The following is a 108,810-nucleotide window of genomic DNA, read 5'->3' on the forward strand; positions in this document are numbered from 1 at the left end:
TCCAGAGATATACAAGTGGCCAACAAATACAGGAAAAGATGCTTAACATCCCTCAAGTGATATAAGTCAAAACCACGATGAGACACCACTTCATACCCATTAGGATGGTTATTTTTAAAAAGCTTAAAAAACAGAAATTATATAAACATTGCTGATAGGCTTGGCACCTGTAAAACAGCGGCTAGGGTGCCAGCCACATATACCAGGGCTGGCAGGTTTGAACCCAGCCTGGGGCCAGCTAAAACAACGAGAACTGCAACAAAAAAAAAGCTGGGCATTGTGGTGGACACCTGTAATTCCAGCTACTTGGGAGGCTGAGGCAAGAGAATTGCTTAAGTCCAAGAGTTTGAGGTTGCTGTGAGCTGTGATGCCACAGTACTTGATACAGAGGGTGACATAGTGAGACTCTCTCAAAAAATAAATAAAAATAAAACAAACATTGCTGATAGAAATATAAAATGCTGCAGCCACTGTGGAAAACTATATCATGGTTCTTCAAATGGTAAACACAGGATTACATATGATTTAAGAGTTCCACTTCTGGTATACACCCAAAGGATTTAAATGCAGGGATTCAAACCAATATTCGTATACCCATGTTCATAACAACATTATTCATAATAGCCAAAAGGAGGAAACTACCTTGTCCACAAAAGGACCAATGGATCAAAAAAATGTGGAATATATTTACAATGTGTGATGGTTAATGATAGATGTCAACTTGACTGGATTAAGGAATACCTGGTGAAGCATGATTTTAAAATGGGTGTGCCCATGAAGGTGCTTTCATAGGAGATCAGCAAGTGAGTCTGAATGGACTAGACAGGATCTGCGCATCCATTCTGCTGAGGGCTCAGGAGAAACAAACACAGAGAAACAGTAAATATGTCATATTAGTGCTACTTCTCCAGTTTTAGTCCCTAGTTGTTTAAAAACAAGTTACGGATAGCTGAGAACAAACTGTTGACCAATATTGTTGGAAGTGTCTGTTGCGACAATTTTAAAATTGAGTAAGGCCACTCAATACAACTAAACTGATTAGTATACTGGATTATAATTTTAAAAATCAGACATCTCAATTTTATAGAAACAGAAAGTAGAAAGGTGGTTTCTAGGGGCTCAGGGAGATTAAGTAGTTAACGCATACAGAGATTGTTTCGCAAGATGGAAAAATTTTAGAGATCATTGCACAACAATGTGAATATACTTAAAACTACTGAACTCTACACTTAAAAGTGGTTCTGCTGATTAAAAAAAAGACAAACAAAAAACCAGACATCTTACATTGAACTGACATGAGGAATTTATTTTGTAAAAAAGAAACATCTAGAGAATGCCACAGACAGCCCTAATCTGTCCACCATACTGTACATAAAATGACAACTGCTCACAATGACAAACTGGAGCACTGACAGACACGAAAGTACTTTCTGAATCTAAGAAATCAAATTACACTCAAGTAGTTTTAATGTCTTCATATACAACAAAGATGTACTACTCTGACACTTGGCAAACCAGATAACCAGAATGTCCAATCATATAACTTTTGGTGATACATAATTTGGCAATAACCAATTCTTCTGGTTTTATGTAAGATTACTCACTACATTCATCTGGTATATCTCTGCACAAATATTTAAAAATCCAATTTCTTGGTCAAGTGATATGTTGCCTGAATTCATTAAATATATTTAGACTTATGTATTATACAAAGTTAAATGTACAACTAAATTAGTACATGAAAAGTGCTTTTTACAGGAACATTAATACTCTGATGAAAAATGTCTATGAAGGTACTCTATACTAATTCTGCCTTTTAAAATTTACATCTAAATTTTCCTTCTCTAACTTATAATGAACTTTGTGATTTTATAAGAAATCTACGTCTCCTCAATTCTCAGATTCTTCTCTTTTCCCCCTTGTTCCTTAGCTTTATGGGTATCTTAGGCTTCGTGGATATTCTCATATTTTTACTTCTAAACACCAGCAGTTCTTCAGCTGCTTACAGTCCAGCATAAGAATTACTGCATTAAATTAATTCTAGGAAAAGTATTAAGGACATTTTTCTTGACATATATAGAACATGTCATGCCAAATCCCTTGTTTATGTAATAGACTGGTAATAGTGGGTAAATTGCACATATAGCTTACACTTCCAAAATACAATAACTTAAACATTAAAAAGTACCTTTACAATACCATCATAATTGACCTTATAACAGATGGCAATATTCAATACAAAAATCACAAAATCCACTAACTTTAAATGCTGCATATCACAGCATACAAACTCAACTCCCTATGACCTATTCAAACTATGACAGCAATTTTAAAATCTACTCTAGCATTTATATCCTAACTAGAAATTTATACGAAACACAATCTTATGTTCAAATACAGAAATAAGTAACATAATTCCAAAACCTAAAAGTATTCCAGCATTCTGTAAAAAGAAATATCCCCAGCGGCTGCATCCGTGGTCACTAGCATCATTGTGCAGCATTTCAGGTACCTTAAAGAAAAAAAAAAATAAGGTGTGTGTGGGCGGGTAAAGAGTAACATTAAAGTTTTCAGAATTAGATTAGTTTTTAGAAGAATTTGGAGGTAGTATATACTAGCTTTTTTGTAGCTGGGTATACTACGGGCCAATTCCTTAATAATGTCACACAGCCTTTCCTAGCAGTTTAACCATGATTATTCATGATGTTCTGAGCAAGTAAAAATTTGTGTTGGTTCAGTTTGTTCCACTGTAAAATAAAACTTATATTGATTTTTCTGCTTTATTGCCTGCATGTTTGAATTAAATATAACAGGGGGCTCACTTTTAGTTCGGAAATAGGAAACCTTACACTATAAAATATACTTTTAATGGTAAGATTGGCTGGGATTTTTTGAGGACTTTGCTGACAAAAGGAGAAGAGAAGTAAACTTAGCATTCCAAAGTACAGAGCATGCCAACAACATGTATGGTCAATTTTCTATAGCTATGTTGCAGTGTTGTATCTATCTATCTATATATATCTAACAGTTTAAAATGTTTTACATATACATTTATTATATATACATATATATGCATAAAACCTTATGCTAGGTTTTCTACAGCTCTACAGACAATTTGATGCCTAATTACTGAGATTCTACTAAAAAAAAAATAATAAAGAGATATATCAGAAGGTTTTAGGTTAAATGTAGTAGTGATGAGACACGTGAGTCTATATTCAAAAAGGTGGCATATAAGGTACACAGCTCCCTTTGTGGAGTCCTTAGAGTTTTCTTTTTTAGATTGTTAATTACAAGAATACCTATGTCCTAATATATAACGGGATGCACAGATACATCTTATCCCTTCTGATATATCGCTTTATTATTTTATTTTTTTGTAGAGACAGAGTCTCACTGTACCACCCTCAGGTAGAGTGCCGTGGCGTCACACGGCTCACAGCAACCTTTAACTCTTGGGCTTAAGCGATTCTCTTGCCTCAGCCTCCCGAGCAGCTGGGACTACAGGCGCCCGCCACAACGCCCGGCTATTTTTTGGTTGCAGTTCAGCCGGGGCTGGGTTTGAACCCGCAACCCTCAGTATATGGGGCCGGTGCCCTACTCACCGAGCCACAGGCACCACCACCCCCACCCTTTTATTTATTATTTTTTTTACAGAGTCTCACTATGTAGCCCCGGGTAGAGTGCCATAGCATCACAGCTCACAGCAACCTCCAACTCTTGGGCTTAAGCGATTCTCTTGCCTCAGCCTCCCTTATAGCTGGGACTATAGGTGCTTGCCACAACGCCCCGCTATTTTTATTTGTTGCAGTCGTCACTGTTGTTTTAGCAGGCCTGGGCTGGGTTCGAACTCACCAGCCTTGGTGTATGTAGCCCACACCCTACCCACTGAGCTACCAGTGCCGCACAGTTATTGACTTCTTAAAAACTTACCATATCAACTAGAGCGACATACATAAATAAGCCAGCAGTAAGTGCAAATATCCACATAGAAACATTTTCAGCATAATGACCAATGAAGATTCCTGTTGCCATTCCAAGATATGCCAGCATGGCTGACAAAGCATTATAAAGGACAGCCTGCTTAACAGTCATGCCAGCCTTTAGTAAAACAGCAAAGTCACCTTTAACAGAAAACAAAAAAAGGAGGGAAAACTAATTAATTGAAATTCAGCTTTAGGACACATACATATCCAAAAGAATTTCCAGATTTAAGAAAATTCTCCAGGCTCGGTGCCGGTGGCTCAAGCGGCTAAGGCACCAGCCACATACACCTGAGCTGGTGGGTTCGAATCCAGCCTGGGATTCGCCAAACAACAATGATGGCTAAAACCAAAAAAATAGCCAGGCATTGTGGCAGGCGCCTGTGGCCCCAGCTACTTGGGAGGCTGAGGCAAGAGAATCGCTTAAGCCCAGGAGTTGGAGGTTGCTGTGAGCTGTGATGCCACAGCACTTTACCCAGGGCGACAGCTTGAGGCTCTGTCTCAAAAAAAATAAAAAATAAATTAAAAAAAAAAAAAAAGAAAATTCTCCAACGTTTTTCTTAGAGAGGGAACAAAAAAACAACAAAAAAATTACCCAGGGCTAAAGCAATTTTAATCAGTAAAGTACCCTAATAGCTCGATAAACTAAGGTATCTTTTATTCAAAGTTTTCTTTTCTTCTTTTTTTTTTTTTTAGAGACAGAGTCTCACTTTATTGCCCTCGGTAAAATGCTGTGGCATCACAGCTCACAGCAACCTTCAACTGCTGGGCTTACGCAATTCTCTTGCCTCAGCCTCTGGAGTAGCTGGGACTACAAGCGCCCTCCACAATGCCTGGCTATTTTTTTGTTGCAGTTTGGCCAGGGCTGAGTTTGAACTCACCACCCTTGGTATATGGGGCTGGTCCCCTACCCACTGAGCCACAGGCGCTGCCCTATTCAATGTTTTCTTAAGGTGGGCAGTGCCCATGGCTCGAAGGAGTAGGGCCCTGGCCCCATATACTGGAGGTGGTGGGTTCAAACCCGGCCCTGGCCCAAAACTGAAAAAAAAAAAAAAAGAGAGAAAGATAGAACACATATGAAATTATTTTAGTAAATTTAAAGGTGATACAGAATGAAGAGCTAAAGAGTCTAATGTTACATAATAAAAGGAAAAAAGAGATACATGAAGATGAAAATACTAGTTGAGAGAGGATTCATGTGGCATGAAGGATCTAGAATGAGGAATATAAATTAGATGTTGAGAATTATAATCATTGAAGGCAGATGTGATGGTTTTTAAGTGGCTGAACACATGGTAAGTGAAAATGGTGTTGAGGTTTATGTGAATGTCTCCTTAAGAAGAAAAATGGATGTGAACTGGGATCCAGAACAACTAGGGAAAGTCTTAAGTCCTAGCGACAAAGAAAAACAATATTCAAAACGCAATTCATCAACTTCCCTTTTTTTCAGGCTCCAATGAGAGTTTTCCTCAACTTCTGTTAATGGAAGATGTTTCCTTTGCATCCTGTAATCTCACCTACAATGTCTATATGAAGATGGTTACTCATGTTACCAGTATGCTGGTACAGAATGATATTTGGTAGAGGGGAGATGACACAGGAGGCCCAGGTATTTCTTTGGCAAACCCATACAGGGAACTGTGTATGTACTCATACCTGTGGCATTAGAATTCTTGCTGGAAACAAATTTGTGCTCAGATAAGAAAAGAAAGTGATCTAGGTTAGCAGACTTATGACAAGGTATGGAAGTTACCTGTGAAAAAGCTTGCTCCAACTATTATTACCAAAGGCAGTAACCCTAGGATATTCCACCCACCTGGCAAATACAGTTTATGTGTTTCTCTTACCTAATTCGTGAGGTAACTCGTGACAAAACACAGCAACAGAAGTACTTAAACCACTTGATAAACCCTCAGTAAAAGCAGCACCTGTGTAAAAATCAATCAGAAATATCTGGCTACATGATTTTGTGTATTTTAAAATCTTATTAATATACAAAATAAGTTCAAAGAAATAAACTGTACTTTGAACATATAAAATTTTCCCAATCCAACTCTGTGTGTTCTTTGTAAGAAATCTTAGATGACATTCCTTTAGGTCTAAATTTCCCAAAGGAGCATAGCAGGTATGCCTTAGAGTGGGTAGATCATCTTATACAAACCTGAGAAGTAACTGCCACCATATAAACACTTAAGAAATTAACTGTTTGAAAGATTTAGGAAAGAAAAACTCAGCTATCTAGAGGAAAAAAATGTTTCATTTGCCTCGTTGGAATTCACTATGTAATTAATTAGACTTGTTTACATTCATTCTCTATCTTAGAAGAAGATTCTAAGACAAATAGCTCCTCCCCTTTTAAAAAGCTAATATAAAACAAGTCAATTACAAACCATGACTGTGCATCTCCTCATAATATAGCATAGGAGGAGAGCACCTGACTCCCAGCGACCAACGCTGTGGCTGCTCTCAGCCTGGCTATAAAACAACACTGCCTCCTTGGGCAAGTGGCTGTACCTTTTCATTCCTCAGTTGCCTCATTTGTAATCACTTCCATGGTTCTTGCATTAAATTACTAAAATTTGTAAGGTACAACAATAGCAAAAACCCTATAATTCTTCTTTGGGTAAAGATAGGTAACTGGTATTATCAGATGTATGAAGATTTCTTTAGCACAAAAGGAAAGATCATGAAAAACTAATTTTACCTTAAAAAAGTATTTGTATCACTGATAAAAAACTTTCAATGTATAGAGAGGAAAAAAATCTCACAGATTCATAGATGCTTCATAAAAGTTAAAGCCTTATCTTAAAACCTTACAAGTAAAAATAACTTTGGATAGGTACAACTTTGATAACAGGCTAGGCACAGTTCCTAGCATTTAATTGTATTTAACATTTATTGAGTACTTCCTTGTCAGAATAGTAAAAGAAGAAATAACAATTTGAAGGCCGGAAGCAATGGCTCTTGCCTATAATCCTAGCACTCTGGGAAGCTGACTGGGGGAGGAATGCTTGAGGACAGGAGTTCAAGACCAGCCTGAGCAAGAGTAAGACCCCCTTTCTACCAAAAATGGAAAAAATTAGCTGGGTGTTGTGGTGTGGGTCTATAGTCCCAGCTACTTAGGAGGCTGAGGCAAGAAGATTACTTGAGCCCAGCAACTTGAGTTTGAGGTTGCTATGAGCTATGATAATGCCACTACATTCTAGACTGGAGATCAGACCCAGACTCTATCTCAAAGAAAAAAACAAAACAAAACAAAACTCTGATAATCTTCAACATCAAAAATACCCTTTTCTAAAGTAATTCTTTGTTAAAATATGACTGGATGTTTAATGCAACATTTTCAGGGTCAACTAATAAGAAACAAATATATAGATGTATACCAATTGCAAGGCCATCACTGAAATTATGCAGGCCATCACCCATTATCACCATCCAGGCCAATGTGGCAATGCCGGCATCTTTCAGCTCCTCCCGAGAGTAGCGCTGACTGTGACTGTGAGGGTGGTGGTTTTGGTGGTGGTGGTGATGGAGAATATGATGGTAGTCATGATGGTGGTGGATGAGATCATCTGACTGGCCGAGTGTGTCATGGAAATGTGAATGGCATTTATTCTTGCACCCTCGAGGTACATATTCATTGTAGACGTCTTGTGGATGAGCATGAGCTATCATGACTTCTTCTTCTTCCAAGACTGCCGGCTGCTGAGAATCAAAGTGGGAGGATTCTTGTAAGTCTGCTCGTAAATACCCTTCAGGTCCTAGGGATAAACATAAAAGACATTGCGACAAAGAAGCCTTCATTAGTGTACATGAACACATTTCAAACATTCTCATTGACAAAGTCAATAGAAGATGGTAAAACATGGTAGCTCTTTCACTCCTGCAGAACTAAACATTCGAACATTTATTGACAAAAACTATTAATAGGCTGTAATGGATTTTAGAAAATGCCTATCTTCAAATATTAAGAATGAATCTTATTATTTATTGGTTTAGGGACAGGGTCTTGCTCTGTCACCAAGGCTGGAGTGCTGTGGCACAATCATAGCTCACTGTAACCATGAATTCCTGGGCTCAAGCAATCCTTCTGCCTCAGCTTCCTGAGTCTCTGGGATTACAGACATGAGTCACTGTGCCTGGCTAAGAATGGATTTTAAACATCAACCTTCAATAACTACCTCCTAGATTCAATTTCTAATTCTTCTGCCTCCTTGTTTTTTTAAAGATAACTTTTTCCTCATCATAAAAGCAGTACATGTTTGTTTTTAGAGAATGTGTTAGCTATTTCAAATATTTATTTAGAAAAATACTGAGAACTAGAAATAAAAAATATGTGTAGTCCTGCCCTCTGATGTTCTCTTTTTTGGAAGATAAAATTCAAGGGGAAAAAAAAGAATTTGAATTGTTTCATCAGCAAGAAGGTTTTTTTTTTTTTTTTTTGAGACAGAGCCTTAAGCTGTCGCCCTGGGTAGAGTGCTATGGCATCACAGCTCACCTCCAATTCCGGGGCTCAAGCGATTCTCCTGCCTCTGCCTCCCAAGTAGCTGGGACTATAGGCGCCCGCCACAACACCTGGCTATTTTTTGGTTGCAGCTGTCATTGTCGTTTGGTGGGTCCGGGCTGGATTCGAACCCACCAGCTCTGGTGTATGTGGCTGGTGCCTTAGCGGCTTGAGCCAAGGCACCGAACCAGATTTTTTTTTTTTTTTTTTTTTGAGATAGAATCTCAAGCTATCGCCCTGGGTAGAGTGCCATGGCATCACAGTTCACAGCAACCTCCAGCTCCTGGGCACAAGCGATTCTCCTGTCTCCGCCTACCAAGTAGCTGGGACGACAGGCACCTGCCACAATGCCCAGCTATTTTTTGGTTGCAGCCATCATTGTTGTTTGGTGGGCCCCGACTGGATTCGAACTTGCCAGCTAAGGTGTATGTGGCTGACGCCTTAGCCACTTGAGCCACAGGCGCCAAGCCAAGAAGCATTTATTATCTATTTGTACAAAGAAAAGTAAATAGCAATGAAGAGTTTTTTTTTTCCTGTCCTATATACTGTTATCTATTTTTTCTTTCTTTTTTTAGAGACGGAGTTTTTACTTCATAGCACTGGGTAGAGTGCCTTAGTGTCACAGCTCACAGCAACCTCCAGCTCTTGGGTTTAGGCAATTCTCTTGTCTCAGCCTTCCAAGTAGCTGGGACTACAGGCACCCACCACAATGCCCGGCTATTTTTTGTTGCAGTTTGGCCGGGGCTGGGTTTGAACCCGCCACCCTCGATATATGGGGCTGGTGCCCTGCTTGCTGAGCCACAGGTGTTACCCAACTGTTATCTATTTTGGGGGGGGCATTCCTGAAACTGTGGTTAGAGCAGTTATTTCCTTCCATCATTATATACTTGAGTCCATTAAAAATGTTGAAGAGGAAATATATGCAGGAAGAGCAAGACCATCTTACTTGTTCTTTAAAGAAAAACAGCAAGTTGCAGAATACAGGGTGGATAGGAAGCCTTATAAGGAAGCAGCAACAACAATACAGTTTTTCTCTACCCTCAGTTAGTAACCCTCTGTTGAGCCCTTATACTGTGCCAGGCACTGGGGGATAGAGAGGAGCATGACAAAGAATCTACTTTCAAGAAGCTTATGTTCTTGTGGGGAGACAGCTACTTAGTAAGGAAACAAACATGTAAATAAGGTAGTCTGAGGCACTGGTAAGTAGAAACTAGAAAAGGGTACACGCGGGAAAGTGACTAGGAGACCCACTGCATTTGCATGATCAGGCCTCTGAGGAAGAGACAGGGGAGCTGGAAGCTGAATGGCAAGAGAGGAATTTAGGTGAAGTTCTGGGAGAAGAGTATTCCAAAGCATAAGGAACAGGGACTGTGAGGTCTGGAAACAAACCTTGTGCGCTCACAGGGTGCAAAGAGGACCAGTGGGGCTGGGCCAGAGTGAAGGGTGGAGGAGAATGGAGGATAAGGTAGGACCTTGAAAGACATAGCAAGAAGTGCAGTTGAAAATTTGAATCTTGGGTGGCGCCTGTGGCCCAGTGAGTAGGGCGCCGGCCCCATATACCAAGGGTGGAGGGTTTGAACCCAGCCCCAGCCAAACTGCCAACAATAAAAAAAAAAAGAAAATGTGAACCTTATGCAAAGAAAGAAAATCTAGTAGTATAAAATGATTTCACATAGAATTTAGAAGTATCAGAAAGGTTGCTAGAACTAACTAGGCTAACCACATTATTTCCTCCAAGGACACCTTAGGGGACCCTGTTTTAATGAATAAATAAAAATGATGTGTAATTATCATATCAATGGCTTGCAAAAAAAATCTGAATCTTAACTGAGTCTGTCCAATAAGAAATGCCAAGCTAAGAATCAAATAACAGTAAAAATAGGAGAAACATGGTATATACAATCTTAGCTAAGTGATGAAAATTAATGCCACCAATTAAGTGACAGTGCATTGTATTTGGGCCACTAAAAGAATACAGTACCACTTTCTGGAATTCCTGCCAATCTGATTATCTTATCATGAAAAAATATTAAACACATCCAAAGAGGCAACTAAATGCAACATTTGATCCTGGATTGTACTCTGGACCAATTTTTTTTTCTTTTTGAGACAGAGTCTCACTTTGTCACCCTCAGTAGAGTGCCAACGTGTCATAGCAACCTCAGGCTCTTGGGCTTAATCAATCCTCTTGCCTCAGCCTCCAGAACAGATGGGACTACAGGCGCCTGCCACAATGCCCAATTATTTTTTCAGAGACAGGGTCTCACTCTTGCTCAAACTTGCTCTCAAACCCACAAGCTCAGGGCAATCCACATGCCTCAGCCTCCCAAGTGCCGGGATTACCAGCATGAGCCACAGTGCTTGGCATGCTTGGCTATTTTTAGAGATAGGGTCTTGCTCTTGCTCAGGCTAGTCTCGAACCTGTGAGCTCAGGCAATCTACCCACTTTGACCTCCCAGAATGCTAGGATTATAGATGTGAGCCATCATGCCCAGCCTTTTTTTTTTTTGGTGAGACAGTCTCACTTTGTTGCTCAGGCTAGAGGGCCATGGGATCAGCCGAGCTCACAGCAACCTCAAACTCCTGGGTTCAAGTCATCTTCCTGCTTCAGCCTCCCTAGAAGCCGGGACTATAGAAGGTAGCCACCAAACCTGGCTAAGTTTTCTATTCTTAGTAGAGAGGGGCTCTTGTTCTTGCTCAGGCTGGTCTCCAACTCCTACCTCAAGGTATCCTCCTGCCTTGGCCTCCCAGAGTGCTAAGATTAAAGGCATGAGCTACCACACCTGGCCTTGGACCATTTTTTTCTTGACTTAGAATGGTGGGGATAGTAAAAAGGTATTTTTTAAAAAAGAATAAGGTCTATAGACTAGAGAATAGCATTATATCAGTGTAAACTTTTTGATTTTGACAATTTAACTGTGTTTAGATAAGAGAATGTCTTTTCTCCTAAGAAACATACATTGAAGTATTTAGGGGTAACGAGGCTTATCTATAACTTACTTTTAAAATGGTTTAGAAAAACTGTGTGGGCCAGGTGTGGTGACTCATGCCTATGATCCTAGCACTCTGGGAGGCTAAGGAGGGAGGATCCCTGAAGCCCAGGAGTTCAAAATCAGCCTGAGCTGAGACTCCATCTCCATTAAAAATAGAAAAAAGTAGCCAGGCACGGTGGCAGATGCCTATAGTCTCAGCTGCTTCGAAGGCTGAGGCAAGAACATCACTTGAACTCAGGAGACTGAGGTTGCTATGAGCTAGGCTGATGCCATGGTACTCTAGCTTGAGTGACAGAGTAAGACTCTGTCTCAAAAAGAAAAAAGAAGAAAAAACTGTGTATGTGTGTAGAGAAAGAGAGAATGACAGATGTGTGGTAAATAAGGACTCTGAATGGATAGAATACAGGAATTTTTTGTACTGTTCTTGAACTTTTCTATTAAGTATGAATTTATCGAGATAAAAAGAAAATCACAGAAAAAAACAAATGTAAATAGATATAAAAACAACCTACTCACTGGAAAGTTAAAAAGTGAGATAGGCTGGGCGCGGTGGCTAACGCTTGTAATCCTAGCACTCTGGGAGGTCAAGGCGGGTGGATTGCCTGAGCTTGTGAGTCACAGACCAGCCTGAGCTAGAGCAAGACCCTGTCTCTAAAAATAGGCAGACATTGTGGTGGCATCTGTAGTTCCCACTACTTGGGAGGCTGAGGCAAGGGGATCACTTGAGCCCGGCACTCTACGGGGGGCGAAAAAGTGAGACTCTGTCTCAAAAAAAATAAAAAAGTGAGATAGTTAAAAAAAAATAAAAGCAAAAACCAAGGACATGGTCCCATCTCTTCTAGATACTTCTAGGTGCTACAAATCACAGAGCAACCAACTCCCTCCAGCCCTCCGATTTACTCATAAGGACTTACGATCATCTGTATCTACTTTCTCCTCATTTGTTGAAAGTTGAGAGTCATACTTGGACAATTGCTTCTTAATCTCCACCTCATCATCATTTTCAGGTTTTTTTTGATTCTAAAATAGCAAGGGAAATTAATGATTTCAAACAATCTGCTATGTGTACAACTTTAAATAAACACGTAAGCAAGTGATACAGAAAAAGAAAACAGAGTAACAGCCTTCTACTAGAATAAAAGCCATGTAAGGGCAAAGCACCTAGTTTATATATACATATATATATATATTTTTTTTTTGAGACAGAATCTCACTATGTCACCCTCAGTAGAGTACCGTGGCATCACAGCTCACAGCAACCTCTAAATCCTCAGCTTAAGTGATTATCTTGCCTCAGCCTCCCAAGTAGCTGGGAATACAGGAGCCTGCCACAACGCCTGGCTATTTTTTGGTTGCAGCCGTCATTGTTGTTTGGCGGGCCCAGGCTAGATTCCAACCTGCTAGCTCAGGTGTATGTGGCTGGCGCCTTGGCCGCTTGAGCCAGAATCTTAGTTTTTAATGGGAAATAGACAGATCAGAGAAAGTACTAAAATATTTATGAAAATACATGAATTCAGGATATTTTATATCATTTTTGCTGATGCTTTATTTGTCTTTGGGTAATGAGTCTAGAACTTACAATTTAGCCAGTTGTTTCATTCCAAAAGTAGTAAGCACCTATAATATTCCATGCTGGCAGATATATTCATACATTAAAAATGAATAATAATCGTTTCAACACAGCCTTTCTTGAAAAAAAAAAAGGTAACATTTACACCAAGAAGTACAGATAAGTAGGGGTTTGGTAAGAAAGGAGGGGAGAGGCAGCACCTACGGCAGGAAGAAGACCTTGTGGGAGGCTCTCGAAACAAGAAAAGGCCAGCATTGTCCTGGAACTGAAAGAAGCACAAGGTGGTAGGGGCCAAGTAGGTCAGAGAGGGTGGCTAGCGATGAGACTGGGGCAGTTAGAGGAGAACAGACAATGCAAACTGTGTTAAGAAGAGCAGACTTTGTCCCCAAACCAATGGAAGTCACTGAAGAAACGATTTTTTTTTTTTTTTTGCAGTTTTTGGCTGGGGCTGAGTTTGAACCCGCCACCTATTGCATATGGGGCCAGCGCCCTACTATGTTGAGCCACAGGCATCGCCCTGAAGAAAAGATTTTAAGGCTTGGCGCCTGTAGCACAGTGGTTATGGCACCAGCCACATACACCAAGGGTGGCGGGTTCGAACCTGGCCCGGGCCAACTAAACAACCACAACAAAAAAATAGCTGGGCATTTTGGTGGGAGCCTGTAGTCCCAGCTACCTGGGAGGCTGAGGCAAGACAATCGCTTAAGCCCAACAGTTTGAGGTTGCTGTGAGCTGTGACGCCATAGCACTCTACTGAGGGTGACATAGTGACACTGTCTTTAAAAAAAAGAAAAAAAGAAAAAATTTTAAGTACTAGTGTGCAATTTCATCAGGTTTTTGCTTAAAAAAATCACCGCCTCCTCTATGAAAACCAGATTGGGAAAAAAGGAAAACAAAATAACATGAATAGGCCAGTTAGGAGGTGACTGCTGTCACCAAGGCATAAGATCACCATGCCTGGCTTGGAGACACCAGAATGGAAAAACCATGGACATACTTAATAAAACTTGGTTGGATACAGGATGGGGGATGTCACAGATGATTCTCCAGTTTCCAGAATGAGCAATAATCTTCACTGGAAAATTTAAAGTCAAACTATTATAAGAGTTTCACTCTATTTATCAAGTATGAGATATAACCTTAATTTGAATGTAGAGATTTCAGCGTGACATATAGGACAGTGATCTAAAACTATGACATATACAATCTCCCAGGGGTGTAGGATGGATCCTTTTAAGGAAAAGCCTAAAATGTGCTGTCACAGGCCTAAAGAACTCCCAATACTCAGCATATGATGAATAGTTTTTTCTCTTTTTGAGAGAACAAAGTGAGATTAAAAACTATTAAGCAAGTAACAACAAGATCTGGATGCCCCAGACAAAAGATTAACTCAACATAACTCTATAAAGGGATAGAACATGCAGTATTTGGAAAACTCTTGTGAAGTCTTTGTCTAGAAATTATGTTTACTTGTTGTTCCATGTTCTTCATATATTCAATATTTATCATCTATTATGTACCAGACACTACTGCAATTCTTCAATTGTGATTTCTGTCGCCCTGGGTAGAGTGCTGTGGCATCACAGCTCACAGCAACCTCCACAACTCCTAGGCTTAAGTGATTCTCTTGCCTCAGCCTTCCAAGTAGCTGGGACTACAGGCCCCCGCCACAACGCCCAGCTATTTTTTTGGTCACAGTTGTCATTGTGTCATTGTTGTTTGGCGGCCCATGCTGGATTCAAACCTGCCAGCTCAGGTGTATGTGGCTGGCGCCTTAGCCGCTTGAGCTACAGGCACCGAGCCTGATTGTGATTTTTCAATACACAGAGTGCTATTAGAGTATATAACAATAAGACCTAAGTAAATTTCAGGACAGGTTCCTTTGAAAAAAATGTAACACTTATACCAAGACCTGGGCAGCGCTCTAGGCAAGAACAGAGCTCGTGGGAGGGCCCTGAAGTAGGAAGGAGCCAGCACTCTTCTAAAAGTGAAAGAAGGAGAGTATCTCTAGGCATTAAAGATAAAAGCTGTAAACAAGAGAGTGAGGTCCTGGCTCTTTAGAGCCGATATTCTAGTAGATATTAATAGTATTTTAAAGTAGAGATCATCAAATCTCTCTGACTATATCCCATAGTAATACACTATAAAATGATTATTGCATTTAAAAATATTAATCATAGGGTGGCGCCTGTGGCTCAAGGAGTAGGGCACCAGTCCCATATGCCGGAGGTGGCAGGTTCAAACCCAGCCCCGGCCAAAAACCACAAAAAAAAAAAAAAAAAAAATATATTAATCATAACAGAAACTGATTTCACAACTCACTAATAACCTAGAGTTACAAACTGGAGTTTGGAAAAAAAAAAAACAACTGTCCCACATTAGATAATAGCCTCTTAGGGCCCTAAGTTAAAGAGTATCAGGTTAAAGAAAAGCTATTTTTAGGTAAAATTCGAAAATTAATGTGAAATTAAATATTAAATGAATTATGGCATTTTAACTAGAAATACAGGGAAAAAAAAATCCCCAAGGTTCCACCCTCCACAATAATTATTTTTTTTAAAGGTAGGAATAATTCCAGAAGGCAAAGCAGCAAGATGGGCTAGGCATGGGGGCTCACACTTATAATCCTACCACTCTCAGAGGCCAAGGTAAGAAGATCACGTAAGCCCAGGAGTTTGAGGCTACAGTGAGCTATGACCAGGCAACTCACTCCAGTCCAGTCTGGGCAACAGAGTGAGCCTGTGTCTTGTCTCAACAAAAAAAAAAAAAGGAAGAAGAAAAAGTAGGATGTATCTTCAAACCAAGTGAAGCAATAACTGGACAATGTACAATGGGTACACGGAAGATGACCTCCCAGATTAAGAAGGAACAAGCTATTTTTCTTTTTCAAGACAGAGTCTCAAGCTGTCGCCCTGGGTAGAGTGCTGTAGCATCATAGCTCACAGCAACCTTCTACTAGGGCTCCAGCGATCCTCTTGCCTCAGTTTTTCTATTTTTTAGTAGAGATGGGATCTTGCTTTTACTCAGGCTGGTCTTGAACTTATGTGCTCAAGCTATCCACCTGCCTCAGCCTCCCAGAATACTAGGATTACAGGAGTGAGCCGCAGCACCTAGCCTGAACAAGCTATTTTTATCTGACTTCTTCCCTCTAAATTTATGTTAAGGAAAGGTTTCAAAATTTTTAATGTGAGATTTTTTTTAGAGAGTCTTACTTTATCACCCTCGGTAGAGTGCCGTGGTGTCACAGCTCACACCAACCTCCAGCTCTTGGGTTTAGGCGATTCCCTTGCCTCAGTTTCCCGAGTAGCTGGGACTACAGGTGCCCGCCACAACGCCCGGCTATTTTTTGTTGCAGTTTGGCCAGGGCTGGTTCGAACCTGCCACCCTTGGTATATAGGACTGGCGCCCTCCTCACTGAGCCACAGGCGCCACCCCTCAATCTGAGATTTTAGTTAATATAAAGTCTCTAAAGGTAGTTATAGGATGGATAAGGAAGCCACTGTTTACTCATCCATTTCTGTTTCCTACAGTGAACTCTACGCTAAGAACCAACTGTGTAAGTTTTCAAATCTCTTCACACCAGTTACACTTATTACTGTTCCTAATTTAATTAGATACAGCTCAAATTATGAAATGATGGTAATAATACTCTATGAACACAAAAGGTGAACGTTTTAAAGATTCAAAGGCAAGATGCTAAAAAAGCTATCAAATTATGTAAAGCTACCACTGTATAAAATTGTTTAAACTTTTAAAATCTGGATTCTACATTCAGAATAGCTTCACAAGTATGTAACCTCTTGTTCAATTTTAGAGAAACTGAAATTGGAAATTATAGATGAAGCAACATGGCTGTTTAAAAAAAAAAAAAGAAGATATAGAACCCTAACACAAAGAAAATCAAATAAGCAGAATTAGTATACATGTTATACATGTTTTAGACTAAATGAAAATGTAGACATGTGTATGAGACATTTTTAAAAGTCTCTTGATGGTCCTTTGACTGACTTGCCTAAACACATCAGATAAGAAGAGGTACACTCCAAAGGTATTTTTTACCAGAAATAAAGAACCTACTGTTTAACTTTATATTATTTTCTGAACTAATCTGCAAAGGGTAAGGCTGTGAAACAAAATAGAACATTCAGCTACTGGGTGAATAATACCTTACTTGGTTGTTTATATACATGTTTATCCTTGCCTTTCTTATCCTCTCATGAGTTTTAAGGGAAGTGCAGATAGAAAACTCCAGGGTTATTTTATTTATTTATTTATTTTTTTTTTGAGACAAGAGTCTCAAGCTGTTGCCCTGAGTAGAATGCCATGGCATCACAGCTCACAGCAAGCTCCAACTCCTGGGCTCAAGCGATTCTCCTGCCTCCTCCTCCCAAGTAGCTGGGACAACAGGTAACCACCACAACGCCTGGCTATTTTTTGGTTGCAGCCATCATTGTTGTTTGGTAGGCCTGGGCTGGATACGAACCTGCCAGCTCAGGTGTATTTGGCTGGCACCTTAGCCATTTGAGCCACAGGCACCAAGTCAACTCCAGGGTTATTAAGATTAAAAAATGCTCTACATGAATGCCTCTGGGACCAAAAGGTACTTTAAGGGTACTGAACACCCTCTCAAAGATCATACAACCTGGACATGTTACTCTAACAAATTAATTAGAATACTATTATAAATAAACGTCTGGTACATATTAAGTACTTAGTATACTTTTTCTTACCTTTTTCTTCTTATCTTTAAATTGTTTGATCAATGTGAGTAGATGTTCAACAAGAAACATGAAATACAAGCCTCCTAGTGCTGTCAGACCCTTCCAAGTGGAATCAAAATAGGTACTTTCTTCTATGTTTTGAGAAGACAGATGACTGAAGAGTGGTCCTCTTTTCATTTCTATTGCAGGTTCTTCATGGCTATGACTATGATGGTGACTTGCATGAGACTAAAGTCAAAATGATATGTAATTTATAAATTCATTAGTTTCACATGTGTCAGAAGAATTGGCTGAGATAGCAAGGTCAAATTTGAAATCATGCTGAATTAGGCAATTATTCAGATACTTCAGAGTTGAGGGAAACTGCATCACATTAAAAACAAAATGACCAATAAACAGCTAGCTCTCTAGAACTTAATGTATGTGATGTGCTATGGCACTTAACAGAGTGGGTCTCTTCAGTGTACAGATAGACACATTCCCCAGGGGTCCTCATAACAATATATAGGCAGTATTGACAACGTTTGACGTAATACCATGGCCACAAACAACAGGAAACTGCTGGACATAATAGGCACACAGTATCTACTGCTTATATCGTCAGCTGAAAAAGCCCATACCAATGTCATCAGACCGGTCTTGTAAAAATCCTAGTCTGCATGTAGTTTTGGGCCTCGGAAGATGCAGGGGTTGTGATACATTCAAACACTGAGTGCAGAGGTAGCTGCTGCTATGGAGTGTTGGGGAGCTGGTATGAAGCACACTGACAGAGGTGACACCAGGGACCAGGTGGGGTGGGGGGTGTCCACAGAGAACAGCAAGTGCGTGTGCCTCTCTGTGCTGCGGGTATTCCTGAACATCCACTGTCCGGCGGTCAGGGAGCTTTGCACAGCAAAATAGGGTTCTCTCACTACTGAATGGAATATAAGATTTGTAGTGCTCTAGGAACAGAATGACTTTCTTTTTTTTTTTGTAGAGACAGAGTCTCACTGTACTGCCCTCGGTAGAGTGCCGTGGCGTCACACAGCTCACAGCAACCTCTAACTCTTGGGCTTACGCGATTCTCTTGCCTCAGCCTCCCGAGCAGCTGGGACTACAGGCGCCCACCACAACGCCCGGCTATTTTTTTGTTGCAGTTTGGCCAGGGCTGGGTTTGAACCCGCCACCCTCGGCATATGGGGCCAGTGCCCTACTCACTGAGCCACAGGCGCCGCCCACAGAATGACTTTCTTTTCCCACTTACCTGAAAATCTTTAAAAGAAATCTTAAAAATGAGAGCCAAATATTTTCTGCATGAGCACCTATCCCAAATATATAATGGAAAATAACTTCACTTTATTGAACTTTTATTGGGTGTCAAAAAGTATAAATCTCTAAATATAGACATAAATTCAACTCTGAAGAAAACATCTTTAAGTTTCTTGGGTAAAGGGTCACATATTTTATTTCTGTGGTAATTACATTAACAGGTAAGTAAATAATTCACATTGTTGCAAATTGTCACAGTACTAACACATGAGAAGAATTTGTCTCCTTTTATAAAGTAGGTTCCAAAAAGTTAAATTGTCTATATTTAGTAAACTCCCTTAACAAGAAAAGCAAAATACATGAACATGTATTAAGATCTACCACACAAAGGCAGCTTTCAGTTACCAATTAAACATATTTTCCCCCAACAACACATAGTGAGGAATTTGGCATTTAAAAAATTTTTTTTGAGACAGGGTCTTACTCTGTCATCTAGACTGGAGTGCAATGGCACATAGCTCACTGCAAGTTATGAAATATACAGAGGGTACCAAAAAAATGTATACACATTTGAAGAAAGGAAAAGAATTATATATCATTTTAACAGAACATGAATACGAGTCACCTCAGCACCTCTTATAATTCCAAAAGTCAAATGTGACTTGAGTATTACAAATTTGATAGATTTTTCCTTTCTTAAAATGTACACACATTTTTTTGTACTCTCTATATTTTAAAACCAACTTCTCTGAACCAAATTTCTAATGTTTTTACAAATGGATGTAAAGAATTCTAATACAAGCCAAAAAATTTTTTTTCAATGTTCACTAATAAAGCACTAATAGGACAAATTATTATACTTACATGTGGAAGAAGGTGCAAAAAAGCATCGCCGCTTAAAGTCCCAACAGCTAATGCCACAAGGAAACTTAGGAGAAATTTGAAAAACACTCGATTCATGAGAGGCACTAAGATAACTCCCAGCAAAGATAGGAAACTAATGATGGAAATGGCTATGAAGCCACCAACCCAGGCTGTCAAATAAAACAAAGGAAAATCATACAATTAAATAAACTTCAATGAGAGATCTTTGTAGAGTAGTAAGCAACATGTAAAGGCAGAGAAACTAAAGACACACAAGTTCAGTGCAAATAGGACTGTAGGCAATAGCATAATAAGCAAGAAACTTGGTCAAATTAACCAACTCTCCAGCTAAGTCCTGTGGGAAATTCTTCATATGGGGGTGAAAGGAAAAGAAAACCAGGAATTGAATAATTTCTTCAGTAAACAAGCCAGTTATTCCTTTCTCATTATAGCTTTTGAGCAATGTTACCCTACAGGAGAGCTTATCAATAAGAACATACCAGAAATAAGTTCCAAAGCAGAGATGAACCCTGACCCCCTTCTCAGTGACAGGAGATAAAAATCCCAAATTTCAGATGATTTTGATACTTCCTATAGAATGATCCCAGACAAACCGTAACATTAAGTTGTATTTTCTGGGTTTTTAAAGAAGGTAATGCTAACATCCTTGCTTGCTTTCTACCTATCCAGGGCAGAGATTAACTAAGATGACATATTTGGAATTATGCTGAAAAACAAATAGGTTGATGAGAGTATAAGAAAAAGTAGAACACAAATGTATCTACTGGAAATTGTTTTTACATAAAAAAGGCAACTCTACCTATTTGTAAAGAATAGGTCTTTGGAGGGATTTCAGCCTTCTTTTCACTTGTTGTATGAATCAGACAAGATCTGGCATCAATTTGATTGATGATGGCTGGGCAGAGATAGCTGAACTCTGTCGCATTCAGTGGCACCTGGATGCTCATGCCATGAGATGTAAGTAGTTTTGATGCATTGAAACACTGAGGAAACAAAGCAGTGAAAATCACCAAAAGGCATTCCCATTAGAGAATCCAAAATGGTACTTCGATGACACAATACCCTTTCTTGAATGAAGCTACTTCTTTATTTTTTCAAGTGAATGCAGATGATCAACTTTTGTTTTGAGTACTTTGAAACTTGCCTCTGGCTATTTGGAGATACTATGTCTCAGGATGGTATCTCTCCTGTCCACTTCTTGGGAGAAGTAGTTACATCACCAGTGATTTAGGGAGAAAGCCTCAAGTGGAACAAGCTTGAGGATAAATGGATTCACAAGCCTGTTAACTCATTGTATAAACCTATTAAGGAAATGAGCCTTAATTTCGAAATGGAGTTTCATTAGAGATTAAGAAATATGTTTCTTTAGTACTAATGCTATCCTAGTTGGCCTAAACAAGCCCAAGACATGTCACTCTCCCCTGCTTGCAAAAACTTAGCTGAGTTTTGTCTGGGGAAATAATTCTCTACAATGAGGGAATATTAAATTATACAGATTACTCTTGTGGAGGGCAATGCTTGTTAAAAAAACAAACCTGTACTGACAGGCAGATGTTTTCAACAATTTTAATTGGGTGACTAGCTAAGCTTGAAGAAACTCCTCCATGCAATCTAACCTCCCCCATCAAAAAAAAAAACCAACAAAAAAAACCAATTAGCTTTAGTTCCCCATATTCTCAGTACTTAGAGCAAACTTCATCCCAGTGTTGTTACTGCTATGATCATCAATAGCATTCTAGAATTTGTATAGTCATATACTGGTTTGAACGAAGAACTTTAAGTTTTGCTCATTAAAGTATACCAATTCCTTCTTCTTGGTATCTCTCAGCCAACATGAATTATGTATGTGCAGTCTGGAAGTCTACTCTAGAAAAATACCACATGAACTTACAATCTTGCTGCCCAGAGTTTTCACTTGTCCAACATGACATTCTTGGTAGCTTCTCCAATTTCAACCAACCCCTGAGAAGTTATTGTGGTCCTTCTACCAAGGAAGTAGCAGTGCTCTTTTTGGCATTCGTAAGCCCCTTTGGTCACCCCCTTCCCCTAAGACATGGATTCCAATTCCTGCTTTTTCAACCCATTTTCTATTTTTTATTGGTAACACTCACTTTTATAGACTTTCTCTAAAAATAACCCTGATGTCTTCCTATATTTTATGTTTGTTTTTTTTTTTGTGGTTTTTGGCCGGGGCTGGGTTTGAACCCACCACCTCCAGCATATGGGACCGGCGCCCTACTCCTTGAGCCACAGGCGCCACCCATATTTTATGTTCTTATTAGACCAAAATAGCAGGCAGCAATATGCTAACCAAACAGCTGTCCCCCAAGTTGTATATTAGGGATGTTTATAAAACAGCAGGCACACCTTGAGCCAAGTGCCTTGCTGAGAAGATAGAAATTCCCTTTTCAACAATGTTCCCATTTTATTTTTATTTTGAACTCCTTATAATTAGAGATAAAGTAGTAATGACAGGACACACAGGTATATTAAAAGAATGAACAGCACTTATCTTACCTCCTGAGTATTTTCATTTGTGTTTCTGGAATACATAAAGTCTTTGCGGGGCTCACTCACAGATTCATTTGTTTTCCTACCAACTAGCCGGCTTACCCAGCTCTTTTCTGTGATACTGGGTGGAGTGGAATTGCTAATATCTTTGGGGAGTTTTCCAGGTTTTGGAGTCTCAATTGTTTCCAGATAGTGAGTTCCTTCAGAGACAGCAGTGTACACAGTTGAAGTCACTTCACTAGCACTAACACTCTCCTTGGCATTCCTTCTACCACTGGTGTGTTCTGCTCGGTGAGATCCTTTCCCCTGGCTGTTTCTAGGCTCTTTACCTGAACTATCAGACTCATGATCTGGGCAAGGAGTCTTCCGATTATTTTTATTGGATGCAGCATGATTATGGTGAGAGTGACGATCGTGGTCAGAATGATGCTCGTGGTCAAAGTGATGCTCTCGGTCATGGTGTATATGAATTCTTTTGATTTTATCTATGCCTATATTCTGCAGCAATTTTCTGAACCCTTCAACTGACAAGGAATTATTTTCTCCATAGCGGTAGAAAAGCTGTTGTAGATGATGTCGCTGTGTGGTAACTGCCAAGTCAACATTAATGCCAGATTCCCAATTTGGATTAATTTTCTCAGTGGTCTGAGGAAAAGTAGCAGCTGATTCTAGTTCACGAAGGGAATTTGTAACTGAAAGGGTGAAGGTCAGGATTAAGATTACTGACAAATTCCTCGCCATTTCACCTTCCTAAAAAAGAGGGAAAAAAAAAGTTCTTGGCTCACTTCTAAAACAACTTGAATTAAGAAACTTCATACTGAAGATTGATGTCTAATCAAATAATCAAGGTTTCCAGGGTGTCACTTGGTGTGACCAGTGTGGGGCTAGGTACTTACTGCACAGAGAACTAGAATCCCAGAGTCCACTCTTGCATTGCCCAAACATAGGAAACAACTAGAGAACAGCTGAGTGCTAAGAGATTGCAATTATCAGGGTAAAAGCAATAGTGATTCAGAGACAAGAGAGATCCACGTCGTCATAGCCATTCTGACACCTTCTTACTGTGTTGAGGATAGAACGATTAGAAATAAAACCTAACTACCTCCACCATCATCATCATTTCATAAAAGAATCTCTGAACACCCAGAAAGGAGAAATGATAATCTCAAAATTCACATTAAATTTTTTTTTAAAAAAACTAATGCTCTCCTTATAAAAAAGTCCACTTAAGGCCGCTTTCCCCCATCCCATTACCTCAAAGGTGTTCGATTCTACCGGTTTCTCGCGTATCTCTCAGCATATTTTCTATGCATACTCAAGTAGATGTGTACTTTAAACACACAAATGGGATCTTTTCTCCCACTGGACAATGAATCAGACAAGTTGTCATGTCTGTACTGTCATGTACTGATTTACCTAACTCTTTCAGTGACTGCATAATGATGATAGTTCTTTGAGTAAAATGAGATTCAAGAAAAACTCATTATATCGTTTTTTACATTGCTGCAAACCACTGAAAATTTTATCACAGTTACTCATCCCCATAATAGAGCTCGGAACCAAAGGCCTAAGTTCCAAAAGGGAGTTAGGAATCAAGTTGGGGCTTGAAAAGCAGAATTCAGTTAAGCAGAGGAAGGTACAATCAGATAAGCAGATAGCTCAGGATGCAGCAGGTGTCCAGCAACAATGGTGGATGGTGGCCTCCAACGCCCGGAGGACTCCAAACACGGGTCTCCAACAAAAGACGCAGAGGTCAGGATTCCGACAAGTAAGAGCATCAATGGGACAACCAAGCTCTATAACTGTCAGCTGTTCTTCACTTCATCTGCAAAGCCAGTAAGGCCGTGAAGGAAGAAAACGCATGAAGGAACGTATGTGGAAATGCTCCCGAAACTCCATGTGTTGCACGAGTGCGGTTTATCAAACTGGGAGCAGCGGACAATGGAGGCACAGTGTATAGCTAGCTAGAGCAGGACGAGGGTCCTCAAAGAATCTTCAGAACCTGAACTTTTGAAAATTCTTTTGATAGGCAAAAGAGAATCCTTTGGAAATCATTCCCAGGAGATCGACTAGGAGCGGGGTGGGTGGGGACAAGCACCGGGGGCCGCTCCAAGCCTTTCTCCAGGGAAGATGCTGAGGGCGGTCACGACCCCGTCCGCAAATCTCCTTCCCTGCAAGCCGGCGTGTGTTGGAGGAAAAAAGAAAGCAGAATGAAAAGGCCTTGGAAAAAAGGCGAGTGGAGAAAACGAAAAAGAGGTCACAAAGCTTTGCTTCTAAGGGCTTTCTGAACAGTGCCTTTTTCGAATATGGGATGAAAAGTACAAACCGTGTCCTCAAAAGTCCTCTGCTGGACCCCGATGCTTATCTGGCACCCCAACTGGGAAGTCTGGCTCTCCCGGGCGCCTGGGCACCTGCGGGGGCTACCCCCAGACCCCCTCTGCAGTCCCCCGCCCGGTGCTCCGGACCCCGTCTCTGCAGCCCGCCCCGCCTGCCTCCGCCCCTCTCCCGGACCTGCAAGACTCACCTCTCCGCCGTCTCGCCGGCCGCAGCCTGGCCCCGCGCTCAGGTTCGGTTCCCTGCGGATGGTCCGGAGGGCTCGGAACCTGCCCGCGACGGTCTCTCCTACAGGGCGCGGAGAAGCGGAGGTCTCATGGACCCGGCCGCCCCTCGATCCCGGGGTACCACCGTGCAGTCACCCGGCAGCCGCGCCCCTCGCTTCTCAGGAGCCGGAGGACAATCACTAATCACTGCCACGCGCAGCGCGCGCCCGGGAACCACCGCCTCCCTCTGCCATGACTGCGGGGCATGCGCAGTGCGACTCCGGAACCCGGTCTCTCAGACCGATCCGCTTTCCACGTGTTCGCCAACGCCGTGGGGCGCGCCGGGGCGGGAGGTAGTGACGCAGTCCAAGTAGACTGTGAGCGGTTTTGGGGGGAGTCCTTTCCTTGCTTCGCTCCGCGTCCCTGGGGCCTCAGACTGGCTTGCCAAGGCCTGTCCGCTGCCGGGAGCCAGGCCGTAAGGGGCAGCGGGAGGTTCCCAATGTCGCCCTGACACGAGCCCCGGGGTCTTCTCGGGAGTTCCGACTTCCTAGGGCCAGGCTTCACTCGTGGGACAGAGGCCTTGCTGGACACCGCGTGGCGATTAGAGCGTTTCATAGACAACTACACCAGCCGGGGCGGGGCCGCCCGACTCCCGCCCTCGGCCGCCTCGGAAACGCGAGCCGGATGTCACCGGTAGAAGCGGCCACACTAGTAGTTCCGCTGCGAGGGCGGAAGTGCGCGTCTCGGTCAGGACAGCAGACTCACCAGCAACATGGTGGCACCCGTGCTGGAGACTTCTCACGTGTTTTGCTGCCCAAACCGGGTGCGAGGTGTCCTGAGCTGGAGCTCCGGGCCAGGAGGACTTCTGGCCTTTGGCACGTCCTGCTCTGTGGTGCTCTATGACCCTCTGGTAAGAGCAGTATCAGGTGCCAGACCCCCAGTGTATAAGGGGCAGAACCTACGGGGCGCGCTGCCAGCGGGCTGCAGTTGCGGCCCCCGACCTAGGAGGCGTTTTGGGGTTGGGGCAAGGACGTGGGCGCGCGGGACTCGCCCCTAGCCGACTTGCACGCGGCTTCCTCCTAGGTCTTGGTGGCCCTTGTCCTGCCTGTCAGTCGTGCTGTTAGCCCCACACAACGGGGCGTATGATGAGAATCTTATCCGAAGCCTTCCTTGGGAATTTTAGTACTTTCAGGGAATCACTCTGGGTTTTAAAAGAATTGAAATTTAGGTATGGATTAAAGCCATCATCCCATAGATGCTGTCTCATTTTTGTATTTCACTCTGCTGGTTAACGAACTTTCCTTGTGTTGAATTTCAAAGAAACGTTACCTCTATTTAGCATCGAGAATGGACATTTTTTTTTTAAGTACCAATTTGGGGCAGAGGTCATAGGGAAAGGGGATTCTAAGCACTGGTGATAAGGCAGGGCTTCGCTGGACTTTATCCGGTTATTTTCTTGATCCTGTCCCTACTCAAGTGAGCAGTTCTGGCGTTTTTTCCAGAGTTAACTGTGATCGCATGCCCACAAGCTAATTTAGGACGACAGTTTGTGTTGCATCTCAAAAGGAGATTCATTGTAAAAAGTAAAATGCTGAAAATTAAAATGCATACCAAAGGATGGCTATATGTGTTTCTTGTACTGTTTTATCAATTTAATTAAAAATTCCATTATACTCACACCTTTTGCGCATTGAAATTTTTTTTTTTTTTTTGAAACGAGTCTGACTTTGTCACCCTCAGCACCCTCAGAGTATTATGCACAATGTCACAGCTCACAGAAACCTCAAACTCTTGGGCTCAAATGATTCTTTTGCTTCAACCTCTTCAGCCTCCTAAGTAGCTGAGACTGTAGGCGCCCGCCACAACGCCCGTCTATTTTTAGAGACGAGGTCTTGCTGGCTCAGGTTGGTCTTCAACATGTGAGCTCAGGCGATCCATGCGCTTTGGCCTCCCAGAGTGCTGGGATTACAGGTGTGAGCGACCACGCCCTGCCAGCAGATTGAAAATTATATGTGACATATTTTTACTCACTTCCCCCTATCTTGAACTTGCTTGGCTCTTCTGTTTTTGTTTTTTAATTGTCATACGTTCTTGAATGGCAGGAGAAAGCAGTAAAACCAGGGGTAAACTTTACAGTGACCAGTAGGCAAGGACTGAGCTGTAAAAGATCGTCTTTTTGCGTCAGTTTAATGGAATTGTGCCCGTACTTTCCATCATATGCTTAATGATAATCTATCAACAAACAAGCACTGAGCCTAGAAAGTACTTTGTTAAATATTTGCTGGTTGGGCATTTAATTAAATACAGGAGTAAGAGCATGTCAAATACTAAAATAAAATTTTGGGAATGATGCTCATTCAGCAATTTTTTGTTGTGTCATAGTGCACAGCAACCTCAAACTCCTGGGTTCAAGTGATTCTCCTGTCTCAGCCTCCCATGTAGCTGGGACTACAGATTTCCTCCAGCACACTGGATACCATGACCACTAGTTTTTTCTATTTTTAGTAGAGACAGGGTCTTGATCTTGCTCAGGCTGCTCTGGAGCTCCTGAGCTCAAGCAATCCACCCTCCTTGGCCTCCCAGGGTGCTAGGATTACAGGCATGAGCCACAATAGCTGGCTATTCAGGAACATTTTGAGGATCAAACTGTGGCCCGTGGGCCACATGAAGTAGTGTGAATTGTATTTGTTCCTGTTTTGTTTTTTACTTCAAAATAAGATATGTGCAGTGTGCATAGGAATTTGTTCATGGTTGTTTTTTTTAAACTATAGTCCGGCCCTCCAAGGGTCTGAGGGACAGTGAATCGGCCCCCTGTTTAAAAAGTTTGAGTACTCCTGGCCTAGTGTGTCAAGAAACACTGCCCAGGTGAGAAGGATGCGCACACTGGGGGAGGGTGAGCAGAACTAGGCAGATGAAGACCAGAGGGCTGGGTGTGATGAGAGGACAGGATACTGACAGTATGGAGAGTTGAAAAAGGTGGGACTGATTTAGAGTGAATTGATGGCTTAAGCCATGGTTAAAAGTTTCTGAGTTGCTAAGAATTAAAGAAGGCAAATCTGTTCAAGGCTGTAATCTTGATCTTTTTTTAATGTCAAAACACTGAAGTCTGATTTTTACTAACATTCCTCTATAGGATAAATTTTAATTTACTAACTGATATTTTCTTCTCTAAAGAAAAGGGTTGTTATTACCAACCTGAATGGTCACACTGCCCGAGTCAATTGCATACAGTGGATTTGTAAACAGGATGGCTGTAAGTATCGTTTAATCTGATTATTAAAGCTGATCTCAGTTGTTTTTTGATATAGAATGGTTAGCCATGTTTTTCTCATCACTTGTGTTAATTTAGTATTAGCCTTTTCTGATGTTATATAATTGGAAAAGAGAAGAAAGATGGTATGCGTAGTGAAAAATACCTGACTTGTATTTTTACTTTATAGCATTTGAAGCATAGATAACACAGCAGTGCTCAGGGTGAGAGTACAGGCAGCCATTTGGCAAGACACCCTCCTTTCCCCAAATGGCCCATAGCCTTTGTACCTGTAAGCGGGGCCTGGGCTGAGGCTGTGATTCAGAAGACTCAGCTTCTGTTTGTTTTTTGCTTTGTTCACAGTTCTCATTCTCATTCTGTCATAAGTATGTTTTCCACCAGCCACATGATATGTGATATTGCAACAGATTACATACAAAGAAATATGCTGGATATGAAAATACAGCTGTATTATAAACGCAGACATTAAAGAGATTTGTAAAAATGTAAAATAGTTCCTCTCATTAATTTTTTGTTTTGAAATCTATTGGTTTTTCCCCTATGAAAATGTTATTTGTGCCAACATATCGTGGGACTCATTATTTAAGTAAATTACTAATTATTCAAATTTTTCAGTTTTGATTTCTAATATGGTCACTATCAGTACCAGTACTTATCAGCCATATAATCAAAAGCTCTTTGAGGTCTTCAAGAATTTTAAGATGTAAAGGAGTCTTGAGATAAAAAAAAATTTGAAAGTGCATGTACTGGCCATTTCATTGTGGCTCATACCTATAATCCCAGCACTTTGAGAGATTGAGGATGGTGCCTGTGGCTCAAGGAGTAGGGCGCTGGCCCCATATACTGGAGGTGGTAGGTTCAAACCAGGCCCCAGCCAAAAACTGCCAAAAAAAAAAAAAAGAGATTGAGCCAGTAGAGTCCCTTTAGGCCAAAAGTTTGAGACTATCCTGGTGAAGTATCAAGAACCTGACTCTAGCCCCCACGTCCCCATTTTTGCCAGGCCTGGTGGTCTGTGCCTGTAGTCTCAGCTACTCTGGAGGCTAAGGCAGGAGAATCCCTTGAAGCCAGGAGTTTGGAATTTTAATTGACATATGGGTTTCGTTTAGATAGTGCTCCTCAAATCCTGTGTTTCCTCAAGTATCTTAAATACTTCCTCAGGTACCTACTGCAGTGTTGTTACGATTCTGAATTAATTTTACTTTTCATTCCATATACATTTACTGAGAACATCCTGTGCCAGGCACAAGTATAGAATTTCCTGAATTAGTGAGATTTTGCCATGATTTTATGTGTGATTAAAAAAAGTTTTATAAGATAACTTATCTCAGTTGGTAGTATAGAATTCGTTATATATTAGGTCGATAAAAACCATTAAGTGGTACAAAGGGTGGCTGGTAGTGTGGATAATAAAACGTAATTGTAATTATATTAATTGCCACCACAAAATATCAAAGGCTACTTGACTGTTAGTATGGGGATTTGTTATAAAATATTAATCTGGGCTTTTGTATTTTATCTTCCCTTTAAAAGTGAGGTTACATAAAGTGAATTGCTATGTTTTATTGTAATCTGTAACTACTATGATTGATTTCTTCTCAGAATAGGACCCTATTGCCAGATAACTCAGGTAGCTTTTCTAACCCCTTATCCATGATATATAACATTTTAATAATACCATTTCATATATTTTTTTTTTTTTTTTTTTTTTTTGTAGAGACAGAGTCTCACTGTGCCGCCCTCCGGTAGAGTGCCGTGGCGTCACAAGGCTCACAGCAACCTCTAACTCTTGGGCTTAAGCGATTCTCTTGCCTCAGCCTCCCAAGCAGCTGGGACTACAGGCGCCCGCCACAACGCCCGGCTATTTTTTGTTGCAGTTTGGCCGGGGCTGGGTTTGAACCCGCCACCCTCGGCATATGGGGCTGGTGCCCTACTCACTGAGCCACAGGCGCCGCCCCACCATTTCATATTTTTAAGATGTCTGGTTTTTAACAAGTTACTTTTATGAACCTTGCTGTTGTTATTTTTAAAGTCGTATAGTTAGGTAAGTGATTTAATTTCTGACACATGAAGAAATTGGAAGCCCAGGATCACAGTTGGCTGGCGGCAGAGTTAGGAAATAAACCTGAAACTGCTGAGTACAAAATAATGCTCTTTAGACTGTTTCCTACCTGCTCCCTCTAAATATCCCTAGCATATAGGCTGGAGAAGCAAATAAATGGAGTCCAAACCAAACCCAAATTATGTGAAGTTATTTTTACCATTTTTGGTACTACTTTTACTTTCTGGTATCTCCAAGAAGTTGTAAATGTTTAAAAGAACTATTTCAAAGTATGTGTCTTATCTCAAAAATAAATTATATTTGATAGCAATAGCTGACTATAATGTTTTATATAATGTTATACCTGCCATAAGTTATCTTGCGTATAATCATGGGAAAGTAATTGGACAAATCCAGATTAAGGGATATTCTGCAAAACACACCTATCCTGGACAGTCATTGTCTTCAAAAATAGGGGACTAGCAAATGATTCTAGATTGAAGGAAACTAAAATAATGTGACAACTAAATGTACAATGTGTGATCCTTAGATTCTGAATCCCAGACAAACAAAAAAAAATTACAAAAGATAATTCCTAGGACAATTTGGGAAATTTTAATATGGACTATATATTATATAACAGTCTGTCAATGTTAAAATTCTTTATTTATTTGTAGAGATAGGGTCTCACTATGTTGTCCAGGTTGGTCTTGAACTGGCCTCAAATAATCCTCAGTCTCTGTCTCCTAAAGTGTGGGGATTATAGGCTTGAGCCACCATGTCCAGTATAATGTTAAAATTCTTGACTGTATTAATTGTATTGTGATAATGTAGGAGAAGGTTCCATTTCGTAGGAGGTACATGGTCTTTGAGGATCAGAGATTACAAATGTCTATAATGTATTTTTAAATAATTTGATAAAAAAGTTATGTATGCTTATGTAGAGAGCAAGATACTAAACAAATATGACAAAATGTTACTATTTGTGAATCTAGGTAAAGGGTAGAGAGATGTTGTTCTTACATCTTTTATATAGTTTTGTAATTTTTATTTTTTAATTATTTTATTTTACTTTATAGACGGAGTCTCACTATGTTGCCCTTGGTAGAGTGCTGTGGCTTCATAGCTCATAGCAACCTCCAACTCTTGGGCTTAAGCAATTTTCTTACCTCAGCCTCCCAAGTAGCTGGGACTACAGGTGCCTGCCACAATGCCTGGCTATTTTTTAGTTGTAGTTATTGTTGTTAGGCAGGTCCAGGCTGGGTTCAAACCCGTCAGCTCTGGTATATGTGGCTGGCCCCCTAGCCATAGAGCTACAGGTGCTGAGCCTATTTCATTTATTTTATTTTAGAGAGAGGATCTCACTCTGTTGCCCAGACTAGAGTGCAGTGGTGCAGTCAAAGCTCATTGTAGCCTGGAACTCCTGGGCTCAAGGGATCCTCTCACCTTAGCCTCCCAAGTAGCTGTGACATGTACCCATCTAATTTTTTTTTTTAATTCTTTGTAGAGATGGGGTCTTGCTGTGTTGTCCAAGCTGGTCTTGAACTCCTCCCACCTTGGCCTTCCTAAGTGCTAGTATTATAGGCCTAAGTCACTAGGCCTGGCCCTATAGCTTTGAAATTTTTAAAAATAGCTGAGAAAAGGAAATGAACAAAATACTTAAGGAGATATAATTTTTTTCAGCTCCTTCTACTGAATTAGTTTCTGGAGGATCTGATAATCAAGTGATTCACTGGGAAATAGAGAATAATCAGGTGAGTAGACATGTGTATGATTATAAAAAATTACTGTGATATCTACTTTTAGTTTCTATTGATTGATGGGGAGACTGGATTTCATTCTGTTCCCCAGTCTAAAGTGTAGTGGCATCATTTTAGCTCACTGCAATCTTAAACTCCAGGGCTCAATAATCCTGCGTCCTCAGTAATCCTCAATTGCTGGGATTACAGGCGTGAGCCATTGAACTTGACCCTCTACTTTTACATTCATTTTTTTTCTCATTTTGACTATGTTCTCCCTTTATGAAATTCGTAATTCTTGCTTATGAGCAACCCAGATGTTGTGTCTTCTGTACTTTACAGACCCTGTACCCTTTCCTCTGCTCCCTTGTTTGTTTGTTTGTTGCCAACCAGTGAATTCCCTGTCATTTTGGAGTAATTTTCACACTTTTCTCACATGGGCTGATCTGTTTTCAGTGATAGTAAAAATTAATAATATTGTGTTAATAGGGCAGCTTTTGCCACATGAGTATAGATTTACATAATTTTGAGTGATGTTATATGCAATACATGATGTGGATGAGCCTCTGTTGATAGGCATTTATATTGCTTCTAGTTGTAAGCAAAGATTAAAAGTGAAAGGTTAATGCATTAGATATTTGAACATCTGCCATGTAGAAGATATAGATAAGATAGAGTCCTTCTGTTCATGAAGGAAATATGTAGTTTTGAAGGCAAAATGTATTTGAGTAACTAAAAATATAATGGCAGTTCTGTGGGTAGGTGATTTAACTTGCATCACAACTATAGTACTAGAAGAGTTTAGACAAGGATGTACAATCTGCGGCTCGGCTTGTGGGCCTCATGCTGATTTTGTGAGGACTTTCTTTGCTTATCTGTGGTGTTTGTTGTCACAAAAGGTTGTGTGACCCTTTTTTGTTGCTAATCAATTTTCATTAGTGTTTGTGTATGTAGCTCATGACAATTCTTATTCTTCCAATGTGTAACAGAGGGGAAAAAAGGTTGGGTAATACTGTTTAAAAGATATTTTAAGATGTAGCCTTTGAATCGGGTCTTAAAGTATAGGTCGATTGCCATGGAGAAATTAAAGGGGTGAGGATTCCAGTTAGAAAACAGTTCTAGTCTTTCCCAAACTTACTACATGTCTGAACCTTTTTTTCCCTTTTATATCTCTTAGCATCTTTGGAACTCTGAGGAACATAGTTTTGGAAGTGTTACTAGGTCATATGATGTGGGCAGTAAGTCTAGAGAAGTTGAATAGGAGAATATTAGGTTGGAATTGGAATACTCGTTTTATGAGTATTTATTAGCAGGGATTTAGAAGTAATTGATGATTTCTAAGCTCATGAGTATGATTATCAGAAGAAGATGAATCTGACAGCAGTGTGCCAAATTAGAATAGGAAAAAATATGAAGGCGGGATAAAGGATATGGATGTATTTTTTTTTTTTTTTTTTTTTGAGACAGACTCTCACTTTGTTGCCCTTGGTAGAGTACTGTGGCATCATAACTCACAGCAACCTCAAACTCTTGGACTCACGTGATTCTCTTGCCTCAGCCTCCCAAGTAGCTGGGACTACAGGCACCCGTAAAAACGCCTGGCTATTTTTTTAGAGATGCGGTCTTGCTCTGGCTCAGGCTGGTCTGGAACCTGTGAGCTTAGGCAATCCACCCACCTTGGCCTCTCAGGTGCTAGGATTACAGGCGTGAGCCACTGCGCCTGGCCCTAGGGGGTGTATTTTTGAAGGAAAGTGATTTTGACGTTGAGTAGGTGGTTGTCAAAGGAGGGGAGAGCTGGTGGGTAGGGAATCAAACAAGTAGTGGGTAGTACTAAAAAATGATGGGATTCTGTCTTAGGGCCCCAAGAAAGGTGCTTCTTACACAGAAAAATAGCCAAATAGGAGAGATGATATGGAATTCAGCTGTAGACTTGTCATTCAGACTGTTGGCTGGATACCCATACTTGTCCTGAGAAAGAGAGGGCATATGTGGAGGTGGGATTTTGGAGCCACCTACACTTGAACAAGAGCATCAAAGTGAGAGAACATTGGAAACCTGGCTTCTGTTAGGACTGATCTTGGCAGAGGAATCCAGAGGGTATTTGAGCACTCATTTTTGAGACCTTGAGTCTTAAGATAAGACTTGCAAGACTTTTCCTCAGTGTTAACCCAAGCCTCCCCTGTCAGGATTGTAGAGGATTGTAGGCTACGCAAGCATTTAATGACAGCACACTTAGGTAAGAAAAGGAGGATGAAAGGTATAAAAGAGGGAGGAAGGAAATAAGAGGATTTAGGTGAAGGGGCCACATATTATAACTTGCTTAAGGGCTTAACTGTTCCTTCCCCTATCTATTTCTGTGTACACAGGTGCTCAGTGCACCTTGACTGCTGATAAAAGGAAATAATTCAAAGCTGGTATAATGAGACATTTGAGTCTTTGAACAGTGAACATTGTTTCTTAAAAGGCTGGTGAATTTGAGAGATTTTTTTCTGTTTTGTGTTTTTTTTCAAATTATCTGATTCAATTATAACTGTTTAAAAATGTGAAAGGAGTGAGTACTTTCAACGGGTTAAGGTTTTAGGGGATACTAAAGAAGGAAAAAAAGTATAAAATATGAGCGGAGTCCAAGTTTCTAATAAAAGTCAATCCAGAGCTCTGATTGTATATGCATAATTACACATAAAAGAGATTATACTGTATCTGAGGTTTAAAAAAATTTTTTTTAGGCAGGGTCTTGCTGTGTTGCCAAGGCTGGAGTGCAGTGGCTATTCACAGCACAATCGTGCATTACCCAGCCTTGAGCTTCTAGCTCAACTTGTCCTTTGGCCTCAGCCTCTCAGGTGGCTGAGACTACATGTGCCCCTACCATCTCCAACTTCAATGTTTTTTCAAAGAAGTCAAAGGTAAATGATTAAAGGAAATTAGTGTGTGGATCTTTATGTATAAATATTCGCCACCACCGTGAGTGGCAGAATTCTGCTTAAGTAATGGGAAAACAACTGAGGAGACCTTTAAGAAGCACCCTATTTTAGCAAACAATTTATAGAAGACGTTTTTCATTTTTTTTTTTTTTTTTTTCGTAGAGACAGAGTCTCACTTTGTGGCCCTCGATAGAGTGCCATGGCATCACACAGCTCACAGCAACCTCCAACTCCTGGGCTTAAGCGATTCTCTTGCCTCAGCCTCCCGAGTAGCTGGGACGACAGGCGCCCGCCACAACGCCCAGCTATTTTTTGGTTGCAGTTCAGCCGGGGCCGGGTTTGAACCCACCACCCTTGGTATATGGGGCCGGCGCCTTACCAACTGAGCCACAGGCACCGCCCCAGAAGACGTTTTTCAAAAGAAGTGGTGGAGGGTGGCACCCGTAGCACAGTGGTTACAGTGCCAAGGACATGCACCAAGGGTGGTGGGTTCAAACCCGGCCCAGGCCAGCTAAACATCAATGACAACTGCAACACCAAAAAAATAGCTTGGCGTTTGTGGCAGGTGCCTATAGTCCCAACTACGTGGGGAGGCTGAGGCAAGAGAATCGCTGAAGCCAAAGAGTATGAGGTTGCTGTGAGCTGTGAGACTCTGTCTCAAAAAAAAAAAAAAAAAAAAAAAAAGCAGTAGTGGAATCTCACACATTTGCAGTTCTAAAAAATAAACTCAAAACAAGTAGAACAGATGTCAGGGGGAATAATCTTGATGGCAGGAAGATAGATGTGATAAGCAAATAGGATTTTCTACTTTTTCCTATTTCTTAATTTTGCAGCCATACTTGATTTTGGCGAATATCATGGGTGCATACTGAAAGTAGTTGGTAAAAGTTTGATGGGGAATAGAATATTTACTCAATTCCAAAGTATACTCAGATATTATTAAAAAGAAAAAAAGGGAAAGAAAGTTCACAGTGAAAAAACCTGGCATATACTACCTTTACTAAAGATGAGGGTTAATGTCACTAAAATTGAGACAGATTGACATTATGAACTTTTTTTTTTTTTTTTTTTTTAGCTCACAGCAACCTCAAACTCTTGAGCTCAAGTGATTCTCTTGCCTCAGCCTCCCAACTAGCTGCGATTATAGGTGCCCACCACAATGCTTATATATATATATTTTTTTTGGAGATGGTGTCTTGTTCTTGCTCAGGCTGGTCGTGAACACCTGAGCTCAGGCAGTCTACCCACCTTGACCTCCCAAGTGCTGGGATTACAGGCATGAACTGCCAGGCCAGGCCTACATTATGTGCTTCTTGATGTGGTGCACTTAATGTAGTAATGCTGTCAAAATGTATAGCCTGAATCTATTCATGAAGAAGCATCAGACTAATCCAAAAGGAGGAACATTCCACAAAGCTGGCTTATATTCTTCAAAAATGTCAATGCTGTGGACATCTCGGTATGGTAGTAAGCACACAGTTATCTATATTATCCTTTTCATTGGCTATAGTATACATAGTAGAACCTCCATATCTGACTATTTCCCTACATTGACCACCTCCTTAAGTTGACCTAATTTTGTTTTTTGTTTTTTTTTTTTTGAGACAGAGTTTTATTATGTCACCCTTGGTAGAGTGCCATGGTGTCACAGCTCACAGCAACCTCCAACTCTTGGGCTCAAGTGATTCTCTTGCCTCAGCCTCCCCAGTAACTGAGACTACAGGTACCCACCAAAATGCCTGGCTAGTTTTTTTGTTTAGCAGGCCCCAGCTGGCTTAGAACCCACCAGCCCCAGTGTGTGTAGCTGGCTCCCTAACTAGTGAGCTATGGGCGCTGAGTCATATTGCCCTAATTTTAGTAGACCGGGCATGTAACACATGTATTCCATGGAAGACTGATCTCTAGATATTGACCACTCTCTAAGTTGTATCTTGACCTCTTGGACTGTGACACGTAATATTAATTTACTCTCTATAATTTGACCACTTGAGTCCACTTTATAGCAAGGGTAGGAAGTGTGGGCTTTCCCCCTTCATTGTATTATTTTTTCTTTAGTATAAGTTCTTTCTTGTGTGTGTGTTTTTTTTTGTTTTTTTTTGTAGAGACAAAAATCTCACTTTATCGCCCTTGGTAGAGTGCCATGGTGTCACACAGCTCACAGCAACCTCCAGCTCCTGGGCTTAGGTGATTCTCTTGCCTCAGCTTCCCGAGTAGCTGGGACTACAGGCGCCCGCCACAAAGCCCAGCTATTTTTTTGTTGCAGTTCCGCTGGGGCTGGACTTGAACCCGCTACCCTCGGTATATGGGGCCGGCCCCCTATTCACTGAGGCACAGGCGCTGCCCCTTTTTTCGTGTTTTATTAATACCACATGTTGGATTAAGCCTAACTTAACATCCTATAGTTTATCATGTGTCATGGAAAATTTTGAAGGACTGGTCAATTGTAGATACATCCTATCATTACTAAAAAATTTTACAGTTAACGGAGACATCATGGCCTAAAAGAAAGAACTCAGACAGCTGACATTGAAGGAAAAGGATGATCTACATTTTCTGCATAGCAGCAGCCAAAGAAATGGAACATTTTGGTGTTAGTGAGATCACAGAAACATCCAAAAATGTGAACACGAGTACTTGGAGAGATATGATAAGGAAAGCTGAGACCTATAGAAGAAAGGGAGGAAAACTTCCTTAAGGAATGAAGCCACATTAAGGTGGTTCAAACAAATGAGGGCAGAGGATCCAAGAAGTTACTAAAAACTTCACACAGAGGGCGGTGCCTATGGCTCAGTGAGTAGGGCGCCGGCCCCATATGCTGAGGGTGGCAGGTTCAAACCCAGCCCCGGCCAAACTGCAACAAAAAAATAGCCAGGCATTGTGGTGGGCGCCTGTAGTCCCAGCTACTCGGGAGGCTGAGGCAAGAGAATCGCGTAAGCTCAAGAGTTAGAGGTTGCTGTGAGCCGTGTGACGTCCTGGCACTCTACCGAGGGCGGTACAGTGAGACTCTGTCTCTACAAAAAAAAAAAACAAAACTTCACACAGAAAGTGGGGTGGCAGATTTCCAAGCATCAAGTGGTTGACTTGAGAAATTTAAACTGTAACTTGATATCTCCCAGAAAATCTTATGTGGTGAATCCAGTGAAGTTCCTAGGAGAAGTTGTGGAAGAGTTCATTAGGAAGTTCCTGGACTTCACCAGAGGCTTTAAAGATGGCGACATCTTTAACACTGACAAGTGTGGACTCTTTTTCAAGGTGCTGCCTGACAGGAACTTCATCATGAAAGGTGACAAATGTAAGAGTAGAAGACTTTCCAAAGGATATTTCACAGTTCTGCTTTGTGCTAGCTCAACTGGGGAGAAACTAAAACCCTTGATGATTGGTAAATTGGTAAAACCATGGGCATTTGAGAACCTGAATCCGCAAGCACATGATACAGCTGGTGAAGTGGAAGAAACAAGTAAGGTTGACACAATTGCAGAGACTACAAAAGAAGAGGATGTTAGGGATCTAATAATGCAGTTGAAGTCATTTAATGTGGAAGATGCCTAGGTATGCTGAGAGCTGTAGCCAGCATTGAGAGTACTTTTTCCACTTGTGATTGTAATAAGAATACACATAAGAAACAGATCAAGATTGACTCTTTTGAACAGATGATTAGCCAGGCGTGGTGGCTCAGGCCTGTAATCTCAGCACTGTGGGAAACTGAGGAGGGAGAATTGTTTGAGCTCAGGAGTTTGAGACTTGTAAGAGTGAGACCCTGATTCCTAAAAAAGAAAAAGGAAAAACCCAGCTGGGCTTCGTGGCCAGCACTTGTAATCCCAACGGCTTCCAAAGGCTGAGGCAGTGGGATGCCCACAGACTGAGTCTGAGGTTGCAGTGAGCTATGACGCCTTTGCACTCTGCTCAGGGCATAGGGTGGGAGTCAGTCTCAACAATAACAAAAAAAGGCAAAGAAATTTTAAAAAAATGATTAAGAAAACAGTAAATTTATTTATTTTGTATGATACTGTATATGTGATTTTACTGTTTTTTGGTTGTATATGATTTTGAATGATATTTTCTAATAAAAGGTCTACAAGAGACCAGGTGCAGTGGTTCATGCCTGTAGATGGATGTCTTTGAGCTTAGGCGTTCGAGACTAGCCTGAGCCAAGAGTAAGACCCCATCTCTACTAAAAATAGAAAAACTATCCAGGTGTTGTGGCAGATGCCTTTAGTCCCAGCTGCTGGGGAGTCTAAGGCAAGAGGATCTCTCTCTTTTTTTTTTATTGTTTGGGATTCATTGAGGATACAAAGAATTGGGTTACACTGATTGCATTTGTTAGATAAGGTCCCTCCTATAGTTGTGTCCTGCCCCCAAAAGGTGTACCAGACACCGTGACCTTCCTTTCTCCTCCTTCCTTCCCTCTCTTCACTTGCTCATTTCCCTACCCCCCACCTTGTATTAGCTCATCTGCTGCCTTTATATTAGAATTGAGTACAGTGGATTCTTCTCTATTCTTGTGATGTTTTACTAAGAAGAATGTGTTCTACCTCCATCCAGGTTAATACAAACGATGTAAAGTCTCCATGTTTTTTAGTGGCTGAATAGTATTCCAAGGTATACATATACCACAGCTTGTGAATCCGTTCCTGGGTTGGTGGGTATTTAGGTTGTAAGAAGATCTCTTGAGTCCAAGAGTTTGAGGTTGCTGTGAGCTATGATGCTATGGCACTCTACCTGGGGTGACAGAGTGAGACTACGTCTCAAAAACAAATAAAAAAAAAGACTGTACAACAAAGTAAAGTACATGTATGTGTCAGTATAGTGACCCTAGTTCCTTAGTGGTCAACTTACAGAGGTTCAACTGTAATTGTATGTCCATAATAATGTATTTGGTCAGTTCCCCATTAATAATTTTAGGTTGATTGCAGTTTTTCACTGTTATAAACAGTCAGTGGTAAATAATCTTTTTTTGTCTATTAGCCCTTGTTACACTAGGGCTATTACTTCCTTAGATAGATAGATTCTTAGATGTGAGATTGTTGAGTTAAAGGGTTATGCACATTTTATGTGTTGTTAGTATGGTCAGACAGAATTCTTGAAAAGTGTTACTCTCTTCAACTTAGAGGACCTGTTTCTGGATCAGGCATTTTACTGGTAACCTTACTATGATCCCAGTTAAATATAAGTGAAAGAGATCATTCTTTTTTAATCATAATGTGTCTGTCATTCTTTCCAATTCAGCTTTTAAAAGCAGTCCATCTCCAAGGCCATGAAGGACCTGTTTACGCTGTACATGCCGTTTACCAGAGAGGAACATCAGATGCTGTGTTACACACACTGATAGTTTCTGCAGCTTCAGATTCCACTGTTCGACTCTGGTCTAAAAAGAGTTCTGAAGGTAGGTTTGGAGACATTATAATCCAGAGAAATGGAATGGTAATCCTTAAATGATAACTAGAAAAGCATATATATAACTTATTAAAACTTTGAGGTAACTTTAAAAATGCTGTAATCCCGATCTCAATTTTTGTTTTTTTTGCACTTCTTTTTTTTTTTTTTATAGAGACAGAGTCTCACCTTACCGCCCTTGGTAGAGTGCCATGGCGTCACACAGCTCACAGCAACCTCCAAATCCTTGGGCTTAGGCGATTCTCTTGACTCAGCCTCCCAAGTAGCTGGGACTACAAGCACCCGCCACAACGCCCAGCTATTTTTTTGTTGCAGTTTGGCCGGGGCTGGGTTTGAACCCGCCACCCTCAGCATATGGGGCCGGCGCCCTACCCGCTGAGCCACAGGCGCCACCCTCTTTTGCAGTTCTTAAAAATTCCTTTATGGCCAATTGTTTGACAATATAAATTCCTTCCATGCCTTTTCATATAAATCATTTTGTTCTCTGTACCATTGTTAAAATTTGTCCTTGCATAGTCGGGGCTCCGGAGTGACTTTTCTCATTTTCCTGCTGATCCCTGGGCTGTGATGATGCTTCCCAACCTCTCTATACTGATAAGCTGAGAGACAGTTGTTCATAGTGTTTTTTTATTATTTCTTAGTAACATGCCTTCAGACCTTAAACTTTGGAGATGGATTCGCTCTGACTCTCTGCTTATCTTTTTTGCCTAATACCGATGGTGAGTATCCTGTTAATTGTATATTCATATACCTCCATGTACTCAGAACAAAAAGAAATGTATTGGGCCTTATTTTGTTATCTATATTTTGTCACGGAACAAGTTAAGATACGGATGATACACTTTTATTACAATATTCAAATGATCTGACTATAGAACGAAGTTAAGGGAGGTTAATTAGGATTTTGGTACCTATTGAAAATTTAACTTAATGTATGCTCAAGATTGATACTACCAATTATCAAATTTATTATAGATATATGTAGACCTGATTTGGGGCAGGTATCTAATTTTTTAGAAGGTGAACTTCTGGAGTAAGTTGAGAAAGTTACTGTAAATGGACTATGTGAGCATTTCTCTCAAGATGACAGCCCCTTCCCATCCTGCAAAATGACAGTTTGCCTGAGACCACTTAAAATCTCCAAACAGAAAGATTTCCCTTTTGCCATAAAACCTATCTGTACCTCTCTTTGATTATCTACCACCAAGACGATAATCAGTGTGAGTCAGTCTTTTTGCCTCCTTAGTTACCTAGAAGACAGGGCGGGTGGAGAGAGACAGGGCCCTGAAGCCACCAGCCTCTCTTGCTCCCTGCCCTAGGAGCTGTGACTTTATAGTTTCGTGTTATGCTTCCATTTTGGGCAAGGGCTCCCTGAGAGGAGAAGCCAGGAGAAACCATTCTGGTTTCATAATATTGAATTTCATTTTTTCCTGTGAAGAAATGTCACTAGGATTTTTTTTTTTATTGTTGTTTTTTTTGTTTGTTTAATTGATTTAAAGTAGCAGTTCTCAACCTGTGGGTCACGACCCACAGGAACTGTATTAAAGGGCTGCGGCATTAGGAAGTTTGAAAACCACCGATTTAAAGTGACAGAAATCTTTTGAAAAAACACTTTGTAGCAAGGTGTTTCCTTACGAAAAGTCCCTATTTTATCTTGCTGTGAAGTTGGTAGGATTACCCTTTGATGATGCGAGTTAGTTTTGCTCTTACTAAACAAAACTAACTTTATAGTCACATCTTTCATAGCTTTTTAACCACATATTCAATTATATGCGCTTTTATTTTCTGTTAATATTGAATTCTCAAACAGAATGTAAAGTCCTTGAAGTAATAGACATAATCTTTGATCTTTGTATAGTAGCCATGTTCCTGGACTCATAGTAGTAGTATTCATTTGAGCTAAAAAAGCTCTTCTCTTGGTTTTCTGGCTGAAATGAAAATGCTTATTACTGGCTCTTGAGCTTATTTTTCACTGCTCCTCCTATCATAAATGACATAGAATGGAGGGAAGGACTCTCAGTTAACAGTCATTATTTGCTAAGGAACCACTGAATAGAACATTTTAGAGGATCCATTTTATTCCTGTAGACATTTATTGAGCACTTTCTATTATTTGTTCAGTGGTATGGTCTTTCCCTATATAGGGCTTAGAAGACAGCCTAGGTGATAATCATAACGTGTGATAGAGTACTCACAGTGAAGCCTGTTTTTTTCTCCCCAGTACCAATATTAGCATGTGGTGATGATGACTGCAGAATTCACTTATTTGCTCAAGAAAATGATCAGGTAATTAATAATAATTATTAAGAGACTATAATTATGGTCTGCTCAGTTACATATCTTAATACAGACTATTTCCAGATTACAGAGTTTTGGGGATGTTCTAAACCAGAGTAATCCAATGCAAGAATCTTTCTTTGACAGTCCTTTATTGGATGGGTTTTCCCTCTTGTTGGAACACCAAGTAACTACTGCCTTGGCTGTAGGGCCCAGAGTTGTTAGGGGAAACAGGTCATTAAGTGTGGGGAAGAGAGAAGAAAGACGACATGGTAGTGCTTTTTTTCTTAAAATTTTTAAATGAGGTATGACTATCCCCATTTGTGTATACGGTAGTAGTGTAGTCCCTGTAGTGAGCTCACTTTGAGTGATTAAAGAGATGGCGGCCGAGTAACAGCTTCCCTGCAACTGGGAACAGTGAGTCTGGGGAGACAAGACTCCAGGCATCTCTGGCCGGTGGGATCTGCCTATAATCATCCCTTTGAGGATACAGGGAGCCAGCAAGGAACTTCTGGACCCCAAGAGGAGGACAAAAACAGTGGAAAACTGGCAAGTGGTTGCGTGTGTTCGATCGACCTAATCACGCTGGCAACCATAAGTACAAGCAGCAGTGAGACTGTAAACTGGAAAGGCCTTACCTCTGAACTGTTTCGGTGTTCTTGGAGTTGGCACTCAGTTGAACTGCCTTGGGGAGAGCTTGAGCAGGAGTGTGGAGAACTTTGAGCATTGTCTGGGGTCTCGGACTGAGCCACTGAGCTGGGCGCAGGAAGCCATTGTGAAAGAACTGCCCTGGCAAGCTCCGCCCTCAGGGTCTCAGAGCAAGGATTGGGTGGGTCAAAGTAACCTACTGACTGAGCAGCCTAAAGGCAGGGACTGAGCGGCCTCACAGCCTTAATCCTTAGGGGCAGAGTGAGATGGTTTTGGCACACTGGAACCTTGGGCTGTTGCCCTGGGTACAGGGCCGTGACATCACAGCTCATAGCAACTTCAAACTCCTGGGCTTGGCGCCACCCAGACCTCCATAAGAGCTGTGCAGTGATCCCCGACCGGTGACCCGCACCCACTGGGCCTCCACATTCCCTGACCAGTAACTCCGGGAGCCACGCAACCCTGCATCCTCCCTCCTGTATTCTCCCAGCTTCCACACTAGCCCGTTCATCTGGACAGGGACTCTGGTAGCTGCGTGCCCTTTGGAGCCCTCCCTGCCTCTGCGCAGAGCTCTTCTCCTGGCCAGAGACAACTGGAGCCTTGGGCTCTCTGTGCCAAAGTCACTAGGTGCCTGGCACTCCCAGAACCGTGCACACCACCCCCAGCCCTTTTGCTGGATCTGGGTGTGTCACAAACCAGAGCTGCTTCTGCAACCAGAACTCCCTAGCAAAGCAGCCCCAGAGGAACTACACAGGGTCACTCCCTACAAAGATCCAGCAACAATAGAGTGATCCCGCTGTGGTCTAATCTTGGAGAGACACCTCCCCAACTCTGAGGACAGCCAGAGGCAATGGTTAAAAACAATCATGAGATGAAATCAACAGAAAAAGTCTGGCAATATGAATAATCAGAGTAGATCAACTCCCCCAAGGATCAATGGGACAGAAACAGCACAAGACCCCATGCACAAACAAATAGCTGAGATGTCAGAAATTGAATTCAGGATCTGGATAGCAAATAAGATCGAATTAGAATTCCAAAAGTTATCTCCAGAATTCAACAGATTCAAAGACCAAATGACCAAAGATTTCGACACATTGAGACAAGAAGTTGCATTCCTCAAAGATCTGAGAAACACAGTAGAATCCCTTAGTAACAGAACGGAGCAAGCAGAAGAAAGGATTTCTGACATTGAAGACAAAGCTTTCGACTGCTCCCAAACCCTCAAAGAAGAAGAGAAATGGAGAGCAAAAACAGACCACTCTGTCACAGAGCTCTTGGATAATTTGAAGAAAACCAATATTCGTCTTATAGGGATCCCCGGAAGTGATGAAGTGGCTTCACAAGGCACAGAGTCTCTTCTCCATGAGATTATGAAGGAGAACTTTCCAGACAAGCCAAGAGATTTCGAAATTCAGATAGCAGACAGTTTCAGAACTCCAGTACGAGTCAACCCAAATAAGACATCCCCCAGACACATCATAATCAATTTCACTAAAGTTAATATGAAGGAGAAAATTCTGAAAGCTGCCAAACGAAAGAAAACCATTACCTACAAGGGGAAGAATATCAGAATAACTGCAGATCTCTCTGCTGAAACCTTTCAAGCTAGAAGAGGATGGTTATTGACTTCTAATGTCCTAAAACAAAATAACTTTCAACCCAGCATCCTGTACCCAGCTAAACTGAGCTTCATTTATGATGGAGAAATTAAATACTTCAACGACATTCACATGTTGAAGAAATTTGCCACAACTAAACCAGCTCTCCAGGACATTCTGAGACCTATCCTCCATAAAGACCAGCGTAATTCTCCACCACAAAAGTAAACCCACCCAAAAAATTTTTGATCAAATTCCAACTTCCACAGTCGCAAAAGGATTAAAAATGTCCACCAGGCTCTCGAAAGGCTTATCAATACTCTCAATTAATGTGAATGGTTAAAATTGCCCTCTAAAGAGGCATAGGTTGGCAGACTGGATACAAAAACTCAAGCCAGATATCTGCTGCATCCAAGAATTGCATCTTACATTAAAAGACAGATATAGACTCAAGGTGAAGGGATGGTCATCTATATTCCAGGCAAATGGAAAGCAGAAAAAAGCAGGCGTTGCAATCCTGTTCGCAGACACAATAGGCTGTAAACCAACCAAAATAAGAATAAGGATGGACACTTCATATTTGTTAAAGGTAATACTCAATCTGATGAGATCTCAATTATTAATATTTATGCACCCAACCACAATGCACCTCAATTTGTAAGAGAAACTCTAACAGACATGAGCAACTCAATCTCCTCCACTTCCATAGTACTTGGAGATTTTAACACCCCTTTAGCAGTGTTGGATAGATCCTCCAAAAAGAAGCTAAGCAAAGAAATTTTAGATTTAAACTCAACCATTCAACATCTGGACTTAACAGACATCTACAGAACATTTCATCCCAAAAAAACTGAATACACATTCTTCTCATCAGGCCATGGAACATACTCCAAAATCGACCACATCCTAGGCCACAGATCGAACCTCAGCAAATTAAAAAAAAATAGAAATTATTCCTTGCATCTTCTCAGACCATCATGGAATAAAAGTTGAACTCAATAACAACAGGAACGTGCATACGCATAAAAAAACATGGAAGCTAAACAACCTTCTGCTGAAGGATACATGGGTTATAGACGAGATTAAGAAGGAAATCACCATATTCTTGGAATAGAACAACAATCAAGACACGAATTACCAGAACCTGTGGGATACTGCAAAGGCAGTCCTAAGAGGGAAATTTATAGCACTGCAAGCCTTCCTCAAGAAAACGGAAAGAGAGGAAGTCAACAACTTAATGGAACATCTCAAGCAACTGGAGAAAGAAGAACACTTCAACCCTAAATGCAGCAGAAGAAAAGAAATAACCAAAATCAGAGCAGAATTAAATGAAATTGAAAACAACAGAATTATACAACAGATCAATAAATCCAAAAGCTGGTTTTTTTGAAAAGAGCAATAAAATAGATAAACCTTTGGCCAACCTAACCAGAAAAAAAAGAGTAAAATCTCTAATTTCATCAATTAGAAAGGGTAATGATGAAATAACAACAGACCCCTCAGAAATTCAAAAAATTCTTAACGAATACTACAAGAAACTCTACTCTCACAAATATGAAAATCTGAAGGAAATCAACCAATACCTGGAAGCACGCCACCTACCAAGACTTAGCCAGAACGAAATGGAAATGTTGAACAGGACTATATCAAGTTTTGAAATAGCGTCAACTATACAAAATCGCCCTAAAAAGAAAAGCCCAGGACCAGATGGCTTTACGTCAGAATTCTACCAAACATTTAAAGAAGAACTAGTACCTATACTACTAAACCTCTTCCAAAATATAGAAAAAGAAGGAATATTACGCAGCACATTCTACGAAGTAAACATCACCTTGATCCCCAAACCAGGGAAAGACCCAACAAGAAAAGAAAATTATAGACTAATATCACTAATGAATACAGATGCTAAAATACTCAATAAGATCCTAACAAACAGAATCCAACAACACATCAAAAAAATTATACACCATGACCAAGTTGGATTTATCCCAGGGTCTCAAGGCTGGTTCAATATACGTAAATCTATAAATGTAATTCAACACATAAACAAACTTAAAAATAAAGACCATATGATTCTTTCAATTGATGCAGGAAAGGCTTTTGATAATACACAGCATCCCTTCATGATCAGAGCACTTAAGAAAATTGGTATAGAAGGGACATTTCTTAAACTAATAGAGGCCATCTACAGCAAACCCACAGCCAATATCGTATTGAATGGAGTTAAATTGAAATCATTCCCACTTAGATCAGGAACCAGGAAAGGTTGCCCATTCTCTCCATTACTCTTTAACATTGTAATGGAAGTTTTAGCCATTGCAATTAGGGAAGAAAAGGCCTTCAAGGGCATCCACATAGGGTCAGAAGAGATCAAACTTTCACTCTTTGCAGATGATATGATCGTATATCTGGAAAACACTATGGATTCTACTACAAAACTTTTAGAAGTGATCAAGGAATATAGCAATGTCTCAGGCTACAAAATCATCGCCCATAAATCTGTAACCTTTATATATACCAACAATAAATAAGCCAAAAAAACAGTCAAGGACTCTATTCCTTTCACAGTAGTGCCAAAGAAGATGAAATATTTGGGAGTATACCTAACAAAGGACATGAAAGATCTCTACAAAGAGAACTATGAAACTCTAAGAAAAGAAATAGCTGAAGATGTTAACAGATGGAAAAACATACCATGCTCATGGCTGGAAGGAATCAACATTTGTTAAAATGTCCATACTGCCCAAAGCAATATATAACTTTAATGCAATTCCTATTAAAGCTCGATTGTCATACTTTAAAGGTCTTGAAAAAATAATACTTCATTTTATATGGAATCAGAAAAAACCTTGAATAGCCAAGACATTACTCAGAAATAAAAACAATGCAGGAGGAATCACGCTACCAGACCTGAGACAGTATTATAAATCCATAGTGATCAAAACAGCATGGTACTGGCACAAAAGCAGAGAAGTAGATGTCTGGAACAGAATGGAGAACCAAGAGATGGATCCAGCTACTTACTGTTATTTAATCTTTGACAAGCCAATTGAAAACATTCAGTGGGGAAAAGATTCCCTATTTAACAAATGGTGCTGGGAAACTGGCTGGTGACCTGTAGAAGATTGAAACTGGACCCGCACCTTTCCCCATTAACTAAGATAGACTCTCACTGGATAAAAGATTTAAACTTAAGACATGAAACTATAAAAATACTTGAAGGAAGTGCAGGGAAAACTCTTAAAGGAATCGGCCTGGGTGAATATTTTATGAGAAGGACTCCCTAGGCAATTGAAGCAGTATCAAAAATACACTACTGGGACCTGATCAAACTAAAAAGCTTCTGCACAGCCAAGAACATAGTGAGTAAAACAAGCAGACAGCCCTCAGAATGGGAGAAAATATTTGCAGGTTATACCTCCGATAAAGGTCTAATAACCAGAATCCACAGAGAACTCAAACGTATTAACAAGAAAAGAACACGTGACCCCATCTCAGGGTGGGCAAGGGACTTGAAGAGAAACTTCTCTAAAGAAGACCAACGCAAGATCTACAAACATATGAAAAAAAGCTCATTATCCTTAATCATCAGAGAAATGCAAATCAAAACTACTCTGAGATATTACCTAACCCCAGTAAGAGTAGCCCACATAACAAAATCCCAAAACCAGAAATGTTGACGTGGATGTGGAGGAAAGGGCACACTTCTACACTGCTGGTAGGAATGCCCACTATTACGTTCCTTCTGGAAGGATGTTTGGAGAACATTTAGAGACCTAAAAATAGACCTGCCATTCGATCCTATAATTCCTTTACTAGGTTTATACCCAGAAGACCAAAAATCACAATATAACAAAGACATCTGTACCAGAATGTTTATTGCAGCCCAATTCATAATTGCTAAGTCATGGAAGAAGCCCAAGTGCCCATCAACCCACGAATGGACTAGCAAATTGTGGTACATGTATACCATGGAATACTATGCAGCCTTAAAGAAAGATGGAGACTTTACCTCTTTCATGTTTACATGGATGGAGCTGAAACATTCTTCTTAGCAAAGTATCTCAGGAATGGAAGAAAAAGTATCCAACGTACTCAACCCTACTATGAAGCTAAATTATAGCTTTCACATGAAGACTATAACCCATCTATAGCACAGGACTATGGGGAAAGGGCCAAGGAAGGGGAAGGGAGGGTGGAGGGTAACGGGTTGGGCCACATCTATGGTGCATCTTAGAATGGGTACAGGTGATTGCACTCATGTACACAGCTATGATGTAACAATAAAAAAAATAAATAAAAAACAATAAGAGAGTTCCAGAAAGGGGGTTGGTTAACTCTGGACCCATTCATTTAGTAATGAGGATAGTGTCTTTGCATTCTATAAGAAAGTTAAAATGGAAAAACAACATGGCGCCTCCGGCCCCCGGGCCGGTGTCCGGCGGCTCCGGGGAAGTGGATGAGCTGTTCGACGTGAAGAACGCCTTTTACATCGGCAGCTACCAGCAGTGCATCAATGAGGCCCAGCGGGTGAAGCTTTCAAGCCCAGAGAGAGATGTGGAAAGGGACGTTTTCCTGTACAGAGCGTACCTGGCGCAGAGGAAGTACGGGGTGGTCCTAGATGAGATCAAGCCCTCCTCGGCCCCTGAGCTCCAGGCTGTTCGAATGTTTGCAGAGTACCTTGCCAGTGAGAGTCGGAGAGATGCCGTCGTGGCCGAGCTGGACCGGGAGATGAGCAAAAGTGTGGATGTAACCAACACCACCTTCCTGCTCATGGCGGCCTCGGTCTACCTCCACGACCAGAACCCAGATGCTGCCTTGCGTGCCCTGCACCAGGGGGATAGCCTAGAGTGTATGGCCATGACAGTGCAGATTCTGCTGAAGCTGGACCGCCTGGACCTCGCCCGGAAGGAGCTGAAGAGAATGCAGGACCAAGACGAGGACGCCACACTCACGCAGCTTGCCACTGCCTGGGTCAACCTGGCTGTGGGTGGTGAGAAGCTGCAGGATGCCTACTACATCTTTCAGGAGATGGCTGACAAGTGCTTGCCTACACTGCTGCTGCTTAATGGACAGGCGGCTTGCCACATGGCCCAGGGCCGCTGGGAGGCCGCTGAGGGTGTGCTTCAGGAGGCGCTTGACAAGGACAGCGGCCACCCAGAGACACTGATCAACCTCATTGTCCTGTCCCAACACCTGGGCAAGGCCCCCGAGGTGACAAACCGTTACTTGTCCCAGCTGAAGGATGCCCACAGGTCCCACCCTTTCATTAAGGAGTACCAGGCCAAGGAGAATGACTTTGACGGGCTGGTGCTGCAGTACGCTCCCAGTGCCTGAGGCTGACCCCAGGACAGCAAGACCCACCTTTCTGCCCCTCTTGCCTGACATCCGCCCCTAGCCTTCTCAGGGCTGGTTACTTGCATGGAAGGCCTCAGTATCCCTCTCTGTCAATAAACATCTTGGCTCCAAGGCAAAAAAAAAAAAAGAAAGTTAAAATGGTTATGAAAGTCCAACTATTGAACTTTTTTCAATACTGTATTCGTAGTATATATATTTTATCTTGTAAACACTTAACATTTTTGAGGCAACATGTATCTAATCAAGGTTGCTCCAGTAAAGAATGGTTTAGATATTACATTAGGAAATTTTTCGTTGCTAAAGGAGTTCTTTTTCCTTCTCTAATGAGATAATGTGGTAAAAGAGGGATGTCTGTAGGACTAAGGCCAAATGATGTTACTAATGTACATGAAAATGTTAAATTTTACATCAGACCCCATGATTTTTAATATCTTATTAGTTTCAGAAAGTGCTTCTTCTCTGTGGACATGAGGATTGGATAAGAGGCGTGGAATGGGCAGCTTTTGGTCAGTATGAAATGTGGCTAAGCACATATGATGGCGATAAGTATATATAACTTCCAAGAAAGCAGCCTCGTGTGTTTTAATTTTTGTGTGTGTGTGTGTCTGTGTATTTAAATTTTTAAGTTTTCTTTGTATGTTACATTTTTCTGTGGTCCCAATTGGAAAAGAAGACACCTGTCCCTTCCATTAACTATTAATTGAATGGCAGAGAATGACACAAATTGATATTTATAAGATGACACTAGCTGTCTTGCCCACAAACATTTTTGAAAAGTTCTTTGTAGAGCTTATAGACATTATATATAAAAGCACCTCATGTTATAAACATTTATTAGTATTGTATGTGTGTTTGTCAATTATGAACATAGGTCAGATGAGTGAAGGATGTGGAAATGTACACATTGTAGAGTAGAAAAGTGTTATACCTAAATTTAACAATATAATGTTTTAAAAACAGTACAATTTATTTTTTACTTAGGTGGAGATCTCTTTCTGGCAAGCTGTTCACAAGATTGCCTGATAAGAATATGGAAGCTATATGTAAAATCATCATCTATGGAAATTCAGCATGATGATAATATAAGACTGAAGGAAAATACTTTTATTATAGAAAATGAAAGTGAGTGATAATGAAAATATTCAATGTAACAATACTTATGTCTGCTAACTGGTTCATTTGTCTATTTTACCACAGAGTTATGTGAAGATTAGTTCTTCAGAAAGTGTCAGTTTTAGATTCTTTTCTGAAACTGATCTTGTACATTTTTCTGTTTTTATTTTTATGTGAGGATGAGTGTTTTTTTAATATATAAAACATTTTTCTTTTAAACCATATCAGTAAGATTTTTCTAAATTGGTGAAAATGTTTAATGCTTTTCAATAAATTTGTAAAATGTTAACCAAACTTGCAGTTTTAGCATAGGAAGACCTCAAGGAATTGTGTGAATTATTTGTACATTTTTGGGCATGTGTTCATAAGAGATAAGCTAGGTCCCTACATTTGAGTAGTATATGTAATTCTGTTTTCTTATTGTCTGGCATTAGAATAGTATAGGAACTTGTATTTGAAGGAGATATTTTTGGATGTGTATCTAAATTATGAAGTTAGTTTTCGGCATTGTGCACCTAGGTATTCTATTCTTTGTTATTACTCTTCTTGGTTATAAAGCCTGTTAGAGTTAAGATTTTGGTAGACTATGGTTTTATGGGGAGAACCAAGAAATAATATAACAAGCATATTATTAGTAGCTATACACAAATTAAAAAAAATTTCAGGATATTTTTATTAATAATTTAGTTAGAAAGGCCAAAATACTGATTTCCTTTATTTCTGCATTTAAGTTTTTTAAGATGACATTTTATTATGTTCTGCCAATGAGTGAAAGTAACAAACAGGCTGGCATGTCTGTTTTACTTTTTCATTGCAGTATAATAGTAGCTGTCCCAGAAATCTTCAAAAATAGACATATTCCTTAGTATTTATTTCTGACCCAATAGAGAAAGAAATAGAGAAAAATTGTATTTAGATCTTTTTCTTGTGGAATTTTGGACAGTGGATGAGATTAATGAAATTTAGTACAGATGTTCTTTTTGTTAAGTCTCAACTATCATGTTTTGTTCTATTTTTTTTTACATAATTGTATAGCATAGATGACTTGGTTATGAAATGCTCTTTTTAGAAGAGCTTTGAGGAAGTAATACCTTCATTACTTTCGTTATAGGTATTAAAATTGCATTTGCTGTTACACTGGAGACTGTGCTGGCTGGTCATGAAAACTGGGTAAATGCAGTTCATTGGCAACCTTCATTTTTCAAAGGTAGGAAAAAAAACATAGGCTGTATCCCTTATTTTTCATTTCTGGGCTCAAGTGATCCTCCCACCTCACCCTCCTGAGTAGCTAGAATTACAGGTACACCCTCCCATGCCTGCCTCAGATATTTTCAAATTGGCAAAGTTGTAAGACTGCATAACTGTCCTGCTGGACTCTTAATTCTATTATAAATTGAACTGCTGAGTGTGAAAAGTATGTTTTCTGCCACCATGCCGAAACCCCTAGATCCCTATTAACCTTTTCTCTTGGGGATTCTGGGAAGATGGCCGACTGGTAGCAACCTCCAACAGAGGCTTCTGAGCAGAGGAAGAAAAACTGAACGGAATTGGACTTTATGAAGCCAAAGACAAGGAGCTGAGCCAAGAAAGAAGTTTAGCAAGCTGTAACTCCAAGGAAGAGCATTCAAGAAAACAAATTACAGCAGGTATTTTGGAAGAAGACAGATGAAGACTGGACAGACACATGGAGAAAGTGAAAGAATGACCAAGAAGAAGGCTGGCAATTACTCTGTGAATTGTATTCTACCTGGCAGGAAGCTATGACTGATTTACATACCGCATTATTGGAAATGAAGTCTGTGACATACAGAGCATCATCAACACTGAGAATGCACACTGCCAACTGCACCTCCACATCCAAATAGATACTGCCACTTATGGATCAAAGGGAGTGTTGCGACTGCAGTCCTGAGCTATTGAAACCTGCTATAGGAACTTTAAACGTGTTTCATAAGTGGGGCCTGCATTATTAGAAGAGTATTTTCCTTTGTTGTGTAAACAAAAGGAAATTCTCTTAGAAACTTATTCCATGGAAGTGTTTGTCTTTTACCTGCACAATCATATTTTCCCCAAAGAAAAAAGGTGTATGGCACAGAACTAAAAATGTCTAATTATTTGATGAATTTTTTTTTGATAAAAAAATAACAAAACTTTTCTCTTAAAAGTTTCCTACCTGGTTGTTAGGGGATTTAAGAAAAATTGACTTTTAAGCCAACTTCACAGGATCCTTTAGCCATGGCAATACAAAATTGGTAATACTGAGGTACGTTATTTATAAAAAAGTAAGGCCCTCTTTCTCCTTCTTTTCTTGACTTTTCCTCCATTTATGGAGCCATGGTTCTGTGCATGCTCAAGCTAGATGTAGAGCTAAGCAAGGCATAGCTTCGCATTTTTCCCTCTTGCCTCTTTTCTAAGGTAAGAATAGCAATAATTAATGCTCAAGTAATCACTATTCTGTTCTTACTTACATTATGCCATATTTGCTACAGTTTAAAAAAAAAAAAGATTTGGATATTAGAGATATTGAGGACCTTGTTCCTGAATTCTTTCCTGAACCTTCCCCTCCATCCTTCCCTGGAGACAATTACAGTACTGAATCCAGTCCTTATCATTTTCATGCTCATGCGTGGTTTCATAATTATGCTACACATATACATAGTGACTGACTATATTTTTTAACAGGTATTAAAACTTGGTATCAATATGTATCCTTTTACAACTTGCCATTTTACCTTAACATATTTTGGAGATGTGTTCATGTTGATTTATGTAGCTTTAGTTATTTGCTTTTATTGCACTGTAATATTACACTGCAATACTTTATTACACTTTATTTGCTTTTATTGCATTGTCTGAATATACCACTTTTTTAATTGTTCTAAGGGTAGACATTTGTGGTATTTGCAAATTTTTGCTATTACAAACAATACTGCAGTGAATATTCTTAATAGTACCTGTGTTTGCTTTTTCTGGTGATCTACCAATATGATCACCTAAAGGAATTGGTTTTTATGTTTTAGATGGTATTCTACAGCAGCCAATGAGATTATTGTCTGCTTCAATGGATAAAACCATGATTCTCTGGGCTCCAGATGAAGAATCAGGGGTCTGGCTAGAACAGGTAAAAATGTAGATATTTAATGAACGTAAAATTGGGTTTTGCGAACTGCTCCTTCATAAAGAACTGCAAATTTTCACCCTTTGTATATGTTTGAATGAGTAGGAATTTAACAATCTCTGGAGTCAGTAGCTTCCTTTGTGAAAAATGTGGAATATTAATTGAGAATTGTTTTCTTATTATTGTATAGGTTCGAGTAGGTGAAGTAGGTGGGAATACTCTGGGATTTTATGACTGCCAGTTCAATGAAGATGGCTCCATGATCATTGCTCATGCTTTCCATGGAGCATTGCACCTCTGGAAACAGAATGCAGTTAATCCAGTAAGCAAAGCACTTTTCAGTAAAGCATTTCTATCAAATAGTGTGCATCCTCAATGAAGCCTACCTAAAGAGTATTTTACTTATAACACTCTACAGAAGCCTAATAGAGGCATTTACGTTCAAGTATCGCTACTTCCTTCTGTGGTTGTACTGTATTATATTAGGCAAGAAACTCCTGCTTTTCTAAGAGTAAAAATACTCATTTGTATAGCATTGTTAATGTATTGAAATTTGCACATACGTAAATTTTCTACATAAATGAACTGTGTCCCTTTAAGCTATATAATTTTTTTTTGATGGGATTTTTCCTAAAATGTGTAACTTCCCTGTCTTCTTTTTTTTTTGAGACAGTCTCACTATATCGCTCTTAGTAGAGTGCCGTGGCGTCACAGCGTCACAGCAATCTCCAACTCTTGGGCTTAAGTGATTCTGTTGCCTCAGCCTCCCAAGTAGCGCCTGCCACAATGCTCGGCTATTTTTTGGTTGCAGTTGTCATTGTTTAGCAGGCCTGGGGTGGGCTCAAACCCGCCAGCCTTAGTGTATGTGGCTTGGCGCTCTAGCTGCTGAACTACAGTGCTGAGCCAACTTCCCTGTCTTTTTAACGAAGAGACATAATTGGGTATTTTCTTATTGTATTGGTAAATCCTAATAATTACTGAACAAATATCAGTCAGCTATTATACTTTTAAAGTAAGAAATATTTTTTAGGATAAATTCCTCTTTCCTTAATTCAGATAGTCTTTGTGAGAGCCTTCATTTAAAAAATAATATATCAGTTGAGTAAGAGGGAACCCAAACCAGAAGACAGAATTTTACTGTACTTGTGGTTATAATTTGACTTCAGATTTATAATTCGTACTTAACAAGTATAGAAGATGATTTCTTTTTAAAAATAGAGCAGGCCGGGTATGGTGTCTCACTTCTATAGTTGTGCGGTTACTTGGGAGGCTGAGGCAGGAGGATTGCTTGAGCCAAGGAGTTCAAGATTGCAGCGAGCTGTGATGAGGCCACTGTATTCTAGTCCCAGCAATAAAAAAGTGAATAAATAAAAAACAAAAAAGTAAATAAATAAAAGTAAAAATAGAGCAGCTTTAAGCTAACAGCAAAATTAAGCTATACACCTCTACCCCCCTCATACATAGCTTTCCCCACTATCAGCATTCTATATCAGAGTGGTACATTTATTACAATCGGGTGAATTTTTAAAAACAAGCATGGTCCTTTAGGACTATTACCGTGGATAACTGAAAATACTGTCCATTGCTTAGAATTTTTTGTGAACTCTAACTTTACAGGTAGAATTAGGAAATTAATGTCATTTCCTTGTTACAGTCTTTATTTGGGGGGGTTCGGGTCCAGAATACAGTTAGAATCACTGTTCGTGTTCATTAGGCTTATCTTTAAATGACCTGTTATCTGCTTATACCAATTTAGTTTTCCTCTAAAGGTCAGGTTTTACTACCACTTGAGGTTGGTAAAAAATATGCTCTATGGACCAGGTATTTGACGTTTTCTGTATTTTGTTGGTATTGGTTTTATGGTTGTTTTTGCAGGCTCCTCCATCTAGGTTTGATTCATCTTTCTGTCCTGAACACTTATTAACTCCTTTTAGTTAATAAAGAAAGTCATCAGGCCTATGTTCAGAATCTACTGACTTATTTTATACAATCCTCTTTCATTATTATAGCCAGTGTTATTTTTTGTACTTTACAAATATAAACTCATTTCATATTCACAATGACTCTGTGAAGTAGGTGCTATTATAATATTATAACACCTGTTTTTAAGAAGAGTTAACTGAGGCACAAAAAAGTTAGGTAGCATCTTACTGTTAAGAGGTAATTAATGAATGGGAAGAACTTTCCCAAAGGTTATTGGTTTAGAGGGCCCAACACATTTTTTTTTTTTTTTTTTTTTTTTTGGAGACAGAATCTCACTTTATCACCTTCGGTAGGGTGCTGTGGTGTCTCACAGCTGACGGTAACCTCCAACTCCTGGGCTTAGGTGATTCTCTTGCCTCAGCCTTCCGAGTAGCTGGGACTACAAGTGCCCGCCACAATGCCTGGCTATTTTTTGTTGTTGTTGCAGTTTGGCTGGGGCCAGGTTTGAATCCACTACCCTTGGTATATGGGGCCGGCACCCTACTCACTGAGCCACAGACACCGCCCACAACACATATTTGAATACTTAAGTTTTAATACGTTTGACTGGAAAGTGGTCCTATAAGCTTTATGATCCCATTCTGTGTACCTTTGACCTTGCTAGGGTGTTTCACTTTTTTCTGTTATCAAATATGAGTGCTTTACTTTAAATGGTGGGAGTCTTTGATTCTTTTAATATGTGTCATGAACATTTTCCTTGCAGAGAAAGTGGACTCCAGAGATTGTCATTTCAGGACACTTCGATGGTGTCCAAGACCTAATGTGGGATCCAGAAGGAGAATTTATCATCACTGTTGGTACTGATCAGACAACTCGACTTTTCGCTCCATGGCAGAGAAAAGACCAATTACAAGTATAATGTCTTTCTGCTTTACTTATTTACTTTATTATTATTTTTATTAGAGACCGAGTCTCAATTTGTCCCCCTCGGTAGAGTGCTGTGGCATCACAGCTCACAGCAACCTCCAGCTCTTGGGCTTAGGTGATTTTCTTGCTTCAGCCTCCCGAGTAGCTGGGACTACAGGTGCCTGCTGCAATGTCTGGCTATTTTTTTGTTGCAGTTTGGCCAGGGCCAGGTTTAAACCCATTACCCTTGGTATATGGGGCTGGTGCCCTACTCCCTGAGCCATAGGTGCCTCCCTTTACTTACTTCAAACAACATCCATGAATGGGCACGGGGTGGGGGTGTTTGACACACCTTTTGTGTAGGGGATACAACCACAAGAGGGACTCTACTAACAAAATCAAATATTTTGACCTGGTTGTTTGTTTATTTCAGCCTTACATTAACCTGAAATAAATTGACTTTTCCAAAACAAAACAAAATATCCATGAACACATGAAAAGTGGGGCAATGTTGTTAGCCATTAAGAAAATTAAAACCGGGCGGCGCCTGTGGCTCAAAGGGGTAGGGCGCCAGCCCCATGTGCTGGAGGTGGCAGGTTCAAACCCAGCCCCGGCCAAAAACTGCAAAAAAAAAAAAAAGAAAAAACCATGATTTGATACTAATACACATCCTCTGGAGTGGCTGACAGAAAAAATACTGACAATAACAAGTGCTGGTGAGAATGCAGAGCACCTGGAACTTTGGTAAATCACTAGTGGGAATGCAAAATGACACTGCCAGTCTGGAAAACAGTTTGGTATTCTCTGAAAACTTAAACATATACCTATTCTTTAAAATTTTAACAACAATTCAAATGTTAGTTTGAATTGCAATAAAACTTTACCACTGGTAAGCTTTGAACTGCTATGTGGTAGAGAAAGTCAAGATCCTCAGTGTCAGTTTCTGATAGAAATTCACACAACTGACTGTGTGTGAGTCAGTCCATGAGAGCTAATGAAGTTTATCACTGACATGACACCTTGAATAACACATTATAGATTCAAGTGAATAGAGTTGACAACATTGGGAACAACATCTATATTCAATTTAGAAACAAGTCAAAAGATTTGGAGTGGCTTTCTGTGGCTTTTGCTGATTTGTTACCGATACTGCTTGGCTGTGGTTGAATGGGTGAATGGGTAAATCTGCCCCATGATTGTATTTCCATGATGTAGTAAATAGTTTTGCATCTAATATTTTGCTTGTTGAAAATTTGAGTTTTGGAATGTATGATCATTTTCATTCTATTTTAATACCTAGGTAACTTGGCACGAAATTGCAAGGCCTCAGATACATGGATATGACCTGAAATGTTTGGCCATGATTAATCGTTTTCAGTTTGTATCTGGAGCGGATGAAAAAGTTCTTCGAGTTTTTTCTGCACCTCGAAATTTCGTAGAAAATTTTTGTGCCATTACAGGACAATCACTGAATCGTGTGCTTTGTAATGTGAGTATTCCTCTAAACATTTTACTTAGGTCTAGACACTTGATTTTGAATTTTAAAAACTTTTCCCTCAGGCCATAAATGGAATATATGTGTAGAAAAGAAGCCATGTTTCTTGGCTTGACAAACTTTTGTATGCACTGACATGTAGTGAAGTAAATACCAAAAGTAAGTTTTGTGTAACAAATGAGCTCAAGACATGGTAAAGGCACATTACAGTGTTCAATTGAGGCATGAATACTATGGACTGTCACGGTGCCAGGTACCTAGGATATAACAAAATATAAAAGATAAGTCCTGTCTTCAAGGAGATTACCATCCAGCTATAGGAATGGGGCAAAGGTAGAGGTGAGGGGTGGAACTAACGTACTTGTAATTATTCAGTACCACCAGTGAATTTCCAAATCTTGCAGTACTAAAGTCAATTTCATAGAAGGAAGAGGTCACTGTATGGGACTTCATTTGGGTTTTAAAAAATAGAATAGATTTTTATTATAGTTTTGTTTATATTTATACTCGTGTATAAAAGATTTGAGCTATTTATAAAAATATATGGATTATAAAAATTATAAAGTAATTTTGAAGGCAGGGAGATTAAGTAGGAGATGGTTATGTTACACTGAAATGTGTATCATGTAGTCCTTTAGAGTTGGGTCACATATTTGGTTCTGAACTCAAAAAAGCATATGTATACAATTGATAGGCAAAAGGTAGGAGAGAAAGCACAGACAGGTGTCCAGCGCTATTGGGGTGCTTGTTGGAATGAAGACTGTAGAGGGAAATGGAGAGGAAGGGGGCAAGTCTGATGATGGAAGATCTTGGGAGGCAGGCATAGTTCAGAGTGTGGGGTGCTGCTGGAAGTTCCAACACAGAAACTAATAGAAAGCATTCTGTAACAAAGAAGGTTATGTGGGAACCCAGGGACTCTTAAGGCAGAGAAACCAGCACTAGTCTGGGTAACACTGGAGAAGAAAGTGGCTTGCTTATGACTTAACATCTCATGGCACAGACTTTCTTGATTAATGAAGAGGATTTAGGAGTCCACTCAGCTAATTTCTAATAATAACAAACAGTGGGAACAAGATCAAAAGGGAGGTCTTGATTGTGGTCATTATAATACATAGAGCTGAGTATTTGGGGGTGGTGGGGCAGTTAGTTTCAGAATTGCTTCAATTCTGGATTTTTGGATTCCATGGGAGGCTTGCTCCCAGTTACATCATCAGTTCTGTGTCCTACATAAAAGAATCCTATAGACTAGAGAGCCTCTTGCTGTCTTTTACTCTTATACTAAGTGTTAGAGTAGGTATGTAGGAATGCTTCTTACTGTTCTTTTCTATACTATTTTTTTCTTGGTTTCTGAGGTAAAGCATATAGTTTCTTATGCTTCAGGTAGCTGTTTTTGATGGGATTTTGCTTTGTCACTATTCATGTTTGTGTCTAGTGCCAGTGTGTGTTAAAGTTCAAGTTGTAAAAAACACCCTAGCATATGGGCATGTACCAATTTTGATGGCTAGCATATAGTTTCACATGTAATAATTTGACTGATGTAAATAGCAGAGTCTGAGCAGATTATTGTCTCTTTAAATGGCACTCTTACAAAGTTTTAAAATACCCCCCCAATTACTTAAGTATGTTTAATGAAAATACTATGACTATGCCCTTCTGGGAAGCATCTGTGTTTATATGAGAATCACCAGGGATGTGCCTGTGGGAGGGAGTCTCCTGAAAGTGGAACTCTGGGCCTTCCATTTTCAGCCCACTGCATTCCCTATCAGGTGGTGAAACATGTTAGAGTGTGATGAGCGCATGGTGAGAGGATATGTGACTTCATGGATTGGGTGGGTGTTGTAGGTGGGGCCCGTCTGCTGGAGAGTGCTTGCCTAGCTTTGTATCTCTTGGTTCTGGAAGTGGAAGTGTGGGCAGACATCCACACTAGGAGATCTTCAAACTGTTTCTCAGCATTTAAGAGCATGACTTTTTTGTAGTGCTTGGAATAACAATAACTTTTAGTATTTAAAACTTACATATCTTACTTTTTATTTCAGCAAGAAAGTAATCTTCCAGAAGGAGCTACTGTCCCTGCATTGGGACTGTCAAATAAAGCTGTCTTTCAGGGTAAGCTTTTTGTCTCCAAAATTATTAAATGCATAGTGGAACTTAATGCATACCTAATGTTCATTACATTTATTTATTTATTTGAGACACAGTCTCACTCTGTTGCCCTGGGTAGAGTGCCATGGTGTCATAGCTCACAGCAACCTCAAATTCTTAGGCTTAAAAGCTCCTCTTGTCTCAGCCTCCCAAGTAACTACAACTACAGGTGCCCATCACAAATGCCCAGCTAGTTTTTCTATTTTTAGTAGAGATGAGGTCTTGCTCTTGCTCAGGTGAGTGACCCAACTCCTGAGCTCAAGCAGTCTGCCCACCTCAGCCTCTCAAAGTGGTAGGATTATAGGCACAGGCCACCATGCCCAGCCAACAATTTTTTTTTTTTTTTTTAAGCACAGTGCATGTATCTATCTTCTTCATCCCATATTTCATGGTAAGAACCCTGTGTACACACTTAGGCCACTGAAATAGATGCAGTTTTCACAAAGTTTGTTTCATGGAACACCACAACCATAGCTGAGAATGTGAGTAAACTGAATAATCTGTTACGCAGTTTAAAAAGTTTGGGGACTGTTGGATCAAAAGAAAATAGAAGGAATCTTTGTGGAATTAATGTTCCAAGAGCACATTTGGAAAATACTGAAGTAGCAGAAATACCCTTGTCTTTGGAATCATGTGGACACAGCTTTGAATTACGCCACTTTGAAGTGCTACTGCTTTCTGTCTGGTGACCTTAATACTGAGACAGTGTTCGGTTAGGGTTAGAGTTAGGGTTAGGAGGCAGGAAGATAACTACTACATTCATGATCTTGATGTATTCCTTTAAACTAGAAGATACAGCTTCTCAGCCTTCTGATCAAGAGGAGCTGTTAACTAGTACTGGTTTCGAGTATCACCAGGTGGCCTTTCAACCCTCCATACTTACTGGTAAGAAATGGCAAAAAGATGATTTAATAGAAGTATGAGTACACAGAGTATGGGATTCATTGCTACTGATGTAAATAAGTGCTATAGAATTCATTTTTTATTTGGATGAAAATAGAAAAAAATAATTGCAATACTATAAATTTCTTGTAGAACCTCCCACAGAAGATCATCTTCTGCAGAATACTTTGTGGCCTGAAGTTCAAAAACTGTAAGTTAAACTATAGTTAGTTCTTTGGTCTAATTCTGTCATAACTTGTGATTTTTTTTCTTCCCCACAACTTGATTTTCTCCTTTGCCTTTCTCATACCTACATTTTCCTCCTGCTTTATAGATCTTTTAGTGGCTCTTCATAAGAAGTGACAATCAGACCTCACATTGATTTGTACATTACTATTTATTATTAATATATTTATTAGGTTTTTTTATTAGTCTTAATTTTTAAAGTAGAGAGATATAACATATTTTTCCTTTATTGAAAGGTTTAAGTTTTTTTTTTTTTTTGAGACAGAGTCTCACTATGTCGCCCTCAGTAGAGTGCTATAGCCATCACAGCTCACAGCAACCTCAGACTCCTGGTCTCCAGCGATTCTCTTCCCTCAGCCTCCCAATTAGGTGGGACTACAGGTGCCCACCACAACCCCCGTCTTATTTTTGTGGCAGTTGTCATTGTTGTTCAGCTGGCACTGGCCCGGCTTGAATCCGCCAGCCTTGGTGCATGTGGCTGGTGCCGTAACCACTATGCTACAGGCGCTGAGACAAGGTTTAAGTTTTATTATTTTTAGTGGTATTTTTTTACTTTAATGGTTTCTCATCAAAACCTTCCCATAGTTGTTTATTGTACTGGCTTCATGAAGGTAGGAGGTAAAAACTTGCTAATCTAATTGTTTAAATGAGTTGTGTTACTTCTAGGAAGCTGGCCAATTTCTCTAGTCTTCCTGTTTTTCCCCAAAAATGTTTGCCTAGACAAAAATATAATGTTCCTTAAAAGAATTGTATAACTAGAGAGATTGATGTAATTCTTTTCACCTTTTGAAATTTTGCAGAATGCGAATAGGTACCTTAACTAATACAGAGGTCACACATTTTCTCCTTATTTGATTTTAGATATGGACATGGTTATGAAATATTTTGTGTTGCTTGTAACAGTTCAAAGACACTGCTTGCCTCGGCTTGTAAGGTAGGGAATTTTACTATTTAAAAAAAATTTTACTTAAAAAGCTTTTTTAAAAGATTATTATTATTTTAGAAACTAGGTTTCACTTTTTTATTGCACAGGGTAGAATGCAGTGGCACAATCCTAGTTCACTGTAACCTTGAATTCTTGGGCTCAAGTAATCCTCCCATCTTAGCCTCCCAAAGTGCTGGGATTATAGGAGTGAGCCAGCACACCTGATTGGGAATTTTACTCTTGATTCTGTTTGGTCACAGGTAATTTGGGTCACCAGGCTTTTACAAGTTTGATAATGATTTAGGCCAGTGGTTCTCAACCTTCTAATGCTGTGGCCCTTTAATACAGTTCCTGTGGGTCACAACCCACAGGTTGAGAACCGCTGGTTTAGGCAGAAGTCTATGTGAAAGCCACTGGTGCCTGCTTTTTTTGAATCTTACTTTCTCAGTCTCACTTTCCCTTCTGTCCTTTCAAAACTTGCAGTTGCTTTTTAAATCTATTTCAGATGCACATTTAGAGCTTATTTGTGTCCCTGCTCAAAAATGACTTAATCAGATATCTTAAAATGATACCTAAAAATGTGATAAATTTTAATTAATTGAAGTCCTGGAAATGCAGGGGAATGAGAAGATAAAGCCTATAGTAAAGCTGATCAGACTTTCTTTTTTTTTTTTTTTTTTTTGAGGATACTTTTGGCTGTGACCTAATACAAATCATTTCTGTATTTGCCTAGGAGAATGACCTTGAACTCATAATTCAGTATTTACCTATATCCTTTGTATTATGGAGGATTGTCTGAAGATTCTAAACCCATACATTCCTTTTAAATTTTCTAAAGTTTATTTACTTGTTTAAGTAAAACTGATGGTGAGCACTGCACACCTGGATAGACTCCTGTGTCCCTGGTTCTGCTGTGGATTCTTGTCCCTAATTTGCAGTGAGAGGCATCGTAAGAAATAATGCTGTGTGCTCACTCCGTCTTCCCCCACCCTCCACATGCTTATTTATTCTGTGAAGATGGTACTGAGAGCACTTCCTTCTGGTAGAGGGGCCTTGGGAAAGAGTAGAGCTTGAATGGCTGTGCTTCTGAGTGGCTGATTTGTTTTTAGCTTAGGACACTGTCAATCATGTAATTGAATATATTAACCTTTTTAAGTTGGCTCTCTCATAACAAGTATATACATCCCTCTTATACATTTTTAACAGCTTTAGATACATGTTATTAACATACTATTAATTGTATGTTTAATGTGAACAATTTGATAGGTTTTGACATGTTTATGCCTGTAAAATCATCACTATAATGAAGATAACGAATATATCAGCCATACCCCCCAGTTTCCTATGCTGCTTAGTAATTACTCTTTCCTGTCCCCTTCCCTAGGAAACCAGTAGTCTGCTTTTTGCTATAATAGTTTGTATTTTCTAAAATTTTATATAAATGGAATCAATCTATAAGGCATCCCAAAAGTTACCCCTAAAGGCACTGTATAAAGGGTAACTCATTTGTTCTAGTAATTTTATTGTAGATACTCTAGGATTTTCCACATAGATGCTTATGTTCCCTGTGAATAAAGAAAGTTTTATTTCTTCCTTTCCTGTATGGGTATTTTAATGTTGAATAGAAATAGTAACAACAGAAATCTTTGCCTTGGTTCTTATGTCAGGAATGAAAGTCTTTGTCTATTAAGAATTACGCATCTCTTCTTTATTCAGTTGCAGAAGTTTCCTACAATTCCTAATTTTTATTAGGAATGGATCTTTTATCAAATGTTTTTTTCTTCATCTATCTCCTTTTTTGCTTATTAATATGGTAAATTATATCAATGATTTTTTTCAAGTGATAAACTTCCTGTTCTAGATAGGCCCCATGTGCTCATAGTGTAATATCTTTTAATAAACTATTAAATTCAGTTTGCTGAAGTTTTAAAAACTTTAACATCTAGTTATAAAGGATTTTACTCTGTAGTTTTCTTTCTCTTTTTTGTTTTTTAGAGACAGAGTCTCACTTTGTCGCCATCAGTAGAGTGCTGTGGTGTCACAGCTCACAGCAACCTCCAGCTCTTGGGCTTAGCTGATTCTCTTGCCTCAGCCTCTGGAGTAGCTGGGACTACAGGCGCCCACCACAATGCTGGGCTATTTTTTTGTTGTGGTTTGGCCGGGGCTGGGTTTAAACCCACCACCCTCGGTATATGGGGCCTGTTCCCTACTCACTGAGCCACAGGTGCTACCCTGCTCTGTATTTTCTTTCCTCATAGTTGCTTTTTCTGGTTGTGATGTTAGAGTAATGCTGGCCTCAGAAAGTGTCTTCTGACCGTGGCAAATTCCTGGAATAATTTTTGTGGAATTGGTATTATTTCTTTTTCAAATTATTGGTTAGGTTCCCAAGTGAAGCCAACTGATTCTGGAGTTTTACTATGTGGGAAGGTTGGTTTTTTTTTTTTTTTGAGACAGAGTCTCATTATGTTGTTCTCGGTAGAATGCTATGGTGTCACAGCTCACAGCAACCTCAAACTCTTGGGCTTAAGGGATTCTTTTGCCTCAGCCTCCCAAGAAGTGGGACTACAGGCGCCCGCCACAATGCCCGGATATTTTTTTGTTGTAGTTGTCATTGTTGTTTAGCAGGCCCAGACCAGATTTGAACCCACCGGCCCCCATGTATGTGGCTGACGCCCGAGCCACTGAACTATGGGCACTGAGCCAGTATGGGAAGGTTTTTAACTACATGTAGTTTCTTTCATATAATAGAAATAAGACTGTTTAAGTTCCTTTTGGAGGATTGTGTCTTACAGAAAATTTGTCCCTTCATCTTAGTTGTAAAATTTACTGGCACAGATTTTGTAATCATATTCCCTTATAATCCATTTAAGATTTATAGAATCCCTAGTAATGTCACCTTTCTTATTCCTGCTGTCGGCAATTTGTGCCATCTCTCTCTGTCTCCCCCCCCCCCCCAACTTTCCCTGTTTGGTTTTTTTCTTTTTTCTTCCTTTTGTGAAGGGTGTATTTCTGGAAATTGAACAATAAATTGGTAATTTTATTGATATTTTTGGAGAACCAGTTTTTGGTTTTGTATTGGTTTTCCTGTATTGTTTTTCTTGTTTCTATTTCATTGATTTTTGCATTTTAAGAAGGCTTCTTTTTGGAACTGTTTTGTGAACTGTTTGCTCTCCAAAAAATGAGTCTCAGAGGTTGAGAGGCCACAGTGTGGACATACAGCCAAGTCTATTTCATTGATTTTTGCTCTGTTTTTACTTCCTTTCTCCTCCTTAGGTTATACGGCCTCTTCTGTTTCTAATTTAATAAGTTTAAAGCTGAGGTCATTGATATCAAATTTTTCTTTTTACTATAGATAATTAGTACTATAAATTTCCTCTAAGTATTGTGTTTGAGGCATTCTACAAATTGCAATATATTGCATTTTTATTTCCATTCAATTAAAAATACTTTCTAAATCCCCTTTTGATTTTTATCTTTCACCTGTGGGCTATTTTCACCTGTATTGCTTCATTTTCATAAACTGGATGTTTCCCAGAGATTTTTCTGGTACTGACTTCTAATTTAATTTCACTGTGGTCACTGACTTGAATCTTTTGAAATTTAATCCTAATAAGTTTCCATGTTCACTTGAATATATATTCTGTTTCTGTCGAGTGGGGTTTTCTGTAAAATGAATTATATCAGATTGATTGATGGTAGTATTAAATCTTTATCCTTCAGTTTATTTTTATTTATTTATTTTTTTTATCCTTCAGTTTAATTGAAAGTTGCATTTTGAAATCTCTGGCTATTATTGTGAACTTATCTATTTATCCTTGCAGTTCAACAAGTTTGTACTTTTATGTACTTTGAAGCCTTAAGTACTTTGAAGTACTTTGTTGTTAGGTGCATAAACATTTGATTGTTATGTCCTCTTGATTAATTGGCTTGTCTATTACTCTGAAATTAGCTTTTTAAATTTCTGGTAATATTTCGTTTTCTGAAATCTTCTATGATGATAACATAGATATTCCAGCTTCCTTTTGAGTTGGGTCAATCTTGCTTTTTTATCTGTTTTATTTTATTTTTTAATTTAATTTAATTTTTATTTTTATTTTATTTGACAAAATCTCACTTTCTTGCCCTAGTAGAATGCATGGCGTCATAGCCCATAGCAACCTCAAACTCCTGGGCTCAAGTGATCCTCTTGCCTTAGCCTCTCCAAGTAGCTGGGACTACAGGCACCTGCCATCTGCCTGACTATTTTTAGAGATAGATAGGGTTTCCCTCTTGCTCAGGCTGGTCTAAAACTCCTGAGCTCAAGCAATCCACCTACCTCAGCCTCCCAGATTGCTAGGATTACAAGGCATGAGCCACCGAACCTGGCCCTTGGCCCTTTTTAATTAAACAGTCTTTTATGATTCTACTTAATTTTTTCTGTTGGTTAGTACATAAAAGTCTGTTGTGTTATTCTACTGATTGTTTTACATTTTTTAGTATATATCTTTAATTTATCACAGTCTACCTTTAAGTAATATTGTACTGGTGACCCCTCAACAATCTGGGCGTTAGGGGACCCAACTACTTGTGCAGTCAAAAATGCATGTAATTGGTGGGACCACATCTACCGTGCATCTTACAAGGATACATGTGAAACTTACTAAATGTAGAATATAAATGTCTTAACACAATAACTAAGAAAAAGCCAGGAAGGCTATGTTAAAAAAAAAAAAAAAAATTAGTCCAGGGCGGCACCTGTGGCTCAGTGAGTAGGGCGCTGGCCCCATATACCAAGGTGGTGGGTTTGAACCTGGCCTGGGCAAAACTGCAACAACAAAAAATAAATAAAATTTAAAAAAAATCCATGTATAATTTTGACTTCCCAAAAACTTAACTATCAACAACCTACTATGGACCAGCAGCCTTGCTAACAACGTAAACAGTTGATTAACACACAATTTGTATGATATATGTATTATACTGTATTCTTAAAGTAGGCTCAATAAAAAGAAATGCTATTAAGAAAACTATAAGAGAAAATATATTGATTATTCATAAAGTAGAAGTGGGTCATCATAAAGGTCTTTATCCTCATCATCTTCACGTTGAGTAGGCATAGGCTAAGGAATGGAGAGTTTGGCCTTGCTGTCTTAGGGGTAGCAAAAGGGTAAGAAAATCCATTGATAAGTGGGCTTGTGCAGTTGAACCCATGTTGTTCAACAGTCAGCTGTACTACTTCATTTACAATTTAAGAACTTTATGAAAGTATGCTTTCACTTCCTCCTCCTTTGTGGAATTTTTTTCTACATTTTATTCTTTATAGAAATCCCACAATATTTTGTTGTAATTTTTGTTTTAAGCAGCCAGTTATTTTTAATGAGATTTAAATAATGAAAAATTTTCCATCAGATAGCACTTTCTTTTGCCTGAGTGACATTCTTTAACATTCCTTGTAATGTACTTCTGCCAGTCATAAATTTTTTTTAGCTTTTGTCTGTCTGAAAACTATATTTTCTCCTTCCTTTTTAAATGATTATGGTACTTGAAGAATTCTTGGTTTACAATTGTTTTCTCTCTATTTTCTTTTTTTTTTTGAGACAGAGTCTCAAGCTATTGCCCTGGGTAGAGTGCTGTGGTGTCATACTTCACAGCAACCTCCAATTCTTGGGCTCAGCTCTCCTGCCTCAGTTTTTCCATTTTTAGTAGAGATGGGGTCTCACTTTTGCTTAGGCTGGTCTCGAACTCATGAGCTCAAAGTATCCATCCACCTCAGCCTTCTAGAGTGCTGGGATTACAGGTGTGAGCCACCATACCCGGCCAACAGTTGTTTTCTCTTTAATATATTAAAGATGTTGCTCCATTTTCCTTTGACTTACATTGCTTCTAATGAGACATCTAGTAGTTTTTCTCTGTTCCTCTGTAATGGCTTTTTTTTTCTCCACCTACTTCTATAATTTTATATTCATTGCTGGTTTTAAATCGTTTCATTATTGTTGGTATTATTTTCATCATGTTTCTTATACTTGAGTTTATTGAACTTTCTGGATCTGTAGGTGTATTGTTTTCATCAAATTTTGAAATTTATCAGGTATTATCTATTTTTTTTTTTTTTATTAACTCATAGCTGTGTACATTGATATATTCATGGGGCATCATTCACTAGCTTCACAGACCGTTTACCAAGTTTCACATATACCCTTGTAAGATGCACCGCTGGTGTAATCCCACCAATCCCCTTCCCTCTACCACCTCCCCTCCCCCTCCCATCCCTTTCCCCCTTCCCCCTATTCTTAGGTTGTAACTGGGTTATAGCTTTCATGTGAAAACCCTAAATTAGTTTCATAGTAGGGCTGAGTACATTGGGTACTTTTTCTTCCATTCTTGAGATACTTTACTAAGAAGAATATGTTCAGCTCCATCCATGTAAACATGAAAGAGGTAAAGTCTCCATCTTTCTTTAAGGCTGCATAATATTCCATGGTGTACATATACCGCAATTTATTAATCCATTCATGGATCGATGGGCACTTGGGCTTCTTCCATGACTTAGCAATTATGAATTGGGCTGCAATAAACATTCTGGTACAAATATCTTTGTTATGATGTGATTTTTGGTCTTCTGGGTATATGCCCAAAGAGGGATTACAGGATTGAATGGCAGATCTATTTTTAGATCTCTAAGTGTTCTCCATATCTCTTTCCAAAAGGAATGTATTAATTTGCATTCCCACCAGCAGTGCAAAAGTGTTCCCTTTTCTCCACATCCACGCCAACATTTCTGGTCTTGGGATTTTGTGATATAGGCTAGTCTCACTGCAGTTAGATGGTATCTCAAACTAATTTTGATTTGCATTTCTCTGATGATTAAAGATGATGAGCATTTTTTCATATGTCTGAAGGCCGCGCGCCTGTCTTCTTCAGAGAAGTTTCTCTTCAAATCCCTTGCCCAGCCTGTGATGGGATCCGTTGTTCTATTCTTGCTAATGCGTTTTGAGTTCTCTGTGGATTCTGGTTATTAAACCTTTGTCAGAGACTTAACCTGCAAATATCTTCTCTCATTTTGAGGGCTGTTTGCTTGCTTTACTTAGTGTGTTCTTGGCTGTGCAGAAGCTTTTTAGTTTGATCAGGTCCCAGTAGTGTATTTTTGAAGCTGCTTCAATTGGCCGGGGGGTCCTCATATAATACTCGCCCAGACCGATTTCTTAAAGGGTTTTCCCTGCACTCTCCTCTAGTATCTTTATAGTTTCATGTCTTAAGTTTAAATCTTTGATCCAGTGAGAGTCTATCTTAGTTAATGGTGAAAGGTGTGGGTTCAGTTTCAGTCTTCTACAGGTTGCCAGCCAGTTCACCCAGCACCATTTGTTAAATAGGGAATCTTTTCCCAACTGAATGTTTTTAATTGGCTTGTCAAAGATTAAATAACAGTAAGTAGCTGGGTTCATCTCTTGGTTCTCCATTCTGTTCCAGACATCTACTTCTCTGTTTTTCTGCCAATACCATGCTGTTTTGATCACTATCAATTTGTAGTATAGTCTGAGGTCTGGTAGCGTAATTCCTCCTGCTTTGTTTTTATTTCTGAGTAATGTCTTGGCTATTCGAGGTTTTTTTCTGATTCCATATAAAACAAAGTATTGTTTTTTCAAGATCTTTAAAGTATAACAGTGGAGCTTTAATAGGGATTGCATTGAAATTATATATTCCTTTGGGTAGTATGGATATTTCAACAATGCTGATTCTTCCCAGCCATGAGCATGGTAATGTTTTTCCATTTGTTAATATTTTCAGCTATTTCTTTTCTTAGAGTTTTATAGTTCTCTTTATAGAGATCTTTCACGTCCTTTGTTAGATAAATTCCCAAATATTTCATCTTCTTTGGCACTACTGTGAATGGGATAGAGTCCTTAACTGTTTTTTCAACTTGACTATTGTTGGTATATATAAAGGCTACCGATGTTGATTTTGTAACCTGAGACGCTGTTGTATTCCTTGATCACTTCTAAGAGTTTTGTAGTAGAGTCCCTAGTGTTTTCCAGATATACAGTCATATCATTTGCGAAGAGCGAAAGTTTGATCTCTTCTGACCCTATATGGATACCCTTGATCGCCTTTTCTTCCCTAATTGCGGTGGCTAAAACTTCCATTACAATGTTAAAAAGCAATGGAGACAATGGGCAGCCTTGTCTGGTTCCTCATCTGAGTGGAAATGATTCCAATTTAACTCCGTGCAATATGATATTGGCTGTGGGTTTGCTGTAGATTGTCTCTATCAGTTTAAGAAATGTCCCTTCTGTACCGATTTTCTTAAGTGTTCTGATCATGAAGGGATGCTGGATATTATCAAAAGCTTTTTCTGCATCAATTGAGAGAATCATATGGTCTTTGTTTTTTAATTTCTTTATGTGCTGGATTACCTTTATAGATTTACGTATATTGAACCAGCCTTGAGACCCTGGGATAAAACAGAGTTAGTCATGATGTATAATTTGTTTGATGTTTTGCTGGATTCTATTTGTTAGGATCTTGTTGAAAATTTTTACATCTATATTCATTAGTGATATCGGTCTATAATTTTCTTTTCTTGTTGGGTCTTTTCCTGGTTTGGGGATCAGGGTGATGTTTGCTTCATAGAACATGTTAGGTAGTCTTCCTTCTTTTTCTACCTTTTGGAACAGGTTGAGTAATATAGGTACTAATTCCTCTTTAAAAGTTTGGTAGAATTCTGACGTGAAACCATCTGGTCCTGGGCTTTTCTTTTTAGGGAGGTTTTGTATGGTTGCTGCTATTTCCGAACTTGATATGGGCCTGTTCAACATTTCCACTTGATTCTGGCTATGTCTTGGAAGGTGACGTGCTTCCAAGTATCGGTCAATTTCCTTCAGATTTTTATATTTCTGAGAATACAGTTTCTTGTAATATTCATTAAGGATTTTTTGGATTTCTGAGGAGTTTGTTGTTATTTCATCTTTGTTGTTTCTGATTGATGAGATTAGAGATTTTACTCTTTTTTTTCCCTATTAGGTTGGCCAAAGGTTTATTTTATTGACCTTTTCGAAAAACCAGCTTTTTGATTTATTGATCTGTTGTATTATTCTTTTGTTTTCAATTTCATTTAATTCTGCTCTAATTTTGGTTATTTCTTTTCTTCTACTGGGTTTGGGGTTGGAATGTTCTTCCTTTTCCAGTTGCTTGAGATGTCCCATTAAGTTGTTAACTTCCTCTCTTTCCGTTCTCTTGAGGAAGGCTTGCAGTGCTATAAATTTCCCTCTTAGAACTGCTTTGCAGTGTCCCAGAGGTTCTGATAGTTCATGTCTTCATTGTTGTTTTGTTCCAAAAAGTTGGCGATTTGTTTCTTAATCTCATCTCTGACCCAGCTATCATTCAGCATAAAGTTATTTAACTTCCATATTTTTGTATGAGTCTGCAGATTCCTGTTGTTACTCAGCTCAAGTTTTATTCCATGGTGGTCCGAGAAGATGCATGGAATAATTTCTATTCCTTTAAATTTACTGAGTTTAGACTTGTGACCTAAGGTGTGATCGATTTTGGAGTAAGTTCCATGGGCTGATGAGAAGTATGTATATTCAGTTTTGTTGGGATGAAATGTTCTGTAAATGTCTGCTAAATCCAAATGTTGGATGGTTAGGTTTAAATCTAAGATTTCTTTGCTCAGCTTCTTGTTGGAGGATCGATCCAACACTGCCAAAGGAGTGTTGAAATCTCCAACTATTATGGACCTGGAGGAAATCAAGTTGCTCATGTCTGTTAGAGTTTCTCTTATAAATTGAGGTGCATTCTGGTTGGGTGCATAGATATTAATAATTGAGCTCTCATCATATTGAGTATTACCCTTAACAAATATGAAGTGACCATTCTTGTCCTTCCTTACTTTTGTTGGTTTAAAGCCTATTGTATCTGCAAATAAAATTGCAAGATCTGCTTTTTTCTGATTACCATTTGCCTGAAATATGGATGCCCATCCTTTCACCCTGAGTCTGTATTTGTCTTTTAGTTAAGATGTGACTCTTGTATGCAACAGATATCTGGCCTGAGTTTTTGTATCCAGTCAGCTAACCTATGCCTCTTTAGAGGACAGTTTAAGCTGTTCACATTAATGGAGAATATTGATAAGTCTGGTGAAGTTTTGGGTCTCGAGTTTTTCAAAAGTCCAGTGGCCATTTTTAATCCTTTCACCAGTGTGGAATTTGGAGTTTGATGAAAAGTTTCTGAGTGAGTTTACTTTTGTGGTATAGGATTGGGTTGGTCATTATGGAGGATAGGTCTGAGAATATCCTGAAGAGCTGGTTTGGTTATGGCAAATTTCTTCAACATATGAATGTCATTAAAGTATTTAATTTCTCCATCATAAATGAAACTCAGTTTAGCTGGATACAAGTTTCAGGGTTGAAAGTTATTTTGCTTTAGGAGATTAAAAGTCGGTGACCACCCTCTTCTGGCTTGAAAAGTTTCAGCAGAGAGATCTGCAGTCATTCTAATATTCTTCCCTTTGAAGGTAATGGTTTTCTTTCTCCTGGCAGCTTTGAGGATTTTCTCCTTCATATTAACTGTAGTGAAGTTAATTATGATATGCCTTGGGGTTGTCTTATTGGGGTTGAGTCGTGCTGGGGTTCTGAAGCTGTCTGCTATCTGAATTTCAGAATCTCTAGGCATGTCTGGAAAATTCTCTTTCATAATTTCACGCAGAATGGCCTCTGTGCCCAGCGAGGCCAGTTCATCTGTTTCTGGAACTCCTATGATTCAGATATTCGCCTTCTTCGAATTATCCCAGAGCTCTCTGAGAGAATGATCCTTTTTTGCTCTCCATTTCTCTTCCTCTTTGAGAGTTTGGGAGCGTTCAAAGGCTTTATCTTCGATGTCAGAAGTCCTTTCTTCTGCTTGCTCCATTCTGTTGCTGAGGGATTCTACTGTATTTTTCATATCTTTGAGGGCTACAAATTCTTGCTTCAGTGTGTCTAAGTCTTTGGTAGTTTTGTCTTTAAATTCGTTAAATTCTTGAGACAGCTTTTGAATTTCTCGAATTCCTAATTCCACTTAGTTAATCTTGTCTGCAATCCAAATTCTGAATTCGATTTCTGACGTCGCAGCCAGTTGTTTATGAATGGGATCTTCAATTGCATCTGCCATATCTTTCCTTGGGGGGGGTTGATCTATTCTGGTTATTCATGTTGCCAGAGTTTTTCTGCTGATTCTGCCCCATGGTTGTTTTACTCCCTCTGATTTTTTCCCCTGGGGCTTTATCAAGGGCCTGTACAGTGTTGTGGCCTGAGAAACTGGGGCCCTGTCTGGTGTGGTGGGGCTAAGTGGTCTGTCTTGTTTTCAGCTGGTTCCTGTTCCACCCTAGTGAAACAGAGACTCTGGATTGAAGTCTCAGCTGTGGAGAAATATCAGCAATTATGTCATCCCACGCCCCACTGGCAAACAATTGGAAAAGAAAAATCAAACCTTCCTACCACCGTTCACCCAGGGCACCACCTGATTTGTCCTCAGGCGATTGGTTCAGTTCAAAAAGTGCAAATCAAATGTCTCAGTCTGCACCTGTCTCGGGTGAGAGAGTTTAAGAGGACTCTGGGAACTGGATCACAGGGTCTGGTGACTAATCTGATGTGGCTTGCTCCATTGCTGCGTGGAGTCAAGAGGAATCACCCAACCAATAGATCAGTCTGGGAAGGTTGATGCCTCCTTTCCCACCTTGCACCACTGTCACACCCAGTCACTGATAGCCCTGCAGTTGGCTGACCCAGTTGCCTGTAGTGAATAGGTACTCCAGGAGTTTGTACCTGCCTGAATCACAAGGAAGTCTGCCAGGCCGCTGCGCTCTGCCTCTCTAGGAGGAGGAGGTGAGGCCTGACAACCTCGGGCGCTTGATGAAGGTTGGGGGGTTTTCACTCAGGTCCTTCTCGCCCCTGATTAATTTTACTGAAAGAACAGAACAGAACAACTCTGCGGTTCCCCTGCAGAAGAGAAGCTGAATTGAGTTCCAAATCAGCTTGTCTTTGCTCTTGTATTGTCTGTAGGGTGACGATCCCCTGAGGGCCAGGTGCGTCTTAGCTTTAGTAAAGCGGACCTCTGGGTCAGCCCCGCCCTGGGAGTTTCCCCGGTTTGCAAGTTGGAGTAGCCTCAGGCAAATCCTATACTCAGAGTCTGGTTGCCCAGGGAGACAGGGGGTGTGGCTTCAGAATATTCGGTAGTAAGTCATATTGCTAGCAAAAGAGGGCTGCTGTTTCATGGCTCAGGCAACCACTGCTCTGGTGTAGCTCCCTTCCTGCCAACCGTCCTCTCTCCGCTCCCGTACCCCAGAGTCTGAACCGACCGACTGCAGCCCAGCACTGTCTACATCCCTCGAGCAATCGCCCAAGAGTCTGGACCCTTGGGGGACAGGCCTCCAGACCTTGGAACGAGAGCAGAGGGGAGTGCGGGGAGTGCTGGGAGCCTAGGGATGCGGGCAGAGAACACACATAGCTTTACAGAGTTTTATGCCTGGCCGTATGGTCACCAAAAGATGGCTATCACACTGTGCCTCAGGGAACTGCCACTCCGGTGCAGTCCGCCGACCAGGACTGGCCTCCAGATCTCAGTGTGAGTAAAGGGTAGCGCAGGGAGCTCAGAATTCCAGGTAGAGACTATATACAGTTTATACAGTTCTATGCCTGGCAGGAGGACGCCATGGCACCCTAGCAGGGGAGGTAAGTCCAGTTTTTAGAGTGTCTCTCCCGTGGAGTGTAGTGGGAGGACCTTTGAACTGTGCCCGATTGTTTTTGGGGCACTCTGAGCCATTCTCATGGGGGAGGGGACTCCCATCTGCTTGGTGATGGATTTTGTACCTTTTGTTTGTATCCTTGTGGTCGCAGCTCACCTCAGTGGGGTTGACGTGCGTTCTTCAACCTTCTCTCTTAGTGCAGCTCAAATCCACCAGGTTACTTGCTGAATTTTTTTTTTTTTTTTTTTTTTTTTTTGGCTTTTGGCCGGGGCTGGGTCCGAACCCGCCACCTCCGGCATATGGGACTGGCGCCCTACCCCTTGAGCCACAGGCGCCACCCTACTTGCTGAATTTTTGTCCTTTAACTCTCGTACTGGACGGGAGCCTCTGTGGAAAGCTGGCTTCAGTCAGCCATCTTGTGTCCTCCCTCCGGTATTATCTTTTCATGCATTATTTTTTCATCTTATTCTTTTGGACATTTTGATTATATTTGTTGAAGTTACTGCACAGTGCAATAGAGCTCTCCCATGTCCTGATTTGTTTTATTTCTCAGGGGTCAATGTTCTTTGTTGCTAGATACATATTGGAGGACCATAGTTTGCCTGGCTTTTTTAGTTTTTTCATGCAAGAGAGTAAACCTGGGGTGGTGCCTGTGGCTCAGTGGGTAGGGTGTCAGCCCCATATACTGAGGGTGGCCGGTTCAAACCCGGTCCCAGCCGAACTGCAACAAAAAAATAGCTGGATGTTGTGGCAGGCACCTGTAATCCCAGCTACTCGGGAGGCTGAGGCAAGAGAATTGTCTAAGCCCAGGAGTTGGAGATTGCTGTGAGCTGTGTGACACCACAGAACTCTACCGAGGCCAATAAAGTGAGACTCTGTCACTACAAAAAAAAAAAAAAGAGAGAGAGAGAGAGTAAACTGTTATCCCATATTGACCAGAAGCGAAAGTCTCTGTGAATTACACAGTTAATACACGAATAAATGTATATTTCTTATAAAAAGTTAAAACATCATCAGTTCTGATGATTTGTCTTTTCTAATCTCAGTCTTCTGTGATTCTTCCCAGAGAATAGCCCTGGTTGTAGTATGTTATTGGCACAAAAAATTTTTTTTAAATTTTTTTACATTTAAACAGATATATAAAATATATCCATACAAATAAAGTAGTATTTAAAATGTTTCGTTTGCAGTTAATTTTTACTTAAAGAGCTTCATTGTTTCATTTCTGTCCTACAGGCAGCTAAGAAGGAGCATGCATCCATCATTCTTTGGAACACTACATCTTGGAAACAGGTGCAGAATTTAGTTTTCCACAGTTTGACTGTCACCCAGATGGCCTTCTCACCTAATGACAAGTTCTTACTAGCTGTCTCCAGAGATCGAACCTGGTCATTGTGGAAAAGACAGGATACAATCTCGCCTGAGTTCGGTAAACTAGTTCCCTATTGGGAAGGTTATTAGTGAAGCTGTTTTGTCTGTTTTATCCACTTTAAGCAGTTGTTTAGTTAACAGAAAGATAAGGTGAAGGGTAGAGCCTCATGGCTGTGAACCCTTTTGAAGTTCTTGGATAGCTGAGGAAGACTTGACCTTGTAAAATTTAAATGGAGGTGGTCTTTGGGTTGACCTCTTTGCAGTTATGTAGACAGGATGTTTTATGTTCAAACATCTCAGTTAAAGAAAATCTATGTGTAGGCAGTTAAATTTTGTAAATGGTTAGAGAATGCTATCATAAAACCAGCTAGATGATTTTTCTGAGCTAGGATTTTTTGAGACAGGAATAATGAAAATACAACTAAGAAAATTTGAAGTTGAGTGTTTTCTTCTCTGAACTATTTTATAAATATAGTAATATTTTAAATTGTGAAACTTGGAGGTGCAATTATCCCTAGCCTTTTCCTGCCCTCCCCTGTCACTTTGATCATCAGGAAGGGTATGTTATGCATCTGCGGATAACATGACCCCACTGACCCACACTCCACTCTGAGCCTGGTATAAATGACAAAAAAAGAAAGGAACAAAAGAGTTGTGTTGTTGTAGTAGGGGCCTATTCCTATTTCTCCCAGTTCCTTTTAGTGGGTAAATTCTGGAGAGTGTTTAAAGTATATTTGTAAGCACAACATGGTGGTGCATGCCTATAGTCTTAGCTACTCGGGAGGCTGAGGTGGGAGGATTGCCTGATTGCCTACTTCTTTTAGTCCACCTGGGCAAGTTTGTGAAATTTTATCTCAAGAAAAAAAGTATATTTGTGTTTTTTATTCCTGTTTTTTATTCTTCCGTTGATATGACTTGCATACAATTTGATTTTATGATATTTCCAGTCCTTAGTATCTTGTATTTTAGAGAATACTAAGGACTATAAAACATACTCAGCAATATAAGTTAGAACACACTATTTTCTTTACAGCACTAGTGATATCCTAATGTGCAACATTTACTTTTTAAGAAGCTAAAGGGATGCTATTAACATTTATTAATTTGTTGTGTCTTTATCGATTTTAGATTAATAGATATACTCCCATTCCAATTTCCTCATAAACAGTTATATATTTTCGATTTAGTCCGAATAAGGGATAGAAGGGAACTTACATTTAAATTTTACAAGGAAAATATTAGTTTTTTAAAAAACATTATAAGTAGTACAATCTTTTTCTTGTAACCTAATATGCAAATCTAGCTACTTCTTGAGTAAGGTTAAATTGCTTTAGGCTTCATTCATAGGTATAAATTGAACTTTGAGTGTGTGGAAGATGTTTGTCATTAGTTACTAGAGAGGGACTAGTCAATATAAAAGCATTCCCTACTAGAGGCTTGGTGCCTATAGCTCAGTGGCTAGGGTGTCAGCCACATACACTGGAGCTGGTGGGTTCGAACCCAGCCGGGGCCTGCCAAACAACAGTGACAACTACAACCAAAAAATAGCTGGGTGTTGTGGCACGCGCCTGTAATCCCAGCTACTCGGGAGGCTGAGGCAAGAGAATCACCTAAGCCTAAGAGTTTGAGGTTGCTGTGAGCATGGCACTCTACTGAGGGCAACATAGTAAGACTCGTCTCAAAAAAAAAGAAAAAAAAGCATTCCCTACTAGAAAAGTAGCATATGCTCATAGCCTTCTGGTGAGGGGTTAGTTGCCTGGCTTCAGTCTCTTGTAAAAATCAGCACATATTAAATTGATTACTAAGTCACATGATGTATATTGCCCTTAAACATAGCTTTCTAATGGTTAAAAAAAAAAAAAAGTTCTGCTTTGTGAGTGGTGTGTACATATTTCTTTCAGATCCAATTTTCAGTCTCTTTGCTTTTACCAACAAAATTACTTCTGTGCATAGTAGAATTATTTGGTCTTGTGATTGGAGTCCTGACAGCAAATATTTCTTTACCGGGAGTCGGGACAAAAAGGTAATTTTTTAAAAACTTAATATTTTTTCAAATATAAAATAATGTTTGTATAGATATAGTTGAATAAAAAACATACAATACTGCCTTTCGGATACAACTTTTAAAAATCAGTTCATGTATCCAGCCTCTGTCTGGATTAAAGGAAAAAAATCCGTTTATTCCCTTCTGTGTTTTTCATATATATGCATTTTAAAAGGCTTTTATTACTTGTTAAATTCTATGCATTTCTCTGAAATACCAAAAATGTGAAGAGAGAAGAGCTTTCCGACACTTGACCTTCATCAAATGGTCCCAGTGAAAGAAGAGCAGTAAATGAAATGGATCAAGACCAAGAAACTGGGAGGGCAAGAGGGGCATTGGGGGGATACAGGGAAAAACCGTTTCTAGTTTTCTGATTCATATTTACATAAATTTAACATTTTTCCTATAATGAATGACTGTTTTTATTCAGTAGTACACACATCTACCCAAACTTGGAAGAAAATCAACAAGTTAGCTAGCAATATGCTCTTGAACGTGACCTCTACCCTTGTTCTGGAGAAAATGTTGACCTGGCTTCCGGTCTTTCTTCTGTTTTTGAACTTTGTAAAGTGCCCTTTGCTTTTTCTACATTTCTGCAGACAGTTCAGCATTCCTTTCCTCTCCCTGCCTTCTTTAGTCATAGACACAGTACAGATACCTGAAGCAGAGGGAGGGCTAGCACAGTTATGGTGTCACTTAGGTAAAGCACTTTCAGGTCAGCCTCTTCGGCATCTCTCAGACCCGCCCTCCTGTTGATTTGCCTATTTACGTCTTTCTTGGCATTTATTTGCCTGTCCCTGCTAGATGCTGAGCAAGCAGAACTGCTTCTGTCCTCCACAGTCAAACCCCAGAAGGTGGTCCAGTGCCACACTCAGGGAAGGTCCGGCTGCAGCAGACAACGTATGTGCTCCAAAACATGCTGCTGCTTACTGGGACAAAGCCTTCTGCTCAGAGTCTTGCTTTGGTTCTGCGTCCTGTTTCACTTCCCTGTCCATTTCTTTGTGACCAGTCTCATACTTATGAGGCATGAGCTTCCAGGGAAGCCCCATTTCTTGTAAGGGGTTAGGCCTCCTGATAGCTGAGTTGATTCCCCAAGCAATGGATGGTATAGAGGAAGAGCTATAGACTGAATTAGTCCCTTTGAATTTGGGGGTAACCTCTCAGGGAGATGCATGAGTCACTGGGTGAGGACACAGGGAAAGGAACTTAACTGGATCAGAATTGATTTATGAGTGAAAAAGGCATGCTAGGGCCTCCTCCTCTCCCCGCCAACCCCCCCGCCCACCCGTCTCTGGGCAGGAGTAGTCCATCTTTGGATCAACACACCTAGGTAACTGAGGTCTCAGATACTTGTGTCTGCTACCCTTTTCTCTAGAGCTTGATGCCCTGAAGTCCTGGAACATCATATACAAATGTAAATGCTGACTTTTTTAAAATACTAAAGCAAATATCTGGTGTTATCTCTGTACCATTGAAAATCAAATGCTGTGGTTCTCAGCCTTCCTAATGCTGCGAACCTTTAATACAGTTCCTGTGGGTTGCCCACAGGCTGAGAACCGCTGCTCTAATGCATTGCTAGAAGCCTTGCAAAGAGAAAGCTCTACAGAGTGTGATCTGTGTTAGGTTGTTGTCTGGGGAGAATGTGACACCAGTGATGACTGCGAGCACAACATCGGCCCCTGCTCCTCAGTCCTGGATGTGGGGGGTGCTGTGACGGCCGTCAGTACCTGCCCAACACTCAACTCTTCCCAACGGTCAGTCTGGGTGGAACTTAGTTTTATGTTTCTCTGAAGAAGACTGCCTGATTTCTCAGTAGACAGACCTCTTAGGATTTCTTTTGTGGGTTCTCTTAGCTTCTGTCTGAGTTGCCAATTTTTAAAAAATACTTGTGTTTCTCCTAAGAATTTTTAAATTGTCGGAACTTGGCAATTCAGAATAGCAGAATAGAGATTAGGAATGTGATTTGAAGCTTCTTAGTCACCAAATATAGGACTATAGTACTTTTCTTTTTTCTTTCTTTTTTTTTTTTATTTTGAGACAGAGTCTCAAGCTGTCACCCTGGATAGAGTGCTATGGCATCACAGCTCACAGCAACCTCAAACTCTTGGGCTTAAGCAATTCTCTTGCCTCAGCCTCCCATTACAGGCAGGCAACCCAACACAATGTCCAGCTATTTTTTTTTTTTTGGCAGTTGTCATTGTTTTAGCAGGCCTGGGCCAGGTTCAAACCCACCAGCCTCCGTGTGTTTGGCGGCACCGTAACCACTGTATGGGTGCCGCCTGTAGTACTTTTCTATAACAAGCATCTTCAGTGAACCAAGAGTCCTTGCAAGTCAGCCAGGGAAACAATGGCTAATGGGCTTTGCTAACAGGGGACAGTGGTTAACCAGTGTGCAACCTCTATATAGTGAAAAGGCTCCATGGGGACACTGTAGACCAGTGTAGTGTGTCCTGGGCTGATGCTTGAAAAGAGTCTTTTGTAAGCCAGGGACAGTTGGGACTCAGTGATGAACTACTTTAGAGTGATGAAGGAAATAATACAAATTCATGCTTAAATTAAAGATTGTTGTCTCTCTCCCTTAAAAACAGATATGTGGTTGCAATAGGATTGGAGTGCGGAAAGATTTGCTTATATACCTGGAAAAAGACCAATCAAGTTCTAGAAATAAATGACTGGACCCATTGTGTAGAAACGAGTCAAAGGTATTTTCTTCCTATTTTTTGCTTCCATCAGTCACATTAGATGGAAACTGTGAAGTCTTTTGTTTTTGTTTTTTATGACAGCGTCTTACTTTATCTCCTTCAGTAGAGTGCTATGGAGTCACAGCTCACAGCAACCTCAAACTCTTGGGCTCAAGTAATTATATTGCCACCTGCCACAACACCCAGATGTTTTTTAGAGACAGGGTCTGGCTCTTGCTCAGGCTGGTCTTGAATTCCACCTGCCTCAGCCTTGCAGAGTGCTAGGATTATAAGCATGAGCCATCATGCCTGGCTGAAACTATGGAGTTTTTAGAAAGCAAATTTTATGCCATATTTCCATGGAGAAGAATAAACACCTGTCTTCATTGTGCTTACCACTAAGTGATACTGCTTTGTTCTGTGGTAATCTCCTGAAATTGATGTTTATTATTATATTATAATTGATTTTTAAAAGTTTGCTTGACCACATTTCTTATTCACATAATACTGTTTTTATAAACAAGCAGTGATTTTCATAATGATCTGTTTTAGAATTTGACTATAGTAGATTCTTTTTTTTTGAGACAGAGTCTCACTATGTCACCCTCAGTAGAGTGCCATGGTGTCAGAGCTCATAGCAATCTCAGATTCTTGGGCTTAAGCGATTCTCTTGCCTCTGCCTTCCGGCACCTGCCACAATGCCTGGCTATTTTTTTGTTGTTGTTGCAGTTGTCATTGTTGTTTAGCAGGCCCAGGCCAGGCTCAAACCCACCACCCTCAGTGTATATGGCTATTACCCTACCCACTGAGCTACAGGTACCACCTGACTACAGTAAATTCTCAATAAAATTTGATTCAAGGCCAAGCATGGTGGCTCACTTTGGGAGGCCAAGGCAGGAGGATTGATTGAGGCCAAGAGTTTAAAACAAGCGTGGGCAACATAGTGAGACCCTGTCTGTACAAAAAAAATTGTAAAAAATTAGCTCCTGGTGCATGGCCACAGTCTGAGCTACTGGGGAAAAATTGTGATTCATAATGTTTGCAATTTTTGAAATATGGATTGTGGTAGTTGCATCTTTGTGATTGAATGCTTCATCTCAGATCCTATAGTGGAGCAGATTGCCAGGCGCCCCTCAGCCTGTGACTGGCTTTCAGGCACGGCAAGTGCTCCCCAGCCTCAGGTACAGCCTTTGCCATCTGAGGTGGCATATAGCACCTATTGTTTACAGCCTTTTCTCTACTCCCAACCCACTGAAACAGATGGTATCATTTTTAATCTACTTATTTACCTATTTTATTTTATTTTTTAATTTATTTATTATTAAATCATAGCTGTGTACATTAATGCAATCATGGGGCACCATACACTGGTTTTATAGACCATTTGACATATTTTCATCACACTGGATAACATAGCCTTCCTACTATTTTCTTAGTTATTGTGTTAAGACATTTATATTCTACATTTAGTAAGTTTAACGTGTACCCTTGTAAGATGCACCTAGGTATGGTCCCACCAATCACCCTCCCTCTGCCCATCCTCCTCCCTCCTCTCCGCTCCCTTTGCCCCTTCCCCATATTCTTAGGTTATAATTGGGTTATAGCTTTCATATGAAAGCTATAAATTAGTTTCATAGTAGGACTGAGTACATTGGATACTTTTTCTTCCATTCTTGAGATCAAAAAGTTTTCAAAAAAGTCACTAATAGCATTCAGTGTAGGCTTCTTCAACTTTCATATATCCATACTACTGAAAATTTCAGATATAATTTCAAATGACAGTTACCATGCTGAAGGAGAATGCTTAATGGAGAGAGATTTGTGAGCATGTCTGTTTTTTATTTCTCTTTTTGAAGAAATAGGGTCTTGCTCTTTTGCCCAGGCTGGAGTGTAGTGGCATGATTATAGCTCATTTCAACCTCAAACTCCTGTGCTCGAGCAATTCTCCTAATTCAGCTTCTCAAGTATTTAGATAATACAGGTGTGTGCCATCATACCTAGGTAAAAAAAAAATTTTTTTTTTTTTTAGAGATGGGATCCTGTTATGTTGCCCAGGCTGTTCTGAAACACCTGACTCAAGTGATCCTCCTGCCTCAGCCTCCCAAAGTGCTGGATTATAGCCATGAGACATTTTGCCCAGCAAAAAAACCATAAGGTGTTTTATCCAGTAGAGCTTGTGTCCATATTGGCCAGACTTGTTAGTGATGATTATAAATGTGTTTGTTAGGGCCAGGTGTGGTGGCTCATGCCTGTAATCCTAGCACTCTGGGAGGCTGAGGTGGGGTGGATTGCTTGAGCTTACTGGTTGGAGACCAGCCTGAGCAAAAGTGAGACCCCCGTCTCTAAAAATAGCCAGGAGTCATGGCAGGTGCCTGTAGTCCCAGCTACTTTGGGAGTCTGAGTCAAGAGAATCGCTTGAGCCCAAGAGTTTGAGGTTGCTGTGAGCAACCTCACTACTGAGGGCAACATGGTGAGACTCTGTCTCCAAATAAATAAATGTGTTTGTTAATTTATTCCCATGCCCTCACAGCTTCTCTCCCACTGCACTAAGGCTGGGTTTAGCGGTAGAATTAGGTCATGCTTCTATACATTGGCTTACAGAAGTGGGAAGAAATCCAGTAAAATTCTCTCTTTTCCTGGGCACTCTCCTCATCTCTTTCCTTCCTCTCTCTTTGCCTGCCCACAGTGCTTGCTCTGCCTCCAACCTGGTTTATAGACCGCTGCCATGGCCCCATTGTGGTACACTGGCAAGAAACCCCTTAGAAAGCATGGATGGGAAGGGGACATGTACAGAATTTTTCTTTCTTTTTTTTTGAGACAGTCTCACTATGTAGCTTTGGGTAGAATGCTGTGGCGTCATCACAGCTCACTGCAATCTCAAACTCTTGGGCTTCGGTGATCCTCATGCCTCAGCCTCCCAAGCATCTGGACTACAGGAGCCCACCACAACACCCAGATAGTTTTTCTGTTTTTTAGTAGAGATAGATCTCATTCTTACTCAGGTCGGTCTTGGACTCTGGAGCTCAAATAATCCGCCTGCCTTTTCCTCTTAGTGCTAGGATTACAGGTGTGAGCCACGGCACCCAGCCTGAATCTTTCATTTTAACATTTTGTTGTATTTGAGAGAGTCTCACTATGTCACCCTCTGTAGAGTACTGTTGCGTCACAGCTCACAGCAACCTCAAACTCTTGGGCTTAAGTGATTCTTTTGCCTCATCCTCCCAAGTAGCTGGGATTACAGGTGCAGTTGTAATTGTTGTTTAGCTGGCCCAGGCCGTGTTTGAACTCCCCACCCTCTGTGTATGTGGCTGGTGCCTTTTTTTTCTTTGTCAGTATGATAACTTAGGATTTGCCAGATGGAACTAATTTCTGACTTAACACATTGTTTTATTTGGATTACTAATATTCTAGGTACCAAATTTCAAGTACTTTTCAAATTAAAGTTTTTGCTAGTAATAACAGACAAAGGTGGTGGTGGTATAGGCAAACACTGCCTTTTAGGTTGGCTCCCAAACCCATGTCTTCTAAATGTGATGTGTTAACATGCTGGATTTGAAGGACATTACCACCACCACCACCCCAAAAGAAACCTACCATCTCAAAGCTTACATAGCCAAATAAGTGCTATCCCTCAGAGTAAATCCCCTGAAAAGAAATATACTATATACCACAGAGGGTGCCAAAAAATGTATACACATTTTAAGAGAAGAAAATGCTGTATTAAAATTGTAATACTCAAGTCACTTCTGCAATTACAAGAGATATGAAATAACAATATACAAGGTAACAGTCAGTGTATATTATTTTAATACAGTTTTTTTTCTTTCTTGAAATGTGCATACATTTTTTGGCACCCTCGGTATATAGGTTTATTTCATGACATCACTAGTTGAAATCATTCTTCTAATGAAATGAAATAACTTTAATATTGATCAATAATAAATGATACCCAGTGGTGTTGCTGTCACTTACAATGTATTTGAAACTTCTGTTTAGGAATTGTCTTCAGAATTAGCTTACTAGAGACGCAAGAAAACTCATTATAATACCTTTTATAGTATCGTTCATTTGCTTTTTTTTTTTTTTTTAAACAAACTGTTTATTGCTCATTAAGAAACTTTAAATGATAGAAACTATAAAAACACAAATCTCTGAATTTAGAGATTAAGACTAACACAAGTATGCGTAACAGTTAGCAATCTGAGGGGGGAAAGCAGTCCACTCCTACAAAACCCTACAGTTATTACTACAGGTAACATCTGTAAGTGCGCTTTATTCTTAGTTTATTCACTTAAAAGATGAAATCAAATGGGTGTTAAATCTATAGCATTAGTAAACATAAAAGCCCTAATAACGAATATACATGGTCATACCTAAATCGATTTTTAAAGTTTTTTCTTTGTTATTAACACAGGAAGTTTTTCAGAATAATGCAAGAGTAATCTTATTTCAGTCTGACATGTCAGCCATCCAGAATCCAGAGTTTTAAAACCTTTGTGGATTCCAAATTGTCTATCATCAATTCTAATTTCATTTTCACAGCAGCCCCTGCATCACATGGTACATGTATACGCGATACAGAGCGCCTTTGGTTCTAAAAAGTACCCTTTGAAGTAGCAATTCTGAACTGATACTCCTCTGCTGAGTACAGTGGTTGCTTTCCATAGCATGCTTTCACCTATCTAATTCTCTGGAAGAAGAGCCACAGCATTTGCAGAACTCCAGTTTCCCAAAGCATCACAGTTTTCACATATTGCAAAAACTTCTCCTGGCAAAAGAGTTCCTCTTATTTGATTCAAAGGTAACCTGAGAAGGTGTCATTCTGATGGATTTATATTAGGATGTCGTGCTGCTGGGTCCGTGGGTCCGAGCTGCCGCCGCCGCCGCCACACCCAAGAGCAAGGGCCACAGGCCGAGATGCTGGGCGCCTGCCATCTGCGCCTCGCCCCGGTGCAGAGCGGCAGGAAGCAGCTCTGCTCTGATCATTTGCTTTTTAAGCTTCCCATTCATATTTATGAAGCTTGCTATTTGTATTTATCTATAAAACTCACCTCCAAATCACTTTTAGCTGCTTTGAATAGTCAAATTCATCCTTACAGGAAGGTGAGATGTCATTGAGAGTACTCAAGTCAACTCTGAATAATATGGAAGCATTTCCTCTAGAAGAATTTCAGAGAACATTTGAGACACAGCAGCATTATCATAACCTCCGAGGGCAGTGGTTCTCTAATGCCACGACCCTTTAATGCAATTCCTGTGGGTCACAACCCAAGGTTGAGAACCGCTGTCCCAGACTAACTACTTGTAAGGATACATAGTCATTTGCTTGCATAGGTTCTGGGGGGCTGATTTTAAAGATGTGTTTGTGGGGAACAGAGGGGGGAGGTCAGGGTGGAGGGAGGGTAATGGGTGGGGCCACACCTATGGTGCATCTTAGAATGGATACAGGCGAAACTTACTAAACAAATGTCTACATACAGTAACTAAGAAAATGCCATGAAGGCTACGTTGAACAGTTTGATGATAATATTTCAGATTGTATATGAAACCAGCACATTGTGTTGTTGGGGATTCATTGAGGGTACAATAGACCAAGTTACACTGATTGCATTTGTCAGGCAAAGTCCCTCTTGGAATGTGTCTTGCCCCCAAAAGGTGTGGCACACACCCCACCCCCCTCCCTCCTTCCCTCTCTCTGCTTTTCCTTTCCCCACCCCTCTCTCCTCCTTTCTCTCTCTGCTCTCCCCTTTCCCCACTCCCACCATGTCCTTAATTGTCATTAATTGTCCTTATATCAAAATTTAGTACATAGGATTCATGCTTCTCCATTCTTGTGATGCTTTACTAAGAATAATGTCTTCCACTTCCATCCAGGTTAATACAAAGGATGTAAAGTCTCCATTTTATTTAATGGCTGAATAGTATTCCAGGGTGTACATATACCACAGCTTGTTAAATCCATTCCTGGGTTGGTGGGCATTTAGGCTGTTTCCACATTTTGGCGATTGTAAATTGAGCTGCAATAAACAGTCTAGTACAAGTGTCCTTAAGATAAAAGGATTTTTTTCCTTCTGGATAGATGCCCAGTAATGGGATTGCAGGATCAAATGGGAGGTCTAGCTTGAGTGCTTTGAGGTTTCTCCATACTTCCTTCCAGAAAGGTTGTAGTAGTTTGCAGTCCCACCAGCAGTGTAAAAGTGTTCCCTTCTCTCCACATCCACACAAGCATCTGCAGTTTTGAGATTTTGTGATGTGGGCCATTTTCAGTGGGGTTAGGTGGTATCTCTAGGTGGTTTTATTCATTGTCTTTCTTTACCCAGCAGTAAAAATGTGAGAAGTCCATCCATCTCACAGATGTCAAAAGACAATATTGCAAAATGAAAATTCTTAGGAAAAATATATTTAGTAATGTTATCTTAAAGAATGACTTTTTAACAGCTATGTCATGAATTCAACTGGTCATTAAAACAACATTTGACAGAAATTCATTGTTTCTTGCTCTTTTTGGTGGCGTCCTTGGCTAATATATACTTGTACCGTTTTAAGTAAATATAGTAAGATATTTTCAAGGTTAAAGTTGCTAAAAACATGTATATTTTAATTTTTGGGTTCTGACTTCTCATGTTTATACCATTAATAGTAAGAGCATACTAATTAAATTAATATGTAAGTAGGGACCCTATAAAATGTTTTATGGTCATAATATATATTAATTTCATCTTTTCTCTGTCTTTGTTTCAGCCAAAGTCATACACTTGCTATTAAGAAACTATGCTGGAAGAATTGCAGTGGAAAGACTGAACAGAAGGAAGCAGAAGGTTCAGAGTGGTTACATTTTGCAAGTTGTGGCGAAGATCACACTGTGAAGATCTACAGAGTTAACAGATGTACACTGTAATGGACTAAATACATGCGCACAATCATTGTTGTTTTAAGATATTTATCATGTAAATAGATCACCTTTCTTTACCTTTATTGCATTGAGTTTCATTTTCAAGTTAGGTAGTAGTAATCCTTATTTGGGTGCTATACCCTTTCAATCTGAGGAAAGCTGTGGACCCTTTTCCTTATTAGTAATGTATGCATGTACACTGAGAATGTTGCACATTTTTTCTTGGACCTGGAAACTTTCTGTTCAGATTAAGAACCTCTCTTCTTTCTTCTTGACTAAACTTGCCTGATTTTATGTTATTTTGGTCCTGTTCATTTGCCCAATTTTGGGACATTTCATTATTTACTACCCTCTTTAGAAGATAGACATAAAAAATAAAGAGATTGGGCAGCGCCTGTGGCTCAAAGGAGTAGGGTGCTGGCCCCATATGCTGGAGGTGGTGGGTTCAAACCCCGCTCCTGCCAAAAACTGCAAAGAAAAATAAAAATAAAAAATAAGGTAAAAAGAGAGGAAACCCAGATGACTCAGTTTTATTTTATCTTTGTAAATAAACATACCATACAAAATGGGCTGACTCTGTCTTGATCCCCTCTTTCTTGGTATATGCCAATCATTCTAGGAACTTGGCAGGCAGTTGTAGGTTTGAACTGTAGCCAATCCTTTCCAGGTACATAGGTTCTTCTTTTAGGGTTTTACTTTAAGTAAACTGACATTTAAACTGATTAGATGGCAGTTACTAAAAAGTAGAGTTCTGAATCTGAATTTATGTGATAGCTCAAGGTAGGAGAGTAAGGGATGTTTGTTCCCCAGAGAGGATGCAGAGGGAGGAAGAGGGTGTTGGAAACAATGGGTTGTGTCACCTGCGGGTTAGAGCCAGGCTAGGAGAGTTGAGAGTAGAGGTTAAGGGAAGACACGAGAGGTGCTATGAAGATGGATGAGAGTGGAGGCCTGCTCTTGTTGAAATATGGAATCATCTGGCAAATTGGCAATTAATGAATATATTACATATGAATATGTTGAAAGAAGAAGGTGAGGATTTTCTTGGTGGGCGTTTATGCCATCATCTAACATATTTTGCTTTCAAAGGAAGTTAAGGTGTTTTGCCTGATGAGGTTTCTAGATCAGTGCTATTCATGTTTCTTTTTTCTTTTTTTTTATTAAGAGACAGGGGCATTGCTTCGTCACCTATGCCAGAGTGCAGTGGTGCAGCAATCACCTGGGCTCAAGTGATTCTTCTACGTCAGTCTCCTTCCTGGCAGGAGACTACAATCATATGCTACTATGCTCAGCTAATTAAATATTTTTTTAGAGATGCTATCTTGCTATGTTACCCAGCCTTGTCTGAAACTCCTAGGCTCAAGCAGTCTTGCCACCCGAGGCTCCCAAATCTCTGGGATTACAGGCATGAGCCACTGTGCTCAGCTTTATATACAGTGTTTCTAGTTCACTGTATTTCACATGTCATTTACATGTGAATTTTAAATTTTCTAGTAGCCACATAATTAAAAGAGGCAGATGAAGTTTATTAATTTTTTGGTGAAATTTACTTTAATGATACATTTCTATCCAAAATATTATATCAATATATAATCAATGTAGGCTGGACATGGAGGCCCATGCCTGTAATCCTAGCTCTCTGGCAGGCCGAGACGCATGGTTTGTGTGAGCTCAGGAGTTGGAGACCAACCTAAGCAAGAGCAGACCCCATCTCTACTAAAAGTAGAAAATCAGGCATTGTGGTGGGTGCCTATAGTTTCACTTACTTGAGAGGCTGAGGCAAAAGGATCGCTTGAGCCCAAGAGTTTGAGGTTGCTATGAGCTATGATGCTGTGGCACTCAATCCAGGGTGAACTCTGTTTCAAAAAAACCAAAAAACATACAATCAATATAAAAAGAACTATTAGATATTTTCACTTGATCTTAGCCAAAAGGCTGAGAAGAAATTATTAGAGAGATATTTTATACTTAAATCCTATCTTAATTTAGACTAGCCAAATTTAAGTGCTCCATAGCTACATGTGGCTAGTGGCCATCATCATTTGGAAAACTTACCCTGTTTCCCCGGAAATAAGACAGTGTCTTATTTTAAGGTGTGCTCCCAAAGATGTGCTACGTCTTATTTTCAGGGGACCTCTTATCTTTCCTGTAAGTAGGTCTTATTTTCGGAGGATGTCTTATTTTCAGGGAAACAGGGTACTTCTAGAAAATTGCATCTGTATACACTTGTCCTGTGTCCTCAGCTGTGTGTAGACTATATGTGCACCAAGGCAGTCGTCATCCAAGCTTCCCAAGCCCAGAGACCAGAATGCCCTGCCCTGATTACCATTTTCCTGTTTATCAGCTAAAGAATTTTTTTTTTTTGGATAAAAATATATTCATTTATTTATTTATTTTTTTATTGTTAAAGCATAGCTGTGTACATTAGTGCAATCAAGGGGTACAATGTGCTGGTTTCATATACAATCTGAAATATTCTCATCAAACTGTTCAACGTAGCCCTCATGGCATTTTCTTATTTATTAGTTATTGTATGTAGACATCTGTATTCTGCCTTTAGTAAGTTTTGCCTGTACTCATGCACCGTAGGTGTGGCCCCACCCATTACCTTCCCTCCACTGCAACCTCTCCCCTCCCTTCCCTTTCCTTGGCCCTTTCCTCATAGTCTTGTGCTATAGTTGGGTTATAGCCTTCATGTGAAAGCTATAATTTAGCTTCATAGTAGGGTTGAGTACATAGGATACTTTTTCTTCCATTCCTGAGATACTTTGCTAAGAAGAATATATTCCAGCTCCATCGATGTAAACATGAAAGAGGTAAAATCTCCATCTTTCTTTAAGGCTGCATAATATTCCATGGTATACATATACCACAATTTGCTAGTCCATTCGTGGGTCGATGGGCACTTGGGCTTCTTCCATGACTTAGCAATTATGAATTGGGCTGCAATAAATATTCTGGTACAGATGTCTTTGTTATATTGTGATTTTTGGTCTTCTGGTTATAAACCTAGTAAAGGAATTATAGGATCGAATGGCAGGTCTATTTTTAGGTCTCTATTCTCCAAACATCCTTCCAGAAGGAACATATTACTGTGCATTCCCACCAGCAGTGTGGAAGTGTGCCCTTTTCTGCACGTCCACGCCAACATCTCTGGCTTTGGGATTTTGTTATGTGGACTGCTCTTACTGGGGTTAAGTGATAACTCAAAGTAGTTTTGATTTGCATTTCTCTGAAGATTAAGGATGATGAGCTTTTTTTCATGTGTTTGTAGATAGTGCATCTGACTTCTTTAGAGAAGTTTCTCTTCAAGTCCCTTGCCCAACCTGAGATGGGATCACATGTTCTTTTCTTGCTAATACGTTTGAATTCTCTGTGGATTCTGGTTATTAGACCTTTATCGGAGGTATAACCAGCAAATATTTTCTCTGACTCTGAGGGCTGTCTGTTTGGTTTACTTACCTTGTTCTTGGCTGTGCAGAAGTTTTAGTTGGTCAGGTCCCAGTAGTTTTTTTTTTTTTTTTCATTTTTTTTTTATTGTTAAATCATACCTGTGTACATTAGTGCAATCGCCTGTACCCATTCTAAGATGCACCTTAGATGTCGCCGCACCCATTACTCTCCCTCCACCAAAACCTCCCCCCTCCCTTCCCCTTCCTTGGCCCTTTCCCCATAGTCTTGTACTATAGTTGGGTTATAGTCTTCATGTGAAAGCTATAATTTAGCTTCATAGTAGGGCTGAGTACATTGGATACTTTTTCTTCCATTCCTGAGATACTTTGCTAAGAAGACTATGTTCCAGCTCCATCCATGTAAACATGAAAGAGGTAAAGTCTCCATCTTTCTTTAAGGCTGCATAGTATTCCATGGTATACATGTACCACATTCCATGGTATACATGTAACACAATTTGCTAGTCCATTCGTGGGTCGATGGGCACTTGGGCTTCTTCCATGACTTAGCAATTATGAATTGGGCTGCAATAAACATTCTGGTACAGATGTCTTTGTTATATTGTGACTTTTGGTCTTCTGGGTATAAACCTAGAAAAGGAATTATAGGATCAAATGGCAGGTCTATTTTTAGGTCTCTAAGTGTTCTCCAAACATCCTTCCAGAAGGAACGTATTAGTGGGCATTCCCACCAGCAGTGTAGAAGTGTGCCCTTTCCTCCACATCCACGCCAACATTTCTGGTTTTGGGATTTTGTTATGTGGGCTACTCTTACTGGGGTTAGCTGATATCTCAGAGTAGTTTTGATTTGCATTTCTCTGATGATTAAGGATGATGAGCTTTTCATGTGTTTGTAGATCTTGCATCTGTCTTCTTTAGAGAAGTTTCTCTTCAAGTCCCTTGCCCACCCTGAGATGGGGTCACGTGTTCTTGTTAATACGTTAGAGTTCTCTGTGGATTCTGGTTATTAGACCATTATCGGAGGTATAACCTGCAAATATTTTCTCCCATTCTGAGGGCTGTCTGCTTGCTTTACTCACTATGTTCTTGGCTGTGCAGAAGCTTTTTAGATTGGTCAGGTCCCAGTAGTGTATTTTTGATACTGCTTCAATTGCCTGGGGAGTCCTCCTCATAAAATATTCACCAAGGCCGATTCCTTCAAGAGTTTTCCCTGCACTTTCTTCAAGTATTTTTATAGTTTCACGTCTTAAGTTTAAATCTTTTATCCAGTGAGAGTCTATCTCAGTTAATGATGAAAGGTGTGGGTCCAGTTTCAATCTTCTACAGGTTGCCAGCCAGTTCACCCAGCACCATTTGTTAAATAGGGAATCTTTTCCCCAATTTAACTCCATTCAATACGATATTGGCTGTGGGTTTGCTGTAGATGGCCTCTATTAGTTTAAGAAATGTCCCTTGTATACCAATTTTCTTAAGTGTTCTGGTCATGAAGGGATACTGGATATTATCAAAAGCTTATTCTGCATCATTGAGAGAATCATATGGTCCTTATTTTTTAGTTTGTTAATGTGCTGAATTACATTTATAGATGTACGTATATTGAACCAGCCTTGAGACCTGGGATAAATCCGACTTGGCCATGGTGTATAATTTTTTTTTTTTTTTTGGCTGGGGCTGGGTTTGAACCTGCCACCTCCGGCATATGGGACCGGCGCCCTACCCCTTGAGCCACAGGCGCCACCCAGTGTATAATTTTTTTGATGTGTTGTTGGATTCTGTTTGTTAGGATCTTATTGCATATTTTATCATCAATATTCATTAGTGATATTGGTCTATAATTTTCTTTTCTTGTTGGGTCTTTCCCTGGTTTGGGGATCAAGGTGATATTTGCTTCGTAGAATGTGTTGGGTAATATTCTTTCTTTTTCTATGTTTTGGAAGAGGTTTAGTAATATCCGTACTAGTTCTTCTTTAAAGGTTTGGTAGAATTCTGACATGATGCCATCTGGTCCTGAGTTTTCTTTTTAGGGAGTTTTTGTATAGTTGATGCTATTCTAGAACTTGATATACGCCTGTTCAACATTTCCACTTGATTCTGGCTGAGTCTTGGTAGGTGGTGTACTTCCAGGTATTGGAAGATTTCTTTCAGATTTTCATATTTCTGAGAGTAGAGTTTCTTGTAGTATTCGTTAAGGATTTTTTGAATTTCTGAGGGGTCTGTTGTTATTTCATTGTTTCCATTTCTAATTGATGAAATTAGAAATTAGAAATTTTTCCTTGTTAGGTTGGCCAAAGGTTTTTCTATTTTATTGATCTTCAAAAAACCAACTTTTGGATTTATTTATCTGTTGTATAATTCTTTTGTTTTCAATTTCATTTATTTCTGCTCTGATTTAGGTTATTTCTTTTCTTCTGCTGGGTTTGGGGTTGGAGTGTTCTTCCTTCTCCAGTTGCTTGAGATGTCTCATTAATATATTAACTTCCTCTCCTTCCGTTTTCTCGAGGAAGGCTTGCTGTGCTATAAATTTCCCTCTTAGGACTGCCTTTGCACCATCCCAGAGGTTCTGGTAATTCGTGTCTTGATTGTTGTTTTGTTCCAAAAATATGGTGATTTCCTTCTTAATCTCGTCTATAACCCATCTATCCTTCAGCATCAGGTTCTTTAGCTTCCATATTTTTGTATGGGTATGCAGGCTCCTGTTGTTATTGAGTTCAACTTTTATTCCATGATGGTCTGAGAAGATGCAAGGAATAATTTCTATTTTTAAAAATATGCTGGGTGGCGCCTGTGGCTCAGTGAGTAGGGCGCCGGCCCCATATACCGAGGGTGGCGGGTTCAAACCCAGCCCCGGCCTAACTGCAACCACAAAATAGCCAGGCGTTGTGGCAGGTGCCTGTAGTCCCAGCTGCTCGGGAGGCTGAGGCAGGATAATCGCAGAAGCCCAAGAGCTAGAGGTTGCTGTGAGTCCTGTGACATCATGGCCCTCTACCAAGGGTGGTAAAATGAGACTCTGTCTCTACAAAAAAAAAAAATTATTGAGGTTAGATTTGTGGCCTAGGATGTGGTCGATTTTGGAGTGTGTTCCGTGGGCTGATGAGAAGATGAGAAGAATGTGTATTCAGTTTTATTGGGATGAAATGTTCTGTAGATACCTGTTGAGTCCAGATGTTGAATGGTTAAGTTTAAATCTAAAATTTCTTTGCTTAGCTTCTTTTTGGAAGATCTATCCAGTACTGCTGAAGGGGTGTTAAAATCTCCAACTACTATGGAACTGGAGGAAATCAAGTTGGTCATGTCTCATGTTAGAGTTTCTCTTATAAATTGAGGTGCGTTCTGGTTGGGTGCATAAATACTAATAATTGAAATCTCATCATATTGAGTATTGCCTTTAACAAATATGGTGTTCATCCTTATACTTCCTTATTTCGGTTGGTTTAAAACCTATTGAGTCTGTGAATAGGATTGCAACGCCTGCTTTTTTCTGCTTTCCATTTGCCTGGAGTATAGATGACCATCCCTTCACCTTGAGTCTATATTTTCTTTTAATGTAAGATGTGATTCTTGTATGCGGCAGTTATCTGGCTTGAGTTTTTGTATCCAGTCAGCCAACCTATGCCTCATTAGAGGACAGTTTAAACCATTCACATTAATTGAGAATATTGATAAGCCTTTCGAGAGTCCAGTGGACATTTTTAATCCTTTTGTGACTGGAAGTTGGAATTTGATCAAAATTTTCTGGGTGGGTTTACTTGTGTGGTGGAGGATTACGCTGGTCTTTATGGAGAATAGGTCTAAGAATATCCTGGAGAGCTGGTTTAGTTATGGCAAATTTCTTCAACATGTGAATGTCATTGAAGTATTTAATTTCTCCATCATAAATGAAACTCATTTATCTGGGTACAGGATCCTGGGTTGAAAGTTATTTTGTTTTAGGAGATTAAAAGTCAATGACCGTTCTCTTGTATCTTGAAAGGTTTCAGCAGAGATATCTGCAGTTATTTTAGTATTCTTGCCCTTGTAGGTGATGGTTTTCTTTTGTCTGGCTGCTTTCAGAATTTTCTCCTTTATTAACTTTAGTGAAATTGATTATGATGTGTCTGGGGGATGTCTTGTATGGGTTGAGTCGTGCTGGAGTTCTGACACTGTCTGAGTTTCAGAATCTCTTGGCATGTCTGGAAAGTTCTCCTTCATAATCTCATGGAGAAGAGACTCTGTGCCTTGTGAAGCCACTTCATCGCTTCTCTATAAGACGAATATTGGTTTTCTTCGAATTTTCCCTGAACTCTCTGAGAGAGTGATCTGTTTTTGCTCTCCATTTCTCTTCCCCTTTGAGGGTTTGTGAGCGTTCGAAAGTTTTGTCTTCAGTGTCAGAAATCCTTTTTTCTGCTTGCTCCATTCTGTTACTGAGGGATTCTACTGTGTTTCTCAGATCTTTGAGGGCTGCAACTTCTTGTCTCAATGTGTCAAAATCTTTGGTCATTTGGTCTTTGAATTTGTTGAATTCTTGAGATATCTTTTGGTTTACTGCTTGGAATTCTAATTCGATCTTATTTGCTATCCAGATTCTGAATTCAATTTCTGACATCTCAGCTATTTGTGTATGGGATCTTGTGGTGTGTCTGCCCCATTGATCCTTGGGGGAGTTGATCTACTTGATTATTCATTATTGATATTGCCAGAGTTTTCTGTTGATTTCACCTCATGATTGTTTTTTGCCGTTTCCTCAGGCCATCCTCAGAGTTGGGGAGGTGTCTGTCCAAGATTAGACCCCAGCAGGATCACTCTATTGTTGCTAGATCTTTTGGGGAGTGACCCTGTATAGTTCTTCTGGGGCTGCCCCTGCTAGGGAGTTCTGGTTGTGGAAGCAGCTCCGTTGTGTGACACACCCGGATCCAGCAACAGGGTGGGGGGCGGTACACATGGTTCTGGGAGTGCCTGGTGCCAAGGCTCTAGCAGTCTCTGGCCAGGAGAAGGGCTCTGCGCGGAGGCAGTGAGGGTACAGGAGGGAGGACACAGGGTTGCGCGGCTCCCGCAGTTCCTGGTCAGGGCATGCAGAGGCCTGGCGGGCGCGGGTCTCGGGTCGGGTGTCGCGGCGCAGCTCTTATGGAGGTCCGGGCGGCGGCAAGCCAGGAGTTTGAGGTTGCTATGAACTGTGACACCACAGCACTCCACCCGAGGCTCCAGTGTGCCAAAACCAGTTTCACTCTGCCCCTGAGGGTTAAGGCTGTAAGACAGCTCAGTCCCCGCCTTTAGGCTGCTCAGTCACTAGGTTACTAGCTCCCTCCCTATCCTTGCTCTGCGACCCTGAGCGCGGAGCTTGCCGGGGCAGTTCTCTCACAATGGCTCCCTGTAGCCCACAGCCGAACACTATTAGCTCCGTTTGGCTCAGCAGCTCAGTCTGGGGCCCTAAATAATGCCCAAAGTTCTCCGCACTCCTGCTCAAGCTCTCCCCAAGGCAGTTCAACTGAGTGCCAAGTCCAAAAACAGTGAAACAGTTCAGAGGTAAAGCCTTTCCGGTTTGCAGTCTCACTGCTGCTTGTACTTACGGTGGGATTAAGTCGATCGAACACATGAAACCACTTGCCAGTTTTCCATTGTTTTTGTCCTCCTCTTGGGGTCCAGATGTCCCGTGCTGACTCCCTGTATCGTCAAAGGGATGATTATTGGTAGATCCCACAGGCCAGAGATGCCTGGAGTCTTATTTCCCCAGACTCACCATGCCCACTTGCAGGGAAGCTGTTACTCGACTGACATCTTGCTCCACCTCTCCACTCAGGCTGGTCTTGAACTTCAGGATTTGTATAGCAGCTTTGTCACACAGGCATGTTGACCACCATGTCAATATCCAGCTCTTCTGTCTTCCAGGAGGGTGGAAAGTAGGGCTGAAAGTTCAAAGCCTCTTATCGCTTGGTTGGTTCCCCTACTGCTTTCAAGAAGAAATTAGCTGGTGTTTGCCTCAGGGGTTGCTTCTCAAAATATCCCTTTAGCCTCTTGTATTCCAATCCTTATGTCAAACATGCCAGCACACTTCATGATGTTACCAAAGCCTCTGAATGTTCTTATGGAGGATGGAGGAAATGGACTCTCAGCTAAAGAATGTTTACCCACACTGGTACATGGGGACTTGTTCTACATACAGGATTCCAGAGAAGATTCAGCGGACAAACTCAGTTCTTTAGCGTCCTTTCCAGTGCAGAACTCAACCCCATCAGGTTACCTGGAAGCAGGGCTCACCTTAGAGAGACTGAGCTCCTAAACTGACAATTTTCCCAAGTTATACTCAGGTATCTTTCTTCAGACTCACCTGTGTAATTCAACTCAGTAAATGTTCAGAGGACTTGGAATACACTTGGGCTGCCTTGTAATTCATATGTGTGTATACACTCATGGTTTAATCTGAAGAGCACCCTTGGGACCACACTGTAGTAATTCATAGTATCAGAAGCAAAAGACAGTTTGGGAACTTGGCTCCAGAGGAGCAGAGTATTTCAGAACCCTCAGCTTGTCCTCCCCCTTATATCCCCTCCCTCTGCTTGGGTCATAGCATCAAACTTCAGATTTATGCCAAGCCCTAGCCTAAACCTGATGTGTACAACTTTGCTGGATGAAGGAGAGTTGACTGGGGTATTACATGTTTGCCTAAGACAACAAGGAGCAGGATCTCTACAGTATCTTCCTAATAACCTCAGGGGAAACAAATGATTGCAAATTAAGAAGTAAAAGTGGGTGGTGCCTGTCGCTCAAAGGAGTAGGGCGCTGGCCCCATATGCCAGAGGTGGTGGGTTCAAACCCAGCCCTGGCCAGAAACTGCAAAAAAAAAAAAAAAAAAAAGTAAAAGCACAAAATCATTCTCTTTTTTATTTTATTTATTTATTTATTTTTTTAGAGACAGTCTCACTTTGTCGCCCTCGGTGGAGTGCCATGGTGTCACAGCTCACAGCAACCTCCAGCTCTTGGGCTTAGGCGATTCTCTTGTCTCAGCCTCCTGAGTAGCTGGGACTACAGGCGCCTGCCACAATGCCCAGCTATTTTTTTTGTTGCAGTTTGGCCGGGACGGGGTTCAAACGTGCCACCTTTGGTATGTGGGGCCACCCCCAAATCATTCTCTTAAATTAGACATTTTTTGTTGTGTGTGACATCAGCAAATCCTGGTTGCCTCTAAACTTTTGCATACATCAGAATCACCTGGCGGGCTGGTTAACAACTGATTGCTGGGTCTCAAACTGAGAATTTGCAATTAATCTTTTTCCAGAACAGGCTTTTATCCCTTTAGATATAATACTTATAATTATGGCCCCAGAATCTATTGGCAAAATACCTCACGGACATTGACAGATTAATTGGAGTGGGGGGGCTCTTTGTCCATCCTGTTGTTGGTGCTGCCCTGACTTTGTGTGGTCTTTATTAAATGTGCAGTCTTTCTGGTTCTTAACTTGGCCTGTCTTTGTGTTTGTTTATGAAACCCATTGAGCTTCTGGGAAACTATAGAAATAAGAACTTAGGGTTCTCTAGTGACCGAAAAACCACATCTAAGAAGAGCTATTCTGAAGGCCAGGCAGTAACTTTGTGGGAAGGGAGCCTCTGGAAGTGGGAACAGCTTCCAGGCTACCTGTTGTCATCACTGAGTGAGCTGATCACATTAATAGGATTTCAACTCCACAGAGCATTAAAACCAGAACAAAGAATTAGCAGAGACAAAACATATTTCTTGGAAAGTTGAGCCCACTAAGGTGATTACAGTCCTACAGGACCACAGCCTGAAGGTTTCCAGTAGAGAAGGATTGTTGAAGAAATCACCAGATACTGGTTAGCCATGTTCCTGCTCTGAGCAGGATGATGAAAGTAAAGTGTTATGCAGCCCGTATTATCCTAGGCTACTAAATAGTGATGGTTATTTGGTTTTGTCTTAACCCAAATGACAAAACTAACAATGGGCCCTTTCCCATCTCCCAGGAAGTTTACTGTAGTGAATACATGTGTGCCTGTATTCACACATGTTGTAAATACATGAACACATTGAAGGCCACGTTACTCTTACTCATACTATGAATTCGAAAAAACAAATATTGAACTCTGGGCATTGATGTATATATCAACATGTTTAAGGGAAGTTTACTGAGGTGTGCAAATTATTTTGAAATACATAAAAAATAAGATTGGATGGATATGTAAACAGACGAAGGAAACAGCATAAAATATTAATGATAGTTTTGTACACCCAGGTGTATAGCACAGTTACTCACAATAGCCAAGAGGTGGAAGCAATTTAAATATCAAGCAGCAGCAGCTGAATGGATCAGTGAAGTGTGGTATATACAGACAAGGAATATTATTCAACCTTTTAAAGGAAGGAAATGATGCATCCTACAACATGGGTGAACCTTGAGGACATTATGCCAAGTGCAATAAGCCAGTCTCAAAAAGATGAATATGGTTCTACTTTATATGAGGTATTTGGAATAAGCAGATGCATAGAAACAAAGTAGAATGGTGGTTGCCAGGGACGGGAGGGAGGAGGAAATGGGGAGTTGTTGCTTAATGCGTATGGTGTTTCAGTTTTGTAAGATGAAAAAGATCTGGACATTGCACAATAATGTGAGTACTGCATACTGAAATGTACCCCTAAAAATGGTTAAGATGATAAATGCTATATTTTATCATTTTTTTTTCTTTTTTAGACACTGGAGTCTTACTTTGTTGCCCTCGGTAGAGTGCTGTGCCATCACAGCTCGCAGCAACCTCCAACTCCTGGGCTTAGGCGATTCTCTTGTCTCAGCCTCCCAAGTAGCTGGGACTACAGGTGCCTGTCACAATGCCTGGCTTTTTTTTTTTTTTTTTTTTAGTCAGAGTTTCACTTTGTCGCCCTTGGTAGAGTGCTGTGACATCACAGCTCATAGCAACCTCCAACTCCTGGGCTTAGGCAATTCTCTTGCCTCAGCCTCCTGAGTAGCTGGGACTATAGGCGCCCACCACAACGCCCGGCTATTTTTTGTTGTAGTTTGGCCAGGGGTTGGGTTCGAACCTGCCATCCTCGGTATATGGGTCCGGCGTTCTACTCACTGAACTACAGGCGCCGCCCATTTTATATTTTTTAAAGCACAATATAAGAAACACCATTTCCCATGATGTAAAAAAGACAGAAGTGTTCCAAAGTAAAATACTTTGGGGGAAACACTGGGTTAAACAAAGTTAGATAGGTATCTTTATTGCAGGACTTCTAAAAACCTTTAACAAGTTAATCCACACTGGGAATTTCTAAGAGGAGGGTTTGCCTCACAGCAAGCATTTCCCAAACCTTAAACTTCAGAGCCCTAACCCCTTTTAAAACAAACGTTAATAGTAGAAAGTCAGTGATTGGTGTTCATGTACACTTCTTTCAACTTTTCTGTACACTGGAAATTTTTTGTAATAACATGTTGGAGAAAATGGTCTTGGGATACTTCATTTAAATTACAGTCAAGCTAACACAAGGCTGTTGCTGCTAGTGATAACAGTCCTGGTCCCCATGTAGCAAGCTGCCCTTCCAGCCTCTCCCGCACCCTCTGCTTCTCCCTGCTAGGTGCCCACTCATAGAGTTAACAGAGAAGAGAGCTGAGAGGCTGAGAGCTTGCTGCAAGGGGTCCTCTGTGGGTACAGCTGGGCCACTGCATATCCAGGGCTAGGGTAGAGGTCTGGCCTTGGCTGTGATTTTGAACATACTTTATCAAAAGTGCATCTGTACAAAATGGGCCCTACAGAATTACAGGGTCAGAAACAGATCATGGGTTACCAAGGTCTGGAGTGGGAGAGGAGTTGGCCATAGAAGGCAAAGGATAAGTTAACTATGTTCTTCAACAAATAAATTACAGGAGGAAAAGAAAGAGGAAGCCTATAGATTAAAAGCAACCTGAGACATGTCAATCAAATGCAACATACGGACCTTGTTTGCATCCTGACGTGGACCAATCAACTGTGTAAAAAAGCATTTATTGTGGCTGGCTGCAGTGGCTCACGCCCATGATCTCAACTCTTTGGAAAGCCAAGGCAGGAGTTCAAGACCAGCCTGGGAGACCTCAGTAGTGAGACCTCATCTCTAGGAAAAAAACATTTTTTTAATTGGCTAGGCTTGGTGGTGCACACCTGCAGTCTCAGCTACCCAGGAGGCTAAGGCAGGAGGATTGCTTGAGCCCAGGAGTTTGAGGCTGCATTGAGCTGTGTCAGGCCACTACATTCTAGCCTGGGAAGCAGGAGACTCTGTCTCTTCAAACAAACTTAGGGAATAACAATGACAACAAAAATTTGAACTCTGGGTATTTGATGATATTAAGGAAAAAATTAATACAGGACAATTTTTTTGTTGCTTGTTTTTATTGAGATATAGGGTCTTGCTATAGTGTCCAGGTTGATCTCCAACTCTCGGTTCAAGCCTTAGCCTTAGGTTTTTCTGTTTTGTTTTTGTTTTTTTTTAGGAGCTCTTTTTTTTCTCTTTTGTTTTTTGAGACAGAGCCTCAAGCTGTCGTCCTGGGTAAAGTGCCATGATGTCACAGCTCACAGCAACCTCCAACTCCTGGGCTTCAGCAATTCTCTTGCCTCAGCCTCCCAAGTAGCTGGAACTACAGGTCCCCACCACAACGTCTGGCTGTTTTTTGGTTGTAGTTGTCATTGTTGTTTGGCCCAGGCTGGATTCAAATCCGCCAGCTCTGGTGTATGTGGCTGGCGCCTTAGCTGCTTGAGCTATAGGCGCTGAGCCAGGAGCTCTTATCTTTTGAAACGTGTACTGTAGTATTTATGGATGAAATGAAGTTATGTCTTGATTTCTTTCAAAATGGTTATGGTCCATAGTGTGGACCAGGTGGGTTGTAGATCTGTGGATCATTAACAAAGCTGGGCATTGGCGAGTCATTATACTGCTCTATATTTTTATATACTTAAAATTTCCCTAGAAAAAGTTTTTAAAATGAAAAAAAGAATGAATGATCATATCCACAAATGAAATACAAAAGATATTACTTAATAAGGAATTCTCCTTCCTGCAAGTAGTGGATGATCCAGTATGAAGCCTTCTGACATGTTTCAACTAGAGGCTGGCAAATCGGGACAGTGAGGCTGGGGCCAAAAGGGAGACAGAAAATTGGGTGGCTGTGTCTACTTGGTGGATAGAATACTTTGAACACTACATTGAGCCAATGCATGAAAAACACTAGTCCGGTGCCTAGGATATAATAAGACAATAATTTGTTTCTGTTACCATTATGATTAAATAAAACCCAACTCATATAATACAGCATTTATTAAGCCCCTCATATTAAGTATATTAAGTATTCTTTTTTCTCTCTAAATTCCATAGTATTTTTATTCTGATTTTCTTTTATAGCATTTGTTACTGTCTACATGTGCCTCCTACTTGTGTACATCTACTTATGTCTTAAGTAGATGCTTTCTGTCGTAAGAAAGTTCATCTGAAATAGAAAGGAACTATTGACTAATATAACGAAAAAAAGGTCCAGTGATAAGACAGGCTTCAGATACAATTTGATCAGGGCTCGCTTTCCTTTTCTCTAATTCCCTCAGCTCTGTCCTCTCAACGTCAGCTTTCTTCTAAGGCTGTCCTCCCTCACTGCTGTAGGAGGGATGCCAGTGGCCCCTGAGATTACATATTTCCTTGCTTATATATAAGGAAGTAAACTTTAGATGTTGTCTCTAACTTTATTCTCACATCAGATGGGCGATGGATGCTGAATGGGCCACCAATACACTATAGAAGCCTACTAAAGCCTAAACACATGGGCATGAGATGGTTTTCTTAAAACCATCCACAGCATCTGGCTCCATTTGTCACCTATTTGCTGAATTCAGGGATGAATAAGTTTGACAATGCATATGACTGATGAAGGAAGCCCTCTCAAACGTAATCGGCCAATCAGTAAATAAAATAAGTAGTATCCCTGCCTTGATGGCATAAAGGGGGAGAAGGGGGCAAAGAGAAGGTCAGTACAGAATGGGCCAGGATGGGCTGGCCTGCAGCCTGCTCTGAATGGACACAGAAAAACCCTGCCAGGAAGATTGCTGCCCATCCCTTCCGCCCTGTGTTCTGCCTAGTACTGGTGGGTTTGGGTTGTTTTGAACATTTCAAATGTAGATACAATGAAGCCTTGTACCCTAACATGTCATGATGCTGAGCTGCCCTTTTAGCTTCTATTCACAGGAAAGGTCTTGTGTCACTCTAGGGGAGGGAGCTTCCTGGGCTTTCTGATCTTTCTTTCCACTGCTCTCAAGTTGTTTCTACCAGGGCCCTCTGCCAGACTTTGGAAAGAAACCTGCTCCATTGCAATGTCTATCTTATTACTTCCTGCTTTTATATCCTAAGTACTAGGAAATCTAGATCTGTGAGTTCTCATTAAGGAAGTATGCATTTCACTCTAGTAGGAAATGCTAAATTAATTTCATTAACTAAACTCAGCCTTCTTGCAAACACCCACCTCCACCCCAACAGTTTGGCTGGAAGTTTGATCCATTATAATTACAGTCCCAACTACCTCCAAGACTGACAAAGATTTGGGGGAGGTTAGTTAATGGGGGGGGCACCTCTACCCTTCTTCACACCACTTAAGACTTGACCATTATAGGGGAGCTGCCATCCCCACCCACATAATAGGACTGTTCTCATTTAGGCCACCACAGGCCACTTGTCCAGCAAGGTTAGTAATCTGCTTAATCTCATTCTAACTAGCTTTGCAACCTTACATACCACAAGGGCACTCTACTCTGGCTCTGCCCTCACCTCTCTAATTGAACCTTCTCACCCATCAGTGGTAGGAGACAGACACCTCTTTAGTCCCCAGGGCTTTATCTTCCTTCTCTGAACACTTCAGAGCTCCTGAGGTTGCTCCTTCACAAGCCCCTCACATGACTTGTGTATCCAACCCGGACACTCTGTCCTGCTCACTCGAGCCCTGCATCTCCACTCAGAAGTCCTAAACCAACCTCCATATTGTCCCACTATTGCTGAGGACCCTGTGTCCACTCAGTCTTCCAATCGGACAGCACCAAGTCACCCTGAACCAGCCCTTCTTGGTCTCCATTTATTCCTGAATTCCCTCACCACTGCACCAGTGGAGCCCTGGTTCAACCCTCACTGCCCAGCCTAACAGCTGTGCTGCCTGTACCCACCCCAGTCCGTGGTGCTGCCTGGGTCTAAGTCACACCTCCATGCCAGGAGCCAGTCACTCTCCTGAGGAGACTCCCCAGCAGCGTTTTCCTGGCCCTACTGGACCAAGGCCAGGCTCCTCTGCACTGCAGAGTCTGCCCCTTCCCTCCCCATCCAGCTCATCCCCACAGAGCTGCAGTCTGTATTCCAGCCTCGCTAAAGGGCCTGCTTCTGGAGTTTTCTGAGCCTTTTCTCACCTCCAGCCCTTTACACATGCTGCTGCCCTATCTCCCACCTCCTCCTCCAGAACCCCTCCTTACAATCCTAGAGAGGGAGGCTCTTTCCCTCACAGCTGACCATTGTGGGAAGGCCTCTCCTCCAGCACTCTGCAGCTGTGACCTGACTATGAACCTAACTCCTTCCCCAACCCTGGAGCCTCTCAGGCAGAGACTGACTGCCTTACCTCCCACGGTCCCAGCAGGGAGCAGCTGCCTAACAAACAATGAATGAACACTCCCACCAAAGCAACAGTGATTGTCAAGTCAATCATTTTTGGTGATTCCGGTCTGGAGTGTTGCTAAGAGAATATAGGTGGTTTCCCCTGCTCTATATCCTCATAACGTCATTTGGTCTGGTCATGGCCATTAGATAATTCTGCCTAAATCACCTGTGGAGCATTTTCTTGTTTCTCCAAAACCTTCATAATGAAATTCTAGTCCTTTAGCCTGATGTAAAGCCCTCAAAAACCTGCCTTCATCTACTGCAGTGGAGCCTATCTCTAAGAGACACATGCTCACTTTTTGCCAAATGAATGAATGAATGAATGAAAATACATGAATGAATGCTTCAGACATAGTGAAGATTCTTGCAAATGGAGTCCATTGCTAGGGGACAATCTCTCTTAGAGCAAGGGGAGACATTTTCAGAAGGCAAGGACCCAGGCTTAGAGGTGGACTGGGAAAGAAGACTCACACAGGTGGAGACAATTTTATAACATAATTGAGGCCGTCCCTCCTGTCTGCCCAGCTGGCTCTTAGGCACATAATTTTCAAGTTCTTAGGTGGGAGGAGACTGTAAATGGCAACTGAAAGGTCTGTTTCCCTACAAAGCTATGAACTTGATTTCAGAGCTGGCCTCCAGGGACCTCGGCAAGCACCAGCTTAGTGTTCTCTGAGGCTCCAGGGTCAGCAGCAGGACCAGGTGAGAGAAGGCAATGACTGAGCAACACAGGTAAGACATTCCTTGATGGGGTTGGAGGTTCTACTTAAGGCAGGGTGAGAGCAATCAATTTCTCAGAGTACCTTTCTTGTAAGAGAGGCCCAGGGAATGTTGGTGAAATGTACCTAAGGCTGCCAGTTAGAGACTGGGCTCCCAGGGTCAGCCACACTCCTTCCTCCCCCTGCCTTCTTCAGCAGCTCATTTCTATGGCTTAGTTCAAAGTCTTCCTTGTTTGGCTTTCCCTGGGCACCCTACTAGCAAGCAACACCTTCCTCACCTGCACTCCTATACCTGCACCCTGAGCCAGCCACTGGCTGGGCATTCAGCCATATCACTTTGTGGCTGGATGTACAATGGTTCACATCCTACGTGGCTGCAGGCCCAATATCTTCACACTCTTCCAAGCACACAGTGCCTTGGGTGGGCACAGCCAAGTGCTTATAATTATTTCTTGAATGAATGGTAGCCCAGTGATTTTTCATAGCCTTTCGGAGTTCTGCACTGACTAGGCCCGTTCCAATGACTAGGCAAGCTAGTCTGAAGCAGCACCCATGGACTGATGGTTTGTTACTCAGCCATAGAACTCCTTGAGGAAAGGTACTTTTACATTTCCAGGGAAGTGACTTAGGCCTTCACTCCTCAGAGAGTAGGCCATGAACCAAGGCGGCATCAGTGTCACTTTGGCTTCTTGAAAACACAGAGCCTCAGCCTCACCCCAAATCATAATTTGCATTTTATTTATTTATTTATTTATTTATTTGAGACAGAGCCTCAAGCTGTCACCCTGGGTAGAGTGCTGTAGCATCACAGCTCACAGCAACAACCAACTCCTGGGCTCAAGCGATTCTCTGGCCTTCCTCCCAGGTAGCTGAGACTACAGGCGCCCACCACAACGCCCGGCTATTTTTTGTTGCAGCCGTCATTGTCATTTGGTGGGCCCAGGCTGGATTCGAACCCGCCAGCTCAGGTGTATGAGCCACAGGCGCCCAGCCCATAATTTACATTTTAATTGGCTTCCCCAGTGATTCATGCAAGTTCATATCTGGAAAGCCTGGTCCAGAGGAGAGCCTTGCTGGGAAGGTGGGAATTAAAAGGAGAGGTGAGGAGTGACATACTGTACAGTTGCTGAGAAAACCAACTTCCACCCCTCTCCCAACTTAGATGGGGAAACTGAGTCCCTAAGAATCACAATGGCTCACACCAGAGAGGGAGTAAGACACACTTAACTACTGGACTCTAGAGACTGGTTCCCCAGGGGCTAGTGTGTCTTCTCGCTGTGTGGCCTTGAGCAAGTTACTCCACCTCTCTGCCTCAGCTTCCCTATCTGTATGAGCCACCTCATAGGTGTGCATGTTTAATTACTGAGTAATCAACATTGGTAAGAGTGTACACAATAAAATCCCCAGTGCATTCCAGGCACATGGCAAGCTTCCATGAGCTGGCTCTTGTTATCAGTGCGGCCCAAAGTCACTTTTACAGAAGAAAGTCCAGCGTCCAAGGTGCCTGCTAGAGGTAGGGCCAGAAGATATGCAGATAGTGGGCTGGGCTGCCAACGAGTAAAACTCAGCATTCATTCATCAATACATTCATTCCTTTCAGAACAAGTGTACAAGTGTTAAGTGTTTGTCCAGTAAGGTCCCAGGGTGTTTGGCAGTGAGGGAGAGAGCTTGGGGTGGGGGTGGGTGCCCGAGCGCTGGCTCTAGTGCTACAGTCCCCAATCTGGGGCCTCTGGCAGGAAGGCAGCGAGTCCCTCATGGAGGGTCTTTTCTGGTCTGGCATTGGAGGCCTGGCCGGGAAAGCAGGGCTGCGCGCCGCCTTCCCATGGCTCTCACTCTGGGCCGCTGAGATGCATCACACATCTTCACGCATCCTGGGCAACGGCTGGTGGGCCTGGCCGCAGCTGAGTATGCGCGCTTGGGGCACAAGGGCCCATCCCACGTCGGCCCACCTTGATATGCCTTGAGAGCCAGAGGCCAGCTCCTGGGCCCAGTGGTTCCCCATCTGAGTCCCCTCACCTAAGTCCCCAGCACGTGCCGCCTATCTGCAGCGGGTTCCGCAGCTCCTCCCCACCCCGGCCTCCGCGTGCACCCGCCTCCCACTTGGTCCCACACAGAGCACTGTCCTAAGCGAGCAGTACCTCGCCTCATTCCACTCCATCCCTCGTAGCGGGCTGCACTTGGGATCGCACGCCAGCCACCCTCCCCCGATCCTCCGCGTACCTGGGCCCACTTGTGTGCACTTGTCCCTCCACCCCTGCGCCCTCCCCGCACTTTCCCGCACGAGACTGTGGCCAGGCCCTCCTTACTTGAGGTACTTGAGGCAATGGTGCCTCGGAACAGAGCCTCTGCCGCCTCAGCTCGCCTCCCTCTTGTCCCAGTCGCACCCGCGCCTCCCGGGTGCTCAGCTGCTAAGAGTTAATTAGCCT

The 108,810-nt window shown here is 40.7% G+C and overlaps 3 protein-coding genes across 4 annotated transcripts; 2 read left to right on the forward strand and 1 right to left on the reverse strand.

Moving 5' to 3' along the window:
• Positions 1-1,263: 1,263 nt before the first annotated feature.
• Positions 1,264-25,071, reverse strand: SLC39A6 (solute carrier family 39 member 6). Its single transcript, XM_053571065.1, has 10 exons — positions 24,940-25,071; positions 22,422-23,165; positions 20,704-20,887; positions 19,884-20,053; positions 17,781-17,999; positions 12,395-12,500; positions 7,367-7,744; positions 5,831-5,911; positions 3,934-4,124; positions 1,264-2,512 (listed from the first exon to the last, which is right to left on the reverse strand). The coding sequence occupies exons 2-10, from the start codon at positions 23,154-23,156 to the stop codon at positions 2,360-2,362; spliced, it is 2,217 nt and encodes a 738-aa protein (XP_053427040.1). The 5' UTR covers positions 23,157-23,165; positions 24,940-25,071; the 3' UTR covers positions 1,264-2,359.
• Positions 25,072-25,721: 650 nt separating this feature from the next.
• On the forward strand, positions 25,722-88,718 carry ELP2 (elongator acetyltransferase complex subunit 2). Of its 2 annotated transcripts, XM_053571064.1 has the most exons (22): positions 25,722-25,865; positions 28,130-28,208; positions 31,948-32,018; positions 40,151-40,307; positions 40,960-41,037; positions 42,540-42,604; positions 50,642-50,708; positions 51,184-51,324; positions 52,427-52,522; positions 54,336-54,436; positions 54,624-54,755; positions 57,120-57,269; positions 58,563-58,751; positions 60,794-60,863; positions 61,689-61,784; positions 61,935-61,992; positions 62,889-62,961; positions 76,883-77,075; positions 78,919-79,040; positions 80,685-80,815; positions 81,650-81,763; positions 88,484-88,718. In XM_053571064.1, exons 1-22 carry the CDS (start codon positions 25,728-25,730, stop codon positions 88,638-88,640), a joined length of 2,478 nt encoding a protein of 825 aa, XP_053427039.1. In that variant the 5' UTR covers positions 25,722-25,727; the 3' UTR covers positions 88,641-88,718. The 2 variants fall into 2 exon arrangements, 1 of the variants encoding a protein (XP_053427039.1); XR_008375923.1 differs by lacking the exon at positions 88,484-88,718 and having other exon boundaries at positions 80,610-80,815; positions 81,650-81,662.
• On the forward strand, positions 49,228-50,319 carry LOC128571572 (coatomer subunit epsilon-like). The gene has a single exon (XM_053571066.1). The coding sequence runs from the start codon at positions 49,255-49,257 to the stop codon at positions 50,179-50,181; it is 927 nt and encodes a 308-aa protein (XP_053427041.1). The 5' UTR covers positions 49,228-49,254; the 3' UTR covers positions 50,182-50,319.
• Positions 88,719-108,810: the final 20,092 nt, after the last annotated feature.

This window comes from Nycticebus coucang, chromosome 19, assembly GCF_027406575.1.
Source record: "Nycticebus coucang isolate mNycCou1 chromosome 19, mNycCou1.pri, whole genome shotgun sequence".
Classification (NCBI taxonomy): domain Eukaryota; kingdom Metazoa; phylum Chordata; class Mammalia; order Primates; family Lorisidae; genus Nycticebus; species Nycticebus coucang.

Coding starts and splice junctions, on each gene's coding strand:
- ELP2 (XM_053571064.1), top strand. CDS start 25,728: ATGGTGGCACCCGTGCTGGAGACTTCTCACGTGTTTTGCTGCCCAAAC. Junction 57,270..58,562: donor AGAGAAAAGACCAATTACAA/GTATAATGTCTT, acceptor TTTAATACCTAG/GTAACTTGGCACGAAATTGC. Junction 61,785..61,934: donor TCAACCCTCCATACTTACTG/GTAAGAAATGGC, acceptor AATTTCTTGTAG/AACCTCCCACAGAAGATCAT.
- SLC39A6 (XM_053571065.1), bottom strand. CDS start 23,156: ATGGCGAGGAATTTGTCAGTAATCTTAATCCTGACCTTCACCCTTTCA. Junction 20,888..22,421: donor CAAATGAAAATACTCAGGAG/GTAAGATAAGTG, acceptor TTGTTTCCTCAG/TGTTTCAATGCATCAAAACT. Junction 7,745..12,394: donor GAAAGTAGATACAGATGATC/GTAAGTCCTTAT, acceptor GTTTATCCCTAG/GACCTGAAGGGTATTTACGA.
- LOC128571572 (XM_053571066.1), top strand. CDS start 49,255: ATGGCGCCTCCGGCCCCCGGGCCGGTGTCCGGCGGCTCCGGGGAAGTG.